Source organism: Anoplophora glabripennis, unplaced genomic scaffold, assembly GCF_000390285.2.
Source record: "Anoplophora glabripennis isolate ALB-LARVAE unplaced genomic scaffold, Agla_2.0 scaffold32, whole genome shotgun sequence".
Classification (NCBI taxonomy): domain Eukaryota; kingdom Metazoa; phylum Arthropoda; class Insecta; order Coleoptera; family Cerambycidae; genus Anoplophora; species Anoplophora glabripennis.
The window spans coordinates 1,245,299-1,388,694 of NW_019416220.1; the positions used below are offsets into that span (position 1 = coordinate 1,245,299).

At 32.6% G+C, this 143,396-nt stretch overlaps 12 protein-coding genes and 1 pseudogene across 13 annotated transcripts; 11 read left to right on the top strand and 2 right to left on the bottom strand.

The window, feature by feature from the left end:
- Nucleotides 1–13,168: 13,168 nt before the first annotated feature.
- On the top strand, nt 13,169–14,363 carry LOC108906282 (endopolygalacturonase 1-like). The gene has a single exon (XM_018709503.2). It carries the CDS (start codon nt 13,215–13,217, stop codon nt 14,310–14,312), a length of 1,098 nt encoding a protein of 365 aa, XP_018565019.1. The 5' UTR covers nt 13,169–13,214; the 3' UTR covers nt 14,313–14,363.
- A 10,185-nt stretch (nt 14,364–24,548) lies between these two features.
- Nucleotides 24,549–25,728, top strand: LOC108906252 (endopolygalacturonase 1-like). Its single transcript, XM_018709465.2, has one exon. The coding sequence runs from the start codon at nt 24,582–24,584 to the stop codon at nt 25,674–25,676; it is 1,095 nt and encodes a 364-aa protein (XP_018564981.1). The 5' UTR covers nt 24,549–24,581; the 3' UTR covers nt 25,677–25,728.
- Nucleotides 25,729–28,652: 2,924 nt separating this feature from the next.
- LOC108906253 (endoglucanase Z) lies at nt 28,653–29,698 on the top strand. The gene has a single exon (XM_018709466.1). The coding sequence runs from the start codon at nt 28,677–28,679 to the stop codon at nt 29,649–29,651; it is 975 nt and encodes a 324-aa protein (XP_018564982.1). The 5' UTR covers nt 28,653–28,676; the 3' UTR covers nt 29,652–29,698.
- A 6,491-nt stretch (nt 29,699–36,189) lies between these two features.
- Nucleotides 36,190–37,270, top strand: LOC108906275 (endoglucanase). Its single transcript, XM_018709492.1, has one exon. It carries the CDS (start codon nt 36,232–36,234, stop codon nt 37,207–37,209), a length of 978 nt encoding a protein of 325 aa, XP_018565008.1. The 5' UTR covers nt 36,190–36,231; the 3' UTR covers nt 37,210–37,270.
- A 1,922-nt stretch (nt 37,271–39,192) lies between these two features.
- LOC108906273 (endoglucanase Z) lies at nt 39,193–40,242 on the bottom strand. Its single transcript, XM_018709490.1, has one exon. It carries the CDS (start codon nt 40,203–40,205, stop codon nt 39,237–39,239), a length of 969 nt encoding a protein of 322 aa, XP_018565006.1. The 5' UTR covers nt 40,206–40,242; the 3' UTR covers nt 39,193–39,236.
- A 3,798-nt stretch (nt 40,243–44,040) lies between these two features.
- On the top strand, nt 44,041–45,119 carry LOC108906255 (endoglucanase 5A). The gene has a single exon (XM_018709468.1). The coding sequence runs from the start codon at nt 44,090–44,092 to the stop codon at nt 45,062–45,064; it is 975 nt and encodes a 324-aa protein (XP_018564984.1). The 5' UTR covers nt 44,041–44,089; the 3' UTR covers nt 45,065–45,119.
- A 6,832-nt stretch (nt 45,120–51,951) lies between these two features.
- Nucleotides 51,952–57,836, bottom strand: LOC111691383 (annotated as a pseudogene).
- Nucleotides 57,837–58,663: 827 nt separating this feature from the next.
- Nucleotides 58,664–64,664, top strand: LOC108906254 (catenin alpha-like). Its single transcript, XM_018709467.2, has 11 exons — nt 58,664–59,162; nt 60,529–61,082; nt 61,138–61,341; nt 62,500–62,615; nt 62,670–63,390; nt 63,446–63,515; nt 63,574–63,641; nt 63,709–63,890; nt 63,946–64,186; nt 64,243–64,359; nt 64,414–64,664. Exons 1-11 carry the CDS (start codon nt 58,880–58,882, stop codon nt 64,576–64,578), a joined length of 2,721 nt encoding a protein of 906 aa, XP_018564983.1. The 5' UTR covers nt 58,664–58,879; the 3' UTR covers nt 64,579–64,664.
- Nucleotides 64,665–80,284: 15,620 nt separating this feature from the next.
- On the top strand, nt 80,285–86,626 carry LOC108906242 (ATP-dependent RNA helicase TDRD9-like). Its single transcript, XM_018709455.2, has 10 exons — nt 80,285–80,441; nt 80,497–80,641; nt 80,706–80,930; nt 83,209–83,424; nt 83,578–83,697; nt 84,030–84,250; nt 84,305–84,575; nt 85,975–86,096; nt 86,168–86,368; nt 86,422–86,626. The coding sequence occupies exons 1-10, from the start codon at nt 80,353–80,355 to the stop codon at nt 86,558–86,560; spliced, it is 1,749 nt and encodes a 582-aa protein (XP_018564971.1). The 5' UTR covers nt 80,285–80,352; the 3' UTR covers nt 86,561–86,626.
- Nucleotides 86,627–102,304: 15,678 nt separating this feature from the next.
- LOC108906256 (putative serine protease F56F10.1) lies at nt 102,305–108,533 on the top strand. Its single transcript, XM_018709469.1, has 6 exons — nt 102,305–102,559; nt 102,939–103,126; nt 105,109–105,344; nt 107,390–107,800; nt 107,918–108,220; nt 108,348–108,533. The coding sequence occupies exons 1-6, from the start codon at nt 102,371–102,373 to the stop codon at nt 108,458–108,460; spliced, it is 1,440 nt and encodes a 479-aa protein (XP_018564985.1). The 5' UTR covers nt 102,305–102,370; the 3' UTR covers nt 108,461–108,533.
- A 4,615-nt stretch (nt 108,534–113,148) lies between these two features.
- On the top strand, nt 113,149–118,842 carry LOC108906257 (putative serine protease K12H4.7). Of its 2 annotated transcripts, XM_023454117.1 has the most exons (6): nt 113,149–113,431; nt 114,522–114,709; nt 116,816–117,051; nt 117,651–118,067; nt 118,195–118,497; nt 118,648–118,842. In XM_023454117.1, exons 1-6 carry the CDS (start codon nt 113,240–113,242, stop codon nt 118,674–118,676), a joined length of 1,365 nt encoding a protein of 454 aa, XP_023309885.1. In that variant the 5' UTR covers nt 113,149–113,239; the 3' UTR covers nt 118,677–118,842. The 2 variants fall into 2 exon arrangements, with proteins under 2 accessions (XP_023309885.1, XP_018564987.1); XM_018709471.1 differs by lacking the exons at nt 113,149–113,431; nt 114,522–114,709 and adding an exon at nt 116,582–116,723.
- A 2,626-nt stretch (nt 118,843–121,468) lies between these two features.
- Nucleotides 121,469–128,901, top strand: LOC108906232 (transketolase-like protein 2). The gene is made up of 5 exons (XM_018709443.2): nt 121,469–121,733; nt 125,825–126,160; nt 126,250–127,018; nt 127,913–128,179; nt 128,442–128,901. Exons 1-5 carry the CDS (start codon nt 121,627–121,629, stop codon nt 128,844–128,846), a joined length of 1,884 nt encoding a protein of 627 aa, XP_018564959.1. The 5' UTR covers nt 121,469–121,626; the 3' UTR covers nt 128,847–128,901.
- A 2,105-nt stretch (nt 128,902–131,006) lies between these two features.
- Nucleotides 131,007–134,875, top strand: LOC108906237 (mitochondrial import inner membrane translocase subunit TIM50-C). Its single transcript, XM_018709449.1, has 5 exons — nt 131,007–131,242; nt 131,316–131,608; nt 134,033–134,186; nt 134,246–134,572; nt 134,628–134,875. Exons 1-5 carry the CDS (start codon nt 131,110–131,112, stop codon nt 134,825–134,827), a joined length of 1,107 nt encoding a protein of 368 aa, XP_018564965.1. The 5' UTR covers nt 131,007–131,109; the 3' UTR covers nt 134,828–134,875.
- Nucleotides 134,876–143,396: the final 8,521 nt, after the last annotated feature.

Below are 143,396 nucleotides of genomic sequence, written 5' to 3' on the forward strand. Positions count from 1 at the left end.
TGAGTAATGGTTATAATTGTTATAAATGACTAACTTAGTGAAAGTAAGTAATATGAAATTAATTAAAAGGATAAGTACAGTAGGTAACTAATTAAAAACTGACACCAGTAATACCTACTTAGATCATATTCAATTCATTACTAGAACGCTCATATCGTGTCATATTATTTAGATACCTACCTGTATGTATGTGTCACGAATTATACGTTATAAAATTTATATTTATAAAAAAGTGAATATAATACAGTTAACAAAAATAATGATGCTAAATTTAAACTGAAAAAAGCAGAAATTATCAATATATCATATACAATAAATTTGAATATAATTACCTACCTACGTGCGTACTTACCAGTTTAAAGAACAGTTACTAACGTGTCCACTTTTATCTATGAATTTTTCGACTTTTTCTGATGTTATTTGCGAAGTACTTAATCTTTAACGTTTTTGTATCTACACTGCAATAATTCCAATAAACCATAGGTTTTTAAGAACCGAAGACAACATTAGAAAAAGTCGTACCTAATCAGCATACTTTATGCACACAAATATAGAGATAATTGATGATTATCACCAATATTATTAATATTACTAGAAAACAAAATTAAAATTTCACACCCGCTGTGTGTTTCCCACTTTAGCTAGAGTTAGGTATCAAGGTATCTGAGTTGTTGAAATGCCTATGAAGTTTTTCCTGTAGGTAACACACGTCATAATTTGTTAACATCAGGGGATTAATCTTTTGGAAATTCCAAAACTAAATAAAAATTTATATAAGGAGTTTTTAGCAAAATTGCTTATTGTACCTACATTTCGCATTAATTTTATTGTAGAAAGCAGGTCTCTTAGTAATAACACAGTACGACTTTTTGATGCTAATAATAATAAATACATTAGAAATTTTGTTTTGCTTAAATAAAACAAACTACAAGCATTTATAGTTCTATATGTAGGATTTTTTTTGCACCTTATTAACAGATCCATGGTAAGATATTTTATTTTAACTTAATATTCAGAATAAATTTGTTAAACAATTTATGAACGTGGATAAACGTTAGATTACCAAAGAAATTATTAAAATTATTTAATTATGTATACCTATTAATATTTTATTATAATGAACAGATAGTGAGTCATTGGTTGTTAGTAAAATGAATTAGGGTGTAAACTTTTTTATTAAAACAACACAATTATTAAAGACCTATAATTTAACCTCTGTTAAATTTGAACTTGCAAATAAATAATAGAATAAAATTAAATTAACATAAACAATTTTAAAAAACTGTAGTTTTGTTTTGTACCTATCTGTGCAATGAATTTGTGTATATTTCTGACTAACCTCGTGCTTTTTCGACCAATCAGATACAACTTGGTATAAGCTGTGACTTGGTTATACAGAATTTCAAAGATGGCGTACGTAAGTGCGACAGAAGTGTGTGTGTGTGTGTGTGAAAACGCTTTTAAATTTAATAAGTAAATACATATTTTTAAATGATATATTTATGTTCGATTGTTTAGTAATTATTGTTAAGTGATTATTTTGATAAAATTCAGTGAAATTCTTTCTGTGGCCAACAACATTAGCTGCATAGCCAAAGAACATTTTTTTCAGTTTTTGAAATGTGGCTACATTTTTCTTGGTAAGTTATATAAAAATTATATATTAACTAGTTATTTACAAAGACCTCGGAGCACAGGATTGTGCAGGTCAAAAACCGTTCGCTAAAAGTGTTGGTTAGTGTTAGTAGAGTTGTGGAGTCTCAAGGTCATGCCACAACATTTAAGTGATCAGTAGGTTGTTTGTGCGCAGCATACATGCTTTAACCTAGCCTCAAAGAGTAGAATCGAATGTATCACAATCAATTCGAAGGGAGTTTCGAAAATTATCTATATCGTACCGTTCTAACCGCATTTTGATCAAGAGAAACATTTTTCTTTTTTCCTTTTCATTGGCAGTTGGAGGCATAAATAACATACCTCAAATCGCATTTTTTCGTTTTTTATGAAGTAGTACCTAATATTATTTATTACTTTTAAAGTATAGCTCTCAAATCTAAGACAAGCCAATAGAAAAAATTTTTATCAAAATTCTACAAGAGGTCCAAAAACTTCCAAATGGAACCACCTATCAGATAAAAAATAGTTGTCAATATTGCCCGAAAGAGGAAAACGTTATGAACGGATATTACCACCATACATCAATTTTGTAGGTGTTGTAGGTTTTTAAAAAACGGTATGTATAACCACAGACAAAATAGCTATCGCCACAGACCGCTCCTGGAATAGGCCAGCAGTTTTAAATTTCCGAATTGCCGGTAGCACCACCAGCAGAATTTTGGGAAGAATCAAATACAGCGGCCCGCATACCTAAGCGTATCCTAGCAACATATAAACAAGACTTTGGTATTGTTGCCAGGCGTACTTGCGAATTTCTTTTGTACACTTTTTTATCAATATCTGTTTTTTTGCGTTACTGTATTTACTTCAATGTATGATGTAGGTATTGATAAAAATGTTTTTAAAGAATCAACGAATATCTATGTATGTATCATATGATATTCTGCAGTGGTGTTACAATTAAGTTATTTAATCATAATTTCGTTAATTAGCTACCTACTATTTTCATTTTTTGGTATTGAAATACTGCAGAAAATATATTTCCAAATAAACAAAATTCGTAATAATATTTTAAACAGCTTGTAATATAATTTTTTTAATATTTGATGATGACGATAAATTTATTTAATATACAAGGTGGGTTATTAGTACGTCGCGGAATGTAGGTACAGGTTTTTTTTTGTATTTTGACATCCACTTATAGGTTTAATAATTAAAGATAGAAAGAAACTTTAAATACAAATGTACGACTTTTCCTTTATTTCATTTGACATCAAAATTTACTGGCATAAAATATATATGTTTAAAATAAAAAAAATCATTAAAAAAAATTAAAATTCATCCTTATGAAAATAACAAACAACGCTTTTTATAACTAACCTTTACAACAACATAAGGAGAATAACTAAAAACGAAATAACATTAATATACCTACAATTTTTACAAATCAACATGCAAGTGATTGTGATGATACAGTTGAAAATATGTTTCAATTTACTATTAATTGCTTCAAAAACAAATTCAAAATTATCAAGCATTTCGTCCTGTATTTTTTTTTCAATACTTGCAAATTTTCAGGTAAAAAAAAAATGTCTAAAGGACTGACAATGAGATCGGGGCTGTTTTCTGGCCACCTAAGGTTTCTAATAATATTTTTTAGTGTTCGTTGACGGGATTCTTCCTCCAAAATAAATTTGCCAATATTCCTGAAGAACTTTTGCACATTATTGTTATTTGAATAATACAGTTAATTATGTTTTATTTTTCGTCATCAGAATAACCCATTGTAATTTTTTTAATTTTTTAAATTAAAATGGGTTATTCTAATAATGATAAATCCCATGTATTTTTAAAAGAAGGTTCGTTTCTGTCGTTTTTGTCTGATTGTGTGCGAGAGAGATAGAGTTATAGTGTGCGATAGAGATAGAGTGACTCTGTCCTCATAGAGAGCTTATCTCTCTCTCTCTCTCTCTGCTGCCTTCAGGAGTCTCCCCAGCAATTTCAGGACACCTAGGGAGGGAACGTGGGGTAGAGCGCGTGGCCTTGTTAAGCCTTCGTTATCGATCTATGATGTCACACAGTATAAGAAAAAAAAATGGTTTTTGCTCGTAACTCGGAAATGGCTGGAAATATAAACAAATTTCCCCTTGGTTCTGAGTAGAGCACTCGGTGGGTGACGCAGAGCGGGGTGTCACAATATATGAAAGAAAAAAAAACAGTATTTGCTTAGACTCTTAAGTATCAAAAAATCTCCCATGGTGAACAAATAAATCTCCCATGGTGAACGAGTGAAAAACGTCAAAACCCGCATGTCAAAAAAAAAATCGGGACCAACGGTGTGTGACGTCATAGGATAAAAAAGTGTTTATAACTCGGAAACGGTGCGTTGAATCGAAAAAATAATTGAAAAATGTCAACCCCTCCCTCCCGGGTTCTGTATGTTCCTTCTGCGTTGAATGCAAAAGGTCCGAAGTCCGTATGTCGAAAATAAATTCTGGAAACAAGAGGTATGTCGTGTTATAGTAAAAAGGCCGTATAACTCGGAAACGGTGCGTTAAATCGAAAAAATAATTGAAAAAATCTCCCCACACCCCTGGTTCTGTATGACAGTTCTGCGTTGAATGGAAAAGGTCCGAAGTCCGTATGTGGAAAATAAATTTCGGAAAGAAGAGGTGTGTGAGGTGATACAGTAAAAAAGGTCTTATAATTCGGAAACGGTGCGTTGAATTGAAAAAATAATTAAAAAAATCTCCCCACTACTCTGGTTCTGATTGTCCGTTCTGCGTTGAATGGAAACGGTCCGAAGTCAGTATGTCGAAAAACAAAAAAGTTAGTTAGTTAAAAATTGCAACAGCAGTAGCGAACGCATTATCTTATCTCTGTATTGATTGATGATTTGTTGTTTTTTTTTAAATAAATTTCGTATTCAACTACTCCTTGAGGTTCCAGCAATTTTACATTGTGTTAATTTTTTTGAACACCTTGTGTCACAAATATGGGCACTACCAATGACATCCATAATATGCAACACTTGTGTCAATAAATAATTATTTACCTATCTAAAGAAATCAACAATAAGAGGCAGTACCCATCTAAGGATACACAATCTGTATAATGCAATTTTTTTAAACATAGGTTTTGATATCGTACCATATTGGAAGTCGACGCACAAATCTAAAAACATTACTTTCGAGTTTTTGAATTTTCCCATTCCAAGGTGATATAAAATAAATAATTAATTAGGTAAATTCATAGTTTTAATTCTAACTTGATTTATTTTATTTAACATTTAAGGCAAATGTGATTTCCAAACACAAGATAAGTTCCATATCTCTTTAATTACATAATTGAAAGCATTAAATTTATTTAGCAGTTATTATTTGGCAACAAAGCCACCGTTGGAACTGCCGCCTATTAGCAAGTAGAAGAGTTACCACGCTAAATTTTATAGCTGGAAGCCGGCTAAGGAGACCCTGCTTCCGTTTCGGGTTGCCAATTTCCAGCATTTAAGTAGCAGTCTGTAGCGATACGCTATAATGTCTGTGGTATCACTAAAATATGTAGATTGAAAGCAAAAGTCCACACCCCAAAAATAATCAAAATCGATTAATATCTATTTGAGTTATTTAGCGGCCAAATTAAGCGATTTCGGATATAGGTGAATAAAAAATGCTATAATCTATTTTAATTGAAACCATTTTTCTTTTCTAGTGGGCTTTCCTAACATTTGGAAATTTTACTGCAGAAACTTCAATTCAGCTGCATTGATGGCGAATTGGAAATTTTCAGTTGTATAAAGAAAAGGTAAAATAGTTTAAGGATTGTTAATTATATGGCTAGTATAGTATATTATTTTTTATAGTTGTACTGCATAAAATTTGTTAAAAAATTATCAATCTTTGGTAAAATAGTATAAAAATGCATTGTTTTTTTTTTTAATTTACAAAATATTAAATTCCTTACCAAATTTCAATGATTTTGATAAAACTTAAGAGTTGGAGATAATAGGGCAGAAGAATTGGAACGATTTTAACAATCTCGGAATTATCATCTTTAAAAATCGCTCTTATTTTTATTTTTAGTTTATTTATGTCTCTTATAAAAAGTTTATCCTCAAATGTTTTATATTTAATATATGATTCACATCTCTAGCATCATCAGGGTTTTAATTTTTTAATTAGTATTAAGTTCGTATTTTATAATAGATACTATTCATTGTTGTTATTTGTACGTACTTTGTTTTGGTATTAGAATCAGAGCGCTTCCAATTTCAAGTTTATTTGTGTATAATAACTTCTACAGGGTCGGAAAGTCCCCATGGTCCCCAGTAACAAACGAACTTTTAAACTGGTGTTTTGTCATACAGTTTTCTTAATGTTTACCTTGCATTTATTCCAAAATAATATTAAGGCTTAAAGTAAGGCTACGGAAATTACGAAGCAGTAACATATTCTAATTTCCATTCCTTTTCAATAATTTCTTTATCTTTGTAGTGTTGCTATACAATTTCTTCATAATTTACCTTCCTAACCTTCAAATAAATGAAAGTAAGTTCTTAGGTTCTAATTTTGTTACACAATATCCTCAAATCAAGTCTAGAAATTATGAATCAGTAACAAATTCTTAGTTTTCAATCCTTTTTGTACTTAATGATCTAATTTTAACACAAAATTTCTCCCAATTTCTATCTTGCACCTATTTAAAAGCAGATAAGTCCTAAAGATTTTTGTTAATTAATATTTATCCCTTATTTGCTTGCAAGTGTTAAGTCCTGAGAGCTACAGAAGAGTTAAACATGTAATTGTTTATAACCTGTTTGGAACTTTGCACTTATATTTAGAAAAATAAATGTAGAATAAAATCATAAAAAAATTAACAAATTGTTAATCACCTACCTACGTCTCAATACATATTAACTAATGAATTTTATGCAGTTTTACATTTTAATTCGTTCTGTCTTGGTATTTAATTCACTTTTAATGTTACTATTTTCGCTTTGCTTTAGCAGAAAATTAAAAATGTTATTTTTTTAAATCTGCGTTATGAAACAAACAACAATTTAAATTTTAAATAGTATTTTGATTACTTTTCCACTAATGATCTCTTGATGTTTAATAAAACTGGTGGATTGCTAGTTCACATTTTAAAATATGATTTTTTTGTCAATTAAAGGCACAAAAAATAAATATTTTAGCCTTTCTCAAAAAATATTATATTTCGCCTTTTGGAATGTTATTTTGGTTTACTAATTTGTTTGTTTTTTTAATTTTTTGCAAATATTTCCAATTTAAATGTTTCAAGAAGGTCTTTGATTTGATTTGATTTTCATTAGATATTTAAATCAATAATTGTCTGTGTATTAGGCTTTGGAAAAGTTAAGGGAAAACTAAAATTGCCTTATAATTTCAATTCTGACAGTAAAATGCATTCAATAAATCTTTAGTAAAATTAGTCATTGGCATTCCTTAATTTGTACTGTAATTATTTCATTTTTATTTGGTAAACAGTTGTTTAAGCCTAATACAACGCACTTTAAGTGTATTCTGTTCTCTGACACTTTGAATGCAAAAATGGCAAAATTTTAAGCTGTAATGGTTACAAAATAAATGGTTTGTACTTATTTTGTTTAATTAACCTTATCGAATAGATATCTGTACCCAAGGTCTCCTAAGCGCAACAAGTTTTTCCTCGTCCATCGGTCATTCATCGAAGGCAGCCGCTCACTTTACGAGCAATATGGCGGGTACTGCAGCTGGGGTCTTCCTTGACAAGAAAAAAAAAATTTCTTGCTGTCTATGAAAGACAGACAAATGGTGTCCCGCATTGTTTGAAGAGCGCTTTGCACTGTTCTGGGATTCAGTTGTCTTTTGGGGTAATGATTCGTATACAAACGACAAGTCGCATTTAAATTATATTCGTACACCCCATATGTTAATACCTGTCCGCTAATTCGTGATTTGAATAAAGCATTTTGAAATAAAACAGGTTAAACAAGCTACACTCGACGAGAGCAAGCAAGACAAGTCTGCATTCGCGCCGTGTTTACTGCACTGGCCAAATTACTGCGTTGTAAACAGTTGATCATTTGATTAAGGCGGGTGATGTAGGGTCGGTCTAAGTTTTACGTAATAATTCTTGATTCATTTTCTGGAACACATGACTCTTTAAACCACAGGTTGCTTAATGAAACAGTTAACATAAACAGTAAACTGTTCACAATTTTTTCTTGCATTAAATCTATTTGACATCGCTGTCTCTTTAGTAAAAAAAGTTTCTCTTTTATATCCCGCATTATAATTGAAGTAACAAATTTTTTCAGTTCATAACTAAGAATGTGGATTGCTTACTATTTTCGTGCATTTTATGAGAAAATGTGTCTTACCGAGTTTTAAATTATCCCAAATGTCTTATTGACCTTACACTTAAATATGTGGTGTAAGTTTGGGTAACAGAACAACATAGGGAAGCTTTGAGGAAATATTTTTGTAAAATTTAAGTGATTTAATGTAAAATAAATAAAAATAAATTCTTATCAGACCAATGTATATAGTTGGATTCATGGATTTATGGTTTGGTATTGTTTTATGTGGTATCTTCTGTGGACATATTTTTATAGATTTCCTCCTTATTTCTTTTTTCTCAAAAAAAAAAAAAAACGTATTTCAATTTAGAACAGCCGTTTAAATTGCAACACAATTTCATTTCATCAAGCCTGTGAATAAGTTATTTAATTTTATGTGTACTTATTACATTGGATTGTGCAATCCTGTCTTTCATTTCCTGTATCTTGTTTTTAATATTTATAAACAACTGATATTGTCGGTCATAAGAGAATTATTTATTATCGGAAAATTTTAAGCTGAAGCAATATTGTCGTTATGTTAGCGATTTTTATCTTGTTTAATAAGAAATATTTCGAACATACTAGCATACTGCATGCTTTCATACCCGTATAAAGAAGGTACAGTTTTTGTCATGTTTATTTAAAAACTGTAATCGATTTTTATTGTGCTTAAACATACAACTTCACATTCATCGAACATGTTTGGATAGTCCTAGTATAAAAATATATGATTTTTGACCTGCAATTTGCAGTATATTCGTATCTATAGCAAAAGAACCAACACTTTGAATTTTGATTTTGTTATAATTTCACACCATTTACATTTTGTTTATTCAGAAATATTAATTAGATTACAAACATGTGACTCTTTATTTTTTCTTGTATTAGAAAGTACTGTTGCTAATATATCACGTATAAACCTTACCAACCTTGTTGTATATTGTGAAATGTGACATAAGAAACTTGTGGTTGTAATATTTTCTTTATCTTATAAAAGAAAAGATTGTTTCGAAATATATAATTACTTTCAATTAGCCAGCTCCATATTATTCGTTACATAAGTAATTTTGTATTTCTTTTAAAAAGTATATAAACATATCTGTTGAGTTTTAAACCCATAAACCATGAACCTGTACACTAAATCCATAACGCTCTGAAACGTTGGACACTAAAGATACGGGCTCAAAATACATATACCCATTACATACACTTTTCTTGTTGTAATCGTTATATTTTGCTAATTTAGAAAACTATTTTCTCTTTCGTAACTCATTCTCGTAGCATATAACTTTGCCTTCAACAAGTTTGCTCTTGCTTATTTTGGATCCCTGACAGGCAACTTATTTTCTTTCACATTTTTTATTTTCTACTATTGTATATTTGACCCAATTTTAACAGGTCTTGTGACCATTTTGTAACCATGATCCTCCTTGAAGTAAATTGTATTCTAATAGTTAATTTCAAATAATTAATGGTTTTTCTCTTGATGCAATCAATCCAGTTACTTATTTTTTTCACTTTTAAAGACAAAGTAACATAGTTGATGGCGCATATTTCCTAGTCCATTCTTGTCAGTGAATTGTTTTCGTGTGGCTCAAAACGAGGCGTCTACTTGGTACCTACCGGTAATTTGTGATAAAAACGCCCTAAACTTTAGTCATAATCATTCATCAGATGTATCTGAACACGTCGGTAGATCTTATCGTAAAAATATACTTAAATACTTTAATATTGTTTCGGAAAACAATAGAATCTCAAGGATTTATAAATGCCGTCATCTAAGATTACAAGATGGGTAGGCCCCCTAGTTTCGATTCTATAATGATTTAAGCATTTAAAAATGCTATACTTTTGAATGTCTTCGTAAACAGTCAACAGTATATTCAGTATAATTTGTTAAGGTTCATTTTCACGAAATGACTCCCCCTCCGACATTGACTGGAAAGTTAAAAGGATTCGCCTTGTGTATATATGTTTTAGCAGGATCTGTCGCTGGCTCATCATTCTCTAGCCTTTTAGTTATATCAGAAATCTCAGAATCACGACGTTCAACGAGAAACGAGTCGTCAGAAATTTCAGTTAAACTGATACGACTTTATTTGTCTCTTCACTAGCTGACATCGGAAGAGGGTTTCTTGAGAAGAATGCGTGAGCCATACGTTTACCTTCTCGATAAATGATCTCAAAATCAAAACTTTGTAAGAAAACCACCAATGATGAACTCTAGGCGTCAAATCAACTTTCTTTCGATAAGCTTTCACTGAGTTACAGTATGTAAGTACAGTATTTAAACGATCGACCGTGTAAATAATGACGAAAAAATTTAACTGAATTAAAGACAGCCAACGTCTCTAATTTATGAGTGATATTTGGACTCCGCTGGACTAGTCGTTTCACTATGCTACTCTCAACTTGATTTGACCCGTCAAGTTTTTGCATCAAAACAGCTCCATAACCTGAACTAACATCTGCGTGTATTCAATAGGGAGATTTAGATTCAAAATCATCAGCATTGGCTCATTAGTCAATACCGAAATTACCTTTTTATAGACAGTTTCGTGCATTGCCGTCCATTCAAGAGTTCTTATTACCCGAGGTCAGGCGGTATAAAGACAAATATAACAAAAGGTCTATAAATTGTTAAGGTCTCTATTTTACGACTTCTATTACAAGTATTATACAGAGGTCTTAAGAAACGAACATATTGAGAAATTAGAAGAGAATTCACCTTTAATAAGAATATCAATAACTTCTCGAATTCTCTCGAATGCATCCTCTATGATGGCAATAATCATAATATCGCCATATAGACCAAGGATCGGCAACTGGCGGACCGTGGTCCAGGTCCGGACCGCCGAAGGTAAAATACTGGACCGCGAAAAATTTTTTGAAAGTATAAATTACTCAAATAATTATTTAAAAATGTTTTTTACGTTTGTGCCAATCTTATCATTTTTTCTAGTATTTTACAATTGTGCGAGTGTTTTGAGTTCTTAATTAGTAAGCAGATTAAATTTGAGTCCAAATTAAAATAAAAAAATAAGAAATATGATTTTTTTTTCTGGACCTCGTTAAAAAGTTTCAAAAGTATCCGGACCCCACCTAAAATTACTTGCCGACCCCTGATATAGACAATTACATATGTGTACGCGAGAGCTTTCATGACAGCTCGCTGGAAAACGAACGGCGCATTTTTCTACCCGAATGGCATTATTAAGTATTCAAATTGGCCATCAGGTGCCACGAACGCAGTATAGTACGTTCAATAGATACTGGATGAACCGGAATTTGATGAAATCTGTTCGCCATATCCAAACATTTGACGTTACTAAGTAGCGCAGTCTAGTCGACAATAAGAGATAACGGAAATTTGTCAATAGTATTGTATTGTTTAACCTACGAAAATCGACACACAAACGATCAGAACCACCTTTTTTCTTAACGACTTACAAAAGTAGAACTAGGACGTATAACATATGCCTTTAACAATTCGTCAATCTTACTCTTACTATCTACCTTTCTTCGGTACTTAAACGATACGGCCTCCTTTGTACGATCACATTAGGGTCAATTAATCGGATTTCAAACTCTCCAATATTAACTCGTACACTTGAAAATCCTTGAATAAATGAGTTGGTAAATTCAACGCTCTCTTTAATTAGAGAGCATTCTGCACCTGAATCAAACCAAAATGAAAACGGCTCACTACATTGCACTGCTACTGGCATTTCCACTTCTGCTGTACCTTTTGCCTATCATAGACGGACATTTTGCCCGCTTATGTCCCAATTTTCCATAGGAATGGCATTTGATATGCGGTGATGTTTTAAATAGTTTACTATCAACTGCTACTCGCTCGTCTTGAATAGGCGCTGATCTTTTGCTACCATGAGAAAAGGCTCTCAACTCGTTTTGCAGTTGACTACGAGTCTTGATATCTGTTGTAAACGGTAACCGCTGAAGTCGATTGTCGAACTGTGAAGTATGCCCGAGAACAACCGATACCGCCACTTTTTCGACACTTAAATTTTTCCACTTTGAGGAAAGTGATCACAAAAGATGCTAGATACTCACCGTCCTTTGGACGACTATTTTGCAAATTGATACGTGTACGATTGATTGACGACCAGACTTAAGCACAGAGTCAGACGTGATGCACACTCCTCTCCGTATGCCGTTTGCAACACTTGATACGTTTGCGTGGCTCGGCTTTAAAACAACTTGATTGCCGTACGCTGTTCAATGTGCGATTCCATGACAACTATCAAAAACGCGTTTATGCAAAACTATAACTTCGTGATAGATTGACTGCACATAGATAGCGCCACGCACTTCGCCATAATAAAATCAGTCTTAAGACTTAATAGACAGACTGTATATACGCCAAATTCTATCTATATTCTAAATATACTGAAACCGCCTCCAAGTTGAGGTTATATTATTATAGCAATGTTGTAAAAATATACTTTTCGTCTCTTATCTACATCACAGAGAAATTAAACTATATCCAATCATCCATGATCAAATAATTCCCAAATATAAAATTTTCCTACGTTTTACTTAGTTGTAAGTTCGCTTTATCGTTTTTCATCTCGATTTTCCTGGAGTTTTTTAAAATGTTGGTTTGGTTACTCGCAAAATATTTTTTTCTACTACGCTGAAACGCAGATTGAAAGAAAATAGACAGTTCTAGCGATCTAAAAAATAAAATACTCATTCACCGTCACTCATGCTTATTTCAATATTGAATGAAGTTGATGAAACAATTGAATTTAAATAATATAGTAATATGATAATAATCATCGTCATCATAAACATGTTATTTTTAAGCGAAGGTCTTTTCAATCGTAATGTGATAGGCAAATGTCCTCCACTTTCGAGTGATATATGACTATAAAAAGTCACATTGCAACGAGCAGATCATCCTTCGTCGTGTAGAAGGTGAGTGTACTTTTAATTTTTACACTTCCATTCTAAGATATCTATATTTTTGATATATTTTCGTAAATGAAAATGTTTCTCTAACCGTTGCTTCATTTTATTCTCTTTTGAAAAAATCATCAATAAGTCAATTCCAATTTATCTATTTTTTATTTAACTTTAAATAAAAGTTATTTACGTGAATGTTAATTTTTTCTCATTGTGTGCACCAAATTATGTCACAGTAGTACAGCGCCTTAAATAAATATAAAATTGTAGGGTCAGTTTAGCACTTACGCGAAGTTGCATATTGTTTGTTTCAGGACTGATAATAATGGGCTCTTTTATTCCTCTTCTGATAGCTGTGGTAGCTTGCGCAACTTTCGTTCACTCGGCACCTCAAAACGTCAGTGCGACATCGTGTACTTTTACCAAGTACAAAAAAGACGAGATCAAAAAGGCTCAAAAAGAATGTAGCGAACTAACACTCAACGGTATCGAGGTTCCAGCTGGTGAGACTTTGGACTTAACTCATCTTAAAAGCGGTGCAAAAGTTGTCTTCAAAGGCACAATCACTTGGGCATACAAAGAATGGAAAGGTCCTCTAATCAAAGTAGCAGGTAGCAATATCGAAATCATCGGTTCCTCAGGGCACGTTCTCGATGGTAGGGGAAAATTGTGGTGGGATGGTAAAGGGGGAAACGGCGGCAAAAAGAAGCCAAAATTCTTCGCTGCCAAGTTGAAGAACTCTAAAATTCACAAGTTGAACATAAAAAATACGCCTGTTCACGCCTTCTCTATAAGCGGGTGTGAAGGTTTGGAAATTCAAGATGTTACTATCGATAACAAAGCTGGAGACTCTGGTGGTGGTCACAACACCGATGCATTCGACGTTGGCAACTCAAATGATGTCACAATCAAGCATTGCACCATCTACAATCAAGACGACTGTTTGGCTATTAACTCTGGAACCAAAATCACCTTTACCGACAATTACTGCTCAGGGGGTCATGGCATATCTATTGGTTCTGTTGGTGGTAGAGACAACAATGTTGTCAAAAACGTTAAGGTCAGTGATTGCGAAATCACCAAATCTGATAACGGAGTTAGAATCAAGACTGTCTATGGAGCCAAAGGATCCGTATCGGACATCACCTACCAAAACATCAAATTGTCCAAGATTCACAAATACGGTATTGTTATCGAGGGTGACTACGAAAATGGCAGCCCAACTGGTAAACCAACTGGAGGCGTTCCAATCACAGGTTTGACTGTGAAGAATGTAAAGGGTTCTGTAGACTCGGGCGGTGTAAATGTGTATGTCTTGGTGGAAAATGCTAAAGACTGGCACTTCTCTGGCATTAGTGTCTCTGGAGGAAAGAAGAAAAAGACATGTAAGGGCATTCCGTCCAGTGCAGGAATTTCTTGTTAGGTTTTAACGCCTTTATATTTTTTAATGGACAAAATAAATCGATTTCATGCCCCTTCGCTTTTATTTAACTGATGTGCAAACGAACAAATTAATGCAGTAATTTGGAAGCAGAAAAATTACTATATCAAGTAAAAATCGTAAGTGATGACATGTGGTTTCAGAATCATGCATGTCTACCTTAATTTTTTTCCAAATGTAAAAATCACAATATTTGAACCTTATTCCTATTTAATTTGCATAATCTACTAAATGTGCAAATATACTTAGGTACATAAATTGGCCAAAAGTAACTTTATATCATCTTAACATAATTTATCTACATATAATAACTTCATATCATCTCAACATGAATGCTTTGTCTATTTCTTTACGCCAAGAGTAGTGCCATGATACGTGGTTATTTTGATAAGTATAATTTTAAGTGTGCATTTTATATGCACATGATACTAATTGGAGATTTTAATATCACAGATTATTCAATACTCGCGGAAACTCGTGAGGAAAATCGTCACATGTTGAACCTTGATAATTTAATTAATATATTTGACTTAGCGCCGCAATATAATTGTCTTCAATGGATTCAAAAGAATTCTTGATTTAGTTTTTTGTAGTTCCAACTGTCTTTCTGAGAGAGGCGATGATCCCATGGTAGAAGATGTAAGTGTTGTTGAAAGCGGGCACAAATAATATACACTTCGTTTGTTACAAGTTTACAACAATCTGGCTTCTGCATCTTCTGGCAGCTGTTTATACAAGTTTTATCTTTTGTTAAATAAGCATAATAATCTACGTAGCGTTCTAGATATATAAATGAAATCTAATATCGTGATAAAAAGATATAAAAATAACATGATGTCATTTGGACACTAATATAACTCCTCCCGTCGAAGTGGTTTCATCGTCTCCTGCCGATGGTTTTTGGAAGGCGACGTTCTTCGGTCTTTCTTTTCAAGGTTGCCGGAACAGGTTGGGACATTGATGTCTGCATTTAGTGTGGACAGCAATCGTGATGATACCCAAGCATAATATAATGATGATAAAAAACTCAAATGTTAAATGGTGTCAGGAGGTTCCACACTGAATCGGTCCACTTTGAGTTCTTCCACTAATATTGCTAATGAGAATATGGTCAAGTCGATTTCTTTCAGATGGAGGGGTGTGTTTTTATTAATTGTGATATTCCATAACGGAAATTTCGATCTTTGGTAACTGGAAGATCGGCAACTGGATTTCGGTTTTTGTAGCTGAGAATCGTTAATTGGCTAGGATTATACTACAGTCTGTGGTTAGTCGTAGGACTGATTGGTGAATTCCTGGGGTGTGTGTAATTTCGAAAGGTGAATTTTGAGGTTGGCGTTCGTTAACAAGTTGTGCATGTGTTGAGTCGAGACAGAGGCAGAGCTTTTTCTTTCAGTATAAAAATGCCACGATTTGCTTCTATAGTTTATTAAGGCAGTTTGGAGGTGAGCTTCTTTGATAAGAACTTTGATAAAGCACACTAGAAAACTAGTCTGGCTTTTAGGATAGTACAACATAATACATAAAAACAAAGTCTTACCTAGCACCAATACAAGAACCTGGCCTGTTGTACTATATATAGTTATAATAGTCGTTCAAAAAAACCCAGAGGTTACTATCACCAGTATGGTTTTGATCAAAATGGCCAAGTCCGGAATAAAAAACATTTGCTGGCCTAAAAAATGGTGCCAAAAATATGCAGGTAAAAAGTTTATATATATGTGAGGTTGGTTGTCTAACCCAGAGGCTTAATAGTATTTATATATTAATTAATTCCTGGAATGTATTATTTTCCCTAAGTAGAAAGGTTAACGGCTCAACAAAATTAGGCAAATTCGAACAAAAAACTCGATCGAAATTGCAGAGCCTCGAAAACCTTTGCAAGCTTCTGACGTCATGTGGCGTTTTGTAGTCCATAATGGCTTCAATTCTGGACATGTCAGGTTTTATCTAAGTGTTGCAGGTGCCCAGAAAATGTATTTGACAATACTAAAAGGTTATCAATGTAAACAATCACAAAATCATAGAATTCAGGGCCTAAAATAAGCGCGAGAAAAGCTAGCAAACGCATTACTTAAACCAAATGGCAACACACGAAATTGATAAGTTTTATTAGCAAACATATAACCTGTATACTTTTTAATATCAGGTGCAAGTGGTATTTGAAAGTAGCCATGAGTCAAATCCAAACAGCTGAAAAATTTGGCACTGCGAAAAGTTAACATTATTTCTTCAATGGGCTTAGGAGTTTCATAATCGCGTTCAGTTAAGGAATTTAAATTTCTACTAACTAGACAAATTGTAATAGTCCCGTTTTTTTTCAAAGTTGCCATAAAGGGAGAAACAAAAGTTGGGCCGCAAATATCCAGAGGATCCTCACCTGGAGAACTGAGATTAATAGCAGTCCTGTTTACATTAGACGAAGTTGAATTCTGGCTTCAATGTGACTCGAGTCTTCGTTTCCCAACTCAACATCATCTTTCTGTATAGAGACACCTTGCGGACTACAGATCTATTTTTATCTACATTATTCGAGAAACTGGTTTTATTAAATTTAATATTACTAGCGAAATTCAATTATTTTCGCTTTTACACAATAACTTGTCCGAGAAGTTTTATTAGCAGGTGTCGTATAATAATAATCAGCCTCTTTCAATCTATCGAGAGCTTTAAATTTGCTATTACAACTATTCTTACAATGAATGCTGTTGATAAAGATGGTTCAATATATTTAATTTGCCCTACTCAATATAAAAAATGTTGAGGCCCCACTTGCGTACCTAGCCGTACGAAATGCTATCGTTATATCATCTTGACATTGATCTGACCAAAAATGTAAAAATGTAGTTCAAAAAGTTTGAATAGTATTTTAGTAACATTAAAAAAATGCCCCAGCTGTTCAAAAAAATCTACTGAGTGAATGGCAATATTATCAAAAACTGTAGGTTTTTTATCGGCTTTCACATTCATGATTGTGGCATTGGATGAGATGTTCCAGTATTAAATAATGCATTTCCAATCGCCCCAAAAGGTACATCTTATATTTAATGAGAAATATTTCCTACATATCAGCATTGTGCATGTTTTCATGTCCCTATAAAGAAAGTACAGCTTTTGTCTTGTTTATTTGAAAATCGGATGTCTTGAATATATACATTTCGCATTCGTCGAACATATTTCGATAGTCCTGGTATAAAAATGATTCTTGACCAGTATTTACCGCAAATCTGCACGTCATGTCGATAGTAAAAGAAATCAACAGTTCTTAAATTTTAAGAAATTGTGTTTTTAATTTCACGCCACTTATATTTTCTTTATTCAGAAATATTAATCGGACACGTAACTTGTTAATTTTATCTTGTTAAAATATCGTTGATACCTAATGTATCACTCATCAATCTCATCAGCCCCATCAATATATACATACATGTATATTTTGAAATGTGACGTAAGAAACTTGTGATTGTAATCTTTATCTTATAAATGAAAACATTGTTTCAAAACATATAACTACTTTCAATTAGCCTACTCCACATTTTTCGTTATATACATAAGTAAATATATTTTTGTATTTGTTTATTAAAAAACATATGAACATACATACTTGAGGAACATCTGTCATATGGAAACATGTATTATTTTGTGTTTACAAAAATATAGGTATTTGTTGAAAACTTTGAAACTCGATATAAATCATTTTTACCCAAAGTCCGGTTGGTCAATAAATAGTTTAGAAAATGTCAGGTTATTACTTATAGATAGTGTCGTGGATTTCGATAGGTCTGTTCGTTCGGTAGTGGATTTTGATTGGTCTGACTAGCTTGGGGTGGAGTTAACTTACCATCATTTTCCCTTAGCGTGTTTAGATGGTCGTAAACCCTCATAATGGGATGGGATGGGTTGTGGTTCCATTTTCACCTGCGGTGCTGGAATGGTCGCCTTCTCGCCGATGAACGTCGGGGAAAGACGCGGAGGCTTTCGCTCTTCCTCCATTGATGACGAGATTTGACTTTGCGTTGGGTGCATGATCCACGCTCTAATTGTTTGTCGATGTGTTCTAAGACGCACTATAGGCACTGCACTTTGTTTTAAACGAAAAAGTTATTATGATTTAGAATGTTATGTAACGGGTTTTGAACTACCCTGTATATGGTTACACAATATTTTTTTGTTGAGTCTCGGTGAGAGCTGAATTGTGGGCGTTGTGCTCGGTTTAGTAATTTTGGAGATTTGTAACTCGAGATATGGTTTTGTAAAAATTTGTGAGCTTTAATTAGAGCTTAGGTTTTAGTAACAATGCAAACAAAATCTGGAACGAGATAAGAATAAGAAAGTCCAAGTCCTGTACACTTTGAAACCAGGTCACCGTCTCTGGTTATTATACTGCCGAAAAATAGAGTTGACGCTGGTTCCAAAATTTTAGAAAGGTCGGCGAAAATTTTGGCGCTCCGTGCGCCGGTCAGCGGCCTCGGAGAGAGATCAGGCATGTGTCGTCTGCGGAAACTGCGGTCTTTTGGCGGCAACCTTCTCATCCGGGCATCCGGGTGGCTTGGCGGGTAAATTTTGGAAAGATGCGTGAATGTATTGTCTTCCCGCGTGATCGGAGGTACAGTGTTGTGTCGCATGCGTAGTTGCATCGCCTAGGGCGTTTGCAGCGCGTTGGCGACAATCAGAGCTCCCTGAGAAAAAATTTTTCGAAAGGTACCTAAGTGAAATTCGTTGTTGCCTCTGAGTGGCCGTTAAAAACTAACTTTATTGGCTTATTCTTTTCTTGCAATTCTATCTCAACAAACATATGGACTGTAACTGTGATCCTAACTGACTAACATAAACTGGATAACAAAGACAAACAAACTAACGGGTTTATGTGGTCATATAATTAATGTTAAAAATTACTTTCCCATTTTTTTACTACCATTTCCATGTTTAACAGATCCTGTGGCCATTTTGTATGCATGGGAATTTGGTTATGTTTCTGAAACCTCCCTCCGCGAAGTAAATTGGAAGTTCTATATATTCTAGAATAGTGAATTTCAAATTATTAATAATCTTTCTTGGATATAATCAATCTATTTACTTATTTTTTTTTTATTTATCTTGCTTATCGTTGACGAATAATAGGCACATACTAGAACATTCTTATGTTTACTTGGCATCAGTAATTTGTGATAAAAAAAGCGCCCTGTAGTATTCATGAAGATTTTCTTCCATAATTTAACTTTGGTCGCAATCATCATCGCATTTAGCCGAGCCTATCAGTAGATATTATCTCAAAAAGATATGTACATACTTTGTTTTGGAAAACAACAAAATCTCAAGGATTCATCTAACAATAAGATTACAAGATTGACAGGCCCCCTACTTTCAATTCCCTAATGATATAAGCATATAAAAATACTATACTTTTGAATGTCATTGTAAATAGTCAACAGTATATCCAGTAACTAATTCATTTATCTCGATTTATTTAATTAGAAATGAATGATATAAACAGTTCATTCATTGGAATAGATGCAGCAATGTTATGAATATTAAAATTAGATTTTATTTGGATCAGTATTACCAATACGTCGGTCCGTATTTCATCGAAATTTTAGTTGCACTGCAGCACTTTTGCAAGTAATAGATATAGTGGGAGCCACTGCCGATAATAATTTAATTGTATTTTTTTTACTGGACTAAATATATTAAAGCATTTGATAGGATTAATTTGCTGCTTCTTGCAATGCTGCATTATATTGGCTTCAGTTAGTTTAACTGAAAATTATTTTATGGACAGGAAACAACGTGCTGTATATAATAATCACCATTCTCATCGTCAAGTAGCCTAACCTTACATACAATGGCGAAGTGGCACAAGGGTCTGTTTTGATCCCTTTATTTTTATACCTCTTTCGAAGATAAAATGCAATACAAGCTAATCGGAGAATAATCAGTTATTTAAATTCCTTTTAAAAAATTCCTGATTATTTTCTCTATCTTTCTATCAATTTTTAAGATCTGTTAATTGGAAAACGCGCTGCTAGAATGCACTAATCCCTGTCTTTGAATTTTCAGTATACAGGGTGTAAGAAGTTTGACTGCCCTTATATCAGCATGAGATAGAGTAATCATAAATGAACAAAAAAGTTGTATATTCCAGGGGCGTAACATTAACGGTTTTCAAAATACAGCGAATTTTATCACAACGTGGAGGTGCTCCAATCACAGGTTTGACCGTGAAGGGTATAAGCGGTTCTGTAGACTCGGGCGGTGTAAATGTATACATCTTGGTGGGAAATGCTAAAGACTGGCACTTCTCTAGTATTAGTGTCTCTGGAGGAAGTAAGAAAAGAAGACATGTAAAGGCATTCCATCTGGTGCAGGAATTTCTTGTTAGTTTTTAACGCCTTTATATTTTTTAATGGACAGAATAAATTGATTTTATTCTCTTTTATTAATGTACAAAAGAACAAATATGGTCAGGCTTCAATTTGGAAGCAGAAATCAAGTTTCAGAAACATGCATGTCTTTACCTTAAATTCTTTCTAAATGTTCTAGAAAAATACGTCGTAAAAATCACATTTGACCATGGAAACTTTATGCCTACTTATTTTGCATAAACTACAAAATATAAATATACATATTTACATGAATCGGCCACAGATAATTGCAATCTAACTTTATCTTAATACAAATACTTCGTATATTTTTTATGAGTATGTACATACTTTATGTAAAATCTTAAGTGTGCATTTACTTACGTCTTTTGTGTATAAAGTAATATGCATTAAATAAAAATAACTGAGTGTTTAGTTACAAAATATCTTGATGAAAAAATGTATTTCTTGAAGCAACTGTTCATTCATTATTGTATAAAATTTTGACGTAGTTTTTAAAATGTTCATAAACTGATTTAACGTCCCCTAGTGTGGTTAGAATTCGATTTTACACTTTTATATTGCCGTTTTACCTCAATATTGTCTGGGTCTGGTTTATATGAGCGGAGTTGTTCTCCGTATTTGTTGTTCCTATTTTGTGGAGGAAACTGCGTCATATACGCTCATCTAGTAGAAATGTTACTGTATTCGAAACATGGACGAATTTCATATCACATATCACGATACTATGATAAGAGAGTTATTTGTTGTGATTATTGGAAATTTTTAAGTAGGAGCAATATTGATGTCGATTTTTATCTTTAATGTTTAATGAGAAATATTTCGTACATACTAACATACTGCGTGTTTTTCTGCCCGTATAAGTTCAGCTTTTGTCTTGTTTATTTAAAAATTGGATGTTTTAAATATTTACGTTTCGCATTCATCGGACATCTTTTAATATATATCCCGGTGTAAAAATATATGATTTATTTACTCAAAATCTGCCTATAGTAAAAGAAACCAACACTTCTTGAACTTATATTTTCTTTATTCAGAAGTATTAATTGGATTACAAACACGTAACTTGTTATTTTCATATTGTAATAGAAAGTACTGTTGCTAATGTATCACTCATCAACCTCATCAACCTTGCTGTATATTGTGAAATGTGACATAAGAAACTTGTGATTGTAATCTTTTCTTTATCTTACAAAGGAAAACATTGAAAACATATAACTACTTTCAATTAGCCTGCTCCATATTATTCGTTATACAAGCAAATCAATTTTTATATTTGTTTATTTTTTAAGTATATAAACATGTTTGTGAAACATCTGACAAATGGAACCCCGTATTATCTTGTTTACAAAAATATATTTGTTGAAAACACAGGTAACCTCGTCCTCAAAATGTCTGACTGTTTTTGAATTTTCATCTATTGTTTTCGTTTCCTTTGTATAATCTTATTTACTTATTTCATAGAAAAATTATGTTGCCTTGTAAGCATGTCGTTATCTTTGTCTTATGTTTATTAGAAAATGTGTTGCAGACATATGTTAGAGCAGTCGCAATCTGAATAATATGAAACCTGAATTAAGACTAACTTAATTAAACCATAAAACAAAAACCCACTTACCCCATATACCACACCCATTAATCTTACACCCATAAATCCTAAATCCATAAACCCATAACTTATATCTTTTATGTCGCAACAACTCAAAACGCATAAACCCATGAATTATTAACCTGTACACTAAATCCATAATAGTTTCAGTAGTAGTTGTAGTTATCGCTGCTGATGATGTCGTTGTCATTGGCACTATTGATCTACAACAGCAACAGCTACAACAACACCAGCAGCAGCAGCAGGAACAACGACAGTAATAACATGTACAGACAAAAACTAAATGGTTAATGCGATCATATAATCAATGTTAATAATTATCTTCCCCATTTCTTTTTAACGCCATTTCCATATTATACAGGTCTTGTGGTCCAGTTTTCTTCTATAATTTAACTTTCGTCCAGTCAACATCACATGTAGCCCAATGTATAAGTAGGTCTTATCTTAATATACGTAAATACTTTCTTGAAAACAATAAAATCTCAAGAATTTATGTAAGTAGCCATCTAAGATTACAAGATTGACAGGCCCCCGAATTGTCATTCCCTAATGACCTAAGCATTTAAAAGTGCTATACTTTTGTAAACAGTCAACAGTATAGGAATTAATAAATTAATTTCTTATTTATTTAGTTGGAAATTAAAGATATAAACAGGTCATTCATTGGAAGAGATGCAGTAATGTTGGAATATGTTGACACACCTGGATTTCAAACTTGAACACAGGCCAAGACCAGTACCAACAAATATTTTCTCGTGCTCGCTCTAGCTTCCTTTCTATTTATCTTTTTCCAACACATGATTTAGTTTGGAAACTTTAGAAAAAATAAGTAAAAACATTACTGTTTAATATTTATACTATAAGGCCACCAAATAATGGCAGTTTATGTATTTTTTTTTTAGTTTGCTCAGCTTCAGCTAGAATTTTTTTTGGACAAATTGACATTTTTTGTTGTGGCGGATCAATAGCATCGTTTTCATAAAGAAAATTTGTATTTTATTTCATTTTACTACACATTCGACAGGCAATAAGTACATATGAGTACAATACTCGTCAGCATAATATACATCAATTATTTTTTTAACGGGTTTTATTGATATTTTAAAGAATTTGAAACTATAAGGATTATGCCATTTTTACTGAAATATTCGGAAATAGTTACTTTCATTACTTTTTACATTGGAAATTCTCTCATGTCTTATTGACAATGTCAACAACAGTCAATATTAGCGGCTAGTCGGTGTAAATCTACAATACACTGGATTTAATCGCAAGAAACACCAGTGCAAATCATATGAATTGGACTATGTTTTTTGTCTTCACAGTTGCTTGAAAAATAGTTCTGATAGCAAACTTACACAAACTACGTTAGCATTTTGTACCCATTTTTAAAACAACACAAAACGATCGAAAATCGAAAAATGGTGAATAAAATAAATTTTTCTAAACTTCTGGTGGAATCTTGTCGATCGTTTGCCATTTTCGTTTTCTCTATCCGACAATGAGCTATATTTTACTGCCGTCAAAATAACTTAGTGGCAGTTTGCTGTTTGGTTATGTATATATTACGTAATCGTTTTATTTGGTTGTCAGCTCGCTTTATCGTATTTCATCTCGATTTTCCTGTTTTTTAAAATGTGGATTTGGTTACTCGAAAAATCAGTTTCTGGAGAATGAGTTTTTCTAATATTCTGAAGTGCAGATTGAAAAAAAACTAGACAACTCTATAAAATATTCATTCACTGTCACTCATGCTTATTTCAGTATTGAATAAAGTTGACAAAACAATTGAATTAGTTAATAAAAATATAGTAATACGATAATAATCATCACTGTCGTCATTAAAACGTTATGTTTAAGCGAAGGTCATCTCAATCGTAATGTGATAGGCAAATGTCCTCCACTTTCAAGTGATATATGAATATAAAAAGAGACATTCCAATGAGCAGAGCATACTTCGTCGTGCAGAAGGTGAGTTTACTTTGAATTTTTATATTTCCATTCTAAGATATCCGATTTATGTACTTAAATGGGAATAAAATGTAAACAATTTGTTTAGAATTTTTCGTGTTTATTTTTCGCCTTATTTTAATACTATTAAAATTAATCGTTGTTTAATCTTGATCTTTTATTGAAAAAGTTACAAAAAGTCAAATTCAGTTTATCTAAATTTTGCTTTAGTTTTGTATGTATCTATATATAAAGTTGTAGGGTCAGTTAAGTAGTAAAGCAAAGTTGCATATTGTTTCAGGAGTAGTAGCAATGGGATCTTTCATTCCTCTTCTGGTAGCTGTGCTAGCTTGTGCAGCGTTCGTTCACTCGGCACCTCCAAACGTCACTGCCACTTGTACTTTTACCAAGTACGACAAGGACGCGATTAAAACGGCCCAAAAAGAATGTAGCGAACTAACACTCAACGGTTTCGAGGTTCCAGCTGGTGAGACTTTGGACTTAACCCATCTTAAAAGCGGTGCCAAAGTTGTCTTCAAGGGAACTATCACTTGGGCATACAAAGAATGGAAAGGTCCTCTAATCAAAGTGGCAGGTAGCAATATCGAAATCATCGGTTCCTCAGGGCACGTCCTCGATGGTAGGGGGAAATTGTGGTGGGATGGTAAAGGAGGAAACGGAGGCAAAACGAAGCCAAAATTCTTCGCTGCTAAGCTGACAAACTCTGAAATTCACAAGCTGAGCATCAAAAATACGCCTGTTCACACCTTCTCTATAAGCGGATGTGAAGGTTTGGTAATTCAAGATGTTACCATCGATAACTCAGCTGGAGACTCTGGCGGTGGTCACAACACCGATGCATTCGACGTTGGTAACTCAAATGATGTCACCATCAAGCACTGCACCGTCTACAATCAAGACGACTGTTTGGCTGTTAACTCTGGAACCAAAATCACCTTTACCGACAATTACTGCTCAGGTGGTCATGGTATATCCATTGGTTCCGTTGGTGGTAGAGACAACAACGTTGTCAAAACCGTTAAAGTCAGTGATTGCGAAATCACAAACTCTGACAACGGAGTTAGAATCAAGACTGTCTATGGAGCCAGTGGATCCGTATCGGACATCACCTACCAAAACATCAAATTGTCCAAGATTCACAAATACGGTATTGTTATCGAGGGTGACTATGAAAATGGCAGCCCAACTGGTACACCAACTGGAGGCGTTCCAATCACAGGTTTGACCGTGAAGAGTGTAAGCGGTTCTGTAGACTCGGGCGGTGTAAATGTATATATCTTGGTGGAAAATGCTAAAGACTGGCACTTCTCTAGCATTAGTGTCTCTGGAGGAAGTAAGAAGAAGACATGCAAAGGCATTCCATCCGGTGCAGGAATTTCTTGTTAATTTTAATAGCCTTTATAATTTGTAATGTACAGAATAAATTGATTGCATGCAATTTCTATTTTATTTAACTAATACACAAGAGAACAAATTAAGTCGTGCCTTAATTTGAAAGCAGCAATGTTATATATGACATTATCAAGTAGATACAGATATCTTTACCTCAAATTTTTGCCAAATATGTCATAAAAATCACATCGTTTGAACATGGACATATACTGAACATGAACATGAACATATACTTAGGTACCTACATAAATTGCCCACAAGTAATTGCCATCTAACTTTATCTTAACATAAATGCATTGTCTGTTTTTTTTTTACGTCAAAAATACTACTACGATACTTGATTACTTTGATAAGTAAAATCTTAAGTGTGCATTTATGTACGTGTCTTGTCTACAAAGAGATATGCATTAAATAAAAATGACCGAGAGTGCTTAGTTACAAAATATCTCAATAGAAAAATGTCGCTCTTGAAACAATTGTACTTTCTTTAATCTATAAAATTTTGCCCTAGTTTTTAAAATGTTCCTAAATTGAATTCACGTCAAATATTAATCTTTGCTTCTTGTGTTTTTGAGACCCTGTCCTCTGGTTTGGTTACAATTAGATTTCATTTATTAATTGTTCTGCTTTTACCGTACGTAAAATTTATGAATGTTTTTAACTCGTGACGTCGTTTATCCTTTGTCTTCTCTTGGTGTGTGGTCAATTTTTTGGACAAAAATTAGATTTGTGTATATAATTTTGCATAACACTGTGTTAATCTAGGTATATTGCCCCTTTTTAGGCCCGGTTCTATTAGTATAAAGTTGCGTATAGTAATTGTCCGGATATCTTATACTTCGATTTATTCCAAGTATAACAGTGTTTGCGTTCTACATTGTTCGTAGAACTGCCGAAAAACGCCGTATACAGCGCTCATATTTAGTTCAAGTGAACTTACAGGAAACAATGAAATGCGAGAAACATGTTTTGTTCATCTCCGCAAAATCCCGGCAGCAGTTAACATACAGCCCGCATAATAAAATCTTAATGTTAGATTTGATCTCTTTAGTAGTGACGTCACATACGCCAAATAATAGGCAACCCCATAGTACATTGTGCGCGGGAGCGCAAATGGCTCCATCTGTCGTGCTGACTCCCAACTGTGCCATTGAAATGGCTACAGTAGGAAGCGACCTGCTATATTGCAGGTACTTGTTGCACGACTGCCACCCACAGAGGGCGAAGACAATGTTTTAATTGCCAGTGTTGCGAGAAACAACTACTCCGAGGGCTATATGCCCTTACCGGCATTGAATTATACTCGCAACACCTAGGATCGTTCGTCAGTTTAACCCACCAGGCACAGACCGGTTTCGGACTTATTAGTCCTCATCAGTGTGAGTCATAGGTGATCCATTTGCGCTCCCGCTTACAATGTATTTCCTTGTCGTGACGATACGACGCAAAACAGCTGGATCGTTCGTCGGTTGTCTCATAGTTGTTTCTTGCAACACTGGCAACAATGTGTTGAACGTCTTGCATGTTGTGGAAGACGGTTCGTCGCGGTTGGGGAGTTTCAGGCATGTTTTCGAAACATCCGCGAAATTTCGGAAGTGCGCTAGTATCCATTCCTACGACAACAAACCAAAAGAATTATAGAATTTATATTTTTTATATAACAATATCGACATTTATAGTAATTCAATGTTACTGAGCATGCGCATTAAAGATAATTTTATGTAAGCGAAGTAGCCTCGCAACAGGATATCATTCTAGAAAAGTTTGGTTTGGCATTTGAAGAAAAAACACTCGATAAACACACTGACACAGCACAGTACCAAGAAAAACAATAAAAATACTTAGTAGAACTAGAAAATGCCAAGATTAAACAAAAGAAAAGAAAATACGTTAAAGACAGCAATGACATATCAACAAGATCTCACCTGCGTATGAGGCTATTCTTCTCGAGCATGCGCATTAGGGATAACACGGCTAATGTTAAATTTTTACTTTATTTAAATTAGAATATCTATCGTTTTTGTAAGATCTTAAATACTTCTAAATCCTTGTAAAAATAAATTAATTTGAAGTTGTTCATTTCTATAGTATCTATATAAATAGAAACAAGGGTCAGATTCGATCTGTACAATTTCAATTATGACAATTTGTTGCGAGTTGCCTAAATAAGTGACGTCACACTAAGAGAATCTATCTTAAAATATTCTTGAGTGGTACTAGTTTTGCCTATATTCTATGTGTTATTGGCTACCCATACACCGTTACCGTTATTTTTTTTAATATTGACGTTATGACTACGAGTTTAAGATTGTCCGTTTATGTCCTCAAACTCGAATTCTCCCGCAAATTTATTTGTCGGCTTTCCATCTACACTCTTACATACATATCTAATTACACCTTACGTGCTTATAATGTTGCCTATCGAATCTGTTTGAGTTGAGAAGTATTTTTTTATCAGATAACTTTTTTACCCTTTTATACAATTGTTGTCAGTATCTTATAGATTAAATATGACGAGTGTATCTATTATCAGAAAAAAGTTGTAGTATCGTATGATTTTAGAATTCCTAGACTAGATCGAGTCGTTATAGATTATTTCTGAAGAATTCATGGATAAAGTAATGTTTTCTTTGTTTTGATAAACATTAGAATAAACAAATAACTATCTTTACATGTTTCAAATTTCTTCCCGTGGGTAAATTATTTGTATTAATAGCTATAATTTAATTTAAATTTTTGAAACTGAAATGTTCCTCTTCAGATAAATCGTTGAAGATATAACTTAATTTTTTGTAATTTTAATCTTAGTAAAACACCAAAAAATTACATACGAGTCACGGAAACCTTCCGTGACAGTCAAAAATAGCGCAAAGTACTTGGTGTCGGTTTTCACTGAAAATTATCTTGTTATTCGAGTATGTAAAATGTAGATAAGCCGATTATTTAAAGCAAAGCAGAAACTCAATTTTGCTATATTCTAGTGCGAGCAGCAGAATGAAATTACTCTTAATAACTTGTCTGTTTGTTGTGGGCAACTGGATCGCCCCGGTTGTTTCCAAAGACGCAGCTCTCGAGACAGTGAGCAAGCATGGCAAGCTGTCTGTCGACGGTGTTAATCTGGTAAACCAAAATGGAGAAAGGGTGCAATTGAAAGGTATGAGTCTCTTCTGGAGTATATGGATGCCATACTATTACAACAAGACAACCGTCGACGCGGTAAAAGCTAACTGTCACTCCAATATAGTAAGGCCTATGTTGGCAATAGACACTAAGGATGGCGGATATTTGACGGATCCAGATGGTCAAGAAGCTCTTATCTACGCAGTTATAGATGCAGCTATCGAAGATGACATATACGTCCTTATTGACTGGCAAGATTTTGAAGCAGAAAACCACTTGGAACAGTCGTTGTACTTCTTTGATAAATTATCAAAGACATACGGTAGCTATCCCAATATTATCTATGAACCTTACAACGAACCTATAAGCCTCGAATGGTCCAGCGTTGTAAAACCCTACCATGAAGCTGTCATCAAGACTATTCGTGCCAATGATCCAGACAACTTGATCGTTGTAGGCACCCCACAGTGGTCCCAACGATTGGACTTGGCAGCCGCTGATCCAATCACAGGCTTTGACAATATCATGTATTCGTTGCACTTTTACGCCGGTACTCATCAACAGTGGGAGAGGGACATTACCAAAGCCGCTATTGACGGAGGGCTTCCTGTATTCGTATCTGAATATGGTACCGTCAATGCTGATGCCAGTCCACCAGTAAACGTATCGGAAACCCTCTTGTGGTATGAGTTTATGGAGGAGAGGGGTATGTCTTACGTAAACTTCGCCGTGTCCGACAAAGATGAAGGAGCTGCTGCCATGATTCCCGGCACACCCCCCGACAAAACTTGCGCAGAGGAGTACTTGACCGAATCAGGAAAAATCGTTGTTGAACACAATAAAGCTTAAATATGTGATTTTGCTATATATTATAATAAATGCTATATACACGCCTACTTCTTATTAATTAATGAATAATCCGCAACTTTGATAACTTATGTTTCTTCAAGAGAAACATTTCCTCTAATCGTTCACGTACAATAAGGTGTTTGCCTCCTCAGATATTAACAGAAATAAATACTGTGACGAAAAATCTTGCCCTGTATTTATATATGAAATTAAAAAATATATAAAATTAAATCAAAGACAGCTGTGACGCGCTAGACTGCCTTCATTGCGCCATCTATTAACAGGAAGATCAACTAAAATCTCACACCACTGTCCTCCTTTTATTTTCTAATAGGGAGATAACGAATAGTTCTCTTATCGAACCTTTCCTTGTCTTCCCACATCTCCAACGTTGCTAAAAAGCTAACTTAAAATCATGCATAGTATTTAAAACATTCTAGAAACCTGTTTTCCTTTATTTTCCATGGACATAGTGGGACAACATAATATGGTCACCGCATTTAATTAAAGTTGTACAACTACTAGAAAACGTTCAACGAAAAGCCACCAGACAAATAATCTGAATTAAGCAGCCTGCCCACCACCTGACCACCTGCTCAATGACATTGTGACCGCGACATCTGTGGGTTTGTTCAAGAAAAAATATGACATTCAAATCAAGTGAACTCATTTAAGCCTATATTTTATTGAACATGTCTTGCTTTCCTCCATCTTGTCTCTCTGTGTGTAATGTAGGTATTTGTATTAACTGTATGTATTGTAATCATGTATAATTATTTAGTATTTTTAGTTTAGTAGTAAGTATTTTATCGACTTCTGTCTATGTTTAGAGCATAATAGGTTCCGACTTCTGCTTATCTTATCAGTTTAATAATAACAATAATAATACTTTTCTTCCACACTGTATATTATCTCACAACTTAAAGCAAACAAGTAACACGTTATACAATTTATTTACATGACGTTATATACATTAAAATCTCTTGTTTTGAGAACTCTTTATTAGATGTCACTTCAAAATGTCTTACTTAAATCATATCTGATCTAGTGTGTATATCCAAAAATCAGTTTTGCAAACAAATTCTCGCTGAGATTGGTGTTGAAGCATATTATAATCGTTGCCGATATTTTAGTAAATTTTAAAAATGGTTGACGTTAAATAGTTGCTTCTTTTATTGCCTTTAATAATCTTTATTACTGACATTCTGGTAATTTGTCATGTTAGGTTTTTACTGGACATTATAAATGATTATCAATATTATTGCTGAATCCTGGTTGTAATATTTGTTAAATTAGGATGGTCTTAGTTATTAATTACCACAGACCAACTAGAACTAGGCTGTATGTATCAATCCCAAACCATGAGTATAGGCTTTCCAATCTCAATTGATGGCCAAAGAGCTAGTATGTTCAAGGTTCGGTCGCAACGCAACAACTCGGCAATGAAATATATGAAAAACTTGTTCCCATATTTATTTAGCCATACCCATATTATACAGGTCTGGTCGAACTAAACGTGGAAGTGGTGAAAATGAATAGGACCAGTTGACGAACGCGCACGCGGCCAAACGCCGCACAAACACAGCCGCACTGGGCCATAAATTTCAGTTGCTGACAAATTGCCTAGCAGTGCAGCGCAGCAATGCGGAATTATTTTATTGGTTCTTGACGAACATTTTAATGAAAATGTAAATGTTTTTTGATATGTCATAACGAAAATTTCAATATAATAAAATTGTTTGAGAACATCAATAAATTAAAATATGTTGTTGGCCAAATGAACATATAGAAATTTTCTACACATTATATACAAATTAATATTATTTGTTGCCTTTAGCAGAAAAGTTTTTTAGGGACGCTTATGAAACTCATTAAATTTTATTGCTAGGCGTTTTTATACATGTTCAACTGACTTCGGAAAGATTACACCACTAACACAAGATAATTTGAATATATTTATAGTTAGTTTATTTAATATTTGTCGTTTGTTAGATTTTACTGAATTAAATATTTTGACTTCATGATTTATTCTCACATCAATATACTTTTCACATACATCTCTTACAAGTTTTATTAAATCATTACAATTGTTAGGGAAATTATCAAATTAATGTTCATGCAAATTTTCGAATATTTTCTTTTCACTTAATTAATTTTTTTATCATTACGCCATACGTCGTCCTTACTGTACTCTTTTATGATCGAAGCCCATCTTTTCCATCAACAAGTATATAGTTCATATTTGTTTACTTGTTCATTATTTCTATTTTCGGAAAATGCCTATAAACAATATCTATATCTTATTGTACTGTACTCTTAATAATTAACACAATTATTTCAAAATATGAATAATTAATTTTTTTTCTTTTTGAGGAAAAACAAACATCGATGCTTGAAGTAACATTTCAGATAACGAACAAGTACCCTTGAACATATTTTCGTTTAAATTAATTTATTTTGTAGATAGTGTATAATGACATACTTTTGTTATCAAAAATAAAAAAAAAACAATTTTTTTTATAGAAATTAAAGTGGCACTTCATTTTCTTATAATCCTGCTACTGCTAATGGAAAAAATAGAAATGACATACTTTAAACTGTTTCAAATTATTTTATTAATTCATGTGTGCATATTTCTTTCTAATCTACTAATTAGGTATTTCATCATTTAATGATGTTTGATGGTAGTAAACTTAAGCGAAATTTATTTCTTAGTCCACTCTTAATGAAAATATGCTTACTCCGGAACAAGATACCTTTACTGTAATGGCACATGTACAAAGCAGAACTCGAAATGAAGATGGATGATGGACATATCCTTTACAATCCTACATTGAACAATTTATGACGTAATTTCTTCACGCAAACATTGACTATGACACTTCTTTAAACCGAAATGTGCTAAAGACTCTTTTAGAGTGACGTCACATATTTAGGCAGCCCGCAACAAATTGTCATAGTTGAAATTGTACAGACCGAATCTGACCCTTGTGTACTATTTACATAGATACTATGAAATTAATTTATTTTTACAAGGATTCAGAAGTATTTAAGAATAACCAACACGTCCTTGATGAAATAGACACACTAATGTGCTTAAAACTTACAAAAAACGATATAAACGAATATTTCTAAATTTAAATAAAGTAAAAATTTAACTTTAGCTGTGTTATTCCTAATGCGCATGCCCGGAAATAATAGGCTTATACGCAGGTGAGATCTTGTGGATATGTCATCGCTGTCATCATCAGCATATTTTCTCTTCATTTGTTTAATCTTGTCATTTTCTAGTTCTACTAAGTATTTTTATTGGTTTTCTTGGTGTTGTGCTGTGTCACTGTGTTTATCAAACGTTTTTTTTCTTCAAATGGTTTATTATAGATGTCCTCTTAACCAATACCAAACTTTTTCTGAATGCAGCCTATTGCGAGGCTACTTCGTTTACACGAAATTATTTTTAATGCAGGAGAGTAAATGTGTGCATTGTTAATGAAGGACATCATTTTGAATATTATATGTAATGTTTTTATCGCAACTATGACAATATAGCTTACTAACGGTATGAAATGGGTTTTCCCCATGATGAACTTGAGCGTTTCAATATTCATATCCTTGCTAAAAGATATGTTTTTCAAGTAATGTTCTACATAACATTTTGGACTGTCCAGGTGTTTTAAGTACCCACTAAACATTTTTCAGTTTCTGACATGTTTCAGAAACGTTTCCATTTTTCTCGAAACGTTTCATAAAAAATCCATGCAACGTTCTGGTAACGTTCTAGAAACCCAAGATGTCCTCCCCAAAATACGTTTCCAATGAAACGTTTAAAAAAATTGGTTTCAGTAACATTATTTTTATGTTCCATTTATGCCCTCGATATTTTTGTTTTACGTTTCAGTATATTTTCAGAAATGTTTGAGTAACATACTAATTTTATTACCATATTGTTCTCATAATGCTCTCAACTTTAGATAATTTTCATTTCAAAAGCGTTTTTGAAATAGTATAAATAGTGTGAGTAATTTTTTAAACATTTCTAATACTCTTTTGTGATATTTTTATTTGGATTGTGAATAACTTAATTCGAACTTCAGACAACTTTTTCTGATTTCTCAAAAAATTTAAGTAAAAAAGTTGTTACATTGTATATTAAAAAAATAAATAAATATGCTCTTCTAGTTTTGGGATGCGGCAACTTTTACCAAAAATTAATTTCTTTTTGAGAAGCCACTGAAAAAAGTTTCTAATATGGATTACGAATTTTGCCATTCATCGTACAAATAAAAATGTCACAAAACAATATCAGAAGCATTTTAAAAAAGCTACACATCATTTTATATTGTTCAAATACGCTTCTGAAATGGAAATTTTCTAATGTTGAGACCATCGTGAATATGGTAACAATGACGAACTGATAATTAGAAAAAGTTAGTTATGATTATGAATCTTGAAATGGTAGGTACATGAAAAACAAATAACATTACTGAAAAATAATATAAAGTTATAATTTCTTCTACGCATGGTCAATATTACATATATCCTTTTAATAATAATAAATTATACAGCAGAAATAAGGATACAAAATGATATCTTGACAAAGTAAATATCTGTAGGTATACCTAAACTCTTTTATTTAAGCATGCCTATACACATAAACAAATATAAACATTTGTACAAAATATAAAATAAATGACGTCTATTTCACTTGATTCATCCATATTTCAAATAGTTCTCACTGACTAAGTAGTTGCTCTTCAAATTATATCGAAACGTATAGTTGTTGTTCCATTTTCTTAGTTCTTGTCCCTTGTCCTCTTGTCTGTAATAGGTAGTGGGTATAACTATATTTAGGTAGATGTGACGCAAAATTGGAAATCTCTACACATATCGTTTTAAACATTTTGCATCAATATTCATTATTTTATATGCACCTTACAATAACCACAACTGCACACACTACAAATTATCACATAAAATAGCGTCAAAGTAAAGATGAATAACAACGAAACCAAGCAAACTGACAAACCGCAAACCTAACCTAACATAATACGAATTGAAACGACACACGGGAAACAAATAAACTCGGGCTGTTACGCGCAGTCTACGCAAGTCACGAACATACATTTTTTCTAGACTTGTGTTATAAATATGCTACCACATTTTTTTTTCTAATTATGTCTTTATATAACAAAGGCAAATGAACTAACGCTTGAGAAGGATTGGGGATTGAGAGCAAAATTTAACTAATGCCGAATGTTCCATAAGATAAGCAAAAATAGCAAAGGGTTGTTCGTCTGTTATGTTTCCGAGATCGAAAGGGAATGTTTCGAGTAATGTTTCAAACTCTCTTCAATTGTAACGTTTCGGCTATGTTTCACTAAATAAGTTTTCAAGTGCTACATTTCTGTAATGAAACAGAAACGTTTCTAGTTAATGTGTCAAATGTTTAGTAAAACAGCTCATTTGCAACATTTCATTTACGTTTCGTGTTTAGTGGGTAATATTAATATCAAAGTACCACGATTATCAACTAAAAGTAGGTAATAATATACTTAAATCAAAATAATAATAAATTGTTATAAGCTTACATCACGTTCTTTTTGCTTTCATAGTAAAAATTTGCAATTTATTCATCAACAAGTGAAGGTTGTAGTTTTCTAATTTTAATAAGCATTTCAACGAAAAAACGAAAGTATGTTTCGGAAGTATCTAATACTAAATTATATGTATTAAGTTTATAATATTAAGTTTAATATTATCTTTGGCACTTACATTTCTTATCGTGAGCTAAGAATCTCGTTTATGGGATTAAATATCTTTTGCATACCCAGATTTTTAGTGTCTGACAGGGTTCGTAGCGGCCGGGAAAACCGGGAGTACCGGGAAAAGTCAGGGAATTCGTTATTATTCATAAAAAAACAGGGAATAGTCAGGGAATTTGATGTTTGCACCTGGAAATTTTGTGAAAGCCGCCCCTGGGTTCTTGAAAGAAAACTATTTGTGGTTTTGAAACCTTTATAAGAGGTTCTTAGGGTATAAAAAAGATTATGGAGTCCAGTCGAGAAAAAATTTAATGCATAGACACCAATTAGTATGTAAAAATGAACTACAAGTGACTTGAATTTTTTTTTTGTAAGTCGGGGAAAACCTGGAAAAGTCAGGGAATTCTTTATTACTTTTGAACTATGAACCCTGTCTGAGAACATCGTTTGATTCGTATTTGTTACGTGACGTTCACATACGAATGCTTGCATTTTAAGGTTAAAAGGTTCAATTTAAGTTCAAAATATAATTTTCAGTAAAGTAAAAATGAACAAAAAACATATTGGGAATTTTTCCCAAAATTTCTAAATGCCGATGAAAATGATCTCATGATATTTTTGCCAGTTGAGTTATCAGTAAATACGCCCGTGTATTTGCGTGTTTTAAATAAACAAAACTGTTGTGATGTGAAGTACTTAATTGATTTATATTCAGTGACGACGTCGAAGATAAGTGTATTAGGTAGGAGAAACGGTATATAAGACGTATTGGGAGACGCTATACGTTGGTCTCTATATCCAACAATATTTTATTCTAAATGAACAAGTCAATTTTGTCGATTTGTCTGGTCGTGCTGGCCTTGTATATCGATTCCTCGATATCTAAGGATGCCGGCCAAGAAACAGTTTCCAAGCACGGTAAACTGTCCGTGAAAGGAGCCAACATAGTGAACCAGAATGGCGAGATAGTTCAGTTGAAAGGCATGTGTTTGTACTGGAGCATATGGAAGCCACAGTACTGGAACGAAGAAACAGTCCAAGGCATTCACGACTCGTGTCACTCCAACGTCATCCGAGCATCCATGGGCGTCGAGACAAACGATGGCGGTTACTTAACTGACCCAGACGGTCAGATGAAGTTAGTGGAAACCGTCATCGAGGCAGCAATTAAACATGACCTCTACATCATCGTGGACTGGCACGAAGAAAAGGCAGACACTCACCAAGCACAAGCTGTAGACTTCTTTGACAAAATCTCTAAGAAATATGGAAGCTACCCAAACCTCATGTACGAAACTTTCAACGAACCAACTACTCAGTCCTGGTCCAGCGTGCTTAAACCGTATCATGAAGCCGTTATCAAAGCCATCCGTGCCAATGACCCAGACAACATCATCATTTGCGGTACTGGCCAATGGTCACAGAGAGTCGACGAAGCCGCCGATGATCCTATCACGGGCTACAGCAATATCATGTACACTTTGCACTTCTACGCTGGCACCCACAAGCAATGGCTCCGTGACCTCACTCAAGGCGCTATCGACAAAGGTCTTCCCATTTTCGTTACAGAATATGGCACTGATAATGTAGATGTGGTCAATTGGGTGGATCCCGAAGAATCCCAGCTTTGGTGGGACTTCTGTGATAAAAATAACCTGTCCTATACTAACTGGGCCATATGCGACGTAGCCGAGGCATCTGCTGCTTTGATAGCAGACACACCCACCAATAAAGTATGCCAACAAGATTACCTGACGGAATCGGGCTTGCTCGTTGTCGCCCAGAATAAGAAATGAAATGGATATGACTGTATACGCTATGTATAACGTTTAATATATGTTTTGAGTATATTCTTTATTTGTCTGTGTTCTATGTAGCTCCCTTTATCCCACCTTTAAACTCACTTTTTTAGGAAAAAAATATTTAAAAATATCTGTCTTAATCCACTTACTAGTGGATCTTAAAAGTTTATATCTTTAATGTTGAAACTACTATGGTATATACGATTGTTTCAGGAATTTTCAAAATTTATCGTTTCATCTCTTCTGTAACGTACAATTTTCCTCATTTCTTCTATTCTACAGGGTGTTTCAGTATTAAGTCGACAAACTTTAACGAGATATTCCTCATAAAAAATAAGAAAAAAATCAAGTATACATTTTTTCCAGAGACGCTTCATTTTCGAAATATAGGAAATATATTTTAAAAAAAATCGAATTGTTTAAATAACTTCTCATTAACTCATTAAATTATAAAAAAAATTCACTGAATATAAAAAATGATGCTGTTTTTAGATAGAACAGTTTGTTATTGACAAAAAGTGTACATTCACTTTTTTTCCTAACTCATAGTTTCATGGCAAAATTGATTTTTCGGAAGGGTGCTTCTGGATTCTGTCGATAAACTTTAGGAAGACGTTCCTCATAAAACCTTAAGAAATATAGTACCTATTAAAATTGGTCTTAGTCTCGAGTATGTGCGAGTCAAATAAGACTGTCTCCCCTTCCTTTGGGTTTAACCAATAGTATTAAAATTATTTAGGAGATGTTTTGTTTTTGAGATATAGGGTGTTCTTTTAGAAAAAAAAAATGATGTTGATGAAAGCAATAGAAATATTTAAGCACCTAACATCTAATGTGACTATGTCGTAATGCGACAACGTAACGACCAATACTCCTAAATTTTTTCAGGCGGTTTGTAGTCACTTCATTTACTTGTGTTGTGTACTTTTAAATAAAATAAGATGGCAAACAATACATGAAAATTTATTTGTAAATTGAAACAACCAAAAAATTACCAATTAATATTATACCTAGACAAAGCGAAAAGTGAATAAAAAATGAAATGATTTAAAAAATATTTTATTCAAAATGGGCGCCTCCGGACCTCCTATGGAGGTAGTGGCCGATCGACACTGAATTGGAATTAATTCTCGACACGCTTGGACTATTCGCTGTCTTAGATCTTCTAAGGCAGGGGTCGGCAAGTAATTTTAGGTGGGGTCCGGATACTTTTGAAAATTTTTAACGAGGTCCAAAAAAAAATTCATATTTCTTATTTTTTTTATTTTAATTTGGACTCAAATTTAATCTACTTAAACGTAAAAAACATTTTTTCTACAAACGTCAAAAAATGACAAGGTTTGCGCATTGACAACAATATGCGAAGTGACACTTTTTTTCGGATTCTTACGTTACCATGACACCGTGCGCGAAATACTTCGCGCACTAGGGTGCGAAATATTTCGCACACTGCATGTAAATTAATAAGAGTTTTGTATTTCAATCTTTGAAAAAATGAAGCAAAACTTCAAATTATTATTTATTTTTAAATGAATAACAATTAAATACTTTTAAAATAATGATAGAATTTTACAATAACTTTAGTTATTATTTACAATATTAACATTAATCGTACAACCAGTACACGAACCAATATTTATTCCTAAACCAGATAATTCAGGTTCAGCTCGGGATATTGGGGTTTTGGGGGTTTGTTTGTAGAAAAAATATTGTTTGCATCTCGTGCGCGAACTACTTTGGTGGTCTCGGATAATTTTTATTCAATTCGAGACATTATTTTTTCAAATATTTTTATATATAATGTTTGGCAGTATTTTATTTTTTAATATATGATATCCATTGATTATGAGTTTAGAAATTAGTTCTTTATGTGGGAAAGGGGGCGACGTTTTATTCTGTAGGGTTTTTGTACGAATTTTATATATTAAGATTTAGTAGTTTTGTTTTCTTAGTATTTTGGATGAAGTAAATCTTGAATTAAATATTATACGTTTATTTATTCAAAATACAGAATCTACAGCTTATTTCTTGTTCTGAGGAATGACCAGTTTTCCAGATTCAGTCAGGTATTGGTCTTGGCAGGCCTGTTCAGCAGGAGTATTCGCGATCAATGCGGAAGCAGATTCGTCCTTGTCGGAAAGAGCCCAGTTGACGTAAGACATTTGGTTCTGGTCCAGCCAGTCCCACCAAAGTTGAGTTTCGGCCGCTTCTACGGTTCCATTTCCAGTTCCGGCGCAAGTGCCGTATTCAGATACGAAGATAGGGAGTCCATTGTTCATCACGTTTTGGATTCTGTCTCTCAACCATTGTTTGGTATCGACGGGGTAGAAGTGGAGGGTGTACATAATGTTGGTCTGACCCTGAATGGGATCGGCTAATACTTGGTCCAATTCTTGATCGTAATGTGGGGAACCCAGCAGGATTATGTTGTCGGGATCGTTGGCACGAATAACTTTGATGATCTCTTCGTGGTAGGGTTTCACGACACTTGACCATGCGATGTCGAGGGGTTCGTTGTAGGTCTCATAGATCAAATTTGGGTAACCGCCGTATTTCTTCGAGATCTGCTCAAAGAATCCTTTGGCTTGTTCCAAATGTTGTTCCGCGTGCCAATCGTGCCAATCAGCAATTACGTAGATGTCATTCTGGATAGCTGCCTCGATAACGGTTTCCACCATTTGCATTTGGGTAGTTGGGTCGGTCAAGTAGCCATCATACTCAACGGCCATAGCAGCACGGACGATATTTGAGTGGCAGTAGTTGTGGACCGAGTCGATGGTGGGTTTAGTCCAGTATTTAGGCATCCATACGCTCCAGAATAGGGACATACCTTTCAACTGTAGGGCTTCACCATTTTGGTTGACCAATTGGGTACCCTTTACGGACAGTTTACCGTGCTTGCTTACGGTTTCCTGAGCGGCATCCTTCGATGAGCTCTGGTTGATCAAGGTGCCCAGTACAACTAAACAAAACAGCAGAAGTGACTTCATCTTGAAATGTTTTCAGAATACGTTAGAAAACACTGAATAAATAAGTAGTAAATCGTGGTTTAAATATTAGCCCTCTTATCTCGCTAAGACTTATCTCGAAAAATATAACTACACTTCAGTCTGATAAAGTGAAAATTCCCCAAACATTTTAAGCGCTTATCAGGTACATCAAAAGTTATTTCTAAACTATTTTTGACATAAGAGCGTATTTACCCAATAAACAAACTCCAATTGGGTACGCCTCTTGACATTTTGATTGACGTGTCACGAGCTAACTAAACTCTAGGATTGCGGAATCACGTAAACATTTTTTATTTCTCTGCACTCGGTGAATGCTAGGATACAGATGATTTAGATACATAATGGACTTTATTCACTAGTGTGCTAATTAGTAAATAATGAAGTCATTACACATCATTAGAGAAGTCTTCGATATGTTTTTGCATTTAATACTTTATCTAATCAACATTACATTTCATATTCCTACTAGGGAAAACCAATAAAAGGTTGAGTTGTTAAGATGTCAAAATTATAGTATTAAAGGGACTTATACGATCCGTGATATTAATCTTGCAATAGACTCTTTTGGTGTGACGTCACATATTTAGGCATCCTACAACAAATTGTCATAGTCGAAATTGTATAGACCGAATCTGACCCTTACATAGATAGGTACTACAAAAATGAACAACTTCAAATTAATTTATTTTTACAAGGATTTGGAAGTATTTAAGAACAACCAATACGTGTTTCGTAAAATAGATACACTAATATCCTTAAAACTTACAAAAAACGATATAAAAGAATATTCCTAAATTTAAATGATGTAAAAATTTAACATTAGCCGTGTTATTCCTAATGCGCATGCTCGGAAAGAATAGCCTCATACGCAGGTGAGATCTTGTTGATATGTCATCGCTGTCGTCTTTAGCGTATTTTCTCTTTTGTTTAATCTTTTACATTTTCTGGTTCTACTAAGTATTCTTATCGTGTTAGTGTGTTAATCGAGTGTTTTTTTCATGTGGTTTATTATCGCCGTACTTTAAACCATAACCAAACTTTTCTGGAATGATATCCTGTTGCGAGGCTACTTCGCTTACATGAAAATATCTTTAATGCGCACGCTCAGTAACATTGATATAATTTTAAATTATTAATTACTATAAAAGTCAATATTGTTCTATAAATTTAAATATATAGATTCTATAATGATTTTAGTTTGTCACTTGGGGTTTGAAACTTCTTAAATATTTCTAATATCGCCAGAATATCGCGATATTTAAGGTCATGACAAAGAGGACATTTTTTGGCACTTATGTCCAAGGTACATAAGGTCGAAAATCGATCTAATAAAAATATTGAGAAATTCTCCATGACAGCGTGCACTATGAGGTTGCCTATTATTTGGCGTGTGTGACGTCACTACTAAAAAGGTCTACTCATTTGACTCGTGTGCTTTGTTGATCGGATACTGTAGTTGTAAGAGTTTTGTGAAAAAAAGTCCATTTTAACATCTACCAAATAAAGCAAATAAATGTTTTTTACGGTTTAGAAAATTTCATTTGTTAATTTACTTCTAGATTCGATTAATATTATCACATCTAAAATAAGTAGTGTCATTTCTCGAGTTTATTGTATTCGGATCGGTGAGATTTTTATTTTTAAACTTTTAGAGGACACGCGCGCAATAAGTACTTCAAAATTTAACGTGCGAGTGTCGTTATCTCGATGGGCACTTGATAGTTATGTGTACACAAACAACACTTACTGAAATATTAAATTACAAAACGTGATTTTATCACTGGTGAATATGAGGATGCAATAAAAATGCCCGAGGATCATGAAATAACGCAAACACTTTTTATGTGTAATATGTCCACAGAGTGGGGAAAAAAGTTTTATAATTTTTAAATGTGGGATCTATGGAATCAAATGTGTGCTTGTTGTGAAAACATCTTGTCAAAGTCACAAGGTCAGTCTTGAATACTGTAGTAAAGTTTACTAAGCATTTTGGTGTTTTTTTTTTGTTTATAGTCTATGCTTTGTGATAGCTGTTCAAAAATGATATTTAGACACTAAACTCCTTATATACTTTTTTAAGTACTAGACTATTGCTGGTTAGTAAAAATGAGACATAGTTCCAACTTTAACGATATCAACCCTCCTAGGCAAAATGTCTTATATTTTTTTGTATAAGTGTTATTGTTTAGTTAATTCCTACAAACCGGTGCATTTTCCTTATATAATAGTTCAATTTTAATCTGTTTTTATGGAGGCAAACTGTATGCTTTGTGGGTAAGTTTCCTAAGCGTTACAAACTAGAAAACTCAATAAATACAAATATTTTTAGTAGCATAGAACTTTGAACCTGGCGCGTGGGGATATTTACAGAATGATTTCTCTATATGGGATAAAAATCTCGCAGATATAACACTTCAAATATTTTCCTGATTTTGTATTACAAACACTTACCTGATTATTTTTATAAAACAACAAACAAATTCAATACTTATCAGGATAAGGACTCCTCGATATACATTTCCAAAAGTGTAAACACTTATATTTTTTATTTACTTCTTCAATTTAGCTAACAATGTTTTAAGATCTTTATCTCATTTTTTAACGAAGGAATATTCTGGTTTTTGTAAACAGCTGGAATAAACAACCTCATTTACCTCATTTATTTGTTTTAAGAACCCAGGTCTTAATTACAAACAGTAATTATATAATTTTTCGTGGCAATTACTGTTATATTTTAATTAAAAACAATTTTTTCAGTATTTCGAATAAAGCTATTTTGGTAAATGTTCATTGAACATTTGAATAAACATTAAATTAAGTAATTAGTTGTTTATGACAAAGATTCAGGGAAAAATCTAAAAGTCAAGTGGAAACAAAATCATGTCCATCTCGACACAGTCTCGTCACAGACATAAGTGGATTCTATCTAATCTTTAGCCATAATTCTGATGAATTCTTAGTTATGTAAATCCAACTTTTTGCGATTTTTTTATTTAACTTTTGAACCGACTTGTTAAGACTTGTCATTTGTGTTATATTTTTAGTTGGTGCTCCCAAACTACATGCGGGTATTTTAATAAGCGTTTGTTGTGACCTAAAATGCTTAATTTTCAGTGTACAATGCGTTTAAAATTGTACCCACGCTTTACAATGTACCATTAGTACCCTAACATCCACATCCAGTCTACTAAATTTGATTAAAATTCCACAGACAAAAATGCAAAATTCGATTTACGTAATTTTACTCAAATACGGTCACTATAATCCAACTTGTTGCGAAAACTTGTAATTTCAAATATCGCTATCAAAATTTGAAAAAATAGTTACGTAAAAAATATAACAGTATTTATTCTACATGAGGTGATTTTTGGACATTTTTTAAGTGTACATTGGAAGGCATAAAAAGTGCATGTGTACAATTTAATTTACGTATCTTTAAACGCTTTGAAAATATTAAAAGAAATCCGAAGAAAAACATTCCGTACCTCGAAAACTACACATTTTAGGCGACATGCTTATAGGAAATGTTCCTCATAAAATCGCCTAAACAACCTCTTAAAATATCTGCATGTTTTGTATATTCTTTAGTTCATACTTTCAGATCCAAAAATCAAAAATCAACATGATTGGTGAAAAAAATAAGGTGTCCAGATACTATTGGGCTATCGTCTACTGCAGATACATCTATATCACTTGCTTGTCTCATCATCTGCATATGACGTCAAGTTTAACCCATTAATTTAATGTAAATCACATTTAATTATCTGTAGAGGCAGACGAACTGATAACGGAAATGTATATAAGTAGGCATAATTTAACGTTAGGTAGTGTTGTATGGTCGCAGTGAGCACAACCACTTGAACATGAGATTCGCATTCGTCCTCCTAGCTGTATTGGGCAGCTCAATCAACTTCGCCTTCTCGAAGGATGCTTTGAATGAACCCGTGAGCAAGCATGGACAACTTTCCGTCAGTGGTAACAAGTTGGTTAACGCAAATGGCGAAGAGGTACAATTGAAAGGCATGTCTCTAGCATGGAGCATCTGGTGGCCCCAATACTATAACGAACCAACCGTTGAAGGCGTTAAGAACGGTTGCCATTCCAACGTTATTCGTGCCCCTCTGGCTATCGAGACGAACGATGGTGGATACTTGACCGACCCCGAGGGACAGAAGAAGCTGATCGTGGACGTCATCGAGGCGGCAATCAAGCACGACATATACGTCATCGTCGATTGGCATGAAGAGAAGGCCGAGACTCACTTGGAACAAGCGGTAGACTTCTTCGACCAAATCTCCAAGACGTACGGAGGCTACCCCAACATCATCTACGAGACTTTCAATGAACCAACAACCCAGTCATGGTCTGACGTACTCAAGCCATACCACGAGGCTGTCATCAAAGCCATTCGTGCTAATGATCCAGACAATATTATCATTGTAGGTACACCTACTTGGTCCCAGAGTGTGGACCAGGCAGCTGCTGATCCTATCACAGACTATGATAATATTTTGTACTCTCTCCACTTCTACGCTGGTACCCACACACAGTGGCTTAGAGATACTACTAAGGCTGCTCTTGACAAGGGAATTGGTATCTTCGTCACTGAATACGGAACCACTAAGGCTGACGCAACTCCCCCAATTGCTCTGGAGGAAACCAAGTTGTGGTGGTCTTTCATGGATGAGAACAATATGTCTTATGTAAACTACGATATCACCGACAAAGAATCAGAAGCAGCTTCTGTGTTGGTCCCTGGAACCACTGCTGAAAACGTATGCAAGGAAGGTTATTTGACCGAATCTGGACTTCTTGTCGTGGAACAAAACAAAAAATAAATCATCCTTTTGTTGACCTGTAAACTTGAATACACAATATACTAAATCATATTTATTTTTTTTATTTTTATAATTTATTATCTTCATTCCTATACTTAGAACTTGGTGTCGATACACTGCAAAGCTGTAGTCAGTATTAAAATGCCCAAATACGAAAATTATCATATGTCCCCTACAACAATCAAAAGACAAATTAAGTTTATTCAAATTTGTTAAACTTAAAGTGTTTAAACTATATACTCGTATATACGATATTTGTACATATTTACTTTAAAAGTAGTTGCTTTTAGCTTTTAGCCTTTTAGCTAAAATTTAATCTTTTTGAAAAATCTAAGGACTGGTACTATGAAGTATCCTTTATCTTATCAAAGTTATGGTAAAATATGCCGGTATACAAACTATTTGTTTTTTTTTTTTTCAAACTGGTTGCCCTACTATTATCTAACAACATAATAAACAATTAAAACTACGAAACTATCAAAAACTGAGGTGTACCTGTTTTTGTTTCCATATCAATAGTCTATTCTAGTCTTAGAAATTGTTATAAAAATTAATGTTAGCTAAAAAAAATAATTCAAGAGACAAAAAAGTGGTATTTTTAGTTGGTTAATTAAAAAAAACAATAAAAGTTAGTGGCGCACATTTTTTTTGACAAAAATGTTGCTAATTTTTTCGCGGACTTACAGGGACATACGTATTAAAGGAAACTACCTGTTTTGTACTGTGTGTGAACGCATTGTAAATTCTTATGACAAAACTAAAGTGACAAGACATTTGAAGAGCCATGTCTCGCCCAGCGCTGAAGACTGTATTTTTCTATGAGCTTACAGACGCCTTTCTTTCAAGCAATATTCCATTAAACAAACTAGAGAACCCCAAGTTCCGTAATTCCGTAAATTAGAATCACATGGACTATCCCTAAATCCTTAGGGAAAATGGCTTTTTGCTACTTTTTTTTGTAACTGCTATGTGATAGTTCTGATCGCGTGTATCAAAAGTCTCAATGGGCATAAAGTCTGGAAGTCCTTTGTTTTGGAGCTACGCCCCCAGAAAGTTTTTCCCCTTACTATGCAAAGTAAAAATACAGCACTGATTTTTTTTTTTGTAAAATTACATTGCATTCATAATAAATGGACCTTGCCCGAACGAGATAGTTTGAATTTCCGGATCCGACCAGAAGTATACTATTCGGACCGGAAGTCAGTTTTTTCAAATAAAATAGTATATTTTTGTGTGGGTTTCCATTCAATACAGAAAAATGAAACTTTTGTTTAAAACATTTTTTCTAAAATTCGTTTTGTTGAGCCTTAAATGACCTTTGAAGTTGACCTTGTGCTGATTCCCGTTAAAGACTAAATGAATATGGAAAAAAAAACAAGAATCCGTTAAAGATCTTTGAGAAAACTGTTACGAAATTAAAAAATGCCAAAAAAAGATCAACATGTTCCATATTCTTAGGATGATTAATGTTTTCACTATATCACAAAAGTTGCAAGTAAAATGCAATAAATTTCAGCTAATTTCTGAGTTCATAAAAAATAAAATAGAATTGTTCCCTTATTATCTATCTAGAACTGATACAATTTCAAGCAAATAATAACGTAAACTAAGGTACCTATTAAAAAATGGCAGATAAAGGATACACTGCAAAGAAAAAACACATACCAAATAATAATAAACTGATTTTATTTGCGATATACATTAATATGTTAAAAAAATAACAGTATGCATTGAAACCATTGCAAAAAGGCAGAGTTCAAGTTAGAACCTGTTCTTCCACTCAACCTTCACAAAACAAAACTAATTATTGTGCTATTAAATCTAAAAAGCATTTTATAAATTTATAGTACAATAAGGGTAAACATATACGTATATATAATCAATTACAATTAAAGGACTATCGAAAGAAAAAAACACAAAGTGACACTATGTACTCGTACCTACATTAAGGTGCTGACATAACATAAGACGTCGTTGAATAAAAGTTACAATTACTTCGAGATAAGAGGGGAAATTGAAATTATTTATCACGCTAACAAGTATGTTCAGGCCTACATAAAATGGATTCGGGTCAAAAACGTTGATATGCAAGTAAGACTTTTAACGGGCGAGCAATTGTAACTCTGCTATGCTGATTCGTTGAAGGAAACGGAGACGTAGTTAATTAACGTTTATTTCAACTTGATCCTAATACATGTATTTCGATATCTTTCCATTCAACACCACGTTTCACTACTTCTAAAGCAAAATTAATTTTAATATATTCAATATTTTCAAGAATTAAGAATAGTTTTAATGGGCGAGCAATTGTAACTCTGCTCTGCTGATTCGTTGAAGGAAACGGAGACGTAGTTAATTAACGTTTGTTTCAACTTGATCCTAATACATATATTTCGATATCTTTCCATTCAACACCACGTTTCACTACTTCTAAAGCAAAATTAATTTTAATATAATATATACTTTCAAGAATTAAGAGTAGTTTTCAACTATTCAATACTTATATCAGTCTTATTGTACAGCTGCTCAATACTCTATCCGCAAAAAAAATACAAAACATTATCAAATTATTTTCCTTGCAGATAATCGTGTCAGAAATACTAACCATTCCGAAACAAATTGAACCTTTATTATTTTGTTTCAAATAAACATCAAATAATAATTGCAAGTTTGATACGAATTATAGAAAAAATTTTTTGAATGGCTATTTGTTTTTTAACATTTCTGTTTGATCCTTCATTTATTTGCTGTCTTTCAAAAGGTCTTCGTAAAGCAATTTCTGAAATTTTACAAGTATACTGCTCTATAATATGAATTTGAAAATCATCTAATCCATTGTCTTTAATATCAGGTATCTCTTAGATGGGAATCTCTATCTCTCTCTCTTTCTAGTGACTACTATCTACCGTGATATGCTTCTCTTTCAATATGAGGATTGGGTTTAGTAAAACCATTCGAAATAGGATTAACAGTTTTCAACTATTCAATATTTATATCAGCTTTAGCTGCTATTATACAGCTGCTCAACACTCTCGCTGCCAAAATATAGTAATTTATACCACAAACAGTATTATCAAATTATTTTCGTTGCAGATAATCATACCAGAAATATTAACCATTCTGAAGCAAATTGAACCTTTATTATTTTGTTTCAAATAAACATCAAATAATAATTGCATGTTTGATACGAATTACAGTAAAAAAAAATTTAAAGGAACGGTTCCTTTTTTTTAAATTCTGTTCGATCCTTGATTTATTTGCTGCCTTTCAAAAGGCCTTCGTAAAGCAATTTCTGAAATTTTACTGCTTTATAAGATGAATTTGAAAATCATCTAATCCATTGTCTTTATCATCATGTATCTCTTAGATGGGAATCTCTATCTCTCTCTCTCTCTCTTTCTAGTGACAACTATCTACCGTGATTTGCCTCTCTTTCTATTTGACAATTAAGTTTAGTCAAACCATTGCAAATAGGATTAATAGTTTTCAACTATTCAATACTTATATCAGTTTTAGCTGTTTTAGCTACTCAACACTGTAGCTGTCAAAAAAATTGAAATTTATATATGGTACCACAAACAGTATTATCAAATTATTTTCGTTGTAGATAATCGTACTAGAAATACTAACTATTCTGAAACAAATTGAACCTCTGTTATTTTGTTTCAATAAACTTCAAATAATTGCAAGTTTCATACGAATTGTAGTAATTTTTTTGAAATGGATTATTTATTTTTTAATATTTCTGCATTTATCTGCTGTCTTTCAAAAGGTCTTCGTAAAGCAATTTCTGAAATTTTACAATTACACTGCTCTATAATATGAATTTGAAAATCATCTAATCCATTGTCTTTATCATCATGTAGGTATCTCTTATATGGGAATCTCTACCTCTCTCTCTTTCTAGTAACAAGTATCTACCGTGATTTGCCTCTTTTTCATTTCAACGATTAGGTTTAGTCAAACCATTCGAAATAGGATTAATAGTTTTCAACTATTCAATACTTATATCAGTTTTAGCTGCTATTATACAGCTGCTCAACATTTTAGCTGCCAAAATATAGTTATTTATATTTGGTAGTACAAACAGTATTACATATCAAATTATTTTCGTTGCAGATAATCATACCAGAAATTTTAACCATTCTGAAGCAAATTGAACCTTTATTATTTTGTTGCAAATAAACATCAAATAATAATTGCATGTTTGATACGAATTACAGTAAAAAAATTTTTAATGGACTGTTTCTTTTTTAAAATTCTGTTCGATCCTTCATTTATTTGCTGTCTTTCAAAAGGTCTTCGTAAAGCAATTTCTGAAATTTTACAGGTATACTGCTTTATAAGATGAATTTGAAAATCATCTAATCCATTGTCTTTATCATCATGTATCTCTTAAATGGGAATCTCTATCTCTCACTCTCTCTTTCTAGTGACAACTATCTACCGTGATTTGTCTCTCTTTCTATTTGACAATTAAGTTTAGTCAAACCATTGCAAATAGGATTAATAGTTTCTAACTATTCAATACTTATATCAGTTTTAGCTATTTTAGCTGCTCAACACTGTAGCTGTCAAGAAAATAGAAATTTATATTTGGTACCGCAAACAGTATTATCAAATTATTTCGTTATAGATAATCGTACTAGAAATACTAACTATTCTGAAACAAATTGAACCTATATTATTTTGTTTCAAATAAACTTCAAATAATTGCAAGTTTCATACAAATTGTAGTAATTTTTTTGAAATGGATTATTTATTTTTTAATATGTCTGTCATTTATCTGCTGTCTTTCAAAAGGTCTTCGTAAAGCAATTTCTGAAATTTTACAATTACACTGCTCTATAATATGAATTTGAAAATCATCTAATGCATTGTCTTTATCATCATGTACGTATCTCTTATATGGGAATCTCTATCTCTCTCTCTTTCTAGTGACAAGTATCTACCGTGATTTGCCTCTTTTTCAATTTGACAATTAGGCTTAGTTAAACCATTCGAAATAGGATTTATTGTTGTCAACTATTCAATACTTCAGTTCAGTTTTAGCTGCTATTATATAGCTACTCAACACTCTAGCAAAAAATAGAAAGTTATATTTGGTACCACAAACGGTATTATTAAATTATTTTCGTTGCAGATAATCGTATCAGAAATACTAACCATTCCGAAACAAACTGAACATTATTTTGTTTCAAATAAACATCAAATAATAATTGCATGTTTGATACGAATTACAGTAAAAAAAATTTTAATGGAGGTTCTTTTTTTTAATGAACTATTTGTTATTTGACATCCATCATTTATCTGCCGTCTTTCAAAAGGTCTTCGTAAAGCAGTTTCTGAAATTTTACAAGTACACTGCTCAATAAGATGAATTTGAAAATCATCTAATCCATTGCCTCGATCATCATGAACCTCTTGGAATCTCTCTCTCTCCCTTACAGCCAATTGAGCTAACTGACATGTAACTTCAGGCAATACATTTTGCAATGCTAAGGTATGCCATAAAATAAGACTTCATTGAATAGAGATTACAATTGCTTCGAGATACTACTATTTACCCCTAATACATGTATTTCGATATCTTTTCATTCAACACCCACTTCACTACTTCTAAGGCAAAATTAATTTTAATATAATATATACTTTTAAGAATTAAGAATAGTTTTCAACTATTCAATACTTATATCACTTTTAGCTGTTATTATTATAGCTGCTCAATTATCTAATCCATTGCCTCTGTCATCATGAACCTCTTGGAATCTCTCTCTCTCTCCCTTACAACCCATTGAGCTAACTGACATGTAACTTCAGGCAATACATTTTGCAATGCTAAGGTATGCCATAAAATAAGACTTCATTGAATAGAGATTATAATTGCTTCGAGATACTACTATTTACCCCTAATACATGCATTTCGATATCTTTTCATTCAACACCCACTTCACTACTTCTAAGGCAAAATTAATTTTAATATAATATATACTTTCCAGAATTATGAATAGTTTTCAACTATTCAATACTTACATCACTTTTAGCTGTTATTATTATAGCTGCTCAACACTCTAGCTTTCAAAAAAATATAAAATTATATTGGTACCTACTACAAACAGTATTATGCTGATAATCGAATCACAAATACTAACCATTCTGAAACAAATTGAACCTTTATTTTGTTTGGAATAAACATCAAATAATAATTGTGGGTTTGCTAAGAATTATAGTAAACTTTTTTTGAAGAATCATTTGTTTTTTGGCATTTCGTTCGATCCATCATTTATCTGTTGTCCTCCAAATGGCATTCATAAGGCAAATTTTGAAATTTTACAAGTAATCCATTGTCTTATCATCATGCATCATTTAGATGGGAATCTCTCTCTTATTGACAACTGCCTACCGTTTCTCTCTTTCATTTTGACAATTAGGTTTAGTCGAACCATTCGGAATAAATCTCTTGTACGGAAATATATATACATCTCTAGTGACAACTGTCTATCGTGATTTGTTTCTCTTTTATTTTGACAATTAAGTTTAGTCAAGCCGTTCAGAATAGGATTAATGTACAAATATACTAAGCGCAAATGGTATTGAACTATTTACAGGAGATTGGCTCGAAGTAACAATTCTCTGTTCTAGCTTAATTGATATATTTGTTGTGTCGCGAATGTATGGCAACTTTTCTGTATTACTCTCCAGTTTTAGAATCGATGTCTTCCAAGCGCAAAATCAATTTCTACGACCAAACATATTCTTCGATAGTACGAATTCCTTTTTTCATTCAAGTCATTGAATAAATAACAAACGACAATCAAAATAATCACTAACCACCGGCCGCAACATTTACTTCAATTTATGAGCAGTCTAGCACTTGTGAGGACAGCTCATTCTATGCCATCAATTGACATTGTATGCAATACCTCATCAAGTAACTGTAATGCTCTGTGTAGGTGCACTTCTAACCAACAAGGAGTCTTCTCAATATGCTGCCCCGGATAATACGGTCCCTAGACGGGCAAATTCAGTAATGGCTAGAGGAAAAACAAGTATGGCTAAATAATTATTATACTTTGTATTTACTTACAGCTGGAGCAATGCCTCCTACAGACTGCGGTCCTGGTATGTGGCAAGCTACACCAGCGGATTGTGTCGTCACTTGGTCATGGCATTGTCGCAGGTCGAATACCTAGAAAATAACAATATAAAAATTCTAAACACTCACGGGAAAGTATCACCTTTATGTATGCCGCAGGGTAGATTTTATGAATGGCAGTAACTTTGAACAAATACGAATGATCGCTAAGACAACGTAACTGAACATCCTCTTTGCCAATGTGCAAACGTGCACTTTCACTCTGTTCCATCCTAGGGACGTCGCTCAAAGCTCCCAGAAAAAACCTTTTGCCACCTGACTGACCCCATTTCCACCTATCGTCACAGTAGGACAATTGGAAAGGAGAATGTCTCACCGACTTGAAAGTCCAACTTGAAATATGCGCCAGAACACCAATATCTTGGAGCTGGTTGTGATGACAGTAGTTTCGCTATATTAACGTCAGAATAAATTTGATTTGATGAATTGTGATTCCCTATAACCCAATATTAAAAAAGTATAAGATTGAACTTAAGTCATTTGTATTATATACAGGGTAGCCCATCGAAAACGTACCGCAACTTTTGGGCAAAATCTAAAAAAAGGTCAAATTTGTTTCTGAGGGGGACAACTTTTGGCGCAAAAAGCATAGCAAAATCTTCAACCCCCTAAGTGGGGGTGCCATCCCCCAAATTTTTTTAAATGGGAATGGGGGTCAAGGTAGGTTCATTTAGTACCGGATTTTCAACCTGCCTCTTTTTGTTATGAACGGAACCAGTTTCGCGAAATTTGGCCACCAATTCGCGAACAATTTTTCCAGACGCATGTTTCTCAGGATGCCGTTGGTTGAACAGTTCGGCGACCCGATTTCCGCATTCACTGTTTTTGAAAAAAAGCTCAATAATTTCTACTCTTTCTGGAATTGAGTACACCATAATTAATCAATTTAAAAGACTCGGCAGTATTGGTACTCTTCAACTACAAGTCACAAGACAGTTATCTAGCAACTTCTTGTGGCCTATCTAAATACGAAACAAAAAGCGGACAATTTTTTGCTTACCAAAATCAGGCTAAAGAATTCGCAAATCAGGAAAAAAACAGCGAATTCTTTTGAAGGAATTTACCAAGCTAATACCGTAAGTTTTGAAGTAAAATTAAATCGATTTTCGCATTTCTCGTCAAAAATATTGTTCGTATTTTCAAAGCTGCATATTTTCTAAAATAATGAATTGATTTTGAAAAAGTAAGAATCGATGTATAGAGAATTTAAAGCCCTTTCTAATGACCCCCCACTTGACCCCCATTCCCATTTGAAAAAATTTAGGGGATAGCACCCCCACTTCGGGGGTTTAAGATTTTGATATGCTTTTTGAGCCAAAAGTTGTCCCCCTCAGAAACAAATTTGACCTGTTTTTGGATTTTGCCGAAAAGTTCTTTACTACCCTGTAATGCCTTGCGGTACGTTTTTGATGGGCTACCCTGTATGTAGAGGCAGTAACTTTAAGTGGGGGTCATCTTTTTAGGGGTAATAGTACGTGTCATAGAGTTATAATGGGTTTACCGTTTTCTTATTTTGCCACCTCTGCGGCCAATCGATGCTAGATGTATAAAATATATCGAAAAACAAAACGGCACAAAACTAAACCGTGAACAGTTTATATTTAAGCAGAATCCCGTCACGTCCTTAACGCTGACGAAAGGCAATGGAGGTTAGTCACCGCTGTTCAGTTAAAATGCCCTATTGCCGTCTCTGAAAAACCACTACTGTCAGTTGGCTTTACACCTGGTATAATATGATGGAATGGTATACGTTAAAAAAACGAACTGGCGCGTTAATTCGGCGGACCGGAAAGACTGGATACGTCATCATTGAATTTTTATTTTAGTTTTCGATTTGGTTTTTCGAGATGTTTGTGATGGAGTCTACTTTGTCAGGAGGAAACCATGCTGTTGCAAGAAGGCGATATCAAATAGGTTACCCCGACCGACGAGTAGCGAATAATAAAATGTTTGTAAGACAGGTTCGACATTTAACAGATTATCGAATATTGAACATCAATACGCTAATGATGGACGGGAACAAACTCAGAGTGAAAATATTGGAATCAGAAATTTTAAACGCTGTGGAAGAGAAGAGAGGATCCTCGAACCAGTGCTATAAAATTAGCCACAAGATTTCAAGTATATCATATGCTGTAAAAATCAGGCGAGTAAACAGATTATTTACTCACTCTTGTGTATTTTATAATTATTTATTTGTTTTGAGTTATTTGTAAATACTGTAGTCACCGCCGTTCTTGGTGGTGAAAATTCGAAATATTTGGAATTATTCAAATTTCGTGGCTGAAAACATACATGGGTATTGTATTTTTAAAACCGAGAGAGTTGCACGAAACTAAATTTGAACAGGACATAGCTAATACGATGCGAAACATCGCCTTAATGATAAAAATGTTGTCTAGGAACTAGGAACACTAAGGAATAAAATGTCCGATATATCAAAATATATTACTAACTACGAATTAAATCTATGAATCCGTAATTGGAAAAATGAAAGAAATTCCTAAAAGAGGTCTACAAGATATCTTATTTTCTAAATAAAAAATCTTTTCGTTTTTCAATAGTATCTCGCTTAGTGTTAGAGATGAACCCAATAAACCATATAACAACAAGGTCAACATCCGCGATCATTTTGTTTGGACTTCATTATTTGTTTTTCTACGATCATTTTCGAAAACTTCATAAAAAATTGTGCAACTTTTGTATTTCACATTTTTCTATAACTCTAAAAACAAAAAAGTTAATGGGGGTACCGTTGAATGAGTTATAACTTATTCACTCATTATTTTCGGTCGCACGAAATGGCGTTGGAAAAAACTGTCATATTGTGTCAACTTGTCGGTTCACAATTTATCATTCCATTTTGAGTTAATTATATTAGTTAATATTTGTTAGTTGGTATTCTATAAAATAATAAAAATTAAGTTTTTTGAGAAATGTTGCTCTATCTTAAACAATTTTAGATATAGAACATGCTTAATTAATAAAAGTTGAAGTGGACCGATATGTGAATAAAATAGAATAAAATACAGGGTGTTCCATTTGAAAAATTTTAGAAAATCAAGTTTAAACTTTCTAAAAATGATCGTATTATGAAAAATGCCCTGTATAAAATATCGATATTAGCTAATATAGGAGCTTCTGTCTAACATTTGTCTATAACTCTGTCTAATTATTTTGTTCCAAGTGTTGGTAACTGAAAGTTAATACAACTTCTTCGAGGTCATGTTTTTCCAAAATTCGAAGAATTTTCTACATAACTTGGCAACCCCGCACTAAAATGATAAACTGTTTATATTGCTATATACAGAAATTTCTCGGAAATCCATATGTTTAAAAATATACAGGGTGTTCCATTTAAAAAATGCAATATTTAGTGTGTCCCGTTTTTACTCATCTCCCTGTATGTTTCAAATTAATTTTGTTGTATAGGTTTCTTGATTCTGTACAACTTTTATATAAACTTTTTTTCTGTATTATGAGTAACAAGGTAGTTATTTTACTTTCTCACACTAACAGCCCACTCTGTATAACCAACGGGGCACAAGTTTTATACATTTTCTTACTGTTCTACTTAACGTTTTTAAAATTGTGAAAAATACTTATAATTCGAGGTAAGGGATGGTTGAGTTTGAGAGTTCATTCGATTCGGGATGACGCATGACGTCTAGAAAAATGTGCATAAAAATCGTACTCGCATATAAACAATTAATTGCAAAAGAGATAAACAAATAAATGTTAAAAAAAGGTTAAATGACTCGAAAAATATAAGCGTTAGCGTCAATTTAAAAAAGATCCTAAAAGAAGAGGAAATTTATTGTCAACTTCCGAATATCTAATGTTGTTTAATAAACATATATTAAGATTTTTTTTCTTTCTCTAAATTTATAATTTGCAATTCTCTAGATGAATACAGGAAACGAAAAATTTTTGATTGAAAATTTGTTTTTTTACTTAACAATTTGTTATAAACAATCGTCAAAAGTGCTGTTACTATATTTTAAATAGAGAAAAAAAAACAAAACCAACCATATATATTTTTTTTGTCATAAAAATACCAAACTATGGGTTGCTAAATTTCAGTGGAATAAAAACAACCGCCATAAACTTTTAAGGGTTTCAGTTATTAGTATTCCTAATTTCTTAGGAATTCCTTAAGCCTTAACAATAAATACGGGATAGACGACCTTCCTGGAAGTATTTAATTGTGAAGTGCTACTTTGTTCCTTTACCAAGGATATACATTAAAACGTAAGTTTTATATACATATATACTTAATTTTATATTAATTATAAACTTTTTGTTATATTACTATTTAATTACCTTTCTGTAATTCTTATTTATGTTATGAACTAAAAAGTAAGCGGATTTCGAAAAATAAATTTAGATAATATATAGGGTGAATCTATCTCACTACGCACTATTTTAACAGCGAATACTAAGCCACTAAAAGTACGTCTAAATTCCATTGATTGTATATCAAACTTTTTGATCAACAACTTGAAGTTGATACCTACTGTCAATTTTATATGCGGGGGTCTTGACAAATATATTTTGTTTTTTTCTATCGCTCCTACATGATTATTGTATACTGGCCACCAAACTAAAGAACCATATTCAAGTTTAGAACATACAAATCAAAAATACATAATCTTTGGTGTTTCAATGTTAGAAAATAGCTTAGTATAGCGGATTAAAAAACCTAACATAGAGTATGCCACTTTAGTCATAGAATTGATATGATGAATAAATGTGAATTTTGAGTCAAAAAGATACCTAAATCTTTGATATAGGTGTAACCATAAAAGACTAAGTGAAGTTTTCTACTGAAACTCATTTTGAAGCATTTAACGACAATTTATTCTTAATACATCACTCTCCTAAAATAAAAAATCGTTGCTGAAAGAGATACAGTCTTCGATTGACGTTAATACCTGTTTAAAATACAAAGTACTTTATTAAAGTATTTGCAATACAAAATATTTTTGGGATTATAACAAAAGTATTTTAATTACAAAATACTATTTTATATTTAAAATACTACTTGGTATTTTTTTTTGTCTCCTCCCAGCTGTGGTCGTAATACACATCCCAAGCGGATTCAAAAGTTCAAAATTAAGTTTCAGTCAAAAGCGCGAAACTCAAAACTCGCTTTAAAATAATAGGTGTTTGCCTTATAAACATAGGTCCGGAACGGCCCCGTTTTAGAGATACAGGGTGTTGAAGTTATTAAAAAAATTGATTTTTGGTTTATATTTCGAAAATCTATTAACCGATATCAATAAAATTTGGTACATATAATGTATCATACTAGGCCTTGCATTCCCTAAAATATGAGCTCTAAAGGTTCAACCAGTACAACTGGACAGGGATCACCCACTTTTTTTTATAAAAAAGCCTACGCCACTGCATTTTCTACAAGTTATTGTAACGCATTTATATTCTAATGCAAAAAATACGTAAAAACGGTAATTTTAATTTTTTCCCTAAGATTCGCCGTTCTCAAGTTATTCATACCAATACAATCCCCTATGTGCTCTCGAAGTTTCCTGCATAAAATTCGGACCACCCTGTATAAAACAATTATTGAAACTGTGTATTTTTACCTAGATCCATGTTAAATTTGGTCGTATTATAATACGACCCGTTTAGGTAGAATTGTTAACTGTAAATTCCAGAACATGGGCTAACAATAATTAGCTATACTAATAAATAGACGACCTTCCTGGAAGGTACTTACTTAAACCGACCCTTCTCAGTCCAGGTCATGCAAAACCAAATATAGGATATTCATTTTACTATGAACTTCCTTAGTCGCAAGTCGTTTTTAGCTTTTCATTAGTACCTTCAGATATACTCAGTTGTGATTATTGTTCGGTTCCATCGTTCAACATTGAAGAGGTAAGTTTTATACACATATTTATAATTATTTTTGATACTATGTACATGTTTCGTAATGTATTCAGTATACTGTCCCAAATGTAAGTTGCACCTACTGGTATACCTATATCTATATTTTGGGCGCCATATTGCGTTTCTGTGATTTGTAATTTGTGTTAATTAGATTTTTAATTTTTATCTCAATTTATTTCTGACGAAGTGCATTATAATCTGTGAAATTCCATAAATTGATTTTTAGTAGTTTATATAAAACATATATTCTATAATACTACATATAAGATCTTGTATTTTTAGTCTACTGTAAAAGTATTAACGCAATTCAGACAAATATTTTTTCTAAAAGATCTTATGAAATGAAGTCAAACAATACTTTATGATACACGTTTAGGCCATATTCAATAAAAGTGCACAGGCTGTCTACTATAAAAGGGCCAATCATATATGTCTCGCTTAATACACGATGCACGTCAAAAATCTTTATATGTTTTTTGTTACATTTTTTGAGGCCTTGATGCTTGTAACAACAAATTTGAGATCCATGGCCAACTTTAGGAGTAATCATAAAAAAACTGGAAAAGTACCGAAAGTACAGTTATCAGTTATGATTCATAACTTATGAATCATTTCCAGATAAACAAGTAGAAATTTTTACTTTTGCTTTGTGAGTAATAGAGTGTGAGCCGTAGATATTTTTATTGGAAGAATCACCAGTAAATCGATTTCGTTTGTATACAGTGTAGAAGAAAGCTCAATCCACCATGACTGACCATTTTGGCTTAAAATGGGTCCCCAAAAACTTAGAGATAAGAACAATGTCAGTAGAAAAAAAACTAGAACCCTTGGTTTTACAAGTAACTACACTTGTAAATACAAAGGGACCTAGCAAAAAGAAGAAGGGTAAATCTAAACGTGCCAATGCTCTTGTTAGCACCGTTGAAAAAGCCACCGAAAATTTCATTGAAAAGGGTGAACAGACAGCATATGAAAACCCTGATATAACTGAAGAAATGTTAGCAGCTGTAGAAGAAGTACGGAAAACAGGTAAGTACTGCAACAGTATGTAGTTAATTCACGGGTGATTAAACTTCATCTCATTACGACAGTATTAATTTATTTATACGACCTAAATAGTAACATGAATAATATAAACATGAACATTTAAATTATGAAGATTATTAAAAATATTATACAGTAATGCTATTTCAAAATTATACAGGGTGTCTCATAATTAGCTGCCAACCTTGAACAGGCCGATTCTATGATCAAAACTAAGTAAAAAGTTCATATGAACATGGGTCCGGAAATGCCTCCTAAGGGCACAGGGACCCATTGAAGAGGGAGGAATGGAAATCATTTTTTTGCAATATCTCTCAATCGCGTTGTGATAAATGAATGAAATTTGGTATACACAGCTAAATTTTGATGAGCAATTTGATGGACTAATCCATTTATTTCCACAAGGTCCATTGGGGTGGGTACGGGGGGGCCCTTGGTACTTTGCGTGTGTAACTTTTTCATCTTTGACTTTTTAACAAATTGGACAGCAAATTCCGTTTTCCCGAACTGTTTTACGTTAAAAAGGTACTCTTGTTTTAAATCGTTATCTTTAACGGTTTCTGAGAAAATCGCTCTTGAATTAATCCCACTTTGGTCAATTTCATAGTAATTTAAACAAAAAAAAATTTTTGGTTAAAATTAAACCAAATTTAAAAAAAACATAATAATAAAAAATTAAATTAAATAAAAATTAATCCTTTAAATGGAAAAGAGAGGAAAGGAAAATTCCATTTAGTTTGAATATATTACAAAAATAATCTTTGAATATGCAGTGGAGTTTGGTTTACATTTTACAGCATACTGCTAAGCTAGTTTGGTTTCATATAGATAAAATATAAATTTCCGTTTTACTTACTGCTTACAAAGACTTGATTTTGAATTGTCTTGTTCAGTTCTGTGATTATTACGATCATTTGTAATAAATATCATTCCATTTCATTGAGCCTATTGTTTTACTTGCGTAAAATTAGTTTTACAATTCAAAACGAGAAAAAAATTTGAACTTGGTAGTGGCCAAACTTTCCAAAAATGTTCTCGCAATTTCAAGCTATACTTTTTTGTATCCTATACATTTTCAATATGTATTTGGTAGAAACAGTTTATGGTTTCTTGACTTGATATCCAACATATTACTTTGATGGCACACCTTTAGAGTATATCTCAAGTATGAAAATGAAAGAATTAAAAAGAACTAGAATGTTATTTGAATACCTCTGTGTATAGGTACAAAATTTACATTACAATGTCATCCATTTAGCACGTTGTGATTTCACTGTGTCTTGAATGTTGTTATAACCAAACTCCACTGTATTAGCATACATTCCAAAGAAATATACTATTTTATCATAAGGGAATGCCATGGGTATGGCAGCAAGAGAATTTTCTGAGGATCCCTGTTCCTCGCTCAAAAGAGGAAACATGGTGCGTGCCGCTAGAAATTTATTGTCAGCGGTGACTAGACTACTAATCCTTGCTGACATGGTCGACGTACATTTGTTGCTCAAATCCCTACATGTGGTAGAAAACGATTTAGAAAAACTGAAAAATGCTTCAAGTCATGCGGAACTCTTGGACAACATAAAAACTTTTGGCCGGAATGCCAACGAGCTTATGAATCAGGCAGCTAAACGACAACAGGAATTAAAGGACCCTCAGTTAAGAGATGATCTTGCTGCAGCTAGAGCAGTGCTTAAGAAACACTCCACCATGCTGTTAACAGCATCAAAAGTTTATGTACGTCATCCAGAACTGGCAGCTGCTAAAGCAAACAGAGATTATGCTTTGAAACAAGTATGTGAAGCTGTCAATACGATGAATGATGTTGCCCAAGGACGGACCCCACAACCTACTTCTGGACCATATGATGGACCAGGCGAATTAGCTGCAGCTTTAGACGATTTTGATGTAAGTTTTCTACAAAGAGTATATAAATTGTATAAAACATTTGAAATATTTTTAGGATCATACGGTAATGGAGCCTTTAGCGTATAATGAAGTACACACAAGACCCTCTTTAGAAGAAAGATTAGAAAGCATTATCAGTGGTGCTGCTCTAATGGCAGATTCCAGCTGCACTAGAGACGAGAGGCGTGAGAGAATTGTAGCTGAATGTAACGCGGTCCGGCAAGCTTTGCAGGATTTATTATCAGAATACATGACTAATGTAAGTTTACTGACTGCTCTTTTATTAACATTTCAAAAGTTTGGTAGATAACTGTAAGAATCATGTATGTTGATTCTCTTAATATATATATAATTGGAATGTGTTTATAATGAGTTTGTTTATTGCACTTTTTCTTTTTCTACCTGTAGTATATGACTTGAGTGATTTTAAGAAAAATAATCTGAACGTTAAATAATTAATTTAATAATACAATATAAAATGAACTACTAAACTTTTGATAGAAATCTATTTCAACAATTTGAGTCTTGAGTACTTTCTGGCTTAAAGTCTTTTTTACTTTATACACAGCAGTTGGAAGTATTACGTGGAATCACAATTATCCCATTAACTGTTTAAATGTATATTCTTTTTCGATGTAGCCCCTTTCTTTAATACCCTCTTTAAACATATGGTTATGTTTCCAGATTGTTTTATTTACTTAAAAGTACATGAATACATAAACCTGAACGGTTCCACAACAGAAACCAAAAAATTTCACTTTGTAAACTTTAGATTTCATAAACGTAAAATTTATATCAACTGCCACAAAATCTAACTTTACTAGATATTTATTTCTTTAAAATATCTCCATCTGTAACTCATTTCTTTAAATAAATTTAATTTTTCGATGTTCTTGGATTGAATTACATATACAAATTCAAATAAAAAAACAAAGCATTTAATTGTTTAGTCTTCTATTCACTAAAAATTATAAAGAATATCATAAATGAAATAATAATGTAAGTATAACTTTGACATCATAGGTTCATAAAGTATGAGTGGAATGTTTATACATATTTTCTTTTCTGTCAAACATATATCCGATACCTTACTCCTTGAAAATATTTTTCTTTATTTTTTTCTGAAGTCGTAGACATGATAACTTCTTTGTAAAATATTAAAATTGTATAGGAATCACAGATAGTTTTTAACATTACAAATGTACAAAATCTTGAATCATTTTGCCTCAACTCACTTTTCAGCTTTTTCTTACATTCCTCATTTATTTTTGCTTTGATTATTATTCATATTAAATAAAGCTCTGAAATGGGCTATCATCAGATAAACCCAAGTATTAAATGTTTCTCTCTTTCCTTCTCTATTTAAACTAAATATCACTTATTTTGTTTGCATATACCTACTATTCAATATTTTCAGATGGGAAATAAAGATAAAAGTGAAAGTTTAGGCAGAGCCATAGACAACATGGGCAGAAAAACTAAAGATTTACGGAGACAGCTACGTAAAGCTGTCGTTGATCACGTGTCGGACAGGTAAAAGAAAATTATAGCCTTCAAAATTACGATTTAAATAATTTTATCTTTTAGTTTCTTGGATACAAACATTCCGCTATTAGTCCTTATTAAAGCAGCTCAAAATGGGAACGAGAAAGAAGTAGAAGAGTATGCCGTTGTGTTTACAGAACACTCTAACAAATTGGTAGAAGTTGCGAACCTTGTGTGCAGCATGTCGAATAATGAGGATGGTGTGAAAATGGTTCGTTATGCTGCTGCTCAAATTGACAATCTTTGTCCCGAAGTAATAAATGCCGCACGTATTCTTGTTGCGAGACCTCGCAGCAAAGTTGCTCAAGAAAATATGGATGCTTTCAAACAATCTTGGGAGAACCAAGTTCGTATTCTCACAGAGGCTGTGGATGATATCACAACAATAGATGATTTTCTGGCTGTTTCCGAAAACCATATTTTAGAAGATGTCAACAAATGTGTCCTAGCCCTTCAAGAAGGTGACGCTGATACATTAGATCGTACGGCCAGTGGTATTCGCGGTCGTTCTAACAGGGTATGCAATGTTGTGACTGCCGAAATGGATAATTACGATCCTTGTATCTATACAAAACGTGTCTTGGAAGCGGTAAAGGTTCTTAATGATCAAGTAATGCCGAAATTTACACAACGAGTTCAAGTTGCCGTACAAGCTTTAGGCAGTAATCCTCCAAAAGAAGTGGATGAGAACGATTTTATCGATGCTTCAAGGCTGGTATACGATGGTGTGAGGGAAATAAGAAGGGCTGTTCTGATGAATAGGGTATGTATACAGTTCAGATATAAATTGAATTTCTTATTTATTTGACGTGTTTTAGGCTGATGAAGATCTGGATCCGGAAGATGTTGAGCTTGACGAAAACTACACTTTAGAAACAAGAAGCAAATGTAGGTTTTAAATAAGATTTTTTCTATGAACCGTTTCTAAGTTTGTTTTATTTTTTAGCAAGTGCACATACAGGTGAACATGGTGTGGATGAATATCCAGATATCAGTGGAATTACAACTGCTAGAGTAAGTAATTTAACTCACAATGTTCTGAAAATGAGACTATTAACTTTGGAATTATGTGTGATTTTAGGAAGCTATGGGTAAAATGCCAGAAGAAGACAAACAGAAGATTCTGCAACAGGTCGAGTTCTTCCGCAGCGAAAAACTCAAATTTGACCGTGAAGTAGCAAAATGGGACGACACTGGAAACGATATAATAGTTCTTGCGAAACACATGTGCATGATCATGATGGAAATGACAGACTTCACAAGGTACCCATTATATTCTTGCAAATGATAAGTATATTAACACTAATCGTACCAATAGGGGTCGAGGCCCACTGAAGACAACTATGGATGTCATTAATGCTGCCAAGAAGATTTCTGAAGCTGGTACAAAATTGGATAAACTCACTAGACAAATTGCTGAGCAGTGCCCGGAAAGTTCCACTAAGAAAGATTTGTTAGCATATCTGCAACGTATCGCTCTCTATTGCCACCAAATGAATATTACTTCTAAAGTAAAGGCTGACGTACAAAATATTAGTGGAGAATTGATTGTATCAGGGGTAAAGTAAATTTCTGGAAAATTTAGTTCACATAATTAATAACGACTTTTTTTCAGTTGGATAGCGCTACTTCTCTTATCCAAGCAGCTAAAAATTTGATGAATGCCGTTGTTCTCACTGTAAAGGCTTCATATGTTGCATCCACTAAATACCCCAGACAGGCCACTGTTGCTGTAAGTATATTAATCTAGTATTAAAGTTTCCCACTAATTTCCGATTCTTTTCAGTCGCCTATTGTTGTATGGAAGACGAAAGCTCCAGAAAAGAAACCATTAGTGAGACCGGAAAAACCAGAAGAAGTTCGTGCCAAAGTAAGGAAGGGATCGCAGAAGAAGGTGCAAAACCCGATTCATGCGCTTTCTGAATTCCAGAGTCCAACAGAGTCTGTTTAAAAAAGCTTAATATATTTTATATTTACGAATATATGTAATACTTATTAGTGTCTCTTTAAATACAACACATCGACTTGACTATTTTCCATGGTATTCCTATCTTTGCATTTGCTTACACATAAGGGTATAAATATGTAGGGTTTGTTTTGAAATTATAGCAAATATCCTACGGTAATATTATTTAGTATTTTTTTATTTATGTATTTTTATTACGGTATTATTTACACAATTACACTTTATTCCTTTATTAGTTTAGAGCTTCTATTGTTTACATAATTTCTATATATTTTATGTTTTCCTTTATACCAAATAAACACAATTTTTAAATAAATAATTACTATTTTCAATTTACCCCATCCGTGTCACAATATAACCATTTCTAAAATAATTTTCTACTTACCGAGTGATCTTATGATAGAAAAGAAAATCAGGAAAATTTTAGCAATTTGAAAACAACAGTTTTAGTCAACTTGCCTGAATTTTTAATAGGAGTTTGTTTGAGGTAAGTGACAGTAATTTTTGTTCAACCCCCGGCCAAGGGTGAAAAAAGATAAAGCAAAGGGGTTTTTCAAGATAACTCAAAACAGGTAAGGGCTAGAAAAAAGCTTCGAATAATATATAAAAGTTGTAAAACATACAATTCTGCATAAAAATGGCCTCTTGACTTTTTCGTGTATTATTAAAATTAACAGAGTTAGGGAGGCTAGAAGTTAAGGGAAGATTTCAGAAATTAAATAAAATCGAGCAGAAAAATGAATGAATTTTGTAATTTTTTTTTTCGATATAAGAAAGAACAATTTCAAATTTGTTGTTCACCCCCCTAAACAGATTTTAACGGAAACCTCGAAACAGGTCAATTTACTTTTGTCAATTTATTTACATATATCATATTTTTAATTCTTTTTGGGTAAATATGATTTTTTTATAAATAAAAAATATAGTTTTTCTGAAATAAAAATAAGGGTAGCAACCCCCAAACACGGAATCACTTGCGAAATATTTGTTTTTTATCATAAGTACTTTCCATTTTGTTTCATTTCAAAATATTGATTAGAACCCCAGAAATTTTGAAAAAACTGATTTGGGGTGCAAACTTCGAGGGTGTATTTCACCCTGTAAATGTTTTTCCGCCGATAAAAAAAAAAAGTGTACATTTTTTAGAGTAGATTGAAAAAAAAATATATTAAATTCATTCGTTTTTCTGCTCGTTATGATTTTAAATTTCTGAAACCTTCCTTTTAACTTCTAGCCTCCCTAACTCTAGTACAAAAAAAAGTCAAGATGCCATTTTTATGTAGAATTGTATGCTTTACAACTTTTATAATAAACTTTTTTTCTAGCCCTTGCCCCTTTTGAGTTATCTTGAAAAACTCCTTTGTTTTATCTCCTTTCACCCTTGGCCGGGGGTTGAACAAAAAATTACTGTCACTTATTGTTATAATATACCTCAAACTAACTCATATCAAAAATTCAGGCAAGTTGACCAAAATTTTGATTTAAAGGCTTATTTAATTGGACTATGAGTCAATATTCTATTTGGAACTGATTTGAGAGCGATATTTTTAGGGCAGGCATTTGAAACAATTTTAAATTAAGTACATTACATTAGATAAATTTTATGTAGATATTTAACAAAAAATAAATAAATAATTACATATTACTGACCTTTACAATGACAGTTTTTTTTATTAAGAAAATAAAATATCTTGTAGACCTCTTTTAGGCATTTCTTTCATTTTTTCCAATTACGGATTCATAGATTTAATTCGTAGTTAGTAATATATTTTGATATATCGGACATTTTATTCCTTAATAACTCAACTTAAATTTTACTTAGTGTAAGGTTATGGAATATGATCATCAAGAGTATATTTCTTTTTTGTGTCACTGACAAGACGGAAATCTCTTTTATTCTCTCTCCCTGCCTATCCCCTTCATTTTCCTCTCTCTCTTCCGTTCCTTCTTTTATCTCTCTCTAAATCACCTCCTCCCATTCTCTTTAATTTTTTTTTACAATAGCTCAAGATTATCTCCAGTAGTCGAATTTCGTTATTAGTTTACTACAGTCCATCATTTTCATTATCTTTATTATTTTCCAAAAATAAGCATGGTTAAAATTTAACAAGGAATATAGGAAAGAGTTGGGACGGGAAAAACACACTATGAATTTTGTTTTTAACAGTTTTAAAAAATGAAAATATTTATTAAAATAATGTACAAGATATTTACATTATATACAAAAAAAAAAGTGTCAGTCTTTTTCGTGCAGAGTGGTCAGAGGCTTCACTTCGGAAATGTGTCTATTTCCAGAAACACTTCTTTCTCTTGTTTCTTTTTCACAATCCGTCGTTTCGCCAACGCCAGTTTTAGAAACGGTACAGTTGGCGATTGACTGTGCCGGGTTCGGGACTTTTAGCTTCTGTTTGCTATTATATACGGGCAGTGTCTGTCTATACGGCGGAGGATAAGGCGTCACCATCGGCATCCTAGGTGGGACGACAATGGACGCTCCAGGTATCCCGGAGAAAAACGCCGGTGGGAAACAGCGCGGAATGGTTGGATAACCTGGACGCATTCGATTGGGAATCCAGTATTCGCTTCCTGGGATACCCTAAACAAAAATATACCAGTTTACTTACTATTACTACTACTACTGGCGTTTCTTTAGAAACGAATAAACTCTAAATCGCTACTAGCATTACTATCTATACTATAACGCCTCACATCTTGTTTGGTGACGTCAGTACTAGTGGTATTTTTCTCTAGTTTTAAATAATGCTTAATTCAATTATTTCGGCAACGGTTACAAGATTAATTATGCTGTAAAGCACGCAAATTGTGTTTTGAGACCAAAGAAATGACAGTTTAAGTAAAAGAGAAATTAATTTCCATTAAAACTAAAAAAAGCGTTGGTGAAGTAGTGACATCATCCCTTAATTAGTGTCCAGAGGCCTTAAGACTAAGACTAAGTTCAAAATATGGATAATATATCTCGACTACCTGTTCTAAAAGTATTGAGAGATAATTTAGAACCACAATTTAGAAATAGCAAATGAAATGAATTTCTTTTCGCTGAATGACACATATTATATATAGAGTATTATTAAACGCCAGTGGGAATGTTAAGTGGTACATCTATATCAAATGCGAATTGACGAAACTTTCCTATCTACTAACAAGAAATTAAAAATACCTCATAAAATGCAAATTCAGCTTCCCGCTCTTCCTGAGATGTCCTACTGCGTTTCCTGGGCGTGCGACTTCTGCTTCTTCTGTATTTATGGTATTCTCTACTCGAACGCTCTTGACCGCTGCTAAAACTAACCCGTGGTGGATACGGGGACCTACGTCGTTTATCTGCAGGTCTTTGGTCATCATATCGACCTGGTGAACGACTATACCGCCTCCGAGGATATCGTTCGTATCTACCGGGTGAACTGAGAAGCAAAAAAATAACTATACTACACACGAAAAATTCTATAGACTAAATATGTACATGAAAATAAAATTTATTTAGCGTTTCTTCCGGAAGTAAACAAACCACGGACGAAAAAAATACTTCATCTCGAATTGGAGTTGGTATTTTTTCTATTTAATTTTTATCACAGTTTTTTTTTTAATAACTTTTATTTATATACAAAACATATTCATTTTTTACTAAGTGCTTTCGGGTCCTTGTATATAGGAAATTTTTAAATTGGAAAATCATTTACCTTCTGCTCCTTGATCTCCTTTTCCTCCTTTCATATTTAGAAGGGCTTTTACTTCTTCTTTTACCGGAATCTACATAACCCGGCGATAGTTCTCTTCGTCTATGACTATGATATTCATATCTTGCCGAGTTCTGGGTATTCCGATCATGTGATGGTGTAACCGACCTTCTTGGTGACCTGCTGGATTTTCTAAACGTGGAGGGTTTGTGGTAGTCGACAGAAAGCGACCTGCTTCTTCTGGAACGTGTGCTGCAGATAAACAGGGTTCTCATAACATTACAAAGAATTTCGAAATTTTTAAAGCAACCGATTTGTTAGAAAAACGCTTCATCACCTTTTATTTAAAAAATGAATCTTACCTGTACCTATCTAGAGTACGGTGTCTGTCTCTAGAGCTGGACCTGTATTTAGACCCAGAGTGTGATGGCATATAATGTCCAGATATCAAAGGAGTTCTAGATCTTCTACACCTCTCTTCCTTACGATCCTTAGAATGACATCTACTCTGGCCTCTTTTTTCTTTCTCCATATCTCTGTCGACGGTTTTACCACGTGACTGGGTCCTGCTTCGTTTTCCCAGAGTGCCAGAAAGATACCGACTATGACATGCCTGCCTATCCTCTAATCCGTCGGTCTCTGTTGGCACAAACTGTTCCTTTGGGTTTACGAGAATATCGTCCCTATCAAATATTCTCCCAGGTTTTCTCCTCTCATCTGAAATGTCACATAAATACTTTAATTGTATACCAATTTGAAAAGTTGACATTTTAAAGTATTTTGTATTTACACAAATATATCAACATTGATGGTTAAGCTTGCCTTTCTTTTTATCTCCATGTATTCCTTTTTAAAAAATTCTTCAGTTTTAGAATTGTGGTAAATAAATATTTACATGAAAAAAGTGGTTTGCTTAAGAAGATTTCTGTATGAGTTACAACTACCATTGTATTTTTTCTGACAAAAAATAGTTATGAAATATGCCATAATAAAGACTTTATCTTCAATTTGCAAGCAATTTTGTATTTGGTGTATTCTTTCTTCTTTGAACATTTGAGAAAAGGCCTTAACAGTTGCACCTCATCTTTCAAAATTGTTGTCTCTGTTGTATTTATATTTATACGCTCTTACCATTCCAAATATGAACTAATGGTATGATGTGTGTGGGATCATCTATGCTTCTTTCGATGGGACCTGTGGAAGCAGATGTGTTGTTGTTAAGGGTCCTCTTTACTGTAACTCCACACGACTTGAGTTTACTCGCGGGAACACGTGAAAGGAAACTTTGGGGTCTCGATCTGTGTTAAATAAAACATGTTTGAATTGCATCAACGTAATTTAAAACATTACTAACCTCGATGTGCCTGAATTGTTCGCTACCATTTTAAGCTTATAAGCTGTATAAACGTTAAATAACGCCTTGCTTAACTGGAAAAAGACGGGTCTATTTAAGTGATAAAAATCTGTTATATAGCACCACAAAAAATAATGTAGGTAGAGCTGTGGATCACACAACTGTATCAAATACATATTACTAGATCAGTTCGTGTTTTGATCATGACATCAAGCCGCTTCTCTAGAAAACGGTTTTCTAGTCTTGAATAGTCAGTGATTGAAAAAAATTCGAATGCATGATCTCATCGCACCATAACTCGGGATGTGAGAGAGTATAGAACCATGAAACTTTGTATGGATATAGTCCAAAACTGCATGATTAAGTTGGTAGGCTATTTACTAGATATTGCTGGAAAAAATTATATGATAGTTGGGCATGTAGCCCATAAAGCAGTTGTTTCCAGCGATATCAATATTTCAAGCTAACTTACAAGTCAGTGTCTAACTAATAATAACTATTTCTCGTAACTTTGCAAAATGAATTAGTAAGCCCCTCTAAGAAACGTGGTTTTATTCTATATTTCTTGTCGGAACCCTTTTTTTCGCACATGCCAAAAGAAAATAAATAGGAACCGTTTTAAAATTGTACGCCATCTGTGACAGAAAACAAAAATACCTCTCAAGAAATCATTAATATACAGGCTGTCTACTGTAAGAGGGCCACTTCTATGTATCTCGCTTAATACACGATACATGATGCTCGAAAAAAAAATTAGAGATCCATGGCCAACTTTGTAAGTTTAGGGTCATCTAACTTTTTTATTTTAAGAGATAGAGAAAACTTATTTTGATAAAATTTCATGGCAAAATTGATGTAAACAGATTTTTAAAATATCGTTTGTAATTTGCTGCACCCTCTACGCGGGCAAAAAAAAATTGTCACAAAACAAGCTGTGGCTACAAAGAATTGCTTGTTTTTTCCTGTTTCATGCAATATACCGTATGTTGCCTGTATCTTTTATATTTATAACATTTTTACAATTTTGGTATAAAAAATGTAAACATTTTCGTGTTAACGTAGAAATTGTTGTAGACACGTATCAACTACAAAAAATTTAATAAATATAATGTACTTGTTTTAAGGAAAATACAGAATTTATTTTCACATTATTATAATATTGGTTTTTTACTTGAGCCTTCAACATTGTACTTGCACAGACAAAGTACCTTACGCTAAATGTAGTACACTTTGAAAACAAATGTGTTATCCTAGTAATGTCATTATTTAACAAATTGTTTATTGTTATAGTATATACATAACTGTTGGTATGAAAATTGTTACAGTTAATTGTGATTTGAACAAACATAATTTTGAATAATAATAATATTTTCACATATTAAGAAGTGTAATATGTTTATATTGTACTATCAATTCAATTTCAATCTGTTTAAGCACTTGCGGAATGTACAATACCTGTGCTAATAAAATCAGCTGTTGTTAATAAAAAAAGGTAATGTTAACAGAATTTTGAATTATGTAAATAGGAAAAATGAGCAAAACAGTGAAGGATTGAAGTGAACTATAATTTAGTAAAGAATAGTGCAAGAAGGATATTACGAAAGATGGTTTGAAATGTTATAATGTGAAAAAAAGTACATCTCTTGAGCTTGACGGAGGAAGATAAAGCGAGGAGATTAGAGTTCTGTAGGTGGTGACAAGAAAGAAAGAAGGAAGATCCTTTTATATGCAGAAGAATTCTCTGGTCAGATGTGTCTAATTTTTGTAACAATGAATTTTTTAATAGGAAGATTTACTTCAAATGGACTAATCCTAATTTACATTGGCACGGAGAAACTACATTTCAGCAGAGGTTTTCAATAAACTTTTGAGTTAGAATTGTTGATACCAAAATCATAGGACCTTACTTATGATAGTAAACTGATGGGTGTCAGATATTGCAGATTCTAAGCTTAAAAGAAGTACTTACATTATATTCATTAAATTTTGTTGTAGTTGGCCTATTTAAAAAAATTCCTACATTAATCTACATTTTTGATATCAAAATTATATGTAATAAATATAAAAGATAAAGGCGACATGTAGTACATCGCATGAAAGAGGAAAACACAAGCAATTTTTAGTATCCACAGCCTGCTTCGATGAGAATTTTTCTTTTGTCCGCGTAGAGAGCGCAGCAAATTAGATACGATACTTCAAAAATTTGTTTACACCGGGTGAAAGATATCAATTTTGCCATGAAATTTTATTAAAATAAATTTTCTCTATCTCTTAAAATAAAAAAGTTAGACGACCCGAAACTTTCGGTACTTTTCCGGTTTTTTTTATGATTACTCCTAAAGTTGGCCATGGATCTCAAATTTGTTGTTACAAGCATCAAGGCATCAAAAAATGTAACAAAAAACATATAAAGATTTTTTACGTGCATCATGTATTAAGCGAGACATATAGGAGTGGTCATTTTATAGTAGACAACCTGTATACTTTTATTGAATATGGCCTAAACGTGTATCAAAAAGTATTTTTGACTTCATTTCATAAGATCTTTTAGAAAAAATATTTGTCTGAATTGCGTTAATACTTTTACAGTAGACTAAAAATACAAGATCTTATATGTAGTATTATAGAATATATGTTTTATATAAACTACTAAAAATCAATTTATGGAATTTCACAGATTATAATGCACTTCATCAGAAATAAATTAAGATAAAAATTAAAAATCTAATTAACACACAAATTACAAATCACAGAGACGCAATATGACGTCCAAAATATAGATATAGGTATACCAGCAGGTGCAACTTACATTTGGGACACAGTATACTGAATACATTACGAAACATGTAGTATTAAAAGGAATTAAATATGTGTATAAAACTTACCTCTTCAATGTTGAATGATGGAACCGAACAATAATCACAACTGAGTATATCTGTAGGTACTAATGAAAAGCTAAAAATGACTTGCGACTAAGGAAGTTCACAGTAAAATGAATATCCTAAGTTTGGTTTTGCATGACCTGGACTGAGAAGGGTCGGTTTAAGTAATTACCTTCCAGGAAGGTCGTCTATTTATTAGTATAGCTAATTATTGTTAGCCCATGTTCTGGAATTTACAGTCAACAATTCTACCTGAACGGGTCGTATTACAATACGACCAAATTTAACATAAAACTAGGTAAAAATATACAGTTTCAATAATGGTTTTGTACAGGGTGGTCCGAATTTTATGAAGGAAACTTCGAGAGCAGATAGGGGATTATATTGGTATGAATGACTTGAGAACGGCGAATCTTAGGGAAAAAATTCAAGTTACCTTTTTTACGTATTTTGTCCATTAGAATATAAATCCGTTACAATAACTTGTAAAGAATGCAGTGGCGTAGGCTTTTTTATAAAAAAAGTGTGTGATCCCTTTCCAGTTGTACTGGTTGAACCTTTAGAGCTCATATTTTAGGGAATGCAAGGTCTACTATGATACATTATCTGTACCAAATTTTATTGAGATCGGTTAATAGATTCCTGAGATATAAACAAAAAATCAATTTTCAACACCCTGTATCTCTAAAACGGGGCCGGTCCAGACCTATGTTTATAAGGCAAACACTTAGTATTTTAAAGAGATCTATCTGCCCTCGAAGTTTCCTGCATAAGGTTCGGACCACCCTGTATAACAAGCGAGTTTTGAGTTTCGCGCTTTTGACTGAAAGTTGACTGAACTTTTGAATCCGCTCGGGGCATGTATTACGACCAGAGCTGGGAGTAGACACAAAAAAAATACCAAGTAGTATTTTAAAAATACTTTTGTTATAACCCGAAAATTGTTTGTATTGCAAAAACTTTAATAAAGTATTTTGTATTTTAAAAAAGTATTTAAAATCTTTTAAAAGTAATTTAAATATTCTTGAGTATTTAAATTACCTACTCGAAGTATTTAAAATACCCAAAATACCTACCAAAAATAAATTTAGCGCATTCTGCAATGTGCGTTGTGTTATTGCTATTCTGTCTACTACCTTTTAATTAAAATTAATTTCTTTTATTAGTGGGCCATTCTAAGAAAAACTAATAAAAAATTATGAGTGAATTAAATATTCTGCATCTCAAGAATCCAAATGAAAATGATTGTTTCCAGACATGTCTTTTTTTTTCAATTTTTTGATGATCTTGAAATACGGGCTTGCCTTGCACATACAATATATTTTTTAAGTCACATTTTAAGAGGTTCAGATTTAATATTTCACAAAAATATGTTTAATGCTGTTATTGAATATTTTCTATATACAAGGTGTTTCGCATAAGAGCCGACATAGAGCAGGGACATGTAAGGGAACCCAAAATATCGTGATTTAACGCAACTTATCTTTATACTAAGCTGCACCCCGAAATGTTATAGCCCTTGAAAGTGGGGTTTCAAATTTCGAAAAAAAATCAATATCCCAGTAATACTCTCGGTTATACCACAGCCTAGATAGACAGGCTGTGGTTATACTTAAACTTAGAAAAACCATATTTGGTACACGGTATGAGCTGTGAGCGTACTAAGAGCATTAATCGACAGTAAGTAGAGTTCAATTAAAACATTTTAAAGGGTCGATAAGAGATGATGCACCATTAAAATGTGACAGAATTTTTTAATCCGTTAATAATCTATTTAACCCATCACGAGTCATATAATATAGGTATGCAACCAACAATATACTTGCCAAGCATTCTGTTAATAAAGCTACCTACCATTATTGAGTTTAACGTTCTCCACCCACTGGAGATACAATCTGTATACTCAGTATTACATATTTAAAAATACAAGTTCATAAAATCTATAGTCGATACATCTCGATCTGTTATAAATACCTACATTATGTGTAGTGGTAGAACCATATTAAATGTTTTCTAAAACTATGTAATGTAAGAACCTACTTAATCTTTCTGTTTAACCTTGGTATTACCTACATATTTATCACATTGATTTAATACATACATTATAGGAGTAATTATCTGCAAGTGCTCCTTTAATTAATATTCACATTGTTATAAGAGAATGATTTTACAGATTAGTACTGGCAATAAAATCCTGTATATTATAAAATATTTTTTAATTTATATTTAACGACATGCAAATTAGTATAGAATTTTATATTATTTGGTATTTTCTTATAATTTCAACCCAATATATGTAGCTAGGTATTATAAGTAAAAACTACGTAAAATCATGGAATCGTTTGTTAAGCAATTTTTTATTTTTAGTTAGTTAGAGTTAGTTACCATTTATTTATCGCAACCGCCCAACCAGATTATGATGTTGCCAAAATATAAAGGAAAAATTACTGCTTATTATTAGTCATTTGAAGGGTTGCAATTTTGAACCCGTTTCGAGGGTCGCAGATAATTAAAAATATCGGTGTAGGATAAAATAAAGTTAACATCCCAAATTGCATTGGTTAGGTCGCTCTTTAATTATTCACATAGTACAAAAACACCCTGTATATACAGGTGAGCCCACTAAATTAGACACTTGCAAATTAGAAGACATGACTTATGGTAATGAAAATCTTGACACCAGAAAGTTCAGGTCCATAAGCAGATGACTAAAATCCATTTCATTGTATAAATATTTAAAAATAAAACGTTAAAAAATAATACACGCCTTGCATGTTGTAAGAAAATTAATAATAGATGGATAAATAGAAATATATACTTAATTTAACGAACAGATTATAGATAATAGATGTCCCTTAACGTATAAATACTTTCTAAAACATTAGTCTAGGTTCTATAGTGCTGCAATAAAAGCAGACTTTGTAAAAATAACGTCCTGTATTAATTTTAAGTATAAATTAGTATTAATATTGTATGACTACTTCCTTATAAAGTTTTTAAGTGATATTGTTAATAACTCAGTTAATTTTAGTGTTATCACAAATTATTATACAGTTGGGCGATTTGAAGTTCTAAAACTCGGAGTGCTTCGAAAAGGAAGGAAGGGTTTACCGCCATTCCCTCCTTAGTGGCGCCTATGAAAGTTGATGTTGATAGTGATCGGTGGGCTGCAGAACGCTTCATACTTCTTACTCTGACTTCATTGGTTTGTTAATCCGAGAAGGCGTTGACGTAAAATAGCTATGTACTCGTTCTCGTTAGGGTGTTAGGCATTAATATAGTACACCTCGATCTAAAATAATAAGAAAGTTGCACTATCCACAGAACAAATACCTAAAAAGAATAGCGTCAATTTGATTCGTAACCGTTAATAGTATACTAGTATTTAGTAGTAACTTAAAATAAAAATTAAAAAATGTCAAGTTCTTACATCATTTTCTCATTGTAGCAGATCAACATATTTTTCTTTTAGATTATAAGAAAAATGATATTTATATCTCTAAAACTGAACATTAACTGAAATGAAATTAGTAAAAAAAAAGAAAATCAGTTTTAGTTAGTTGGTGCAGTTACAGTACAGTAAGTACTGTACTGTACAGTACAAGTTACAGTACCTACGAGAAATGAACGTGACTTTCTATTTTGTTTATTCTTAAAGGAGACTTTTCACAATCGCGAAATTCGCTGTTTTTTAACGAATTTAGCTTTTTCCCACATTCCATGTTTTTTGTCATACTCACAGAACGGGAAATCTTTTTCATTGCTTTCACGACATAGCTAGAAAATTAAATTTTATATTACTTTTTGCGACAAAATTTGCTGGTAATTCGAAAGATATATACTTGTATTAAATGTTATTTAAATATCTAAAATTATCGTTCTTACACAAAAAAGACTTTCGTAAAGTATATATTTGCTCCAGGAGCAAACAATGTAAACATTTGGAATAACAATAATATAGTATATTCTCATACTTTTCTAATTGTAATTAATTATGCATCCATTGAAAATGAAACTGCTTCTGTCTCTAAAGTTAAGATTTCCCTTCGCGAATAATCTTGAAATAATTTCATATTTCAACCCATAAAATAGCGAATTTCGCGGCTGAAAACTTAAATTTACAAAAACCCTCCCTAAAATATTGTTCGATCAATAAGTCTGATAAATGATTTGAGATGATCTATTCTGAATCGGTTGTTTCTTTTTCCAGCATCTGAAGAAGATACTTCCTTCTTCAGGATTAATTTTTATTTAAGAATTTGAAAATACTATTTTTATCCTTGTTATTCTTATGGTTTTAGAGGGAGAGAATGAGATAATAAATGTGTAGATCACTTAGGAGTTAATTTTCGTAATCTCCTCTTAATTTGTTATTAGTTCAATAATTAATTACAGGAACGCACCCTGTATTAACACGAGATGACATAATTGTCAAGTCAAGAGACAGTGTCAAGTGCTGAAATCGTCGTTTAATGAATTTTTGCAGACCTAGTTCTGAAATATACTTTTTATTTATTTAATTAATCAAATATCAGGAACTCCAATGGAAAAATTCAGGATGGTAAGATTTGATTTATTGTTGAGTTGATACTGAACCCTTATCACGTAAATTTGAAAGTTACATTGTGCTGTTTGTAGAAATAAGCGTGGAAATTTGTGCTTAAACTAAAAAAACAAATTTTGTTCTAGGAGAAAATGATGGGAACTAATTTAATGGAAAAAGCTGTACTTCGAACCAAAATTTTGGGTTTGGAAGAGCCACCCTTAGAAACTTTGTCCACAATTTTAGATTCACCCAATGCTACGGATATTAAAAATGCTATTTTCAAACTGAAACAGGTACTTAATTTATTATAGCAATATTTTTATCATATCTTGTATTTTATCTATAAAATTTTAATATTGTAAATCTAAATGAAGCGATATTTTAGGCAGGTGCACTTCTACAAACTTGCAGAGGTTCTGCCTCTACTTCAGATGGAGATCTAACCTTCATGGGAAAAGTAATGAATGAGTTGCCTATCGATGTGAAGCTAACAAAGCTCATTTTCTTAGGACATCTGTTTGATTGTTTCGAAGAGGCCGTTATTATAGGTAGATAAATACTTTAATCTTCCTTTTATTAATAATATGTTTAAAATTTTTAGCTGCTGGTTCTTCTATTCGAAATTTATTTGTTACTTACGAACATAAACTTGATGCCTATAAGAGAATACTAACATGGGCCGACGGTTCTTGTAGTGATCAAATTGCACTTTTGAATCTATATCAGGTTAGTGCCGTCAGTTTTTACAAAAGAAACATTATTAATCATGTTCTTTTTTTTAGAGCTGGCAGAGTTTTATTAGAACTACAAAACATGTTTGTTTTGAGACCGAAAACAAGTGGTGTCGCAAAAACTTGATAAACCTGCGGGCAATCAAAAAATGGATCTATTTAATTTCAGAATTAAAGGAAAAGTTAAACTTATGGAATATTAAGTCTACTTCGGGGTCCAATAAGATTCTGCTAAGTCAGACGGAAAAGCGTCTAGTATTACAAGTAAGAAAAAATCGATTGATTGGCTTTTCGCTTCGAATAACCATTTTTTCCTTGCAGATTATAATTGTTGGAGCGTTCTTTCCTAATTATTTCATTCACGAGCCAAAGGATGTCCATGAAAAATTCTATAAAGCCATCAGTTCGGTTGGTGAACGCAATCCTTTTGTATCGGTGTATTTTACTGGAGTAAAGCAAGGACAGTATCACTCTACTGTCAAACGGATGTTAAGCAGCCAAGATACTAATAAAGACAACGTTGTTGTTGGATCTGATGGTGTAAGGTATGCAATATTTTTGACAAATTGTAAGATATATAATTCGTTACTGCACTTTTTCATTTTGTTTATTGATTATTTTGCCAGCTGTGAAAAAATTAATTACATAAACCGTTGCACTAAAAAGATCAATTGAGGTTTATTTTTTGGAAAATAATTTTACCTGAAGAATCAAGTTAATAAGAAAAAAAACTGAAATGTTATGAAAGTTTCATTTATTTTCAAGCTATAGCGTAATTATAAATTTTAAAAATTTGAATTCAGAGTATGTCATGTTCCAAGTTCAAAAGTAGGATATTCGTCAGTGTCATTTTATTTTGCAACATTTGATTACACGTTTGTACGAAGAGTGTTGCAAAATGCCAATTCAAATTTAGAGTATGCAAATATGGTTTTTGCAATAGTGAAAAAAATTATTTTTTTAGGCCTGCAACTTCTTAAGGAAACAAAATTCTACTTGACTTAAATCACCTTATTTGCATCTGGCGAACCTACCCTTAAGGAGGTTTATTTCATATGGAATTGACAAACAAATATTCATAAAAAAATTAATATAAGCTTATTAATATGAAGAAAATTCTCAACAAAAATTATGACTACTTTGGATACTTAATTGACGAGATATTAATAAAGTAATTTTTCACGGTTTAGTACGGAGTCTTATGAGAATGCAGATTTATTTGGTCTCTCCACTTAGAATGCGCAACAATTGAATAGTTTCCACTGCAACTTGTATAAATAGGAAACTGATATCTAAGGAACCGTATGACAGCTCGTAGAAATCGATTAGGTACTTGTAAGATACATAATTTATAATAATTCTCCTGTCATTGACTAACTAACCCCCACTATGTGTGAAAGCGGCAACGCCGCGGTTCTCAACTTAGCGTATTATTTGAAATTCGCATGTGTGACATACAATGTATATTTGAAGCTTAGGCATTGTAAATGACATGAAAAAAGAAGAAAAACAAAATCAAGAAGAATAAATTATTGAAATAAATAATTGACATATTTGCACATATCGACGTATATTTTTCATGTAAATATAACATCTTTAGAATGTAAATAATCTACAATACAAATTCCTATATGAAACGCATATAAATATTTTTAATTTTCTTTGCTGAAGGAGTTTGGCTGCACTGCCTGCAAATCATTTGTTTACCTAAAGTTCGAATGTGCACAATTCTTCGTCCCTCGATTTTGAATTCATTCTTTACTTCTTTGAGGCTAGAGTTCTCTTCAGATTGCTTGCATCTGTAAACGCTTCGTATATTTCTGCATGCACTTGCTTGGCGAACTCTTAAATGGTACACATTTTCAGTTACACGTTTTCCTTTCCAGAAACATTTCTTTATTGATTTGTGGTTCATGGCGAAAACTGTTTCTACCATCCAAACAAACGGAATGGTTGAACCCCGAGGCGAGCGCGCCAGCCAAGTTCAACATTGCCAAATCTAAAGACATACTACTTTAGTCACTAGCTAATCTACGGAAACTCTCATTTGACTTTAGACATACCCGATAAACCTCCTTAAACTATGGCACAGTTCTTGCTGAACACCCTGTAGGTGTAATGGCGTTTTTTGTATTTTTTTAAATATTTGCTTTTTTCAGTGCGAGATTTTTGGTTAAGCAAAACTATTTTCATAAATAAAATTCTTGACTGACTTTTTATGCGCCAAGGTTTATTTTATTATTTTTTTCACAGCTGGCACAATCGCCATAAAAAAAAACTGCACCACAAACAAATAATTTCAGACATTATTATTACAACTTATTTTCTTGTCAGTAATGAATTCTTGTTTTTTTTTTTCTGAAAAGTAATGCTATAAATTTTATTGCGCTACCTGATACTGGGCCAAAAATTCTTAAAACAATTTTTTAGTTGGAAAATTTTGTGTTGCTCTAACTACTGCTTTTTTGCTTTTAGCAGAGTTTTCGCTGAATTTGTATCTTTCGAGAACCAATCAGGTGTTATTTCTGTAACTTTGGATGGTGTTCAGAGAATGAGTTTGTTAGTTCCTGGAAAGATACCTTACGAGGTATACGAAGCTCTAAGGAAGCGACAGTTATCCTTTATGTACGAGCCCTCATCGTATGTGACTTATCGAGTAGATTTATTTCGTTTTTGTTAATTGTACCGATTTTAGTGCTGACGTTGTTTGCGGGGCAGGAGATAAAAATGTTTTTCAAGAACCTACAGCTTCGCTGCCAAGCAATGGTGGGAAGCGCTATTCCAAATCTAGATCTAGTTCTTCACCTGCCGAAAACTATATAACACTACAAATTTCTGAAGTACGTTTTGGAGTTGCGCTCTTTTTTCTGTTAAAAATATAGAAACCTTATTTTTATTTTTTAGTTTATCGATGCTGCTCATTTTTGGGCACATACTCAGAAAAGTATGAGTTACCTGTCGGTAATCATTGACATATTAAATGGTGACGAATTGTGCCCTATAACTACATCAGAAAACTTACCCGAAAACATAGAATTAAATCTAGACCAGTTCTATGCCACCCGGTATAATAAAGATAACTTGTTTTATCGATGCAAGGTAATTGCATACGAAAACGATTGGGCTCTGGTGAGTACCTATATTTTACAGTTTCATTATTTTTAGCCTCCATTGAAATATTTTAGTCACTTTTGTCCCATGCCTGTGCTAACTTGATTCTAGTCTAGTATTAAATACAGTGCCTTCATAAATGACTGACCCCTACGTGACCGTGACTGTTAGGCAACTAAACTTACACTGAAGTCAATGATTAACACAAAATTCCCCAAAGACAGAAGATAGTCTAGTGGAGTACAAATTTACATTTCTTTACAAACATTTAACTTTAATCTGCAAAATGTGTTTCTTTTTTCAATAGAAAAAAGTCATTTTATAAATTTTAATTTACAAAATGACCATACTCCTGATATATTTTGAAATTTTATCTCAGACATAACATTATTTTCATAATGTTAAAATACAAAGGTGCAATGTTTTATTTATAGCCATAACCAATGTTCCCTCAAATTTTTCCACTGACTGCGCTGTATATGAGTAAAAATGTTCAAAACGTGTGTAAAAGTGTGCGTTGGGGGGGGGGGTCATGTGCCTGTGTTTGAAGTCAACAATTTTTTTAATAAATACTCTTGAAAATTACATTTTAAAGCATTTGTGAAATTTGGATTTTTGTCATTTTTAGATGCAATTCTTTTATAAAATGAAATTTAAAAAACAAGCCCATTGTGCGCAGAATACAAGAACGGTTGTGCAACTTTCGAATAATAATTACCTGCGCAGCTTAGAGGAAACTTTGGGCCATAACCCCCAAAATTAAGCACTTTCTAAGATATTGGATTTCAAAGCTGCTGAAGTTGACAAAGTACACTGACCTTCAAATGAATAAAGTCATGCGCAACAGACCAAACCATGGTATTTCCACGTATCTTGATCCGCAAAACCGAATCTGACCTCAGTTTGACTCTACTCATCGTGAATTTTTCAAATATTTGAAAGTATTTTTGTTATAAATGGTTACCTCTAATGGATACCTCATATTTTTTTATTAGATATATTCATCAGAATACTCTTGCAAAACTGGCATTAGAGGTAAATCTTCAGTGGGTAGCCTTATTGTTTCTTTGTATGGTCTTTGCCCTAAATACCAAAAACTAACACGACGTACGCACATCCTACCGTCCCAAGACCGTTCTTACATTGACAACTGTAGCCACGAATGGCTTCTGGACCTGCCTTGTATATCATTCCTTCTCTTATAGTGCGCTTGTTCTTTTTTCCTCTGTATTTCTGAAACGGCTCAATTTACAGCAAAATGGAGGTCATATTTGTAATCAGCATACAAAAATTGGTAATATAGATGTTCAAAATGACACCTTCGTTTTTCACACATAAATTTACTCTGCATTTCATGCAATCAAAAACACATTCAAGTTCATTTGATGTTGTAATGTTTATTTCATGCTCAATTGCTGCTTCCAGCTCTTCAAGTGTGTAAAGAGGATGTTTAAATATCTTATTTTGGATATAGCCAAAAAGATAAAAATCTAAAGGTGTGAGATCAGGGCTTTGAGCAGGCCACAAACCCCTAGTAATCAATCTATCACCTAAAATTCCTGAAGATATATTTTCTGCTGCAGTATGTGCTGTGGCTCCATCTCTTTGAAAATGCCCATGCTGCAGTTCATTGTCGCGCATTAATTCCAGGGCTTGTTGTAAAATGTTACTGTATTGTTCTCCATTTATTACTGCTGGAAAAAAATTGGGCCTATTATCAGTCTTCCGGAAACTGCTATCCAGATACCTATTTTCTGAGGATGTAACGATGTTTTGATAGGATGATGCGGATTTTCTGCAGACCAATTTCTATAATTCTATTTACATAGCCAGATAAAATGCCTTCATTAAACCATCGACAATATCTTACTCGTTGGTTGCTATAAAGAGGATGTAACTCTTGCTCGACAGAAACTATATAGGGATGCATATGCAGCTGCTTCATTAACGCCTTGTGACAAGTCCCAACTGATACAACAACTGCAAGATTTTACGTGTTGATAATAAAATATATTTTAAAGAAGTAGTACCTAATATTAAAAAATTTACAGTATTTTAACTCAAATCTACAAGAAATAAAAATGTAAGAAATGAAACGTAACCGAACATTTTTGGATTGACGTTTACTCTTTGATCTTAATTGGTGCTTTTTCCTTGGTAATTTCTGAAACACCAACTTAAGAAAATCAAATTTACTGAGTGCCAAAACAAATCTTGTCAGGGGGATGATTTTCGAAGGCACTGTACAAACTAATCGTGACTTTACTAAACTTTGCTTGGCATGTTCCGTTTTTAGGTAATTTTCATAGACTACGGTAACACGCAGCAAGTTACGCTACAAGAAATTTACTACCTTCCTCACATATTTGAATGCAACCTGCCTCCATTATCCATGGAATGCATACTTCAGGGCATCCGACCATCTCCGAAATGTAACCCGGCTGGAATTTGGTCCGAAAGGATCAGCAATATTTGTAAAAGACAGATTAATGGTGTTCTATTATATGGGAAGGTTAGTAGGATCGGAATAACTTCTCTTTTTCTTCTAGTTGTTGAACAAATCAAATCCTTCGTTACTTTTGGGATACCCTTTAGTTGTGTGTCCAAAGATGGACACAGTTTTTCTTACTTTCTGTTCCATAACTTAAAAATTTTATAATTTCAGATCCATTCAGTTGTTGAAGATGTAGTTTACTTGGAGGTGTACATAAAAAAGCCTCGTGGCCGGAATGCCAAATCTGTAAATGATTTTTTGATAGAAAAAGGCTATGCAGAACCCACGGAAGTAAGATCCAATTCTTCAATTGTTTGGGACAGGGATTGCAGGGTACAAGCCTTTTGGTTTAAAATCACTTTTTTCCCATTTAAATTGCCACTGTTTATATGATCTTGAGTCTTGTATTACAGTGACAGATGTAGAGAATTTTTTAAAAAGGCTAAAAAAAATTAGCCCATTAATCCCTTTACATACCGAAAATAGAACCAACCAGAATTTGCTCAAAAAAGGAGCATGAAATGGTTATACTATTTTTTTCACTATTTATCACATTTAGCTGATACCCGGCACCCTCAACCAAAACGGGTCACACTGTACATAATTTCTCTTGTATTAATCAGGAATATGAAAATATGAAAATGTTTGTTGAAGCTACGGTCGACCTTGGGGAGCTAGATATAGCTGAAAACTACATAGGGTCCTCATTGCGGGGTCCTTTCAGCCCTCTTGAAATTAAATTTCATGGTTGCACCAAAAGCTTCCATAATAAAATTGTCAATTTGGATAGTAATTCTGTGAACACAATTTTGCTCAATAATGAACCGGAATCTTGTCAAACGAGGTAATGTTTCTTCTAGAAATTGACGAAATGATCAAAGGTGTATGAATTTTTTAGGATGCTGGCAGCCGCTATTGTTACCGGGGTGGAGTGTAATGGTTTGAAGCTCAATCAGACCACACTTCTTCCTAATATCCCTGGCCTTCCCATGATCGTCACCCTCATGTTCTGCCCTCAAATGACATTAAAATTGAATCAAGATGGGACCAAAGTTGTTGCAATCTTATGCGGCTTTGGCTGCTGCGAAGCGACTGCTCAATCTTCTTATCCCGTCAGTGATTTGACGTTGGCTTTGGATACTGTGTTAGCTGAGGTGGAAATTAAAAAGGTAAGTAAAAAGTAATCTTAAATAATAATAACTTTTAATTTTGAGTAAATAATTACGAAACAGGTTTCTGGGTACTTTGTACCATTCATTGTCGAATGTTTTCGACATATTCTGTTGTAGTCTTTCCGAAGTCAGTTGAACATGTAAAAAACTCCTAACAATAAAATTTAATGAGTTTCATAGGCGTCCCTAAAAAAGTTTTCTGATGTGGGTAAAAAATTTAATAATTTGTATATAATGTGCAGAAAATTTCTATTATATGTTCATTTGGCCAACAACTCGGACAATTTTATTATATTGATGGTAAATTTCATTTTGTTCCGTTTCAAAAGGTCTCCAAAATGCTATGTAATAATATTATTTCTCCCTTTCGCAATTGTAATATCAATGATTAATAGAAGGTGCCTATAATAAATTAAGATTGCCAAATTCCGCATTGATGCACTGCACTGCTGGGCAATTTATCGACCACTTGTCAACGGCTGAGATTTATTGCCCAGTAGCCCAAGTTTCGAGAAAAAAAAATGTTTTCACAATTTCTTAGTTGGAAGGACATTCTACAAACGTTTTAACAGATTTTGTTGTCTGTCCTGAATGGGTTGGATTTTCGTCTTCTCATAGAGCATCTGGTTAGGTGGGTTATGAAGCGGATGTGCGGCATGACAAATTTCCATTAGAGCTTTCAATGAAAAAGTTTCGGCAACTTGCAAATTTTTTTATTACTAATTGAAGGCAGTATAAATTGTTTTATAAATTGTGGCCAACATAATTCTTAACGTTCCTTTATTTTTGGTCACTTTTTTTAAGTGTTTCGTTCTTGAAAAGGTTAATTTTTTTAATAAATTTTATTTGTTGGTTTAGCTTTGTTTTCTATCCAAATGTATTCCGAGATATTTGACATCCGTTGTTGGCGTACTGTGTGATTATTAGAGAAGTGGGTGTTGGTACATGGTTAAAGAGTATAAAATTAAAGCTTCCATTTATCTAAAATTTTTGGCATATTGTAAAATGTGTGATCGGAAAAATTTGAATTTTTTACATATGAATCATCTCTTATTTAAATTACCCATCTTTGAGATCCATCCTAATTATAAAGTATTGGTATTAAATAAGCTGAAAAATTTCACATCGGGAATGATTCAGCAGATTCTTACAGTGTATCTAGATTGCCTTTGTTTGATTTTCAGACAAGCAAAATTATTAGAATTTTTTTTAACCAAATAAAGTTTTCCGTTTGAGGACCACTGTAATTTTCAAAATAATCATACTTCATTAAATATTAAGTGGGACATACAGACAAAAAATTTGGGAAATGGTGGTGACTGAAAAATGAAACTGATATAGATTTTTGTATGGAAAATTTTTCATGGAAATTTGTTTCACCAAAATATATTTTCAGATTAACAAGATACGTTTTCACATGAACGAAGCCATGACCTTCATGAGAGATATTTCGGAGGAACTGGCCACGGACCATGAAATTATACGCATCCAAAATTGCATTAAAACAGAGTTAAAAGAGTGAGTAGCTGACATTTTTCTGCCTTAATGGTTTGAATTCGGTTAAGGTTTACTTTTAACGTCATTTTTAGGTTGGTCAATATGCAGAGACTGGTGACCTCGAGAGATGTCTGGAGCGAGAATCAAATCGCGGTAGAAATCCTCGAGCCCGATTTGTGTGGTGATCCCGAAGATATTTGGCCTTTGTTGCAGTTTGTCCGGTTGAATAAATCCCAGGATTTGAGCGGTAACATAGCAAAGAATCTCGATGATCTGGACCGAGCCGCTCGAGGGTCCGTGGTTGATTTATTTTTCCAACAGATATAAAGTCTCGATTTTATTTCAGTGATGAGTCTACTGAAGGATTGGAATGCAAGTTGTGTCAGAATCCTTTGGGAACGAGACGTGAGGTTAACAGACATTTGAAGTCAGAACTGCACCAAAAAAATGTCACAGAGTACTATGAGAAAAAATTTCAACTCTAAGCTCTTTTTGTAAAAAATGTGTTTTGCTCTCTCCCTGTTAGTCGTTTTATACTTTTATATGTTTGACTTGACAATAAATGTTAATTAAAAATATTTAATTTTGTTATAATTTTTTTTAATTACCTATATATTTTTGACGATATAAAGCCAGTCTGAACCATTTGCAATTTGGTAAACTGATAAAAAATATTCACCCAATGCATCGAGAATTTCATTTGCTGATACATGCGTCCATGTAGAGCAATATTTTCCATTTCAAACGGGAAATTCAACTTATTGCTGAAATTTATTGCGTAAATTCATAGTCGTCATGCATGGCAAAAATCGCGAAAGGATTATAAGAGAAATGTAAATGCTGTATTTATGGCGTGAGACAGAATTTTTGGGTTCCTATAGTTACCTAATACCCTACTAATACCCTAATACTAACTCCTGTACTATTTTATTAGGAAATGGCAGCTTTTTGTTGTGTGAAACTAAAATGTAATGTGTTACTAATTTGTGGTGGTGATTAAATGTACGTGGAGGTAAAATGTTATTTCTATTATTTAATTTTATTTTGTTCTAATATCTACTACAATTATTGGAAATATACATGTACTTAAGAGCGGCCATCAGGCCATAAATAATGAGTCGTTTTTTATACAGATAATTTTAATCTTGCAGTAATATATGTACATGAGTACATACATATACTATACCATGCCATATAAGGTATAGTACCTTACATGGCATTCAGAAATAAATTTATTTGATTTTAGAATTAATTGATTTGTTGCTAAAATATACGTACATAAAGTTATCAGGCCACTTTTCGTAGATTGCAAAAAAGTGTTAAGAGGTTTTGTTACTTTTGTTGTTGGTACTTTGTTACAGTAAGTAAAATGAATTTGATACATTCAGCCGTTTTTCGAGAAAACGAACTGCTGACTTAAATCTTAAGTTAGGCAATCCAGGCAATTTCTCAACATCTAATTTACATGCGACAATGGTAGTGGCACCAGAATATTTTACTTTAAGTGTATTTTGAGAGTCCATAGTCATATTTTTGATTTGGATGATTTCTCATGGCAAAAAAAGGGGAAAACATGAAAAGTAATTGAGAGAAAAAAATTACAAAAAATTATTTAGGACATTTTGTTTTTTTTTTTGTTAATAATATTTTATTACATAAAAATAAATTGTTCCCTTTCAACTATTTTTTGAGAAATATACAGGTTGCGTTCATGCTAGCAGACCACGGGGGATTGCTCAGTACCTCCAAGTATTCAACAGAAAGTTTACGAAAATGTTTTCCTTTTATAAATGGTGAACATTTCGACATATTTCATAAATGAATGGCATTGTAAATTATTGAGAATAATATGCAAACAAAAGTAGTAGTGTAAAAAAATTTTCTTTTACTTCGGGCTAAGTTGCGACTTGATATTCATTTCACACATTATTACAACGTTTGTGGCAACAAAAGTGTAGCGAATTTCATAGGGCTCCAGCTTAATCTGAAATACGTAAGGCCCTTACTAGCCTTGTTAGGATTCATACTCAGTAATGTTTGAAATATACAGGATGTTTCAAAACATGTCGGAAAATGAAGGGGGTGATTCATTTTATTCTAAGAAGAAAAGTTCGTATTAATATGACTCCCCAATAGACAAAAGAACCTCACGAAGTCCTAAAATTTCTACCACTGTCTTGAATAAAAACTGAATTGGCGCTCAAATATATGGTAATTATTTACTTTAGTGGCACCACCTCCAATTTTCACAAAATTTTGTCTACCCCCCTATTTTCGATGGTTCTGAACACGAATCTGCAGTTTTTTTTGTGCGATCGAACCTAGTTTTCGAGAAAAATTTTTCAAAATTTTAACCTGGATATTTCAGATAACACTACATAGAACTCTGTATATTTTATGTAGCTTTCCAGAACATCTGTTATGAACAATTAACACTGTTCACGAACCACATTTTCGTAAATTTCAAGTAAAAAGATATTTATTTAATAAATAAAAATTTTGTAGTTTGAATCCGCCATTTGTAATTCGTGATGACAACATTGAGTTCCCCCACTCTCATTCAACTCTGTTCATCCCACATAAAGTTACTATAATTTTATTTATTAAATACATATTTTTTTTAGTTCAAATTTGGGAAAATGTGTTTCTTAAACAATGTTCATTGTTTATTACAGATGTTCTGAAAGCTACATATAATATACAGAGTTCTACGTAGTGTTATCTGAAATATTCAGGTTAGAATTTTGAAAAATTTTTTTCTCAAAAACTGGGTTCGACCGCACAAAAAAAACTTCAGATTCGTGTTCAGCACCATCGAAAATAGGGAGGTAGACAAAATTTTGTGAAAATTGGAGGTGGTGCCACTAAAGTAAATAATTACCTTTTGACATCATATATCTCGAAAACAGTGTGTTTGCGGCCCCATGATATGTTTTTTTTTTTAAAATAAGCCAAAGAATCATATTTTTCATTTTCCAACATGCTTTGAAACATCCCGTGTATGTTATAAATATTAACTATATTTAAATTCGTAGAACTTATATTTACTATTCAAAATCAATAATAATAAGTATAGCTTGAGATTAAATGAGGAGCAGCTATGCAAAAGCCGATAAATCCATAATATGTGGTTTTGAGATAACTAGGAAAAAGTTGTAACTATATAGAACATTATTCACTGTAATCTTAAACTTTATGCACTGGTTTTATAAGCTAGCTACTGTTTAGATTTCAACTTTGTAGTTGTACTAAACTACAGCCGATTTGCTGATTACTAACAAAGTTACAAAGCGTAGCTTGATTCGGGGGATTTGCAGTCATTTATTTAAAGAAATTTTACTTTATAGTTAGTTTTACTTATGTCAATACGTACAGAATTGTCTTTCATTGTATGTCAAAGAAAAAATTCATATTTCTATTCTTTGAAGTTATGGTTGTTATTGGCAGATACAACAATAAAGCAATGTGCAATTGGTAAAACTGGGCCAATATGTGCCAACTCCAATGTGTGTCCTCCACACAACGAGCTGCTACCAACGTTGGTATATAATTTAGGGCTGCGTAGTGCATTGAATACTAATATTTTTGGTGTAAACTCCGATATTTTAACTAAACACCGTGTGAAATTCGTTCTTCCCAAAAAGTTACTTAAGGTAGGCTTTGATAAACTTTTATTTTAAATCTTGACTTTCTGCAGAGAATGATTGTTTTATTGTCTAAATAAAATTTTTAAGTCATTTCCTTATTGCTAGGTGTGATAAGGTCTATATGCGTGTGCCATCATCATTATAAAATAAGCTAGGTTACTAAGGAACCCCTTATTAAGGATGGAAAATAATTTCCCGTTATAAACTTATTTTTCTTTTACCATAGTCATATTTTCGATGTGGATGATTTCTCATGGCAAAAAAAGAAAACATTAAATAAATTTAGATTAAAAAATTACAAAAAATGATTCAGGATATTTTGTTTCTTTGTTGATATTTTATCAATGTAAAATATTGATTATTTGGTTACACCAAAATAAATTTTTGTTTGTTCAACTATTTTTTGAAAAATATACAGGTTACTTTTATGCTAGCAGACCACACGAGATTGCTCGACACATTTCCATGTACTGCAACAGAAAGTTTACAAAAAATGTTTCACTTTTATAAATGATGACAGATTTCATAAATGAATTTTGGGACAGGTTGTTTTAATTATCATTTCACACATTACAACGATAGTGTATATAATAACAAATACGTAGTGAATTCATAGGGTTGGAACATATTCATAATAAATTTGATAGGAATGTGTTGTAAAAAGTTTCTTCAATACAAATTCAGTGCATATAGGTGCAGTAACAAATTATTTTGTTGATATAATGTGTCATTTTTCTAAGTTTTTAATAATTAGAAATATTTTATAATAACAAAACCATTCTAACAAACTCAATATACCACTTACCACATGTTTTAAATATTTAAGATGGATTTAGCCACAAATTGTTTTGTTGGATATAATGTGTCCAATATTCTAATTTTTCATTACCCAAACACAGTTTATACTGGAGTTACAATGACTACATATCTTAGATATTTTTTAAAACTTGTTCTAAGTAGCACCGAGATTGTTACCATGGTTTTGTTATTATAAACTTTTTAATTATTAAAAACTTAGACACACCACACATTATGTATATCAAAATAATTTATACCAGCTGTACGTACTAAATTTGTACTAAAGAAATTTTTTAAAACATCGCTATCAAATAAACTTTGATTTGACATATTAATATGCAGAAAAATAAATCACATTTTGAAATGACCCTATGAAATTCTCTACGTTTTTGTTATTATAAACACTTTTGTGTAATGTCTGAAATGGAAATCAGTTCACAACTTGGTCTGAAATGTAAAATATTGTTTGCACTAAAACTGCCTGTTATTCTGGATAATTTACAGTAGGTACCATGTATGAAGTCTGCTGAAATGTTCACCATTTAAATAATTTTGAAGTAAATCATTTTTGTAAACTTTTTGTTGCATACATGGAAATGTACCGAACAATCTTGTGTAGGCTAACGCAACGTGTATATTTCTTAAAAAATAGTTGAACGAACAAAATTTATTTTGATGCAACAAAATATCTTCTACATTGATATTGTAAACAAATAAACAAAATATCCTGTACAATTTCTTGTAATTTTTTAACTTACATTTATTTCATATTTTTCCTTTTTTTTGCCTTTAACAAACATTTAAATCGAAAATATGACTATGGGCTTTGAAAGTATTTTTAAAGTAACATATTCTAGAGTGCCATTATCATTGTCGCAGTTGAATTAGATGCTGAGGAATTGCGGTACTGGTAGCTTAAGATTTAATCAGCAGTTTTCTCAAAAACCGTTTAAGATACAGAATTTATTTTAGTTTTACAAAATAACAAAGAGGTAGCAAAATCTCTAATACAATTTTGCAGTCTGATAGAAGTGGCCTGCGAACTTTAAATAAATAGAAAATATTAAAATACTGTATGAATTCCTGTCATTAACCACTTTGCTTATTGGTGAATATTTTGTCTAATGAATTGTGATGAAAATTCACAATATTTCATACAGAAATTTTATAAAATCTTAAAAGCTTCGTAGTGAAGATTGATAACCTTAAATAATACAGTATATTCCAAAGAATGTATTATTAAGCAATAACTACTACTGTGTGTTACATTTATATACATTTGTTTTAGGGTTGAATACATTCGTTGAGAATTATCCAATCAGTGACTGAAAATATTTTTCTTTATAAATGGGGAATGCAGACGATTTGGAGTGTAAGCAGCTGCTAGCGTCTTGATATCGATACAGACTTCTAAAAGATGTTTTGTTATATCTCCGTTTAACCGTAAGTGTTTTTAAACTAAATATACTTCTGTCTGTGTTGCTTTTGTATTTAAAAAAATGGCATAGATCAATGTTTTATAAAATTTCCTTGCTATTACAAAACAATACTTTATACAAGTGATTTTTTTTCTATTTCTAAAATGACTTTTCCTTTTCTAAATGGATTATCTGGTAATGAAGGAGATATTATCAAAAGAAAGTTGAATTTTGTCATAGCATGATTTTTGTGTTTAAAATTCTTTTTTAGAAATGTTTTGATAAGTTTAAAATATTGGTGAAATATATTAAAAAAACTTAATTGGTTGAAAAATAAATTAATAATTTTCTGCTCAAAATTAAAAATTAAAATGTACCTGAAGTTCCGAACGTTCATTTGAACGAAAATGAAAACTCATAATATCACTTTTAATCATACTTAAATCTAAACTCTGGCTTCTGTAAATGAAAATCACACTTCCCTATCATCGGAAGCCACGCTTAAAACTTAGTTACATTTATTTTCCTCTTAAACATGAACTAACAAACATGTATTGGAATAGTCAAAAAATAGGAATATGTTAAACTTACAAACATAAACATAAATTACATAGAAGGATAGAATTCTAATACCGAATACAAACATTTATTTACTAAATATTGTTTCAATTTTGTCTTGAATCTCACTGCTCACTCACTATTTATACTTTTTAGTTCTACAGATAAACGACAAAATATTTTATGCCCTACAAAGTTTGGCGAACGAGTAGTTAAATTTAATTGTGCAAATGGTATATGAAAATTATGTTTTTGTCTGGTATTGACATTGTGATAGTCGTTATTTATCAGAAATTTGCTTTTGTGTATGAGTATGTACATACATATTTCTAAAATATAAATACCTGGCAACGTGGGAATCCTATAATGTTTACATATATTTCTACAAGAATAAGTACTTGAAACACCAAACTAACATCTTAAAACATGTTTCTGCGCAATAAAAACATGGGACAAAAGAGTTGAATTACCCCAGAAACAAACGTCATACCACAATCGAGATTCGACCTGGGGGCATAGTATAAACAGAGGAGTTGATTGGTACTTAGGACTGTTCTTATATTTAAAAATAAATAAGTTATTGAAGACAATTTTTACAGTTATATTTCTAGTTAAGGTTTGCGTCCAAATTTAGACCCAAAAATTTTACTGTATCAGTAAGTACAGAACTCTGAGAAATACTATAATTTTCAAATTTAATGTTTTGCAATTTCTATTTTGAGTAGGCAAAATCGAAGTGCTTGAGTTTTTTCAACATTAAAATGTAATGAATTTGGGGCAAACCAGTTAAAGTTATTCAATAAAATATCGCATTTCAGATTTAAGGTTCGATTTGACTTATTAGATGTTACTAAAGACGTATTATCAGCATACATAGTAGAATGAGAATTAGGTGAGAAAGTATCGATATCATTTGTATATAGTAAAGAGCATTCCAAGTTATATTTACAACAAACATTCTCATTATTATAATTTATACTTACAAATTGCTTCCGAGCCCCGTACCATCCTATATTTGACATAAGCTATTAACATTACTTTTATACTGATTTTTAAGGAACATTTGGGCCTTTTGTCACTATCGGAAGACATCCCGTCAACAACCCTTAAAACTGTTATACCAATCTCCAATATCTCCAATCATGCTTAAAAAGCACTTTTAACACTTTACTTAAAATCCGTTATGGCATTAAGCTTGATACCGGGAAATAATACACAACTATTTTAAGGGTAGTTGACGGGGTGGATTCTGGTGGCAGCAGAGGGTATTAATAGTTGTTATAAGTCAATATAAATGTAATATTAACGATTTACTTAAACTCTATTTTGGCTTTAAGTTTGATACCGGGAAAATAATAAACAACTGATTTAAGAGTAGTTGATGGGGTGGATTCCGGTGGCAACAAAGTGTATTAATAGTTAAAAACTTATTTAAAATTCATTATGGCTTTAAGCTTGATACCGGAAAATAATACACAACTCTTTTAAGGGTAGTTGACGGGGTGGATTTCGGTGGCAGCAGAGAGTATTAATAGTTATAAATCAATATAAATGTAATAATAACGATTTACTTAAACTCTATTTGGACCTTAAGCTTGATACCGGGGAAATAATAAACAACTGATTTAAGGGTAGTTGACGGGGTTGATTCCGGTTGCAAGAAAGGGCATATTAATGTCCTTGTTGCTACAATAACAGCTACAAGTCAATATTAATGTAATGTTAACAATTTACTTCATCAGGGAATATTAGATATTACCTGTTTAAGTAGTTGACGGGGTGGGTTCTGATGGCAATGAAGGGCAGTAATAGTATTTATGCAGACACCTTGTCTTCCGGTAGTGACAAAAGACCTGAATGTTTCTTAAAAGTCAGTACAAAAGTATTGTTAATGACCTATGTCAAATATAGGGTGGTACGGGGCTTATTTTGTGAAATACTTGTAACTAAGTTTTGAGGGCGGTGAATATAGGGGGTGGCTCCGATGATGGGGAAGTGTTGTTTTCGTTTACAGAAGCCAGAATTTAGTTGGTAAAATAATTTTAATTACGATTAAACGTGATATTACGATATTCAGGTACATAAATTAAATATACAGCAAAATATTTTAGTCATTTTATTTATTAAAGGTTATCACCATCACAAATTCAGTGATATGTATGTATATATGTCAGTGGCTTAACATAACCTGAAATCTACTGAAAATTGTGCATTTTTTTAAAGTAAGGTATAGTCTTTCCGAAGTCAGTTGAACATGTATAAAAACGCCTAGCAATAAAATTTAATGAGTTTCATAGGCGTCCCTAAAAAAGTTTTCTGCTGAAGGTAAAAAATAATAATATAAAATGTGCAGAAAATTTCTATTATATCTTCATTTGACCAACAACAATTTTTTTTTATTATAAATTATAAATTGTCCGCCGAATTACGTCTCTCAACATGTCATCGATATTTTAAAATTTTTGTTTTCGCTTCCTTTTTATGCAATGATCTATAACAGCTTGTTCAATAACACGAAAAATTGTGGACACTGAAACTTTAGTTAATATGTGAATTCTGTTTATAATTTCATTATCTGATTTTTCATTTTCTTCCTTTTTTAAACAATCGTAAATATTTAAAATGAGACGCTGACATTGAACATGTAAATCTTTATTTTTAAATTCTAAATCTGTTTCATCAACAACCGGTTCTACTAATTCAGTATGTCTGGCGGTATTTCGTTATGTTCCGTAAACAAAACAGCCTTCTTATTTCTCCCTTTCGCATTTGTAATATGAATGATTAATAGAGAGTGCCTATAATAAGTGAAAATTACCTGAATCACACCAAATTCCGCATTACTGCACTGCACTGCTAGGCAGTTTGTCGACAACTGAAATTTATGGCCGGTCGCCTATTGCAGCTGTCCTTGTGCGCCGTTTGCCCGCGCATGCATTCTTCAACTGGGCGACCAGACCTGTATATAGGTATGACTAAATAAATATGGGAACAAGTTTTTTAAATATTTCAATACCAAGTTGTTGCATAGCAACCGAACCTGGTACATAATGCCTAGCTATTTAGTCTTCTATTGAGATCGGAAAGACTATACAGTTAACACCTTTATCATTTTATTTTATTTTTTTCACTTAATTGTACCAATCTCTTCAGTAGAGCTTCAAATCATTTTTAAATTATGTGGTGATAAACCTAAATAACCAGATTGTAGCGAATTTGGAAAACTGTGACATAGCATCTTTATCCACACAACGCTTCAATTGTCTTTGGCAATATATTAATTAGTCGTGCGGTAACAAGAACATATTAACAATTGGAAAAGATAATACGTTTAAATAAATTTAGAATTATTTAAATGATGGTGGCGATGAACGATATATCAAAAAATATGGACATAGGGGCAGTAGTAGTATTGAGACATAGCGATGCCATTTTGTACACCTTTTCTGAAGTCATTTAGCTAAACCTACCAACATCACATATTACCAATTCGCACCAAAATGCTGAAAGTTATATTTCATTTGAAATAAAGCTTGCATTTCAATAATGAGAGTGATTAGAGATGAAAAAAATTTCAAGGTGTATGCCGTTTTATTTGTTTATGCACATCAAATTTATTTTCAATAGCACTTTTTTGATAATCTACCACAAAGTATTTCAAAAACAAGGGTATAGTGAAATGTTTACCAGTAGATATAATATTCCTAGTAGGTGGCCGTAACTAATCACTGTACATAGCACTTCATTTAGCATTGTGCCAAGCTCTTTTGCTACACAGTGTCCACCCAGACACTGCATTCCATATAGGCATGACACTCATATTTTGAATATTTAAAAAATAAAGTAAACCTTAAGTCTGGACATATTTTATTAGTAAATGTAGATTTATTGAAATTATCATTTACTGTATTGCACATTTTTAGTAAAAAAAAAAAAAAGATTTAACATGCTAATCATTCAGTAATTAAAAGTATTGCCTCTGAAAACCATGTGTGGTGTGCCAGTACAGGCGATGCGATGCTATGGCAAAAGCTAAGTGGAGTGCTATTTTCAACATGTAATGACACCCTGTTAACTTTATTGTCACTGTCGAAGGAAACTGATAAAGAGTCTTATGTGATAAATCTGAATTAATGGTTTTTATTTTATTTTACGAGTGTGTCATTTCATGTTGTTTCTCAAACTTTGTTTTTTTTTAAATACCTTTGCTCCAGATTTAAGTTTAATAGCGGTATCATTACGTTCTCATGATAAAAGTGTATAATTGAATACAATGTGTTTGTAGCACTATTTTTTAAATAAGTGAATATAAATATTTTAATACTGTTGTTTTATTGCTTACACCACATACTATTGCCAATTACTGTGGAAATTTGATTTTCTATAATTGCTGCAGAGTGGCTTCAATAACATTAGTTCTGCTGTCCAAGAAACTGAAGACGGCGACAAAGATTTATGTAAACTGTATATCCGATGGACTTGGAGTAAAATCCTTTTCTTAAATCTTGAGTTCAAGTTTCTCAATTACGGTCAATATTTTCCTCAAATAGCCTTGTTGGCCTTGCACTTATATGTTTGGTGCAAGTTTTTGGGTAAAATATTATGGAAAAAAGTGTGTTGCAACATAGATTTAATCGAAATGAGTTATACGCCAAGCTTGGCAAACTGTTTTAATTTATCAAAGCTGTCCAAACATTTCAACTGGTAATATTTGGCGTAACAAGACAATTAACCCAGCATTTGGAATAGTCTTACTGTTTTATCAAATCATCATCATCATTTATCATCACTCTAAAGAACCTCTCTCTGAAACTTCCAACATTGGTGTAGAATATCATTTCCATATTTCTATTATGCTAATAATAGGAATGTTAATCGCAAGTCTTATCTCTATAAACATTTTCAATTACTGTAAGATACATAAAACAAATTAGTTAATAGAGGTATTAAAAGTTTTATGCAACAGTCATGATATAATATGTTAGATCCTATTAGGTACATTTATAAAACCTGCAGTCTCCTAAAAAATTTATGACCAATGATGAAGTAATCTTTCTAGATTTGTGTCCACAATGTCTTTCAAAGAGTTAAAACTGCAAGCAGAGATTGGCCTTTTGCAACTTCAGTTCAAGTCTAAAATTCGATTTTTTCTACTCAAAATAAAAACGAGAGTCCATAGAATGAATATATTGGATCATCTGAAGTCTGTGTCTATACTGGATCTCTGTTTAATACTTTTTTCAATGACAAAATTGCCCCTTTTTACGCAGTAGATAATCTACAAACATCAGTAATTCTGTCAAAAAAAAAGGAAAACAGATTAGGTCTATAATAAATATATACATACAAAATAACAGTACAAGAAACAAACATCTTTATATTCGACATAAATAGAACAAATATTCTGAATAAATATAAACTAGTTCTCTATTGTATATGTCCTTTGTAATAGTTTTATATAAACTGTGTGTTTGCTAAGTGAATCAAGTAGAGGTAGTGTTCTACATCTTTAAGTTCTGCATTTGGTTTTCTATTTGGCTACAGTGGTTTTAGAAACCTAGAAGAAAACTGTATTACAATTAAACACCCTCTTCTTTTTCTACATTAATATTTATTTCTATTGTAATCTTGTCACTCTAGTCTGTCTTGACATTCTACCTGGCTGTCATTCAGAATTTGCTGCTGCTACTTTAGAGGTAATCGTGCAAATACCACAGTTCTCGAGGACTTCAATCGTATATTGATGAAGGTGTCTTGCATCTAAACGACAAATGGTGTGGTTTAGCAGACTGGTCACTTAAATCCTTTCTCTTTATGTAACTTTTCCTTTATTTAGTCTGGATCCTTATGTATATAAAATTAAATGGTTGAGTTCACATGAATAAAATATTCATAAACAATTTCAAGGGTCACCAAGCTGTATGTAGTAAAACACGAGTAATGACAATAAAACATATTTATTACAGTAATGAATATCTAATACAGCTGATTTCTATGCCGCTTGTGAGATAATGATTTCAAACATTTACATGCTTATAAGACAAAACCTTATTTCCTTAAACTGCTGATGTTGCTTATGCCTATTTCTACACAAATGTAAATCGGCCTGCTCTATCTTGCACGGCTATCCTGTAATGTGCCCATCTTTGAGCAGCTTCTGGTACATCTAGGGACCGCTTTGCCATCGGAGAGTTACTATTGTGATGCCATTGGAGAGCTACTATTGTGGTGCCATCAAAAGGTTCCTGTTGTGATGCCTTCAGAGGGCTACTGTTGTGGGACCATCAAGGGGCTAATATTGTGGTGCCATCAGAGCGCTACTGTTGTGGGGCCATCAGAGGGTTACTGTTGTGGTGCCATCAGAGAGCTACTGTTGTGGGACCATCAAGGGGATAATATTGTAGGGCCATCAGGAGGTTACTATTGTGGTGCCATCAAAGGGCGACATTGTGCTGCCATCAGAGGGCTACTATTGTGGTGCCATCAGAGGGCTACCATTGTGGTGCCATCAGAGGGCTACCATTGTGGGGCCATCAGGGGGCTACTGTTCAATCGTTCAACTGGGGAATTTGAGTTAGAATGATACGTGTAGTGAAATGTAAATCAATTTTGCACAATGCACAAGCAATGTATACCAGGTGTGCCAGGCAGTGATTATCCGACTTTTCAGGCCTCTGTATAAGTTTGAGAATTGCAATATCTGGCTTATTTATTTGTACTATGGCCAAAAGTTTATCTATTAGCAAAATTACTATTCCTACCATTACTATTTACTGTAAAAAAACTATGTGGTGATGCCTAGACCAATACTGAATATAGACTGTGCTAAACCTTGAACAACCTTAAAGTCCTGCTCCATTTCAGGTTAATTTCGAGATACTTTTTATTATATTTCTCTGTAGGCTTTTATAAAAGTTTGAGCTAATTTGGAATGCTTTTAATTCAATTATGTCTAAGTATTTACCAACATTTGTCAAGCTAATAACTTGTGGTGTCATCAGAGGGCTACTGTTGTGATACCATCAGGGGGGCTACTATTGTGGTGCCATCAGAGAGCTGCTGTTGTGATGCCATCAGGGGGCTACTATTGTGGTGTTATCAGAGGGCTACTGTTGGAGGGCCATCATGGGACACTGTTGTGGTGTCATCAGAGGGCTACTATCGTGGTACCAAATTGTTATTTAAGATTGGTTATCTCCATATATAACTTTTATTTGCCTGCCAGTTAGTTAAATTAGAATTCAAATGGTGTTGAACTTATACTGTTGATTCGTCAGGGTGTTTGAGCTGTTGCTATGGGTATCTTCCTTAACTCTATAGTGGGCGTTTAGTAAAATCTCTATCACTTGGAACGTACCTCAAATTTTGGCAGTAAGTTTTGTCTCCTTTTGTTATTGTTAGACATCGTACACAAAACTCACTATTATCCCACTTCTGATGTAGTGAAACACGAGTATTGACAATGAAACACGTTTATTAACTTTAATGAATATTATATATTTTGAAATAATAACCGCTCAGAGTTCTGGAAGTCTTAGTCCGAAATCGTAGATATGGAATAAGCTTTTTCTAAAAATGGTTTAGATAAGTGCAAACAGTTTTTTCTCCTAGGGAAAGGATGGCAAATGTGTTATTGTTAATTTAATTTCGTATATTTGAAAAATCACCAAGTAGTGAGATTTGGAGTTATAGATATTCTATAACTTTGCGGCTACTTGTAAGGCCTTTTAATGTTATAGCTAAGCAAGTATGTTTGGACGTTTTTATGTTACCATTATGGGTCATATAAATCAAATAATATGATATAGAATTGACGAAACGTTTGAAATTGCTCAGTTTCGATGTTTGCGAGAGTAACCTCCAATAACAAGACACAAAATCCGATAAGAGTTGGTGGTATTAAGTATTCATCCTGTATTATTTGCCGACTGCTTAAATTGTCCGGTAATTTTAATTTGTTAATGTTCAATATTTCTTTCCCCAAAATTGATGCTGCTGCTTGTAAAGTGAAAGAAAACAAAAAAATTCACTCTTATAGCATGTGTATATCATTAGCAAGAAGGAAGTCCTGAGTACTGTAATATGTCTTATCTACGAGGAAAATTTTTAGTCTACAATTTATCTGTTGGTAGATTTCTCATGTTTTCTGGAATAATATTCCATAGGCGCTTCAGATTATATGGTGCATTTCTCTGGATATAAGATAACCTAGTCATATCCAAGTTCAAGTCTTTCTTATTTCGGGTATCATATTCATGTTGAGATAGTAAGGTCTCAAAGAAATTCTGAAAATTGTTCTTAACAAAGATACTTCTCATACATCTCTTGCATTAATAGAATACGATTTACGTGTATGGAGTTTCCCCAGATAACAATGCCATAACTTATCTTTGATTGTACATATGCGTGATAGGCAATTAAGGCCGTTTTCTGATCAACATACACCTCTGAACCAGCTGTAAATTTCACATTATATGTTACCTCAAGTAATCGTTTGATTTCGATTCCATTGTATCAGCTGCGTCTTCTACGGATTCAACAATAACCCATTTGTCAGAAACCAATTATTTAGATGTTCTATTGTACTAATAATTCTATTTCTCGTTTCTAAAATACTACTTTCCTTGAAGATTATAGTTGGTCATCAGCATACATTACTATCCTATCATTTATTCATTTATTAAATTTTGGATTTCATTTGTGTAAATAATGTATAGTAATGGACCCAATATGGATCCTTGAGGTACTCCCGTTTTGATTCCGATCAAATCCGATTTAACTCATTGGTTGTTTTCATTAAAATCCACTGTCCTTTGCTTTTTTCCTGATAAATATTATTTAAACAGCTAGCTGTAAAGGTACTTACTAACTAGTTTTTACTGGAATTACATTTGATTGACTTAACCTTGTCCGGGGCAGCTTTCTGAGACCGTGTAAACGGTCTGGTCACTCCCTCAGCTGGCTTGTACTTCTTGTATTTTGTTCGCTTTTTAGTCACACCTTTATTCTGCGTCTCCGGTTTATTTTTTTATGGATTGGGATTGGTCAAGAATTCCTGATTCAGGCATGATGTCTTTTAGTTTTTTAAAATAATCAATAACAATGTATCTGTTTAATTTAGCAGCTCTAGCTGCATTCATATGCCGTGCCTCTTTTTCAACGAAGGAACATACAGATCGTCTAAGACCCTTATAGGTTATGGCAATGCCAACATTGGCTAATCTTATTATTCTATCCCGAAGGTTATTTCCTTGGTCTACACTTAGTATACACGGGCGTCCAATCTTTTTTGTAGCATCTCTGGTAGCCAAATGATTGCGTAAAGTTCTTCTTGGAATCCCGAACGTAGTACTTGCTGTTCTAACTGCCATACCATTCCGAACAGCTTCCATTGCTTACTTCAAATGGTCTTCCGTCCATAATGCCCTTTTTCTGGGCATTTTGTATTGTCCAATGTAATCTAGCTTAATTTTTGCAGATATTGTGTTTCCATCGGTTTTTCCTTTTTTCAATATATTGATCGTTCCCATGCCTCGATGTCATCGAAGTGTTCTCTTATGGGAAGGCCTTCTGGGATGGTTCCATTTTTATTATCTACAATAGGAACAGAAATACAGAAATAAATGAAGATGATTGCGATCAGTTTGTAATGTCGCAATAGGTATTTATTATTAAAACAAGTTAGGAGATATATGATAACAATTGTTATAAGTATTTTGAACTTTAAAATTATTTCTGATTGGAACCGGATAAGCATAAAAAAATATTTGACATCTAATATTTAAATATGGTATAAAAGCATAATGTTACATCTGAATCGTTTATATCACAAGGTTAACCACCGTGAGTGTTAGTGTTGCCTAAAAGAAAAGCAATGAAGACGGTTTTATTAATATGTTTAATCCTGTACTTCGGTGGTACTGACTGTAAGACTCGTTCTCGTTTTTTAAAACATAATCCTCCACCGCCAAAACGACCTCTAAAAAGCAGTGTTCATGTATCACAATCATACTTTACTCAAAAGCTCGATCACGAATCGAACGATGAGACTACTTGGTCGCAGGTATGTAATTTTGAAAGAATATGTAATTAATAATACTAATATAACAATTTTTATATTTTATACATGGACAAATTGGATCATTTTGTGGATCAATTGCGAAAAAAATTTGCTCGCAATTTTCATCTGCACCAGAAATTTGAAGAATGTTATCACAATAGATTATTTCTATTTTTGGAAGTTATTTATTGCTAATTTCTAATTTCACCTCCGTTTATATTGACGTCGCTAAAGTCAATTTTTTCTTCATAAGACCGCACTAAAAAAAATTTATAAAGTCTCGGTTGCAACAATGTCTACAAATGGGATGTATTCAGCGTTGAAGATATTTTTAAGATTTCGTATTGTTCTTTTGAAAAATATAAATTTGTTCTGTTTTCAGAAATACTTCGTAAATACCGAATATTTTAATACAGCAGTTAATAATGTCGTTTTTCTAATGCTTGGAGGAGAGGGTGAAGCTTATGATAGTTGGATGACATATGGAACTTGGGTAGTCAACGCCCAAAAATATGGTGCATTGCTGTTTCAATTGGAGCATAGATTCTATGGAGAAAGTCAGCCATTCTCGTGAGCACCAATTAATATATTACACACTGCAAAAAAATCGGTGTGAGTGAAAGCAATAAAGATTGGGAGTGAATCCATTGAGTACATTTTCACTCAATATTTGGCATTTTGATCAATTTACTCGTTTGTGGTTATAATCAAAGTAAAACTGAGTACCTTCACTCAAATATAGGTACTCCTTAAATAAATTCATCACGTAAACTCGTATTTGGTGCACTTGTACCTAAATCGGAATAAATGTCCTCATTACTGAGTGATCCCACCCTTTCCATATCCAGATACATTGTATTTGTTCCCATCGTTCAATTAGGTTATCTCGTGACCGTGGCGTCATCCACTCAAACATTATGGCATATGGTGTGCTTTGGAGTTGGACAAGTATCGGTTTATCTGGTTATTCTAGTAAAAATTGATAGTTAGCAGTAACTTGGATTTGAGTAAAACTCACTCATTTCTGATGCAATAGTTTCACTCAGTTCAGTTGTACTCATACTAATAGAGCGAAAATTTCTACTATCTTCAAATTCATTAATTTCTAGTTCTGTTTTTAAATTATTAATGGACACAAGAAACAGTAGCGGTCCCAAATGGGTGCCTTGGGGTTCTCAAGATGTTAAACTATAGAAGTCTTGACACTAGAGTGCTTTATGTAAACTTGGCCCAATATGACGTACAAATTTAGTTCAAATATCTCTATTATTTCAGAGAATATTTACAGTAAAGCTGATTCAAACAAATTCAAAAAAAATTTCCAAAATAAAAGTAATGTAAAATGAAATCAAACAAAAAAAAAATATATAATATATAGCATATTTGCTTAAGGATAGGAATATTTTTCCCGTTTCTAGAAATGCTGGTACCTACTTTGGTTACAGCGTCAAACAGTGAAATATGTATACCAAATATCTTCAAATCGGAAAAAGCGTTTGAAAGACATTTGAAAAACTTATTTTTTACCAACTCCCTCTGGTGGCCAACTTGTAACAATCCGTAGTAGGTGTATGTAACCTTTGCAACGCACAATCTGACTATATCTTGGCTAGGTATATCAGTGACCTACTTCATTTATTGAGCACTTCAAAGGGGACAATAAAACATAATTTCACCAATTGAGATAAATATCTCACGAGACAATAATTTATAAATATTACAGAATGGTTCTCATATAGGTACTTATATATAGATATAGATACTGATTATATGTTAAATACCTACAGGCAAGTTATTTTTTTGATAAATAATGTAACGAGAAGTTTTTTTAATTTATCCGTCGTGCAATTTGCAAATTAGATTGTTGTTAATTTCTCGAAAAGGGAATTAATAAATTATCGTTTACACTTTAATTGACACGTGTGACCTTAGATATGTTGTAGGTTCAGAGAATGATTTCAGACACTTATTGTCTCACGTAACTTGTAATCCGGGGTTCGGTTGTACAGGGTGTTACACTCTCACTCAACGGAACACTTTTAGGAAGAACAACACCAGAACTTGCTAGGAAGGTATTTAATAACAGTATGAAAATTAAAACAAATAAAACAACGATAACGCAACTGATTCAAACAGTATCACTGACTACTTTGTACGCGACAAAGTGATATCCGAGATTCAGGGAATCGCGGATAAATAAGTTAAAATAGACTGCACAGTGTGAGAACCCAAGGGAAACTGACATTTTCGGAGTCTCCCTGGATTTGGACACTTCACTGCGAACTCGCACATGTCGAGTTCGTAGTTTTGTCTTCGTCTTATCTTTCTTACATGCCAATCCAGACCTTGTCAATTCGACCCCCTCCCGAATCCCAGAAACTGAACAAATTGAATTTACATTTACCCTTCCATAGCTAATTTTACATCAAGGCGATCTCACAGACCAATTTCAAAATATACGGCTTTTAAAAAAAATATATTTTATTATGGGCAAATAAGTTTTATTATTATTATTATTATTATTATTATTATTATAAAATGTTTTATTTCAGCGATCTGAGTACTGAAAATTTGCGCTATCTCTCAACTGCGCAAGCGTTGGCCGATGCCGCAAACTTTATCAAAGCCATGAACCAACAGTACTCTCTGCCGTCCGACGTTAAATGGATCGTATTTGGTGGTTCTTATGCCGGTTCCCTAGCTGCTTGGTTGAGACTAAAATATCCCGATTTGGTGCAAGGAGCCGTGTCGACTAGTGGTCCTATTTTGGCAAAACTGGATTTTAATGGTAAACAGTTTAAGTAAACTCGTATATCGTTAGCTCACATATTTGAGCTAAGTGTGTCCCATAGTATTTTGATCCGCTGAATCCGATTCTAGTCATAATTCCGCATCAGTTCGTTTTTGGACTAACATTAGAAAGCAGTTTTCGAACGATTTTGAACGCAAAAGCTCACAATTATATTACATTACAGTATAATACAGTATTAGAAAAAAACAATTGGAAATCTTAAAGAAAAATATTTTTTTCAATGGAACACCCTATATATTAGTGCATACTTAGCTTCGTTTAATTTTTCTGTTTTCAAAAATATATATGTTACTGCTTGATTCAGAACTTTTCGACATTTCAGTGTAAAACTATTTTTGAAAAAACGGAAATTTATGTCTGCCGGATCGCAGTGGCTATGGACGAGGCACGCAGAACAAACAAATGACTTTGATTTCCTATAACAAACTATTTTAACAAAGAAATAATGTTTAGTGAGAATTGATCGTAAATTTCGTTTTGTTCCGTTTCAAAAATGCCTATAATATATTAAAATTACCAGAATCACATCAAATTCCGCATTGCTGCTCTGCACTGCTAGGCAAGTTGTCAACGGCTGAGATTTATTACCCAGTCGCCCAGTTCGGCTGTCTGTATACGCCGTTTGTCCGCGCGTGCATTCTTCAACTGGGCGTGTACATTTCTACCACCTCCACGTTTAGTTCAACCAGACCTGTATATGGGTATGGCTAAATAAATATGGGAACAAGTTTTTCAAATACTTCAATGCCGAGTTGCTGCATCAGCGACTGAACCTGGTACATACTGCCAACGTCTTCTTCAATTGAGATCGGAAAGACTATACCAATTTTGCTGCATTGCAATATGAATTTCATATTGCAAAAGCATTATTGCGGCTATAGCTCATGAAACATGCCAAATTATATGGGCTTGTTTAAACGAAACTGAAATTCTCCAACCAACGACACAGCAATGGCTAGATATAGCAGATAATTTTTACGTAAAAATCAATTTCCCAAACTGCGTAGGAACCGTAGATGGCAAACACATAAAACCCGCTTAAATCTGGATCTCAGTATTTTAATTATTAAAAATATTCTTCCGTTGTCTTAATGGCTATCACTGATGAAAACTTATGCTTCGTAGCAATTGAGGTAGGAGGTTATGGAAAAGGTGATTCGACTGTCTTTAGAGACAGTCCATTAGATAAAAAGTTATATTCTGGCCAGCTGAATTTGCCATCACCTAGTTACTTGAAGTCCCAACCCCAACCCTTTGTATCTTAAGGCTATAACCACGTCAACTTAATCCTTGTTGATGAGTTTTTAGTTACAGATTATCAAGATCTAGGTGTGCATTTGAACTTCTCGCTAACAAGTCTTGCTTGCAAATTGTTGTTTCTCAAACTCTGACATGTTTTCGCAATTATCATACGTCCCGTTACCAATGATTTTTCTTTTACGATTTTATCCCAAAGAGAAGTATTTTCTTTTAATTGAATTAGTTTGTCCCGACATGTCACAACAAGTTGCGACATCATCCGGCAGGTGCATTAGAACGGTACAAGGGTGAACGCTGCCATTTAAATCTGTTTTCATCAACCTGTGCTGCCGGTCGGGTTACACCACTCCCGTCAAAACTGAGGTTCTGGTAGATTTGGTAGGAACTACGCCATGTATGAGCTTTTTGAAAGATAAATGAATTGTTTTTGAAACATGAGCGAATTTCGAACAGCGACATCCAAGTTCATTTAACTGTTCGATTGATTGTTGATTGACCAATTCCTAATAAAGTAGCCAGATAGCGCTGATAGAGTTACCGCTTTCACTGTTTCATTTGCTCTTAAATTGCTTGGATGATTCTACTAATCGTATTGGAAGCGTTTCATTCACTCATTGACATTAATTTAAAACAAAAATCACTAACACAACTGAATTTATTGCCTTTTACAGGAACAATGAGAAGTTCTTGCTGATGCGTTAATTTTGTCCAGGAGTTTATAAGAAAAATATTGGTCTTCATTTATTATTTTTGTTTTTCAGAGTATTTCCAGGTAGTCATTGACGATTTGGCTGCTAGCAGTCAAGAATGTGTGAGCAGTCTTACAACCGCCATGAGTCAAGTCGACGAATTATTATATAATCCTGGTACAGACGAATCCCTTACAAGCATATTTAACTTATGCGAGCCCATTGAAGATTTTGACGTAGATGGTTTAGACGTTGAAAATTTCTATGTCAGCTTAGCATACGTTTTCGCTTCAATAGCGCAGTATAATGGATTTGGCAACTATACTATTGACGATATGTGTAACATATTGACCGATCAAAGTGTTGGAAAAGAAATAGTTCGTCTGGCTAATGTCGCTAAACTGGGATACGGATCAGGATGTATAAGTTACAATATTGCGGGCAGCGTAGCGTATTTACAGAATACTGAAATAAGCGGAGATGGTAAGCAGTATTGCTAGAAGCTTTCTTTAAAAAGATCCATTCGTGAAATATTAAGTAACCATTAAGTTAAATATAAATAATATTACGTAGAAACAAAAGCAAGAGTAATTATTGCAGATCGTCAGTGGACATATCAAACTTGTGCCGAATATGGATGGTTCATGACAACAAACAGGGACGATAAAATATTCGGAAAAGGATGCTCAGTAGACGTATATACAAATCTGTGTTCAGAGGTATTTGGACAATCGTTTAGCGAGTCTTTTATCAGTGCTCAAATCAATCAAACGAACGCAAATTATGGTGGACTTGGTATCACAGTCTCAAACGTGGTTTATGTTCACGGCTCTCTAGATCCTTGGCACGCTGTCGGACTTACACAAACTACTAACCCCGATTCACCTGTCATATATATTGAGGGTAAGAATTTCAAAAAGAAATATAAAGATGAGTAGTTGCCTAGTGAGGATGTAGTCGTTACTGTACTATATCAGTATACCTCTTGTTAGAAAGGAATATAGTATTTAAATATCAAATTAATTTTCAGGGACCGCTCATTGTGCTGATATGTATGAAACTTTCGAGGGCGAATTGCCACAACTTACCGCAGCTAAAGATGAAATCTCTAGACTGATTGGAGTGTGGTTAGGCCTCAGTTAATTATATTTGGCTGATCATTTGCCCTGTTCATTATGAAAATGTATATATACAAATATATTCCTGATGAAAAATACATAAGGTCGTATATAATTTTCAATATATTTCCCACATAGATAAATAATCGATTTATTTAAAAAAGCCTGGCAATTTAATAGATTTAAAATGTCCACAGACATCAGGTTACCTAAAAATCCAGAAAGAAACAAAAAAAGTTTTACTGAAATTGAAACAGTCATGAATAAAAAGTTTGATGTTAGACTTAGAAACTCTGATTACCTATACCTTATCCTTATACTAATAGTGATTTCGCTTCCCCGTACGCCCAGCATTTATGGTATGACGTAGGTTTTCCATTATTCTTGGAGATTGAACCTCGAGTGCTTCAACCTTTGGATGGAAATAAATTTGGTTAAATTAATACAAGAGATTTTTATATATACATATATTATTTGTCATGGTAACTTCTACTTTATTGGATATTTAAAATTAGAAACAGAGTATTGAAGTTGTTTTTATGTTTCACAGTGCAAGGAATAGAAAATATTTTCATTCATCTTTCCAAACTTGTTGCATACAATTCAGTTGATTGGAAACAGATGTCTCACACTTCCATATTTTAATAAGTTATATTGGAATTAAATTATTGATCTTTCCAAATTTGTTGGATTTATAGTAATGATGGGCAGAATCGAGTATTCTTAAGAATCAAGTACTTGGTTCTCGGATACTTTTACTAGATTATATTTTAAAGAATTTTACTGTCATTTTAACTAAAAGTTTTCCTTAAGTTTAGGATCTGCGGGGGCGTACCCACACTCAGAACTCTTAGGCCTGATTGAATGAAATCTGAAGATTCAATTTTGGACGACTTTCTCAAACATTTCACATGGTATATTTTCAATTGTTGGTAGAATATTCAAATTAAGGTCAGGTATTGTTTGTTATTTATTTCTGTAAACCAAAGATTTCATGTAACCCCATAGAAAAAAGTCCAATGGGGTGAGATCACATGGTCTTGGTGACCAGTTGGCATCATCATTCTTGAAATAATCTGGCGAGGGAACTGTTGTTGGTACCATCTCGTTAAAAAAAAAAACATCGTCTTTGTCACCATCTATCAGTTTAGGCGGAAGATATTCTGTCAGCATATCCCTGTAAGAATCCTCATTAACAGTATTACGATTTCCATCATCATCCTCAAAAAAAATAAGGTCCTATAACGGCTTGACTCCAAAAAGCACACCATATCTTCTAAGGAGAAAGGAGCACCTAATGAATCGCTTGAGGATTTTCGTCAGACCAAATTCTGCAATCATTTTTGAGCCATAAATGTGCTTCATGGAAGAAAGTATTTTTTCCTCAAATTGTGAATTGAGCTGTAACTGTTCGCCCCAAGCTCAATTTCTGAAACTACTTAAAATTTAATTTAAATAATTGTCTAACATTTTCTCTTGGTTTGCTTTTACACTTATTATATATTGTCATATTTTAAATTAATTCGCTGTAACTGGTTTAATTAATTATTAATGTTTTTTTTTGTGATTAGATTTTATACGCTTTATGTTAAACCCAAATGTGTTCAAGCCCCTAGGAAATAAATATATATTCTAACTAGGTTGCTGAAAAATTACATGATACAATTTTTTTATTATGGATATCCTAGGCCGCAGTGCGAAGACTGGTTAGAGCTAATTCGAGAAAAGTATCGGAAACTAGAAGAGGAGCCTCAGTATTGGGAGTGCCGAGCTGATATCGAACAACATCAGTAATGCTGTCCAGTGTTATCGAACCGCCATTGTTCAGGGAGCAGAGGTACAATACAATTTGTTTAAAAGAAATTAAAGGTATACATCGCCAGTGATGAATACGATGCAAAAACCCTTTTATTTTTTGCTGTTTAAGCAATAATTCACACGAGATAAATTGCCGTTCAACATCTTTCGGCTTGTTTAAATGAACTCGGTATGATTCCAAAGCAAGGAAATTGGGTGCCATATGAATTGAAGCCGAGAGATGTTGAACGGCAATTTATCTCGTGTGAACAATTGCTTCAACAACAAAAAATAAAGGTTTTCTTGCATCGTGTTCATGTATACCTTTAATTTCATTAAAAAAAATTGTATTGTACCTCTGCTCCCTGAACAATGGCGGTTTGATAACACTGGACAGCATTACTGATGTTACCTCTGGATTGTTCGATAACAGCTCGGCACTCCCAACACTGAGTCTCCTCTTCTAATTTCTGATACTTTTCTTGAATTAGTTCCAACCACTCTTCGCACTACGGCCTAGGATATTCATAAATAATAAAAAAAAGTATCATGTAATTTTTCAGCAACCTAGTAGCGCAGAATATATTTTTATTTCCTAGGGGCTTGAACACATTTGGGTTTAACATAAAGCGTATAAAATGTAATCACAAAAAAAACATTAATAATTAAACCAGTTAAAGCGAATTAATTTAAAATCTTACAATATATATTAAATGTGTAGAAGCAAACAAAGAGAAAATGTTAGACAATTATTTAAATTAAATTTCAAGTAGTTTTAGAAATTGAGCTTGGGGCAAACAGTTACAGCTTAATTCACAATTTAAACAAAAAATATTTTTTTCCCGTGAAGCACATTTATGGCTCAAATATGATTGCAGAATTTGGTCTGATGAAAATCCTCAAGTGATTCATTAGGTACTCCTTTATCCTCAGAAGGTATGGTGTAGTTTTTGGGGTCAAGTCGTTATAGGACCTTATTTTTGTGAGGATGATGATGGAAATCGTAATACTGTTAATGAAGATTCTTACAGGGATATGCTAACAGAATATCTTCCGCCTAAACTGATAAATGTTGACATAGACAATGTTTTTTTTAACGAGATGGTGCCACTTGTCACACATCTCGTCACCCAATTGATTTATTTCAACAACAGTTCCCTCGCTAGGTTATTTCGAGAATGTTGATGTCAACTGGCCACCAAGATCATGTGATCTCACCCCATTGAACTTTTTTCTATGGGGTTATGTGAAATCTTTGGTTTAGAGAAATAAATCACAAACAATACCTGACAAATTTGAATATTCTACCAACAATTGAAAATATACCACGTGAAATGTATGAGTAAGTCGTCCAGAATTGGATCTTCAGAATTCATTCAATCAGGCCTTGTAGTTCTGACAGTGGGTACGTCCCTGCAGAGCCTAGACTGAAGGAAAACTTTTAGTTAAAATGACAGGAAAATTCTTTAAAATATAATCTAGTAAAAGTAGTGAAATCTATTTCCAATCAACTGAATTGTATGCAAGTTTGGAAAGATGAATGAAAATATCTTCTATTCCTTGTACTGTGAAGCATAAGCAACTCCAATACTCAATTTCTAATTTTAAATATCCAATAAAGTAGAAGTTGCCATGACAAATAATTGTATATATATATATATCGCCACGATAGCGCAGTCGGTCGAGAGTGCGGTGGCAAGCATTTCTCGGCTAGGCTGCCTACTCTGGTCCGGGTTCGATCCCCGGTGTCGGCACTGGCAATGTCGATGGATAATGGGTGTTTGTCCGCGTTTTTTGAAGTGTAGCTCCCGTCCGCACAAGCCTTTGGCTTTTGAATTTGGGGGTTGTCTCATTTCTGTGGTGTGTTTTTTTTTATATATGTATATACAAAAACTTACATCTTGTATTAATTTAAGTAAATGTTCCAAAGCCGCTTTAGCAATACCTCGGTATTTCCGTCATTCAATACCTATGCATATTTTCAGCCACGAAAATCGAATAATTCCAAATATTTCAAATTCTCACCACCAAGAACGGCGGTGACAACATTTTTATCATTAAGGCGATGTTTCGCATTGTATTAGCTATGATCCTGTCCAAATTTGGTTAATGCAACTCTCGGTTTCGAGAATACAATACCTACGTATGTTTTCAGCCACGAAAATTAAATAATTCCAAATATTTAGAATTTTCACCACCAAGAACGGCAGTGACAACATTTTTAACATTAAAGCGATGTTTCGCATTGTATTAGCTGATCCTGTCCAAATTTTGTTAGAGCAACTCTCTCGGTCTTGAGAATTGAATACCTATATATGTTTTCAGCCACGAAAATTGAATAATTCCAAATATTTAGAATTTTCACCACCAAGAATGGCGGTGACAGCATTTTTAACAGTAAGGCGATGTTTCGTATTGTATTAGCTATGTCCTCCCAAATTTGTTTAGTGGATCAGATCGTGGACCATTATCCGAAAGCCAAGCAACTCGTCTTCAAACGAGGAAGAGCGACAACCCAAGCGTCCGTTGCGATTGGTGTTAAGGAGGAGACATATGACAATCCCGATCGCCTCTTAGCAGGGGAGCAGGCGAGTGACCACCCGGCATCGCAGGCGAAAACAGAGGATTTTGGTACCGTCATTCAACCTAGCAGCAGATGTATGGAGGTGCAAGACCGCCTCAACGTGCCGCCGCCAGGGTACAAATATAGAAATCAAATGAACGGAAGATTGCGATCAAGTTCTAATGTCTCACAATCAGTAGGTGTTGATTATTTATTATCAGAACAAGTTAGGAGAACACTTATAAAATATCTAATGAGGACAATGATTATGAGTATTTTGAGCTTTAAAGTGATTCGACATTGTAACGGATAAGCATAAAAATTGTTTGATATATCTAGTATTATTTAAATATGATAAAAATTAAACGTATCTGTCTGTCCTAACCGAATCATTTGTATCATAAAGTTCACCGCTGCCAGTACAAGGAATACCTACAAAAAAAAATGAAGACGGTATTAATAATATCTGTAATATTCTTCTTCGGTGGTACTGATTGTAGAACTCGTTCTTTTCATGTTTTAAAACATAATCCTCCACCTCCAAAAGGAGCCCTAAAAAGCAGTGTTTATGTGTCACAAGCATATTTCACCCAAAAACTGGACCACGAATCGAACGATGAGACTACTTGGTCACAGGTATGTATTTTGAAAAATATGTATAATTAATTACACTAATATACAGGGTGTCCCATTTTAATGTCCCACCCCAAATATCTCGAAACCCGAGCAGAATGAGGAAAAATATTTTAGACAAAAGTTATAGGGTTCGAAGGGNGGGTACAAATATAGAAATCAAATGAACGGAAGATTGCGATCAAGTTCTAATGTCTCACAATCAGTAGGTGTTGATTATTTATTATCAGAACAAGTTAGGAGAACACTTATAAAATATCTAATGAGGACAATGATTATGAGTATTTTGAGCTTTAAAGTGATTCGACATTGTAACGGATAAGCATAAAAATTGTTTGATATATCTAGTATTATTTAAATATGATAAAAATTAAACGTATCTGTCTGTCCTAACCGAATCATTTGTATCATAAAGTTCACCGCTGCCAGTACAAGGAATACCTACAAAAAAAAATGAAGACGGTATTAATAATATCTGTAATATTCTTCTTCGGTGGTACTGATTGTAGAACTCGTTCTTTTCATGTTTTAAAACATAATCCTCCACCTCCAAAAGGAGCCCTAAAAAGCAGTGTTTATGTGTCACAAGCATATTTCACCCAAAAACTGGACCACGAATCGAACAATGAGACTACTTGGCCACAGGTATGTATTTTGAAAAATATGTATAATTAATTACACTAATATATAGTATAGTATTATTTACAAATTTTTATGTTTTAGCATTAACTGATTGGATCATTTTATTGGTTATTCATGAAAACATAATTATTGATAACAATTTTCAGTTGCACCAGAACTGGCTTAACTGCTTTCAAAATGTTTATCAAAAACATTTAGCGTTACTGAAGATGGCAAATTTATTAAACTTAATTGTGTTTATACTGGTGTTGCTAAGAATAAATTATTTATTCATTAGATGACAAAAAAATGGGAGTAGTTTAAAAAAAATAATACAGTCGTAATAGGTTGCACCAATATCTTTATACAAATAAATGAGATATGTACATTTAAATATATTACATGAATCAGCTTTTAATATACTCTTAAAGTATATTTTTTCAGTTTAAAAAGACTTTTACTTTAATTTCAGAGATACTTCGTAAATACCGAATATTTTAATACAGCAACTAATAATGTCGTTTTTCTAATGCTTGGGGGAGAGAGTGAAGCTTCTGAAGCTTGGATGACATATGGATCTTGGATAGTCAGCGCCCAAAAATATGGCGCTTTGCTGTTTCAATTGGAGCACAGATTTTATGGAGAAAGTCAGCCATTCTCGTAAGCACCTCTTAATATACGTAAATACAGGATGTCTAGTGTTTTGCAGTAAGACATTCAGAATTCTTAGTACAGAAAAATTAAGTTAGCCTAAAAGACTATCACAATCTATTTTATCATTAACCAAGTCAAGAGAATGCGGCACAATCCCTTCTATCCGCTAGAGATAGAAAATTGAAGGTCTTATTGTAACAGAGCGACATGATGAAAACACCTAAGGGGGAAAATAACCATTGCACTTTGTTTGTTAAATATCAACGGATTGTGTTGGATAAATCTAGTTGGAGATTATTTTTATGGGGCCATGTGAGCTACATTAAGTGCAGTTTGTAATAAATTACTAGCTTTTAATAAGTCATTGATGAAAACAAGAAACAATGAAGGTCCCAAATTAGAGCCTTAAGGTACTCTAGATGTTGAACTATAAATGTCCGATTATTATTAATGGCGATGTCACCTCCATTGGTTGCACAAGTGCCTTGACATTACAGTGTTACATTACACCAAATTTAGTTGAAATTCCTCGATTATTTCGGAGGATATTTACAACGAAACACGATTGAGAATTCGAAATATGTTTATAAAACAAAGTAGATATCGTTATTCTTCTTCATTTTCGAAGTCTGAAAATTAAAACTTACTGTTTCTGTGACGTCAAGTCTGGTTGGCTTGTCTGAGTATGTTAGTCACATCCTGTATATTAATGCATATTAATGACCCACTTCAATCAGTGCCACTTCAGAAAAAAACAATAGAACATAATTTTAACAATGGATTATTTGCCACCTCAGATATTACGATAAAAGAATTTTTTTATTATTGCAGGAAATCATTATTTAAAAATAAATAAAGGTGAAATGAATTTGGCGGACAACTGTTGCGCTGTCTGTTAGTAGGAAGCTTAACTAAGATCTCATCCTCATACATAACTACAAAGGTTTCCTTAATAACATGTTCACAATCTATTACAAAGGGGAGGAGGAGCGAAATTGCCTGTAAAGTTCGCATCAACTTTCATTATAGTATTCAGTGAAAATCACCCTATAGAGATAAATAACTCGTGAGACATAACAATTACAAACATTGCATAATGGATTTCATGTACCTACTTATTGGATATCTACAGACTGATTGTTTTTATTGAGAACTATTATCTATCATACTCTAATTTAAATCCATTGTCTAATTTAATGTGAAGAAAGAACAACGTCAATAACGTAATCTTACTTAATAAACTGTTGAATATGTGTTCTGGAGGAGTCAACGATTTTATAGGCTAGAAGTAAATTAAAAAATTCTCTGTCATTTTCCAATCCATCTCGCAATTTCCTTGAAACTGCTCCAACAATTGTGTTTTACTCTGCTAAATTTGATATTTTATTTCAAAAGAATAATTGAAACGATGTTATTTCTCAGTTTCAAAAATTTCTAGAGAAAATTTATTTTTCAAGAATACACCCACTTATGCTTCATCAAGATTTTGACATGATACAAATTGCAATAATTTATTACAGAAGTGCGCTTTAGTTTAATTTTTATTTTTAGTACAGACATAACGTTAATATGAAAGATCGCGTCGTTCGGGCATTTCTATTTAAAACGTCTAACTATTTTATATGATTTATATCTGATAATTTCACTGATTACAAGTTTGTTATACTTTATTAATAGATAAATTTTGCATCAAGATTGATAAATATCTATTTCCACGATTTTAATTGAGTCACAAAAACTTATTTATCGATGGTATCATTAAAACACTTCAAAAATTAGTACAAGGTTGCAAATAGCATAAAATTATAAAATAAAAATTTCTCTTTAACATACATACTTCAAAATTTGAAAAATGACAGAATAATTATTAGAGCTGGAAGTCAAATTAGAAAATAACGACGTTACAAAATAACGTCGTTATTTTCAACAAATAGGTTGTCCAGAATATGTTTTATTGAAATCATAAATTGCCACTAAAAAAATTGTTAATGTTCTTTCGAGTAACTGCAACTGGTAACTTGTAAGTAAATATTAAATTTCGTATTGTTTGGTTTTGAACGAAATAATTGTACACAGTTGTTTATTCTGACCTAAGAAAATATTTAATTTTAGGGATTTGGCTACTGAAAACTTGCGTTATCTCTCAAGTGAACAAGCGGTGGCCGATTCTGCAAACTTTATCAAAGCCATGAACGAACAATACTCTCTACCCTCCGACGTTAAATGGATAGTATTTGGTGGTTCTTACTCCGCTTCTCTAGCTGCATGGTTGAGACTAAAATATCCCGATTTGGTGCAAGGAGCCGTGTCGAGTAGTGGTCCTCTTTTGGCAAAACTGGATTTTTATGGTAAACATTGAAACTTTTAAATAGTAAACACAATCATGTTTTTCAACTAACTTTCAATTGATTATAACAAATTTATTAGTCGGCCGTCTTGTTTAGTTTCATATGATTAAATTTTTTCTAAGTTAGAAACAATGATTGAGCTTTGATCCTATTCGCGAAAGGATTCAATTTTCTTATACTATAGGAGCTTTTCTAATTTTAAATCCAAATGGGATTGGCTGATTTACAATATGAAGGAAATCTACTTCCACATATTTAAACATTTATTTATATGTGCTTTAAAACAGTTGCCATTTCGAAAATATATTTGTTTTCAATATTGTCAATGAGCGTTGTTGTGTAGGCAAACAGTTACCTACAGCACTTAAGTCTTACGACCCATCGAACACTATCTCAAAATATAAAATACATCAAATTCGTCTATTGCAACTTCTTTTATGTTACTATTATTACATTCATTGAATTGACCAAAGTGCTTATAAATTTAAATGAATAAGAATAATATATATGAATAATAAGAAAAAAATATTGCTTCTTCATTTATTCCATTTCTTCCCCGTTTTCTAATTTTTGTAACATAACTTATTTTTATTTTTCAGAATATTTTCAGGTAGTCATTGACGATTTGGCTACTGTCAGTAAAGAATGTGTGAACAGTCTTACAACGGCTATGAGTCAAGTAGATGATTTATTATATAATCCTAGTGATGAGGAGTCCCTTACAAGCATATTTAACTTATGCGAACCCATTGAAGGTCTTGACGTAGATGGTTTCGAAGTTGCAAATTTCTATACCACTTTAGCAGACGCCTTCGCTGAAGTAGCGCAGTATAATGGGTTGCTTGAAGTTACGATTGACAATCTGTGTGACATATTGACTGATCAAAATGGAAGCAAAGAAATAATTCGCCTGTCTAATGTCATTAGTACGGTATATGGCACGCAAAACGGATGTTTAAGTTACGACTATGCGAACTATGTAGCGTACTTGAAGAATACTCAAACAAATGGGGATTGTAAGTAATATTATTAGGACCTTTCTTATATATAGTTATGGATGTTGCTAACGATTCATAAAGTATTGAGTAACTGTTAAGTTAAATATAAAATATTATGTGGAAAATGCAAGGGTAATTGTTTTAGATCGTCAGTGGATATATCAAACTTGCACCGAATACGGCTGGTACCAAACAACGAACAGAGATGATAAAGTATTTGGAAAAGGATGCTCAGTAGACTTGTATACAAACCTATGTGCAGAGGTCTTTGGACAATCGTTTAATGAAACCTTCATCAATGCTCAAATCGACCGAACAAACGCAAATTATGGTGGAATTGATATCGCTGTATCAAACGTGGTTTATGTACATGGCTCTCTGGATCCTTGGCACGCTGTTGGACTTACAGAAACTACAAATCCTGATTCTCCTGTCATATATGTTGAAGGTAAGAATTTCAAAAAGAAATAGTTAAAGATGAGTAGGTGCCTAGTAATATGTGAGTGGAAACTCACAAATATAACTGTTTTATGCTGTATTAGTATTCCTCCTGTAAGAAACTAATGATGTAGTTTTTTAATTACAAATTCATTTTCAGGGACGTCTCATTGTGCCAATATGTTATGAGACTACAGTGAACGAATTGCCACAACTTACCGCGGCTAAAAATGAAGTTGATAGACTCATTGGAGTATGGTTAAGCCTCAATTAACGATATTTTGATCATCGTTATCCTGTTCTTTATAAAAATGTATATTATATATTCCTGATTAAAAATATATAATTTCGTTTATACCTAATTTCAGTGCAGTCCAATCTTTCGTGTCCATATTGAGATTCGATATATATATTTAAAAAAGCCACTGACATGAAGTTGATTAAAAGATCAGAAAAAGCTAAAAAAATTATTGAGAAGCACAAGCAAAAAATAAAAATTCTTGCTTTATTTCTCTTGATGGTGGTCTAGGTCATAGCCTTGTATTTGTTTATACTAGTTGGCTTGGCCAACGCGACGATATCGGGATATGCAAGAATCAGTATTTCTTACATTCCTGACTTATTAAAAGCTCCTAATACATTTCACTTTAAAACTTTTTTCACTGTTCATTTTTTTAGTCTGTTTCCGATCCTTTATATCCTGTTGATTTATAATATATATATTATGGTCCCAAATATGACATTATTTACAGTGATAGCTGAAGTCATCGCATTATATAATAATAATTACTTTTCTATACAGGGTGTTTCTTAATAACGTGCTAATATTTAAGGAGGTTATTCTTGGGTCCATTTTAAGAAAAAAACTTCATATGTACATATGTCTTAAAAGTCTTAACTTTTGAACTACGGGGTGCTAAAGTTTTATGAAAAAACATTTTTTTATGATAACTGGTATTACCTACCCTAGATATTTTTTCAAATTTGGTACACGCCTTCTATTCATCGAGATGCATTTTCTGAAGTAAAAACAATTTTATTATTTTTTATATTGAATATTTTTGAAGAAAAATATGTTACGCCACTGCTTTTTCTTAAAGTAAAAATCATTTTTGAAATTCTCATTCCTTTTTGAGCAAATGTGATATCTTGAATTTTTTTCGTTTTACTTACGGTTTTCGCATAAAAAAATAAAATCCATTCATTTGCATCTTATTGGACCACTTACGAGAAAAAAACAGATTTACGTAACTTTGAACAATAGTTTATTTAAGATAATAACTTTTAAACGTTGAAATTATGAAATTACAGTAATCTACATATATTTTGGAATGGTAAAAGAAAATTACCCTGGCGTAACATATTTTTCTTTAAAAATATTCAATACAAAACCTGTACAGACGCCACTGGCAAAAATAACAAAATTGTTTGTACATCAGAAAATGCATCTCGATGAATAGAAGGCATGTACCAAATTTGAAAAAAATCTAGGGAAATACCAAAGTTATCATAAAAAAATGTTTTTTCATAAAACTTTAGCACCCTGTAGTTCAAAAGTTAAGACTTTTAGGACATGTTCATATGAAGTTTTTTTCTTAAAATGGACCCAAGAATAAATATTAGCACGTTATTAAAAAACACACTATATATTTATTAACATTTTGATGGAAAATGTCTAAAATATAAACATTTCACTATTTAGTAAACGTTGGTGGGTTCTGTCCTCCATTTATCAGCTCATTTAGCCCCTCTTCGCAATCTTTGTAACAAACAAAGGATAAAGGTGTATTGTTGGTCACATATTAATGTAGTGTTTATGCGGTTTATGGTAATTTGAAGAAATAAATTATTATGCAGTCTGCTCAATTAAGGCTATGATTTTTAGACAAAAAAATCTTATCAAATATGGTCTATAAGATAATTTCTAATAAAACTTGACTTTAAATCATAACTTGTAAATTGACCATTTTTAAGTTCATACTGCAAATTTATCTATTCAATTTTAAGTCGGGGGATTTTGATGGCAGCAAAATTTTTTATGTTCAAATTTGCAACCTATAGATCTCCACACTTCTTGACCCTGAAAAGTTTTTAGTTGCGTAACAAGGCCGGTGTCCCATGCATCCGAAATCCGACGATACGAAGGTCCGAAAGTGTTCCTATTGGTTAATATACATTCAAATTTTTACCGCTCATTTTCATCCGAAATTTTTTAAATTCATACGACGTCGGAAAAAGTAGAAATAATTTTAACTTTTATCCGAAATCGTATGTTTTTTAACCTCACTTTTTATTTCTTAACATGCTATGATTGTTGTTTGGTATATTTACAATCAAATAAATGTTATATTATAATGTCGAATGTAGAAAATATAATACTACGTATATTTTCTACGATATATACCTATGGTTGTCATTTGAAAATGTTTCACCTTCATCTTGTAATAAATTCCATGGTTCTATACTTGATTTCTATGAGATTAATTTCGGATGCATGTGAATTATAATATTATCATTCGTACGAATTAAAATATTATCGGATATCGTACGTCGGATATCGGATGCATGGGACACCGGCCTAATACAGCATTAAAATATTAAACTATTGAGTGCTCTCCCTAGCTCCTTGCTCTACGGTAGTTCCGCCACTGGAACACTGAACCATAATTAGAACGTTACAATATATTAGTACATTCTTCTTCACTTATCATAAAAAATATATCCCTATCAAATTGAAGATACCTAAATGAAGATGAAGCCGGTCTTAATTTAAATTAAAATAACAGGTAAATACTAGTAGTAGAGTGGAATGCCTGCTCTGTAGACTTATCGTACTCAAATTATTGAATTTGTCAGAGTTTCAGAGTACTGAAAAAATCATGTAAATGTAAGTTTATTGATTATCCCGTCAGCGATACCGGCTTCAGCTACCACGTTGCGCAAGTGCGTCAGCCAGACACGAAAGTGGCGAGAGACGAGAACAACTTGTTGCTTGCTGCAATTCATTTCATTGGTTCATTGGGTTTCATGCTACATATAGATGTACCTAAATATCGACGTTTAGTAGTGCTCTTAGTTTTATTATAAATCGTAGTTTTTTAAATTCCGTATATTTAATACTGATATTTAACTTCCCACTATGTCCAGTTATCATAAATTAGAAGCGAAAGTTGTTCAAGAACTCAAGGATATCGCTAATAAAATAAGAATTAATTCCATCACGTCAACACAGGCTGCAAAATCTGGGTAAGTTTACATTTTAAATAATAATATTTATTAGAACGAATAATTTTATGTATTTTAGTATAGGTTCACAAATAACGGATGCTAGAAAGTATTCATTAGATCAACCTGTAACGTAGTTTTCTCATACCTTCTACTGTTAATTAACCGGTACTAAATAATACAGTACAATGTCAGTAATACAACGAATATAGTGAGTTAGCATATTTAGTAACACTAGAAGTTATGTCTTACCATCAATTCTTAGTAGTTAGTACCATAAATTGTTAAAAGGTAAATATTTTAGGAATACTTTAGGAATGAATGATTTAAATCATAATATAATTTAGCAGTGAAATTTTAACTGCGCTTATCGTAATCGTTGTAACCAACAAATTTGTAGATAGTTACAGGTACATTCTTCATATTTCTCAAAATGTATTTGAACATTAAGTAGCAGATCAAATTTTATTTCTTTTAATACCTACCTATAATCGAGACTTTATCATAATATTAATTGGCTGCTTTAATTTTGAAACAGAAAGTTTACAAACAAAACTGCTCAGATTATGCCATTAATTAACTATAATTTATTAACGAAAATTATGTAGGTGCATGATCAATGTGTACACATGAAATACATCAGGACGCCACATGTTGGTAAATAAATTGCCTCTATTCCATGAGCGCCGTGTTGAGGGGGCGAGAGGGGACAGTTGCCCCTCCTAGAAGTTTTTTAGCAGTTAAATGCAATGCAGGTACAATAGGAAACGCCAAGTAATTGTTCAATAATCTAATTAAATCTAAATAACATTTTTTGTTATTACATAAAAGCAGGTTAAGTATTCTGATATTTTAAATTTGGCTCTTCTTCCCCTTTTTTCTGGGTTAACGGCGCTCATGCTGTATTCTTTGGAATTCTTCGATCTAAGAGAGTATCTAACAGTTTTCTTTTTTTAATATGAATTTTCCCATTAGTACACTAGTATAATGTGGATAGATTTTTTATTCTTCAACCTCTAGTGTTTGAAACTTATAATCAATATGTTCTCATTCCCGTAATTTTCAAAATTGAATATATTCTTTAAAAAATTATTTTTAGTTTTATTCTTCTCGATACATTTGTTTTAAGTTCGTTTTAAGTTTAACTTTGCAGAATGTTTTTTTAAGTTTGGATTATCGCTGATTGGAACTGATTGATGATCGACTTGCACTCTGACGTGATAGCTAGGTTTTACTTCGTGGTTCCCTAGTTTCCGAAATTCGAAACAGAGGCGATTTTTGCAGCAAGTTGTCGGCGGCTGCTCTGCCAACAGCATCGGCCTCCGGCGGTGTCGTCTGCTGCGGCTTCAGTGTTTAGGAGCGGCTGGGAATTTCTTAGAAACTTTCACCGAAAATTTTGGAAAGTCAGTTAAAAATATTATTTTCCGCGCCGCGCCTTCTGCTTCTTACGAAAGTTTTGGTCCCCGTGGTTGGAGACACGATTGGGAAACTGAGCGAAAATTTGAAATATGCTTGAAACCTGAAATGTGAAGTTCCAATTCTTGACCTTTACCTATCGGCCGTTTCCAAATTCTGTTTTTTTAATTTCAGAAATAGAAATCCAGGGAAATCGAAATAATTTCAATTGAGACGATGGATTGGAGCTAGTACTTGGAATTTTTAAAATACTAATAAGTAAAGGTCAAAGACCGGAACGTAACAGGCGAGTGGCTTCATACGAAACACTGGAACGCCATGACGGCGAGAAGTTTGGTTCCGATTTATTTAACTGTCATTGTAAATAAAAAATAGCAAACATAATTTTTCTTATAAATACTGTTCGGAATTAAACACACTTATACAATTTCCAAAATACCACTGCGCAACATGAGGCAAACAGAAAATTTTTGTCATAATATATTTTTATTATATACTTTTTCATTTATTGATATTCGTCTGTGAAATTTGGTAGTTGTAAACAAATATACAATTTTTATAGTTCACTGCATATTAAGAAAATAGAAACATTTCAACTTTTTAGTCTGTCAAAAATGACAAGTTTTAAAAATATAGAGGCCTTATAGGGATAGCTACATATTATTAAGTACACTTTGAATACTTACAAATACTTAATAAAATCAAGTTAGTAAACCTAAATTTTTATAACATTCTTACTTATTATACGTAGGTATGTTTAATAGTAGATTATTCTTTATAAACTTCCTTAATTGGAGGGTTTTGTGGTAGCTCTTCAGTAATGTGTTAATACATTATTGGAGATGAATAAACTTAGACGTTTAAATCTATTTATTCATAATAAGATCTACCTACTTTAAAGTAGGAAAATGAAAAACATGTTTGGTACATACGTAAGTGTAACGGACATTTGCAGCATAAGTGCAAAACAAAAATAACACCACATACATATTGTTATTTTTTGTAAGAGATGCTTATCTATATATAATTTATGTCCATACGAAATTAAAATCAATATTTTTTAAGAAAAGCAGTCTATTTATTACACCAAATCAATATCTGCTTTGTAGCAAACAGTTGTATAAATAGAAAGAGGCTTCTATAGGCATTCTGAAATTCTAAAGTAACTTCTGCAATAACGATCCGATTTCGATGAGTTTTGCGCCATAAATAGTCGAATTAAACAAGTGCCATAGAAGTAAAATATTAATACAATTTTTGTTTCTTGCACTGTCAATTTAGTTTTAAGAAAATGTCATTTCAAAATTAATTGCGGCCTGAATACTTACACTAACTTGCACTAGCTAAATACTTGAAAAAATAAAGATGCTCACGTTAATACATTAAAATTAAATAAAAGTTAATTCGCTTAAAAAAAAACGAGGACGAAAATATTCAGTTAAAAACAAAAAATAAATAAATTGTTATTCTAAGTCGGAAGGTATGAAAAAATTCTGACAGCCGGACTGTGCGCAGCAAAGTGACGAAGCGAGCGCATACGCAAAAGTGAATTTCCCACTAATTTGTGGCTTAATAGTCAGAGTTTTCTCCTGAACTATTATTTTCCAACTTTTCCCCAACTATTTGGTACAGGAAGGAAGCCAATGAATTGTAATATTAATCTATTTAGTGTTCCTCGTAATTTTTATAGATTTTTATAGAAAAAAACGGGAAATTTTATGACACCCCCTGCTGTAGATTGACACTACTCTGACCTTCACCGCCCAGATGAAATAAGTTGAGTTGTTTAAATACTACTAGCAGTACAATTAATTTTAAATTGAAATGAATTACTTATTCAAATGACAACTCCATATTTCATGCCTTAAAATTGCGAATTTCAACCCTGTCCAAAAACGAGGGTTCCAAGGGCAAGTCGATATACAGGATGTTTGCAAATAAGTGCGAAATATTTTAGGGGGTGGTTGCCGAAGTTATTTTGTGAAAAAAAGTTCATAGGTCGAAATATGCTTCGCTTCCGAGATACAGCGTTTAAATTTTAATTTTTTATTTATTATTAATTATTTCAGAGTATCTCGAAATCGAAGAATTTTTTACCCGCATTCATATCAACTTTTTATTTTCAATGTTGAATTACATTTTATTTTGACCATAATAACGCTTTATTAAAAGAGACCTAATAAAAGATTTACAAAATCTACAATAAAATATGTTTTTTTTCCCTCAAAATCGGTGCATCGTACGAATAAAATTTCATTTTCATTCAGAATTGATGGCAGATTTCAAAAAAAAAAAATTAAAATGGGAAAAAGTCAGTAGCGTACCATTTTTTTTTATTAAAAAAGTTTGTGGCATTCTCGCACGAACGCCACTGGTGTAAGTAAAAATATTCATATCGCCAAAAAATGCACATTTATCCCTCCAAAGCATTTTTCAAATTTCGAGTCAATATCTTTAAAACTGAACTAATTAATGAAAATAAATAAAAAATGAAAATTGTAACACTATCTCGGAAACGAAGATACGACACGTTTATCTGAACTTTTTTCCACAAAATGACTTCGGCAACCACCCCTTTAAATATTTCGCAATTATTTACAAACACCCTGTATAAGAAACCATTCTTGCTCCTTCATTTTTGACATATATTTAAATGCATACATCCCGAGTAATTATAACCTTACAAAAATTTTCAGACATCCAACATCATGCTCTTCCATTGCCGAAATACTGTCTGTTTTATTTTTCAACACAATGCGATACAAAGTATCCACTCCAAGAGACCCATCAAGCGACAGATTTATCCTGTCCAAGGGTCACGCTTGTCCTGCTTTATATGCGGCTTGGGCTGAAGCTGGACTTTTCCCAGTTTCGGATTTACTGAATCTCAGGAAAATTGATTCAGATCTGGAAGGACATCCCACACCGAGGTTAAATTTTATTGATGTTGCTACTGGTTCATTAGGACAGGGCTTGGCTATTGCTGGAGGAATGGCCTTTGTTGGAAAAAATTATGATAAGGCCAACTACAGGTAAGTCTAATACTATATCTACATAATGATATATAATAATTTAACTGTAGGTATGACAGTCAAAATTACAGCCCAATTTTTTTTTTTAGAGTTTACTGCCTTGTCGGGGATGGAGAAAGTGCCGAAGGATCTATCTGGGAATCAGTTCATTTCGCCAGTTATTACAAACTGGATAATTTGTGTGTTATATTTGATGTTAACAGATTGGGACAAAGTCAAGAAACATCATTAGGTCATGATGTAGAAAATTATCGTAAGCGTCTTGAGGCCTTTGGAATGAATGCCATCGTTGTAGATGGGCATGACGTTGAAGAATTAGTTAAGGCTTTTCATATAGCTTCTAATACTAAAGAAAAGCCGACCGCTATTGTAGCAAAAACTTTGAAGGGTAAAAACTTCCCTATGATTGAAAATGTAGATAATTGGCATGGAAAGCCTTTGGGAGAGCATTGCGAAAAAATTATTGAACACTTAAAAAGCCTGATTAAAAACTCTGGATCATTGCAAATTCATCCACAGAAACCATTAAAAGATGATGCGCCTCCAGTAGATATAAGCAACATCAAACTTTCTTCTCCTCCAACATACAACATTGGCGACTCTGTGGCTACTAGAGTAGCTTATGGAAATGCTCTAGTAAAAATTGCTCAAAGTAATTCTAGAGTTATTGCCTTAGATGGAGACATGAAGAATTCCACGTATTCTGAAAAAATGAAAAAATTTGATGCTTCAAGGTATATAGAATGTTTCATCGCCGAACAAAGCCTTGTGGGTACAGCTATAGGAGCTGCTTGCAGAGATCGTACTGTTCCTTTTGTTTCTACATTCGCAACATTCCTGACTAGAGCTTTTGACCAGGTATTTATATATATTGTAATGCTATGCTTACTATGACCATTTCAATTCATTTGATAATGTGTGAGCGTATTTTAAAGAATATGTTTTCTATTTTGTACGAAAAGTGTCTTTAAACTTACCACTCAGTTGAATATACTGAAAATAACTCACAAAAAACATATTTACATACAATTTTAAATGTAAAATTGAAGGAATAAATGTGCAAACACAACTCCCAAAACATTAAAATATTTTAAAATTTAATTTTTTGCATAAAATTCTTGCACATTTGTTTGTGGATGGAATAATTTTAGAAATATTTTTAATATATTCAGCTGTGATGTGAGTTTAAATTTGAAAAAATATGAGTCTAAAATTACTCGTGTTTTGTAATAAAATACAATTACGAGTCAAATGCCTCCCAACATATTTCGAAAAAAGTAGCTTAGAAAAGGTTAATGTATTTGTGAATTTTTGCTTTTAATTAATTAAACCATTACTTAGTACAAGTTTCATCAATTTTTGTAGAATATCTTCAGATATTCGAAAAAATGTGATTTAAGTAAATAAATAAGAAAGTATGAACATTAATGTTAAGACATTGGGAAAAAAACATTACACACTCATGTTTTTTTAAACTGTAATTATAAATAGAATTTATGATCAGAAAAATTGTTTATTTTTAGTTCCACTTTGATAGATCCGTGACCCCAAGTTTCATTGACCTCAAGTTTCACCTGCCTGTATCACATATCCTTACAAACATTTTAGAAACTGATACATATTTTTTTCAAATTTTAACACATTTTTTGCTTATAATAATTGGTTCTATCACCTTTCTGTTCCGTCAATATATCAAATGTTCCTTTTGAAACATCCTTGAAGTAATTTTATTATACAAAACTATTTTTACAGATTCGTATGGGTGCTGTGTCACAGACAAACGTTAATTTTGTTGGATCCCACTGCGGAGTAAGCATCGGGGAAGACGGTCCTAGCCAGATGGGTCTTGAAGATATAGCACTATTTCGAACTATTCCTGGAAGTACAATTTTCTACCCTGGGGACGCTGTGGCAACCGAACGTGCCATAGAACTTGCTGCCAATATGAAAGGAATTACCTTTACTAGAGTAAATCGAAACCCAACACCTATAATCTATTCTAATGATTATGCCTTTGAGGTGAGAAGCTATTCGTTAATAATTGTGTATAATTTAGTTTGTGTTATATTCTTCTGACTTTACACATTTTTTTGACAAAAAATATGACATCCTTCCGTATCGTACTTATTTTTAATGAAAGGGCCAGTAAATAAACCAAAATATTGTGCAAACTGTTGGCAAATATATGCATGTAGCCTTTTGCAGACGCTCGTACATTGATATTATTGTTAGTTAATATATTTATGAATTTTCAGTTTAGTAAATTATTTATTTATTTTAGGTTGGTAAAGCAATAGTTGTGAAGAAGTCTGAGAAAGATAAAGTCGTCCTAATAGGAGCTGGCGTTACTCTGCATGAAGCTATATCTGCTGCAGATGAACTGGCTAAGATTGGAATTAATGCCAGAGTTATCGATCCGTTCACTGTTAAACCTCTTGACAAAGAGACGATTATTAAGAATATTACTGAAGTTGGTGGCAGGGCAGTTGTTATAGAAGATCATTATTATGAAGGTGGTTTGGGCGAGGCTGTACTTTCGGCTGCAGCTATGGAACGAAATATTATTATTAAACATATTGCAATACCTAAAATACCTCATTCTGGGCCTGCGGCTAAGCTTATGGATTTATATGGAATATCGGCCAAACACATTATAGCCGAGGCCCAAGAAATATTAAAATACTGAGATGAATGTTTTTTACATATATTTTTGTCGGATTTATAAATAAATTGGAAAATTATGTAATAGCAGTTATTTATTATTTTATAGATTTGTTTATACCTAGTTCAGTTAAAAACACAAGTAAAACGGTATATGTCACCTTTAGTGAAGAGAAAAAAGTGAACAAAGAATTTGAAACTGGGTAAAAGTTAGGGGATGTTGAAATTAAAACAGTTATTTTTGGAAATTGCTCAAAAATTAATGAAACGACCAAGAGTTATTAAATCAAAAGTTTTAATAAAACTAAAATTTCAGTACTTAACTTTTTCGTTGCTAAGAAAGCTTTTAAGAAGCGTTTGTGTCAACCGCATACGAACATACACTCTTAGAGCAGACTACTCCTTTATCACAAGAGTATAATATGCTTGTAAAATCTATAATAGAAAAAACGTTAAAAAAGAATGCTTTAGTATTAGTTAAAAAAAAACGAGTGGCATCCAGATTCGGAGAAAGAAGGGAAGATGTTCCTACAGATGAAAAAATTTGTGGGATGGACCACACTACGTCCGGCAAATTAAGTGTCGAGAAAAATTTATCGACTCTAAAATGCATTAACCAGTCAGGTCTGATGTAAAAATCATGTGAAAAATTAACACACTTCGAGCGAGACGGGCCCATTCTATTTTTTTTCGAGCACTTCGTTGTATTATTCTAAGATAAATAAGCAACAATTTTATCGAGGATAACGTATTCTCGAAAAATCAACAAAAAGAATATTTTCAAGAGTGTGGTATCATATCTGGAGACATTATGTATAAATACATATATACAGGTTTTCAAAATTCTGTGGATTGTGTGAATTGTACATAATTAATTTTAAATCAAACCTACTTGCAATATACCTAACTAATAACTATACCTTTATATTTTGTGCTTCAAAAATTAGATTAAGTGATCGTCACTCTGTGCCAGACAAGACGATTGCCACTATCCATATTTTATCGGACACTGGTGGACCGATGTTCCTTTCTACAGTGTTGTCATTGTATTTCTAAATATTTTCAGTGTTATCAGTACCAGCGTGTCAGGGTTTATGGAATACATTGCCACTTTAATCAAAGGTAAGTAACGTTTATTTGTGCCTCTTAGAATTTATAGGTAAACAATAAAATGTAGAACAGCATAAACTGCAGACGTCCTATGTTGATATATGTATGCAAAGGTAGGCCACCATCAAACACTCAAAATAAATGTTACAAATAATTTCTTGTAATTGTAATGCTTATGTAAATCTCAGCTACTTAAATAAGTATAATAAACTATTATCACAATGTAGATAGATCAGTAAAGCTGTACTTTCGAAGCAAACAAATTTCAGAATTCATTCATACTAGGTACTTTTATGTCTAATATCCGTAGCATTACCTACCTTTGTTGTATGCTTTGTGGACAGTTTTGTTTAAAATAAATATTTCCTAACATTTATGTTTTTGCAATATGTATGAGATATTGATAAATAAATAAAAAAACTGTAATACTTAAAATATGTCTATTTCCTTTTGGTAATTATTTACTTTAGTGGCACCACCTCCAATTTTCACAAAATTTTGTCTACCCCCTTATTTTCGATGGTGCTGAACACGAATCTGCAGTTTTTTTGTGCGGTCGAACCTAGTTTTCGAAAAAAAAATTTTTCAAAATTCTAACCTGGATATTTCAGATAACACTACGTAGAACTCTATATATTTTATGTAGCTTTCCAGAACACCATCGAAAATAGGGGGGTAGACAAAATTTTGTGAAAATTGGAGGTGGTGCCACTAAAGTAAATAATTACCATTTTACCAAAACTACGAAAATATTTTTACAAAACAAAGATAAAAAACTTAATACTTTACATCCTATATTATATTTGTAATGAAATATTTCACTTTAACTGACAATAGCATCACTCCCAGACTATATAATTGGATATTTTTTGCAATAGTTTGTAATATTAAAAGGTTGGGGTAACACCATTATTTAAATACCCTATAATATTTAAACAATGGTAACACCACAAAACAATAAGTGTGGTTTGGGTTTGGGTCGATAAAAAAATGCTATTTGTGAATTAAAATTTAAATCAGCCATCATTACGACGCGTTCCCTTACTAAAGCTCACCACAAACCTGTCAAAAATGGGAAAGTGATCAGCCTCTGGCTGTGGCTGTATTCACTATTCAATTCAGTAAATTGAATAAAAATTGTAAAATTGTTAATCTGTCTGTGGCTTGTTTATTTAAAAATGATGCGAGTTCCATATAGAGCGTTTAATATTTTAAGCAAAGTTTTTAAACCAAAATCTATTATTATTGATAATAAAAACTGCACAGCTATAATAAAACTATCTTATACACAAAATAAGTGTTATTCGAATGGTATGTGATAGGTTATGTTAATTTTTAAATAAAACTGATTTTCTGATAGGCGTGTTAACTGATTTTATTGTAGACGTTAAAGTTAAATCACCATTAGATAATTTAATAACCAAAGATGGTGGAGAAAAAGAACAAGAAAAATCTAACGAAGATAAAAAGCAAAGAGAACAATCATGGAAAGCTATGAAATTAACGTTAGCTGTTTTTGGCATATCTTTTACATGTATGGGTGTTTATCTTGTCGTTACATTAGGATCTCCTGAAAGAGACATGGATGGTAAACCTATTAGAGATGATTTGTTTGATCAAAATATAATAAAACAGTATATAGTTAGAACTTATAGAGAGTTGGATTACTACAGAAGAGTGAGTTAATATTAGTAAACCAGAGTTTCGACATGCAATGGTTACTGGAGCCTAGAGATGTGTCGTTCAGGAACGATTCGTTCAAAAAGAATGAATCGGATTGCTGAATCAGATGAATTCTGATTCACTCATTTGGGAACTCTGACGGCCAGTTTTGTTTCAACGTTTCTATTTTGACATAATTCATGAACAATAGTAACTAAAAGAATCAGTCATAGCCTTGAACCAAATGTATATCAAATGAAATGAGAAATAAAAGTGTACCAAATTATTGAGGGTCAAATCTTTTTAAAAAAATTAAAAATTTTACTTTTTTTTGGCCTATATGTTAGTGTTGCCTGTCAGGTGGCATCGGCAATCACTGCATGAGGAAACTCTTCTTAACTTTTGGATATGGCCTCAAAGTTTATGTAGAATCTTATTTTGCTTTTACTTGGATTGCTCTAATTCAAGTAAATTTACTTGACAGAAGTAATTGAACAATAATATTATCTAAAAATCTAAAAAAAAATATGGGGAATATAATACGGTGAAAATATATTCATAACTACATTACATATTAGAGCTGTGTCGCTCCAAAGGATAACCGAAACATATTAATTTAAAAGTAATATTTTTTTATAATCGGTTTTAGACAGTTTCACTTGTCTAGAAAATGTGATTTAGATTAATGTTTTTTAAGAATAGAATTGATATGCAGTGAAAATTGGTTATAACGGCCTTCAAAGGACCGTTTGTTTACGGTTGTTATAACCGATAAGACGTAATAAGTAATTACATATATTTTATTTAAAATTTTTATAGAAAAAATGAGAAATTTACAAGTCTTTAAGTATGTACTTGTATTGCTTTGCGTACAAATGATCTCGCGCGCTTCATTTTCAATGAATTATTTTCGAATAGACTTTATTTTATTTCTATCCTTCCAAATTGTTGAAATCGTGGTGTAACACGCCACATTCTTTTGCTTGTTTGCACGGATTTCTCTGTCTTTAATTTCTATATTATATGTGACTTTTCTTCGTTATTAAAACACTTTTCTCTTGGACATCGTGATGGAAGGTGGTAATTTATACATATAATATAACTGTATGCGTAGAAAAGTCATAATTTCTCCCAAACGTATGGAAGAGCGGTGCATTGGTTTTAAGGCCGTATATCACTATTGGTCATTATAACCAATAGATTCTATGGTAAATGTATATAAAAACGTGTCGCTAAATCCGAATTGTCGTTGTAAACGGTGTCGTACTAACTTCAGTAGACGATTATGTAAGAGGAAATTTAGAACAACATGTAGATCAAAATACTGTTTTCTGTTATGCTTTAATAGACAAAATAAACATAGCCATTTTATCACAAATAAACTTACTTTTTTACATCTTTGATTTTCAACAATTTTGGAAGTTAGTGAATACTCCCAAATTCACATTATTTCTAAAGAAGACAAATTATATATTAGTAACAGTTAAATATGCCATACTTGACAGGGATGGCCAGTATATTGTAAATTTACATTTTCAAGACACTAAACCATATTTTCAAAATTCACACTCTATTGCACTTCAATTTTTATATGGATTTGAGAGACAGTTAATAAAAAATTTCTGCCTTATATAAACAATGGACTTCAATCAAATATTTTATACCACATTGCTGCCTCATAATTTTTATTATTAACTTTGTTAACATACAACCGCAAAATTCTGATTTTGCAAAAAAGTCTGTTTCGTCAAATACAAACCTGCAGTGTATGATTTACTCGCGGACTTAATTATCAGTATGCACCTACTCACGCCGGCTCTTATTTAATTCCCTTCTACCAGGTAGTCTAATATCTGTCTGACCATCTAGAGATAGTGTCTATAACAAATATTCATAAACAAATTTAAAAATTAATTTGACATCGCACAATCATTTTATAAAATTATAAAATTCTACATTTAAAAAATTGTATAATTTTAAATTTTCATGTAATACAATTAGAATCTCTATTTTTGGTTAAATATGTCCTGAAATGATTTAATTCAAATAAAATGAAAAATTTCCATATCAAACATGATTTTAAATGTTTCAATTCATTAACAAGAAGTTTTACATTATTCAGGAAACATGGTATTTATAGGAGCAAATATTAGCATTATTTAAATTACTATAAGTGTATGAAATATTTTCAATTGAAAAAAGTGAGGCTGTATCCAATGTACAAGGTGCTTAATAATTATTGGAAAATGTATCGATGAGTAGTAGAACTTATCAAAATAAGAAAAAAAAATCGTTCACAAAAGTATTCAAAAACGCGAAGTGCAAAATATATGATCAGTAGGCCTCAAGAGACAATATGTCATAAAAAATTGTCTAATTTTTTTCTTATATTGATGAGCTCTATAATCACTAAAATTCCTATAAGAGAGTTGTTTTCAGCTCATTAAAGAACCATCAAGAGAAAAGTTGTTACCAGATCCTTTAGAGTATCCATATTTGCAACCTAAATATACGTTGGTATTGGAGTTAACTGATGTTCTTGTTCATCCAGATTGGACATATAATACTGGTTGGAGATTTAAAAAACGACCATGTAAGTTATGACTAAATTTTCGTTTAATATGTATTATAATGCATTTATTTTATTTTTAGTGTTAGATTACTTCCTAGAATCTTTGCATGGATCATACGAAATTGTAATTTATACCGCCGAACAAGGAATGACAGTTTTTCCCTTAATAGAAGCCATAGATCCAAAAAATATAATTGCGTATAAACTTGTTCGTGACGCAACACATTTTAGTGGAGGCCATCATGTTAAAAGTTTAAATAATCTAAACAGAGACTTAAGTAAAGTAATATGCATAGATTGGAACCCAAAAAATGTTAAATTTAATCCAGAAAATTTACTTAATATTAAAAGATGGTCTGGTAACGATAATGACACTTCTCTTCTAGATTTAGCAGCTTTATTAAAGAGTATGTGGTATCCATCACAATGTAATCTATTTTATTTCTCTCAAATTTGTTTTAGCAATTGCAGACAATGATATAGAAGATGTGAGAGAAGTTTTGAAATATTACAGCAAATATGACGATCCAGTTGCAGCTTTTAGAGAAAAACAAAAGAGATTGATTGAGGAACTTGAGGCACAAGCTGTTGCCAAAAAAGAACAGGAACCCTCAAAAGCGTCAAGATGGACACCAAATATTTTTAATAGGAGACCTTTTTAGAATTTGAAGATGTTTTATATTGCCATGTGAAAATTAAAATATAAGAAATAAAAAAAAAATTTAAGATTTTTAAAATTTATTTTATGAAGAATAAAATTACACCTGCGCTACAAGGATTACTTGTTTGGTTGATTTTGCAAACTTATTTTTTATTGTAGCTATTTATTAAATACGTCTGATATTGATATGTTGATAGGCATACATCACGAAGTATAAGTAAACCTAATATATATATTTTAAAATAATTATTTTTGCTTTTTTCTAAAATATACATAATAAAAAATGAATTTAACACATACTAGCAGATAGACTTGAAATATTTTGTTTTAAAATCATTTTTAAATGTTTATTGAGAATTATTTAATACTAAAGTCTTTAAAGCACTGTGTTGAGTTTGTGAATCTCAGTGTTAACCTCTGACATTGACCTAGTGCTACATAATATCAATCCACCTGATGGGATATGACAACAGAACACTAGGCAGGCAAAAAACAAACCGCCAACGAATTGAGAATGGCGGAATATGCCACAGCTTCGGTTTATTACATTTATCTCAGTTTATCTGTTTACAAGAAGGTATTTATATACAGTACATAATTTCGCGACATTCTGCTTGAAGTATAAGTTTGTACTGGAATCTAAATAGAATGTATATAATGCAGTATAAAGTTTTGTGAGGTTTAATTTTACAGAAAAATGTAACGTGGTATTTAGTGAAGCTTTTTGTGAAGGGTAAATGTATAACTATAACTTTATTTATTTCATTGTTTAATGACGGTACGGTGTGTTTGTGTGTCTTCATCATTAGATTTATGTGTGATTTGAAAAAATATGAATACGAATCAAGAAAAATTTAAGTTTACACCCTGTATACATACATGCAATTATGCAAACTGCCAATATAAACAATGTGTATTTCAGTAGTCTATGGTATTTCGGTTATCTGTTGTTTCCACTGATTTATAGGACTGGTTGTTTTTCAACGAACGTGCCGCAACAATGCCATCTACCTAAAACTCAAGTAACTTGTGATGGAAAGAACAAATAAGAGAATACTTTCTGTATGCTAGAACTACCAATTGTTCTCCTAGAGCTAACTACTTGTTTGAGCTCAGGAAACTCTTAATAGATGGCTCTCTTGTAATTTAACTAGGTGGTAAATTTAAAATTAATAATAATGAATATACTGCAGCTGTGTTTATTTACCGAAGTCGCTTAATCGAACAATCAACTTTCAAAATAGTTGAGATTAACTGAGATCTGAGGGAAATAAAATACATTTTATGGCAATATTAATCATTTATCGAAAATAATCAGCCACAAACTTTTTTACGGCAAAAACGTTTGGTACTATAAATGTAAATTCCTATTTAATAAAATTGTATTAAACTGATTTGACAAATGACAGACATATATGTTTGTATTGGCTTTACAAGCTAGCTATCGTGTCTTTCCTACTATTTGAGTCTTATCGGTACAATGTACTACTGTTTAAAAGAGTTAAATAGTAGGTACTTTATGTAGTAGCTATATATTTCAATAATTATTTTAAAAAGTGTTCATTAGGAACAATTCTACTACTACGTAGGGTACGTAGTATAATACAGATTGCAAAAGGTACCAAAGAAAATTATTTTGAAAAATACTTTTATTTTCTTAGACAGGTTTGTTTACAATCGTATACTTCTAAAGGGCCCCAGTGGGCCCCACAGACTTCGTTCAATTCACGCGAATTAGATAGCACGAACATGCCAGGCACACAGTATGTGGAGAAAAAAGCGATACGGTTTCACGGTCGTGCAAAATCTGTTTCGGTTAGATTCGTTGCCTCTCTTGGTTCGCACGATTCGGTTCGTACGGTCCTGTTCGCACGAACAGGACAAAGCCTGTAGGGTCCTTAATTAAGTAACAAACAATCAGTTCTACAAATTATGTTACCACAATTTCTTACTATAGGTATAATACAATACAATCATCACATCCCAATATACATATTTCCCACTTTTTTTTCTCTAACTGCATATTAAATTAAATACTCTAATCAAATAATATACATAATACATATATAGATTCACTTCAAAACCATATACGAGTATATTTGACACGAAACAAAGAACCATCAAATTTAGCGAAAAGTATATTCTAGAAGTTTTGCACAATTTTGTAATTTTGTGTGGCTATTAAAAACACACCTACAGACGGAAGCCAAAGACAATTTTTACGATTTAGGTCTTTTTCGTACGTTTTTACAACAGAAAAACGTAACCTGACTGAACCTGGTTAATCAGTTAATTTTTTTGTTAATAATCAAAAAAGCGTATACGAAGGGATGTATGTATAAGCATGAGCCAAGGTGTGTAGGTATACAGGGTCGGAAAGTCCCCATGGTTCAAATAAGATCCACTTCTTATTTGTGGAAGGGCGAAATGGGCGGTGACTATTAGACGCTTTCATTATAGCCATCTTTCTCTATCGCACGGATTTCTATGACTTTCTTTATCGCTCTCACGTAACGGCCGATGGACCATGAGGACTTTCCGACCCTGTAGATGCAAATGTTCAAAACATGGAAAATCGATCAATAACCCGACAACAACGCCGTCTATAAATCTTTCCACACATTAATGCTGAAAAAAAATATATCCAGGAAGCCGTTAGATGACGCTGTAACTGTTTCGTGAAATTTGTATTAAAATTCCGCACACATTTATTTTCCCTGTGGGACATAGTACTTAGTTTGATTTTTTACATTCAGGTAATGCTGAAGCATGATTGTACAGCAGTAACAGAAAGTGACAATTTCTATTAAATTATTTGTTTTTAGACAATATAAACATTTTTATAAACTGATTATGATTTTTAGAAAGCATTACATGTATGAAATCTGATGCAACTTGCTTTTAATGTTCTGTAATAAAACAAAAATCGTCTTGATTAGCCATTTTTTCAAATTTTCTCTGGAATATTTGTAATTATAACAGAAAATCAGGTTTCAGATGGCATTCTCCGTAATATTCTACATTTTCACAGACACAACACAACAATCGACCGGATGGAATCCGAAGCCACTCGTTCCAAATTCGATTAAAAATTTCAAAATGCTGGCAAATACTAATTTCTATATCTCACGTCTCAAATTTCGATTTTTACATTTTGATAAAATTTGTTCGCCATGAAGACATGTTTTTGCCAAGATTAAAAATTAATCGACATGGAAATATTACAAATATTTATAAATACATATTTTAATTATTTACTAAATAAAAATAAGATAATATATGTTAAAATATGTTTAAATTTCTATAAACTTGAATATATGGATGGAAATATTATTTGAAGATTTTGAAGATTAAAACCACTACGGTTTATTTGTGTAAACTTGCTAAATCAGACGGGCTAAAATCGTAAGATACTCATAGCAGACTGCGCTTCTTAGCCTGCAGAGAAACAGAATGGCTTATCGGAGACTGTGATCGTGTTAATTCGATCAGTAGGGTAATTGTCTTGTCGTTGGAGAAGCAATCCAATAAAATGTTTGAAAAAATATTGTTAACAAGATATGTTAAATTTTACGTCTGTCTGTGTGCTATGGTATTCAAAAACAGTTTTTAGAAATTAGATACTTGCTTAAAGCGGTTTATGTTCATTTAAGAAAGTCATTTCATTTCTGGACACCCTGTATATTAAGGATTACAACGATAGTACCATTGTTATCTAAAATGAAATTTTGTATTGTAATGTAAGATACACTGTAAAAAAACGAACTTCAAATAAATTGTCATAAAATGTCACTGGGGAATGTAGTTGCTAGTGACCTCTAGCAGATGGTTAAAAACTAACAACACTAATTCATTTAGCACTGAATGATTTACCTTTAACAAATTTTAATGCACTATACTCTTTTTCGGAAAAGATATGGCTGCAGTTTGATTCAAAAAAACATTTTCGATGCCTTATGTCTCAAAAACAAAATAAGGTAGGTCCATGGCCTACAGGAAAAAATCTTCATAATTTTTATGTTCCGTCAATCCTCGAACTTATGGTACCTTTTCTCAAAACACTCTGTACATATACGGATAGACATATTTTACCCATATAGTGTAATGCCCGTTAAATCATACTGTACGTACATATATTTTTTTGAAAGTAGTGTTTGCTGTTGGTAAGGACGGGTTTTTTTTAAGGTCATAACTGTTCGTATAGAATAGGTATGTGCAATACATTTTGAGAATAACATTTTGTCGGAATACGATTTTGGTTTCATTCTTCCATACCTCTATTTTAGGGATGATCGGTGTTTGTACCGAAATCCTCATTTATCGCTTGCGGTGCTGAGACTCTCGCCTCCTGGTCCCTTGCAAATATATGAGCGAGATTATAGGACGCCTCCCTCATCACACCCAACCACAATGAATGCTTAAGTAGTGTACGTCATACTGGTCGGTCGTCCTCCATCGCATCGGTGGTGAGATGTTCTGTCTAAAGTCTAAGGATTTGGTCTACGCTCTAATTTATTTACCTTTTTACCACACTGGATACACCCTCGGGATGGCACTGGTTTCTGAGGCCTTTGCACTAAAAATTTTTGGCATTTTTAGTATGACTCTAGTGTCTATGGCACTGTCTTTGTCTTGAGGTCTCCTTATAGAGCAAGGGTCGGCAACTGGCGGACCGCGGTCCAGGTCCGGACCGCGGAAGGTAAAATACTGGACCGCCAAAAATTTTTTGAAGTATAAATTACTCAAATAAATTATTTAAAAAATGTTTTTTACGTTTAAGTGCCAATCTTATCATTTTTTCTAGTATTTTACAATTGTGTGAGTGTTTTGAGTTCTTAATTAGTAAGCAGATTAAATTTGAGTCCAAATTAAAATAAAAAAATAAGAAATATGAATTTTTTTTCTGGACCTCGTTAAAAATTTTCAAAAGTATCCGGATCCCACCTAAAATTACTTGCCGACCCCTGTTATAGAGCATCTTGTTTAGAAGCTACTTGGAGCTTGATTTATGAGTTATTTAGGTTTGAAAGCTTCTTTAAGTTTGATGTATCCCATGGGCTCATAATATTTTGGACGGTTCAGAACTAGGTATAAGATCTACGTTTTCTAATTTGGATTTATTGATAATCTGCTATTAACAATACATAAACTTAATGAATATAATGCAAATAGAAAATTTAGATTGTATTGCATATACTGACCAGGTCCTGGTTAATAAGTAAGGTACCAGAGTTGGCGTTCGAACACCGTGAATGGTAGTTCCAGTGATATTGAATGACGATGAAAATATTATCAGCCTTTTAGGATATTTTTCGTGAAAATTCCGGAAAATCATTGTGAGGAAACAGCTCGATATTTTAATGGCAAATATAAGCTAATTTTTAACTTTATTTTAAAGATAATGAGCCAATTCAAATAAATTTAAAAAATATTCCTAAAATCCTGTAAAATGAAGTCAAACAATGTTCTTTAATATCAAATGTCTAAGTATGCAACCTCATAGACAAAATTATTAAATGCTCATCAAATAATAATCGCAGAGGTTCAAAGTCACAATGTATAGAATGGAGAAATATGAGATTAGTACGATATTTTTTTTTAATTTTTGTATTAATCCTTTCCAATAATTTTCATAAATGAACATTGGATTACAAGTTTCAGAGCTCCATTAGACGCTATTTAATTTTTATTATCAAATAAATCAATTTTTTGGTGACATTTAATCAGATTTGTATCGAAAATATGTTGGTTATGGCGAATTGAATTGAAATTGAAAACTTGTTTATTGACTCATATTTTACAAATACAACGTAAAACATGAAATAAAACAATAGACATACTCACTTTGTAATACCTGACTGCGAAGCCCGGCAAATTAAAAGAATAATTGCATATTGCTTTTATTTGAAACGAATTAATACATACATCTACCTGTGCACATATACATATAACATAAAAAAATTCAATTTTAGTAATTACACAGAAAAATGAACACATGTAAAATATATAAATGTTATTACGTTACAAATTCCAGACATAAACAACATTTAAAGGTTAAATTGAGATGTCTTTTATTTTTTTATTACCCAAGATGCGTAACTTTTTTGACCGCCAACTTTTTATGAATGGTACAATATAATAGTTATTTCTAGTGCTGTATATAACTGTGCAAAGGTTTTATTAAATTTTCTTTCAATTTATGTTGTAAATTACATTGCACAGAAAGTAGTTGCCTGGGGTCCATTATACCGGTTTCTATATATGATACGTCAGTCGTATAATTGGATGTTGGATGTTTTTCTTTTGTATCCTTAATACAGTTCTTTGCACTATTTCTACCTTTTTAAAAACAGTCTGTGCTAAAATTCTTCATCCAAGAATAACATAGTTTATATGTGATTCTGATTCCACTAAGGAAAGATATAGTATTTTCAGATATTTTATATCAAGTATATTCCTGAGATTTCGAAGCCTGGCTATTAACATCTGATTTTTTTTTATAATAAAGCCGAATTGTTTTTTTTAATTCAAATTCATTTACTTTAAAATTTCCGAAGTTACATAATGAAGACTGCCAAGAAGCTAAAAGTAAGTAATAGGCTATTATTATAATTATTTAATTATGAGAAGTTGATAGTAAAAATTTGTATTTTTGTTTATAAATACAGTGTATGTATTATCAAATAAGCACGATTTGAAAATTGCTGTAATAAATCAGAAAATTCATGCAGCGCATAATCTAAGGGTTTAGTTCTAACCGAAAAGGCAGTTCTTAAAAAAAAAAGTTTGTTCTAAAAGTCAAAAACCCCAGGAAAAGCCAATATAGTATACACAGTGGTAGGTTTGTTCTATATTGTTTATAAAGCACAGCACTCGGAATTTAAAAAGTACTGCATTTTTTTTGGGGGGGGGGGTATTGTACTTTATGGCTTTATGTTGGGAACAAGTTATTTGCACAAATTGAATTTTTCGGGCGCTTTCTTTGAGCTAGCATAGGGTGATTGATTTTGGGTAGCTCTTAAAATTCCATAGATTCCAAGAATTCGTTTCATACAGGGTACTAAAAACAAAAAAAAATGGTAAATGAAATTGAGAGGTTTAACATCTTTATTTCATGTATTTTTTTATTTGTTTAAATATTACTTCAACCGAAATTTGGATGTTCTGTTTTCAAATCGCTCTTTGTTATAATAGATAATTTGGTATTTTGACGAAAACAATAATGTAAATGATAATATGACACATCGTACTCGAAAAATGCGTTGTATCCAAATATGTAAGAATTAAATAAGAGATAATAATAAGGGATAAAATTGAATGCCGTTTTGCTGTTCTAGTAGTTGCTGTGGCTAATGATATTTAAAATCGCCATAAAAAGGCTCGTAACAGTAGTATAAAAAGTGCGCCTCTTTCCGTTCGCGACTAAAAAAAATTACGAAAATCAAAATTTTCTGTTTTTTGTCGATAACTACAATACGAAAAAAGAAACATTCTGTTCCCCGTATATGATCCCCTCCAATTTTTATTTGAATATTTATTTGTATTTCAAAAAATAACAGAGCAAGATAATTTTATATTGAATTGTATACGACTATAAAATGCTTCACTCAAACAAAATTTTTTGAAAACGCCTTTACCATCAAATGTTTTTTTGTGTAGATCTCTAACCTCGTCAGTTCTAATTATCTACCTACAATATGGTACTGTCATAGCTTTTGAACTATTCATTTAATTCCAGGGCCGTATTAAGAAACTTTTTATTGTTTTTGTTGTAAACCATTTAACTTTGTCACTTTCCTCAACCTGATAACATATTCTTTTTATCAGCTTTCCAATATTATTTTAGAAATGAGAAATGTTAAAGCTAATATTTTCATCATTTCGGAAAAGTTATATTTTGCTCCTATTTTATATAGCTATTAAAAATATATGAACTAACGAAAAAAAAAACAGGTATTTGATTGTTTTACAAGACCTTTCCTTCCTCATCTTTTGAAATAACAATGAAGTTTTGGTAACATTTTTTAATGAGCTTTTTAGTATGTAGTTAAAATTAATGATTTCATAATTTAGTTTGTTATTGGAACTCGTAATACCACCACTTCTTGATCTAATTATATTAATATATAAGGAAATAAAACATTCTAGACCACAAAGGGAAACCTTTTATTCACGTGTCATATTTATTTGTTTCTTCGAATGGGGTCTTATTATTTTAAGTTTATTCTTCATTGATAGAAAAATGATACATTTTAAATTCTATCAAATAAGGACATTATAAGTTTTTCAACAGTTTTTGTACAAATACACAGCTGAAATTTTTCTAAATATAAATGTTTCTGTTAGAATTTGTAGGAATAGTGCATTAACATTGAACAGAAGTATGAAAATAATTGGCTCTGTTTTGTGTTAAAATAAAACATTGAAAAGTTGACTAAAAAAGTGTCTACATTAATTTTTTTTTAAATATACAAAATAAACTTGAATGTCCACAGAAAAAAACGTATTTTTTCAACTTGCAATTCTTGCTTCAAAAGTCCGTTTGCCTTCACGTATATGTATATATATGG

Bases quoted from the DNA above. Each gene is read 5' to 3' on its own strand.
- LOC108906282 (XM_018709503.2), top strand. From the start codon at position 13,215: ATGGGCTCTTTTATTCCTCTTCTGATAGCTGTGGTAGCTTGCGCAACT.
- LOC108906252 (XM_018709465.2), top strand. From the start codon at position 24,582: ATGGGATCTTTCATTCCTCTTCTGGTAGCTGTGCTAGCTTGTGCAGCG.
- LOC108906253 (XM_018709466.1), top strand. From the start codon at position 28,677: ATGAAATTACTCTTAATAACTTGTCTGTTTGTTGTGGGCAACTGGATC.
- LOC108906275 (XM_018709492.1), top strand. From the start codon at position 36,232: ATGAACAAGTCAATTTTGTCGATTTGTCTGGTCGTGCTGGCCTTGTAT.
- LOC108906273 (XM_018709490.1), bottom strand. From the start codon at position 40,205: ATGAAGTCACTTCTGCTGTTTTGTTTAGTTGTACTGGGCACCTTGATC.
- LOC108906255 (XM_018709468.1), top strand. From the start codon at position 44,090: ATGAGATTCGCATTCGTCCTCCTAGCTGTATTGGGCAGCTCAATCAAC.
- LOC108906254 (XM_018709467.2), top strand. From the start codon at position 58,880: ATGACTGACCATTTTGGCTTAAAATGGGTCCCCAAAAACTTAGAGATA. The intron at 59,163-60,528 runs GTAAGTACTGCA...TTTTATCATAAG, and splicing joins AGAAGAAGTACGGAAAACAG to GGAATGCCATGGGTATGGCA. The intron at 64,187-64,242 runs GTAAAGTAAATT...ACTTTTTTTCAG, and splicing joins GAGAATTGATTGTATCAGGG to TTGGATAGCGCTACTTCTCT.
- LOC108906242 (XM_018709455.2), top strand. From the start codon at position 80,353: ATGAGTTTGTTAGTTCCTGGAAAGATACCTTACGAGGTATACGAAGCT. The intron at 80,642-80,705 runs GTACGTTTTGGA...TTTATTTTTTAG, and splicing joins TAACACTACAAATTTCTGAA to TTTATCGATGCTGCTCATTT. The intron at 86,369-86,421 runs GTCCGTGGTTGA...ATTTTATTTCAG, and splicing joins CTGGACCGAGCCGCTCGAGG to TGATGAGTCTACTGAAGGAT.
- LOC108906256 (XM_018709469.1), top strand. From the start codon at position 102,371: ATGAAGACGGTTTTATTAATATGTTTAATCCTGTACTTCGGTGGTACT. The intron at 102,560-102,938 runs GTATGTAATTTT...TTCTGTTTTCAG, and splicing joins ATGAGACTACTTGGTCGCAG to AAATACTTCGTAAATACCGA. The intron at 108,221-108,347 runs GTAAGAATTTCA...ATTAATTTTCAG, and splicing joins ACCTGTCATATATATTGAGG to GGACCGCTCATTGTGCTGAT.
- LOC108906257 (XM_023454117.1), top strand. From the start codon at position 113,240: ATGAAGACGGTATTAATAATATCTGTAATATTCTTCTTCGGTGGTACT. The intron at 114,710-116,815 runs GTAAGCACCTCT...ATTTAATTTTAG, and splicing joins GGAGAAAGTCAGCCATTCTC to GGATTTGGCTACTGAAAACT. The intron at 117,052-117,650 runs GTAAACATTGAA...TTTATTTTTCAG, and splicing joins GGCAAAACTGGATTTTTATG to AATATTTTCAGGTAGTCATT.
- LOC108906232 (XM_018709443.2), top strand. From the start codon at position 121,627: ATGTCCAGTTATCATAAATTAGAAGCGAAAGTTGTTCAAGAACTCAAG. The intron at 121,734-125,824 runs GTAAGTTTACAT...AAAAATTTTCAG, and splicing joins ACACAGGCTGCAAAATCTGG to ACATCCAACATCATGCTCTT. The intron at 127,019-127,912 runs GTATTTATATAT...CTATTTTTACAG, and splicing joins TGACTAGAGCTTTTGACCAG to ATTCGTATGGGTGCTGTGTC.
- LOC108906237 (XM_018709449.1), top strand. From the start codon at position 131,110: ATGATGCGAGTTCCATATAGAGCGTTTAATATTTTAAGCAAAGTTTTT. The intron at 131,609-134,032 runs GTGAGTTAATAT...AGTTGTTTTCAG, and splicing joins AGTTGGATTACTACAGAAGA to CTCATTAAAGAACCATCAAG. The intron at 134,573-134,627 runs GTATGTGGTATC...AATTTGTTTTAG, and splicing joins TTTAGCAGCTTTATTAAAGA to CAATTGCAGACAATGATATA.